Source organism: Salarias fasciatus, chromosome 4 (genome assembly GCF_902148845.1).
Source record: "Salarias fasciatus chromosome 4, fSalaFa1.1, whole genome shotgun sequence".
In the NCBI taxonomy this organism is placed as follows: Eukaryota; Metazoa; Chordata; class Actinopteri; order Blenniiformes; family Blenniidae; genus Salarias; species Salarias fasciatus.
Genome location: NC_043748.1, coordinates 11,589,096 through 11,732,334, shown reverse-complemented (window position 1 = coordinate 11,732,334; position 143,239 = coordinate 11,589,096). Strand labels below are relative to the sequence as shown.

Genomic DNA, 143,239 nt, shown 5'->3' with positions numbered 1-143,239 from the left:
GGGGCTAGACATGAATGGGAGTCAATGGAAGGTCCCCACAAGGATAGAAATACGAGACTGTGCGTGTGTGTGTGTGTGTGTGTGTGTGTGTGTGTGTGTGTGTGCATCCGCAAACACTCATTGCATTAAGTCTGGCACGTGTACCTTTGCAGCAACTCATTTTGTATTCCAGTAATCCGACAGTGTTTTACTCAACGTAGTTCTCTAGGCATTGCACAGTCAGCATCCATCCTAGCTAACTCTGGCCAGACCCCCTGCTTTTTTTTTTTCTCAGCACCCCCTGTTGAAAATAACTTCCCCCGTCTATGTCCGCTTCACTTGGAGGGGATTATACGAGTATATCGGATCTGATTTTACTAGGTAGTCTACGCCAATCGATAATCTGCACATGCCTCATATAAACCGCACCTGACAGTGGAGCAGATTGTACAGGCTGATTATTCGTTCCACTCATGCGTTTCCTTGTACGTAGTGACATAATGATGTGCGCATTGAACAGGAAGCAGAAAAGTTAAATACAAGCAGAAGAACTGGACAGTGGTTGAGAAAACTTTAATAAAAACCCTGAGAGAGCAAACAGTGTAGTGTTTTCCTGAGTGGCTCTGTCAGTTTGAGCCTGTGGAGCCACACTGACGCGAGGGTTGCCAAGATAAGTTGACTAGTCATGACGACGGCTATCAGAATCATTGTGACTAATTTGATCATCGGCATCTTCAGGGTTTTTTCAAGTTTTTTTTTTTTCTCTCAAAACTGCCGCCCCACCTTCCGCTGTCTTCTCTGCCTTTCTGACTGTGATGCACATGCGCAGTAGAGGGCTTGCTGGATCAGCTGTGACATCTCCAGGAAAGTTCTGTCCAGACAGCATCAGAACTTTCCTTCCATGGCAGCAGGACGGTGATGCACGAGCACCGAGAAGGAAGCATGTTGGTGACTGACTGAATTTCTCAAGATGTGGGATGGTTTCTCTTTGAGCTTACTGGCTAGTTAGATGCTAACATTAACGTCAAAAGTGAGCTTCTCATTTTCCATCCCTTTTTCTCCACAGCAGGAACATCTGCTCTCAAAAGACAGAAAGTCTTTCTCCAGAACACGTAGAAATTGTCATGATCTGTGTGCTGTTAGACCGAAAAAAAAAGCAACGAGAAAAGCCTACACCAGTATTTATTTTGGTTTTCCTGAGCCCACTGTCTTATTTTATTCAGCTGTTTGCACTGGGATACATTTGATTTCTTCGACGCCTGAGAAGAGTGAAATATTTTTTCAAGTGTTTTTGGATAGTTTGTCTTCTGGTAGATATTGTTCATCCCGGAAGAGAAAATAGCAACTGCATTTTGGTGCAATAAGCTGCAGGTTACTGATGATCTGATTAGTCAGCCAATGGCAAATAATTGGTGACGATTCGATTTTTTAAATAATCATTTGTGGCAGCCCCAAGTGGTGCTCTTTTTGGAAAAAAACCAACAAAATCAAGTTAAATTAATTTTTTTTCTAAAACACTCGAGCAATAATATAGCAATAACAACAAAATGTGACTCCACGAAGATCATCACCAGGAATGGTACCCAAACCGTTCCAATCATTAAATATGCACGACATTACGTATGCTACACCATGACCCAGGAAAGTTGTGGCTCTATGTGGTTCAACAGTTTCTTAAAGGGGCTGTATCATGCTTTTTTAGCTAGTCCAAACCCTAGAAATGGCATTAACATGGTAATAGTTTATTTTTGGCGCTAAGGAAAAGTCATTTTGTGTGAAATAAAAGATTTTCTGGGGCTAATTCTGAAACCCGGAAGAGAAAACGCTCTGTTTCACTGAACATCCTGCCTCTCCTCCCCCCGTGGACTTTGACTGACAGCGTACTTCAGCCAATCAGCGCTTCAAAACAAATATGCTGGCTGGCTTTAGCTCTTTAGCTTTAGCTTCTCTACACGCAACGACGCGCGAAAATGTCTTTTCCTGTGAGAAACTCACCAAGCGCAGACGCTTTAGACTCTTGCTCTTGCTTGACTGTTGCTTTTAGACGATGGTCAAAGTTTATCTCCGTAATCGGAGTCACAAAAAGCAGCATCGCTGATTGCCGAGGGCCTGCAGGAGGGGGGCTCAGGGGAGCCATCTTCACCGTGTGACGTCAACATGGGAAACAGAGCGCTTTCACGGGTGCGGGAGGTGCTGTCTCTCTGAGCAGCAGAAACACGAGGAAAGCTCAATCACACAGGTACGAAGGAAAAAAAACGCTTTGGGGGTGTTTTTGGTGAGTACATATAACAAGGTTAAAACATACAAAAAGTGAATTTTGCATGATACAACCCCTTTAAGGCTGAGCCACAGTGGCTTTGTCTTAGAATCTCGTAGTGAAAGCACAGATCGAATCAACTTCGATTTTAATTTCAGCCCCCTAAATTGCCAAGGTGATTCAGAGATCCCCTATGGACAAGCCTCCCAGAGAATCAGTGGTTGGTTTATGATCCTCACCAGCAGGGGGCTCACCAGCACCCTCCAGTCTCCACTCCATCCACTTACTGCAGTGTACTGACAACCAACTCTCTCACACCACCTCACGCAGGAAGACCAGCAGTGTCCATCAACCGCTTACCAAACAAACACTACATTTCCAGACACGATAAGACAGACAGATTGAATTGACAATAATTAACATTTCTGCATTACTGCAGCTTTCAAATTTCTTCCAAAAGGGAATATTAAAAAAATCATCAACAAAGTCAGCCATGTTCACTTAGGGTTGCCAACTCCCAGAGATTGAAATAAGGAACGCCTCTCGTGGGCAGCTGAAAAAAACAAGGTTTTTTGGGGGGTGAAAAACGCACATATAACAGCATTTTGCCACAGTTATACCTATTACAGACTACAAAAACACATTAGGCTACTGCATTACACCTACAGTAGCAAGACTGCAATAACTCATTGTTGAAATGATCGAGGAGATAATGGCTGGATTTAACATCATTTAATAACATCCAGAGCAGCCTGCAACATCATTACAAGACTCACACGTACTGGAGGGGAGGGGGCGAGCACCTTAGAGGAAGTACGGCAACAGATACAGACCATATGTTATAACAGCACATATATGATCATGTGAATGATCTACACTCATGATCAGCTTGATCTGTTTGTATTTGAGGCCTACAGTGAGACAGTTATCATTCAAGTATCATCATCATGATGGACAGCAGCTCTCAGCCACTGCACCGGACGGTAGAGCAGCTCAGCAGCTCCTTCAGAGGCGACTGAGACCCTCAGAGCAGGAAGGAGCTACCACAGGCCTCTCATCCCCACCGCTGTCAGGCTGTACAGTTCTACTGTGCAGAATATAACCTAATCCTGGACATTATAATATCCTGCAACCGCCCTTTCAGAAATTCAGCGACACTTTATCATCCATTCACTCTGCTAAAACATATTGTACGTATTATATCATATTGCATCATATATTGCATATTGTATTGTATATATTGTATATATATATATATATCCTGTTACATTTTTAAGATTCAGGTTGTACATACAGTTAAATCTTCATTGTCTTTAGCTTCTATTGTCCATCCTAGTATGATTTGCACTATAACTTGTTAATTATTGCACCGTGCATTACTTTTGCACCCCGCTGTGGGTTCTATGAGCCTATACACATGTAAATTTCTCCACTGTGAGATTAATAAAGTCTTCTATTCCTATTCTATTCTATATTTGTTGCTAAATGTGCAAAATAACAAACAGCTGCTGTCTCTTCTGGATTTTCACATGTTCTTCTTTTTATTTTCAACTAAAAAAGTGCAAAATCAAAACTGAAAAACCTTCTAAACAAAAAAACCAACAAGGTTCCGTTTCTAAACTGAAAACACTCCACAGTCTGCAGCAGCAGACACACATCAATGAACTAAAAATGATATATCCGATATGGAAACTTCACAAACTTACATGTCTCTGGAAGCCGTGCTGCGCGCTGCTGTAATAGGTGCGTTCACGATGGCAAAGCCAGAGGCAGACGGAGCTAGACGAAGTAGACGGCGCAGCCGTGGGGCGGAGTTATAAGTCTGCCTCCAAGTTGGACAACCCTATGTTCTCCCATGTTTGTGTTTCTCATGACTCCACTGTGGGGGGTGTTTACAGCCCCCCCCCCCCCCCCGCTGTCAGAGGGGTAACTTTTTTTTTCTTATTAAAAACAAAAGGATTCCTAATTTCTTTCGTGTGTCACATTGTGTTAATTCATATTCAGTTAACTGAAATCAAAAAAATAAAAAAAACAAAACAAAATAATTTTAAGTTACATGTGACGCGTGCGTGCTGCTGCAAGTGTGGACCCGGCGTCGGGGGGGGGGGGGGGAGACTGCCTCGCCCCCTCAGTCAAAATACAGTATTTCATTAAAAACATTAAGTTTTCAGTCTATTATGTCGTTAAAAAACAACAGCAAACTATGCTGGCTTGCTCAGATCAGTATGAAGTGTTGTGCTATTCAAAAGTCCAAAAAAGAGGAGAGTCCAGCTCTGCTAAAGGTGAGAGCTGCTTATTTTATCATTTGGGGTTTTTTTTTTGGTTTTTTTTTTTTTTTACTATTTGTGCTTTTTAGCAGTGTGGTTAATGATCATACGTTGTTGGACATGGTAGAACAGCGCCGCTGATCTGTGGATTCCGTTTTTGTGCTGCTGCGTTACTTTCTGTATCAAACAGAGAGGTGGGCCAGGTAGCCGCGGTAAGTTGCTCTCCAGCAGCTCACGCGGCTACCTCTGTGACCGATCTCGTTTGGGTCTCGCGAGTTTTCGATGCCCTACGTAGGTCCTACGTGTCAGTGACGCCGGGCCACATCTGGGCAGGGCGGCTCAAAAGTCTCAAAAGTCTGCCTCTGGCTTTCTCATGTCGAACGCACCTAGTGTTTTGATTTCCTTCTTCCCATGCGCTCTGTGACGAGACTGACTACTGGCCAATGAACTGCTGTAGCCTACGAGGAACGGTCTTTTTTTGACCAATGAGATAAGAGTGATTCTGTGTTGTCGAGCCATCTCTGTCAGCTCATTGGCCACAGAACGTCAGAGAGCCGATGAACAATTTACCGTAAGTTTTCAAAAAAAAGCGCAAGTTCCATTGCTCACGTTTTGACTCTCACAAAAATACGGAACAAAGTGCGTTCCTTTTCAGCTCAATACGGAACGCACACTTTTACGTCCAAATACGGAACGATTCCGTTTTTCAAGGAACGGTTGGCAACTCTATGTTCACTCCTAATTCATCACACACAAAAGAGACAAAATTCCAGCCAGGAAAAAAACCTCAACAACTGATGGAACACAAAGTAAAAAAAAAAAAAAAAAAACCGGATGACAGCCTAAATCATGTCACGCCCCAGCCTAGGAAAACTTGACATAACACGAAGTGCTGCCCTTCACAGGTCTCATGCAGCCACACGAAAGGTTTTCTGAGTTGATTGTACTTTTTACATGTAAAAGATAAAATGCAAAAATATCTAAAGAAGAAAGACAACAAACTACTTAAAAAAATGTGACAACACTTTTTTCTGCAACTCTTGATTTGTCATCGGTAAGAACTGCTCTAAATCATCCATTACAACTGGAATATCATTCACTTACCACTTGCAGGTTTTTAGATCCAAACAAGTTTCAGGTTAACACTCCAACACCTGATATAAAGCTATGAAAGAATCACATTCCCCTGATGAAACGAATGATCAAAATGAAGCTGACAAAAGTTGTAATGTTTTGCAAAGAAGCAGGAGGTCCAAATCAGTGGGGTAAAAAGTACTGCGAGTCCAATCATGAGAATCACATGATCAGACAGGTTTTTAGTAACATATAAACGAGAGCCTTTGGCCATGAAATTGGGAGGGGCTGATGGAACGGTTTTTATATGACAGACTGTGTTGTTTATTCATCATCAAGTAACGTCTGTGTCACCTGTTCATACCCGTTTGTCTGGAAATCTCCCCGAGACAATACCACTGCTCACAATTCAATCCTTTCCAAGCTACCAAGCAGAGAACCCCATTGGACCTCAGCAAAGCTATCAGGAGCAAAACAACCTAGACTGTCCAAGCTTGTTGAATGAGTGAAAATAGCTTTTTGAATAGCATTGTTTAAAGGAATACTTCACCCAAACAATGATTTGGCCTCATTTTCTACTCACCCTCATGCTGAGCAACACTCTGGAGCACTTTTTTGATGTCTCAAATGCAGCCGGAGATCCGCTGGGATTTTCGTTGTCAACAAACTTCCATATAATAGGGACCGATAGAGCCCGAAAGAAAAAGGTCCATAAAGTCCACAAAATGTGCCTATTTTCCTTCATACTGCTCGTCCGCTGTAATCCAAGTGTCCTGAGCGGGTAACGTCCATAATTAATTTGAAACGAGGTCATTTAGTACATTTTTAGAGCCTAAACAGTGCTCTCTTGTACAAACAGTGCTCTCTTGTACTTGCCCAGTACATATCAACGTGCGCTCCCTGCACTATGGAAGCCGCGGCAGACCAAGCCAGATGCTTGCGAGCTTTTAGCAGGACACCGAAGTCAAAGTTTTAAAACAGGTGGAGACGCTTACCTATATCTCTTATGGGTAGGGTTGCCACCATTAAAATGATGATTTTTACCAAAGGTTAACTATCTATTCCTAATGATACCAACCAAGCCATCCTCTGGTTGGTTCAAATCACTGGACTCATATATATCCAAATTTCTCTGGAAAAATAAACCATCCTGTATCAGTTTAAAGACTTTACAACAGACCAAAGACAGAGGTGGACTAGACTTGCCCAACTTTAATAATTACTTCCCAGCCAGCAAGCTGCAATATATCTCCAAATGGCTTAAACCTAATAATTTAGATGAGCCATGGCTGGGTGTAGAGCAAGCATTATGTGAGGATCTAGTCATCTCTGACCTGCCATTCATCAGTTCCACTATCAAATCCCATCGGTGTTTTAAAAGTATTAACATCAGTTCCTCTTTAATGGCTTGGTGGGACTTTCTAAAGCTAACCAAATCTTCTCTGATCCCATTCCCTTGTAAACTCACACCCACCTGGAACAACCCTGACATCCTGCAAAACAAAAAGATGATAAACTTCACTCAGTGGAGAAATAAAGGAATCAGCCAGCTTGAACATATCATTGAAAACGGCAACTTTCTATCATTCAATACTCTCACCTCACAATATGGAATCAGTAGCATAACCTTTTTAGAATATCATCAACTTAAATCTGTCATAGGTAAAAAATATACCTTCAACCAACTGCACTGACCTCCCAGGGTCGAAGAATTCTGAAACATTAGTTATCCAAAGTTGCTATCGAAGATATATAGAATATTATCAAAGGTAGAAGATAAAATCTTTCTTCCGACTTTAAAATGGGAAGCTGAATTATCCATTAATTTTGATCAAAATGCATGGTCATGGATATGTTTAAATACCTTTAAAATGACAAAGAACTCAAATATACAACTAATACAATTCAAAATTCTGCATAGAATTCATTATACAAGACAAAGGATGTTCAAGATGGGTCTGTCACAATCTGATATCTGCTCACATTGCAATGAGAACATGATTGACAGCTACCTCCACGCCTTGTGGTCCTGCACACCAGTGCAGAGGTTCTGGCTTCAGGTGTGTGAAGACCTGTCAACATGGTTCACATGCAATATTTTTGCAACTCCCACACTGTGCCTATTAGGTGATCTGGGTGAAACTAACATGTCAATAAATTCCGTTTATATGATTCTCACTATACTGTGCATCGCAAAGAAAACCATCCTTGTAAATTGGAAATCCAGAAATAATCTGAGTAATAGGCAGTTTAAGAATCTCTTATTAGATCACATTAGCTTGGAGACAATGTCTGTCTGTTCAGAGGACCATTCAGCTGAATCTGGTTCCCTCTGGTCCCCTGTGATCAGCTCCATCACTTAATGTAAGGGGAAGATGGGGACCTCGCCTCTTTGAGGGTCGGTTGTTGGTGGGGGGGGTGCTGATGGCTGCAGGTGGTTTGCCCTGTCTTGGGGTCGGGATCTGGGCTGTTTCGCTGGGGGGGGGCGTGTCTCTTCGTGGTTGGTTTGGATGGGGATGGGGGGGCCGCCGGTTGTTGGGGCTGCCTGGTGGCCGCGGGGGGGTGGCTCCGGGGGGCCTGGGTGGCTGGGTGCCACCCTGCCTGGGGGAGCCGGTCGGCTCGGGCGTGCTGGCGCCGGCCCGGGCCGGTGCACGCCCCGGTGTCTGGTTGCTGCCCCAGAATCCAGGGTATGGGGTGGGTTTGGGTGGGGGGGGTTGGCGGGACGGGGGTGGTGCTCCTGGCCTTGTCCTTCATCTGGGGCTCCTGGGTGACAGGGGTGCTGCGGCATCCCCGGACCTCTCTCTCCCCCCGCTCTCATGCACACACACGTAGGGCTTTGGGAGGCTTATCAAGTGGGTGTGGTGGAGGGGGCCATCTAAGTGGCCCCAATCACTGCACCCTTCGCTGGCTCGCCTCTCAGTCTTAATTGCACTTAGTCATCTAACACGATCAAATACATACAAACACACATGTTGGGGGGTCTTGGCGCGCCGTGTGGGGGTGGGGGTGTTCAGGTAGATGGGACTGCTCGTCTGGCCTCGCTCGCGGCATGGTGTGGTTACTGTCCCTCAATTTTCATCAATTTTAATCACAAACAACAACAAACATACATCAACACTCATAAGCGGGGGAGGAGAGGGCAATGGGGTCTTCTGTGTCCCCGTCTCCGGGTCCCCTCTGGTGGTGGGTCGGGTGGTGGGGGGTGGGGGCTGTTGTTTCCCCACAGGCCTGGGGTTTGGACTGGCTGCGGTTTGGGGGACTGCTGGCTGCGGTGGGTGCACGCCTGTCTGCGTCGGGGGATGGGGGGGGGGGGCAGAGGACCTGAACGTGGGTGCTCAATGTTCCCTAGCCTCCGGGGGTGTCTCCCACAGGACAAGACGGATGGATGACGCGGGAATGTGAGGGTGCTTGGACTAGGTTTGACTGGCTGTGTGCGTGTGTGCGTGCGTGTGTGCGTGCGGGTCAGAGTGTATGAGTGTGTCAGAATGTGAGTGTGTTAAGGTTGACTGGCTGCATGCGTGTGTGTCAGAGTGTGTGAATGTTGGGGGGACTGGGGGGAGGGATGGGAGGTGGGGGGTTTAGCTGGGTGGGGCCGGGGTGGGTGAGTTGGGGGCTGGGGGGTGGAAGGGGGTGGGCTTCGGGAGTGGGGGGGTGGGGCCGGGGAGGCGCCCTGGATCTCGGGGTACGTGACTGGGGTGCTGGGGGGGGGGGGGGGGTACTGGTCTGGGGTAGGGCTGTCACGATATCAAATTTTCTCTTCACGATTATCATGGGCAAAAAATGTCATGATAACAATATTATCACGATATCAGCAAAAATTTAACTAATAATGGTACAAACATTGTTCTAACAATTCACCAAGCAGGATTACCATTGCAACAACACATCATCAGTAGGGTAAAACTAACCTGTCTCACAACGGTCTAATCCCAGCTCACGTTCCCTATTAGTGGGTGAACAATCCAACGCTTGGTGAATTCTGAACAAACATTCATTTTATTTTTGTTTGTTTTCACTCTTTTCCCAGATGAATTACATTCAGAATACCTGTCAAATGAGGTGTTAAAACAATATGAGAACATTAACTGTACAACTGCACACAAAAAGTGTAGTTACACTCAATTAGACTACCGGTTATTAAAATCTGATGAACTGATTAACAGAGGATCCACAGGGTACAAAATCTGCTATAGCTACAAGATTAACAAAATCATTTGTAGATGGCAGGGACAAAGCATTTGTGTTTAACTGAAGAATGACAAGTGATATGTCTACTGAACAATCCCTGGGATATTTTTCTTTTTCTGTTTCCATTCTCTGCTTATGGCAGATTTTTATGAAGGAAAACAAGCATGTTCAGTTTATCAGGTTTCAAGCTGGAGCGAAACACTGTCTGAATGTTCCCGAAGAACTGAAAAGTCTTTCAGATGAAACACCCCTTTCGCAAATTATACTGTAGCTCGGCATTTCTTGCAAATTGGCGTGTAGTCAAACTTGTCTGCTTACACTTTTAGGAACCCAAAAAACTCCCACACCACCGACTTCACTTTTTTCGGGTTAGGATAGAGCAGGGGTGCTCAACCAGTCACCAGGTAGACCGTGAGGTGCAGGTAAAAAAAAGTTCTTGCTGTAAAAAAAGAAAGAAAGAAGAGAGCAATGTATATGCGCACGAGCGAGCCAGCGAGCGTGCGTGCGTGCGTGCGTGTGTGCACACACGCAGCGCTTCATGCATGAGAAACAGCGGTGCGGCTGCGGTGGTGGTGAATCCCCCCCCCACCCGCTGAACAGTGGACGACGAGGGAGGCACCACCGCCGGATCTCGGGTCCAAAAAGGTTGGACACCCCTGGGATAGAGTGTCTCGCTGTCGCTGGGAGCCATGCTAGCTAGGAGCCGTGCCGGCTCCTGCTGCTCCTGCTGTGTTTACATGGGAGGGGAGGGGGAGGGGTTGGGGTGCTGCACAGGGTGACCACCTCCAGAAAGACAAAAAGTGGGACACCTGGCATGTTTTGGAGGGACAAGGTGGGATGGACGCCACCATCTGTAAACCCTGACCGTACACTTCACAGTTTAGACCACAAGACCAGTAAAACAAAATATTTAATATGTAGCCTATATATTTTCAGGAAACAAATGGTCAAATAATCATGTTTTATTGTGTATGTTTCTAATGTTGCTAATATTTGTTGGCTGTTTTTCCTTCTGTGTTTCAGAAATGTGCCCTGAGCCTCTACACAGTGCTGCAAGAAGCTGACCTACTGAGAGAAAAGACACAGACTATTTCTTCTGCCTTGTACATTACAGTTAAACATGAGATTTTATGTTGATATGTTTTTTTCCCCCACTGGTATTTTATTTAAGCCAAGATTTTCACACAGTGTGCTAGTTGAATTCTGTCAGTATGGGCTATGTTGGAAGCACATATAGGCCTGAAGTAAAACACATTTGTTCCTTAATTCTGTGCACTGTAAAAAAAACCCAATTACTAAAACATTGACTCAATTAGAAGATTGCTAAGGCAAGTTGAAATAGACCATTGGCTCAAGAGCTGTTAATGGGAAAGCCAGTTAATAAATGTTTGTACAATTATTCATAAAAAATATTGAGTCAGGTGATAAATTGTTGATGGGTGAACGCAGGGCCGGCGCGGGCTTGTCAGGCACCCTGGGCAAACCTGACGCCCCGTGGTAGTGTAGAGGTGAGTCGTGCCGCGAGAGTTGTTGAGCGGGTGGGGGGGGGGGGGGGGGGGGGGGGTAGAAGGAGACCGCTGAGTACCGCCAAAAGTTGTTGAGCAGGGGGTGGGGCAGTCGGCAATATTTGTCGAGGGGCGCGAGCAAGCGAACCAAGCTGTGCGCTGCTCAAACAGCCGTCACAGCAGCGCAACTTGGGCAGTGCGCCTCACGGCCACATCAAGCGCCCCCGTATGGCTCGGCGCCCTGGGCAACTGCCCCGGATGCCCAGCCTAATCGCCGGCCCTGGGTGAACGCCCACAATGGCTGATATTGACTCAACTAACATACAGTAATTGAGTGAATGGATTGGACAAGTTGTGCATTTGTTGACTGAACAAATGTGGGTGGCGTCATTTACGGTAATGAACTTCGAGCAAAGGAAGTACGGCAAAGCCACAAAGTTTGTCGACACAGTCTCACGGAGGGACGAGGAGTGACAGGTAAGCAACACTGTGCGTTTGCTTCTTAAACATTGTCAATCTCTGAAACCAGCATAAAAAAAAAATTGTTTTTCTGTGGAATCTGTTCTTGAGGGACTGTAACATTTTTTGCTTGCTAGGTAGCCAGTTAGCTTGGGTAGCCGGGCAGGTAACTTACTTATTACCCCTCTAACTCGTAAGGTCAATGTTTAGCCAGCTAACAAGCTAACAGTGTTAGCCGTCTAACAGCGCCCGAGCCCCCACGAGCCGCACATCAGCTAAACCCGCGGGGCAGGGTTTAGCTGACGCTATAGCTCCGGTCCCACGAGCGGCACGTCCGCACGTTAGCCCGCTAGCTGACGCCTAGCTCCGGTCCCGCGAGTGGCACGTCAGCCCGTTAGCCCGCTAGCTGACGCTCGCCCCGGCATGGGCATAGCAGCGCCTCTGTGCGAGAGCTGTTAGCGGACGAACGCCGTCAGCTCATTGGTCAGCTCGCTCTAGCATAGATTTTATAATATGGTTTTGCCTGGTAAACAGCCTAGCAAGCTAACCATCAGTCAGAAAGCAAACGTCTCGGCGGGAAAGCTAGCTTTGAAGGCTTTAATAAAGCCAGCTTTTTTTAGCATTTGTATTTATACCAATACTTCCTCTGTAAGTAGCTGTAATCCTCTCATTCTCAAACCACTGGGTTCCCTTAACTCTGACAGAGTACAAATTGAACCAAATGGACCCCAGTCCCAATAAAGTTGTTTGACATTAGAGGTATAATGAGCGATGTTTTAGCCAATGAATGGCATGATGCGAGCGTCAACTATTGGTCCTCCGACATGTCAATCAGAAATGCTTGTGTCACGCCGTCAAGCGCGCGTTTTTCAAAAAGCGAGTAACAGACGTTTGGCTTTAACTTTTTCGAGAAAATCGTCCATTATACCTTTAAGGAAAACACTTTTTCCTTAACTTGTAAGGGTCATTTCACAGTCTCCTAAAGCAGTGGTTCCCAAACCTTTTTGCCTGTGACCCAAAGGGGAATTATGACATTTGCCAGGACCCAAACTAGTGAAAACAACAGATCTACAAGCCCACAACGCATCATGAAATAAATTGGCTGTGCCATTCTTTGGCTTCCATCTTAACTTTTTATTTTGGCATCTCTCTACTCAGGGCAGTTTCTTCTGCTTGACAGTTTCTTCTCATTGACTTGCACTACCCTGTAAATATCTGTTGCATATCTATGGTTATGTATCTTCTCCCTCAGATGAAAGGAGGTCGTTGCTGAAGATGTGCATGTCTCCACAATCAGCCAGAGATGGCCAGCCCTATTCTTGTTGGATCGGGTAAGTTTGTGTATGTTTTACTTTGTTCCTTCCTCAAAGTACACATAAAATGTCACACAACTGAGACAACCATATGCACTGGAGAGAGGTGGAACTAACTGTAGGTGGGAAGAGAAATAGGATGTAATGATTCTGTCTAGAGGAAGTTAGACTAATATTTCTAGAAACACAGAATAGACACAAAAACAACACCAGGGCCATGTTTCTTATGGTGGGGAATCCTGGTCCTGGAGGGCCGCAGACCTGCATGTTTTCCATGTCTCCCTGCTTCAACACAGCTGATTGCAACGAGGCTCGTTATCTGGCTTTCTGCTGGACTTGGCCATGAATCTTGATTCGATTCAGGTGTTTTGAAGCAGGGAGACATGGAAAACATGCAGGTCTGCGGCCCTCCAGGACCAGGATTCCCCACCTCTGGTCTACAGGTTGTACATTCACAAGTTGTCTCTTCATTATCTAATTGTTGTGCAGGTAGGTACATGCAGAATTCAAAAGAGTAACAGGAAAAGAATTGATGGAAACGTTCTTCCCCTCCTTGGACGAGCACACCAGAGCACATCGCACTGTAGCTCACCACCCCACTCAAGTGACACTAAGGAGTCTGTTGGAGTACCTAGACGAGCAGGTAAGATGGAAAATAATGGACAAATGTGTCTTCACCACTTAAACCCTACTGGGTGTCCGGAGTCCCTCACGATTAAAAATAGTGTTTTCTGTTATTGTGGGTAAAGCTTCTGCTGAGAATAGCTGATCGACAAGCTCACAATGTCATATTGTGAGCTTGTCAGTCTGCTATTTTCAGTAGAAGCTTTTTTCTGCTATTTTCAGTATACTGTACTTACAGTAGATGTATATATGCAGTTACAATGAATCAGGTTTTGGATTCTAGATGTGAAATGAGCTGCCTGCCCACTCCATTCCCACAATATGTCTGAAAGAGTCAACACTGTAAAAATTGTACAGTGACAGCATTACATTTTTGGTTTTTGTTTTAATTTAGAACTGTTTGCTTTGTTTTCATGTTTAAGCACTTTGAGTTTACACATCTTGTATGAAATATGCTATATAATGTACATGTATGAACAATATGCATGTGACTTGACTTGTCCTGTGTATCCAGACCACAGAGATCATTAAACATTGGAGGGTGGTGGCTGTCAAAGGGCTGCAGTATTACCTGGAGGAGAAAACCGAGCTTTTCAAGACCTGCCAGGTAAATCAGCATTTCAAGGAGAACATCCATCTGTCCATCAATATCATTTGGATATTGTTTTTAATTTCCTTTTTATTAATGTGCTCCATCTATGGCCAGACAGTGTGTTCGAAGCCTCAAGCCTCATGCCAATGGATATCCTGGAGATTGTGGGGCCTCCAGGAGGCCCGGAAACTGCGCCATATACCTCCTTATAAGCCTTGAACCCCAGGCTTTCCTTTACACCTTATACTGTCAGCTATTGGTGTTGCACTGTTTTGCACTCTTTTCAAATGTTGTGTAATTGTTTGAATTTGAATTTAAATGTTTTGTTTTGTACATAGAAAAATAAAAATTTAAAGTAAATTTGTTTTTATTACTTTTTATTTAATTAGGCTATATTTTATGTTGAGTATATATCATAGTATATATCATTTAAATATTAATTCATGCAATCATTATTATGTTATTCACTCAATTATTACTCTATAGTTGTAATGACTAATAAGTCCTAGTTGAGTGAGCACATGATGTGGAATATGACATGGTGTCAACTGATTTGTTTCAATTGGCTCAATTAATAAGCCAACAGTCTTTCGTTCTGTCAACGATGATTAAGCAATTGGCTGAATTAATGGCCAACGAAGAGTTTTTCGTTCAGTCAATGTTTTTAAACAGTAATTGAGTCAACTCAAAACATTTCGTGAAACGCTTCACCCTATGAATAATCAATTCAACCATTTTTTTTTTTTAATACAGTGTGTAGTTTGTTGCTGTTGCCATAGAGTGCAAGCACACTGCTGAGGCTCCTGGGGAGTCTCAGCCATCTTCTGAGAAAAAGAGCAACTCGATCCGTAAAAAAAAAGAAAAACTCCACTAGTCTGTGGCGCAAATCAACTTCCTATTGGCTTCAAACACATCTGTAGAAACCACTCTAGCAACAAGGGAATCGTAGCGTGAATACAACGTTGTTCATCAAGCTGAAAGAACATTCACCAAAACGATTAAACTACAATTTGTGTACCTCAACTGAATGGAGAATGTGAATGAAATAAAGTGGCCATGTTTCGCTTGAAAAGTCCTCAAAACAAAGGTAAGTCTACAAACTATCTTGAAATACAGCATTTTCCACTGAAAATAGAAGAGATGTCCACCATGTTTTTCATCGGAGCAGGCAGAGAGAGATGGCAGTCATGTGATCTGAAGATAAGTCTGTAGAAAGGGATGATCAAACGTAGCAGTGTAACACACTCTTGGCGTTTTTCGTGACATGTCTACTCATTATGTGCTGTGGACCAACGTAGCTGTTACACAATTTGGCGTGAGACTGGGTTGGAATCTTTTACGTGATTCCCAAGAGTGACCTCGATGTTTTTCAGTGACTGTTCTTCAAGTCCTGCTGCTTCTTTTAAAGAACATTATTGGGATATTTTGTGACTTACCATGAAGACAGCGTCATGTTGAGGTTTATTAGTTTCCCTTTTTTGGTTTGTAAATACCATCTTTCTCAACAACACTACTGAGTGTTTGATAATTGTTGTTTGCCCGAGGACGAAAAGTAGAAGGATCTTACAGAAATGCATTCTCAAGACATCAAAATAATGGCATGGTTATGAATCAGATATGTACGAAAACAGACGTCAACTTAACAAGAATTTTGGAATTTTTCAAGCCCATTACTTTGACACACATCAAAGTCCTGGAAAACCTTCTCCATTGCAGTGTTGATCTCTGTGCTTTCACTGGTTATGGTTCCTTCAAACTCTCGACGCATTTTGGTTTAGTCCTCAGCCTGAAAATAAAAATGCACAACAACAACTACTCAATGTATTTACGCAAGTTTCTTAGTCTTTTTAAATTTGGGTTCATGACTCTTCAGTTCAAATACTATTAAGAAAGGAATCAGTGATCATTTTCAGTCATCTATCCAACACAATAAATCAAAGAAAAACAGACCTGCACAAGAGGCCCAATGCAAAAAAAAACAAAAAAAAAACCTTATTTTATAGAAAGGCAATGCACATATTAAAAACTAGACAAACGTGATTAAAACAACATGACGTGCTAAATATAATTGTGACGGCTCGCTGACCACCTGCGGGGTTCACTGCAAGGACTGAAGGCAGCCCATAGTAGTTTCAGGTCTTTATTGACCAAAAAAAAAAAAAAAATCCAGAAACAGAAAGCTCTGTCACCTGGGGAGCCTTTTCAGGCTTCCCCCCAGGTGACACCAAAAACCAAAAGCAACAGCTGGGGGCCATCTCACTGGTCCTGCATCTTTTCTGACGTGGGCCGTACGCTGCTCCACATCACTGCAGTAAATCACCTTAGACTCTCTTTGTGGGTCGCCCTGTCTCACTCTGGAGCGCTCTTTTCAGTCCTGGGAGAGGGAGGAGGGAGAGATGACTAACTACTCACACCTGAGAGCAATCATCCCCCCATACTCTCCTATCCCCAGCTTGCCTCTCTCCTTTGTCATGCATCCAAGCTTGGCCACGCCCCGCTACCACAATGACTAATTAATTGATCGCAATAGACTCTGTACACAATAGCCTGTATTGGCTGAGTGATATTGTGTTGGTTCGTTCCACTCAAGTGGATCTACGCGAACTCTTCTATATAAGATGTATCTATTGCTAATTAATACCCAAAAAAAAGTTCTACTCACGGTTTCCAGTCATTTTTTAATAATTAGCGTTTTTGTGTCGGTCTTTTTTTTTACTGTGGCGTAGTGATATTTACACGGGCGGACTAGGATTTGCAGTGCGTGCAGCGGTCGTTGGTGACGTGGACCGATAGACCTTTTTCACACTTCCTGGTTTTTTAGCCGGAAATACGCCATCCGTGGGTAACTTTGCTTCCGGTAGCCCTGCCACAAGCTAAAAACAAACAATGCTGTCGAGTACCTGGTTGCTTTTCTAATGGGCTGAAGCAGCCTTATCTTGATTTTTACTCGTTTCCAAAGAACGGAGAGGTCAGACAAAAGTGGATTCAGGCGATTAGGCAGGGAGGGGCCCAGATTTATTATTAACGAGGGGGGCAGCACGTCTGCAGCTGACATGTCACTCCGGCGGCTACGTCCAGGAGCTAAGTGTTAGCCGCCGTAAAACTGATGCTGTTCCAAGTCTCTTCAGCTGGAATGAGTTCACACCGCATCCTACCAGGAGTCCGTGTACGGCCGCTGCTCCACACGGCAGTCTGTGGAGCTGTCTGTCCAGGAACCGGAGAGCAAACAGAGAGAAACTGCAGCGATGGAGGCTAAATTGGACCATGACTCTGCGACCCGCCTCCTGCAGGTAAGAAACTCCATCTGTTGTAAACAACGGATTACATACACATTTTATTTTTCTTATGTAAGTGTGTGTGTGTCTGTCTGTCAACAGGGTCTATTATTTTAATAAATTGTATAAAGACCAGAATTAATCTTTCTTCTGAATCACCACAGGTGTTCTGGATGAGGTGGCAGATTACATCAGAGACCTGGAAGCCAAACTGCAGAGTGTTTCCCTGCCGTCTTCAGTCGAATTGATGTACAAATAAAGTTCGATTGATTTACATGTAACACATTCTTTTGTTACTGTTCCTTTGTGGGGAGAGGATTTGAATTTAGCCATGCAACCACATCTGAAAAAGTGAAATCACACACACTGCAACAAGCACAATTAATTCAACTGAGGCTTAAGATGTTTTATCAATAAGCATTCATTTGATTTAAACACATACACAGTACAATATAGGCCAAGGCTATATTCTGAACAATTTATTTAACGAATGAAATATCAAATGAGCTGTGTAATTAATCACCATGTGTGCATTTACAAGAATGTACAATGTTGGATCACTATGCAAAACTGTAAAATAATAACCAATGTGATAAAATATCAAAATAATCATGTTACAGCAGTGCAGCAAATATTTATAACAGACAACAGAAGTATAAGTTAGAGAGGGAATCCTGAGACCAAGGAAGAGGAAGAACTGGGAATTCAGGAGCCAAGTGGTGCTGGATAAGATCACTGGATGTTTCATGTGGACAAAGGTATGATATGGGGCATCCATGTGGGACAGGGCCATGGAACCTGCTCTATTTCAGACAAGCCATCCAACACAGGAGCAATGAGGGGCTGGGGTTGTTCCTCATGCAGCTTGGGTCCAGCCGCCATCAAGTCAGGGTCGGGAAATGGTCCTAAAAAAAGATACATAAAGCCTCTACTTATTTGTGCTTATATTTTGGGAAAATGTAGTTACAGTAGTTACATTTGGCCATCATTACACAAAGGCATTAGCATTTAGCTGTCACAAAAGTGAAATGTTGAATATTATTACCTGTATATGCCTGGTACAGTGTGGACTGACGACCACTCTCACCAGGGCCACAGTGTGGTTGAAAAACCCTCTTCCTGCTGCACACCTACAGGAAAACGCCATCAGACATCCACTGTCAACAGCAAGCGTCATCTGTACAAAAATGGATAAGAATGATGAACATGGCATCATGGAAATACGTCACTGTCAGTGGTAAGAGATGGTAACAGCTGATGGCAAGGGGACTCTGTAGTGCACCCACCACAACCCTTTTTTTCCCCCAAAATAACTGACTTTTACAATATATTTTTACACACACACAGACACGACTTTATTCAGTACAATAGAAATACACCACACAAAGCTGGTTTGGTTGAGTGGGGATGCACTCTTCTGGCCACAGATCTATTATAAAAGCAGATAACAGCAGTAGAGACTTATAACCTATGGAATGAATTGAAATAAAATGACAAAGAAAAAGAGCGGAGTCGAGGCTCCTGTATAAGATAAGGCTGGGACGGACAGCATGTCAGCAGAGAGCTGCAGCAGCAGCTGCAACGGCAGGAACTTCTGCTCTCTGTGGTCAAACCTCTAGTTTATGAGGCTCCTGGCTTTTCCTCTACGACTGGCAGCACCTTGCCCTCACTGTCACCTGGCTTTTTAATGCATTTGATACTATGATGATGATAAGACGCACAAAAACACGTTAGCTGAGAGCTAACGCTGTTAGCTGTTGGGCTAATCAATTATAGCATTCGTCTAATATCATATCTGAAAGACATTCACTGAAACAGCCAGAAAGAGAACAAACGGTTGTCGTCATGCTGCAAATGAAACTTAAATGTTCGGATACGGTTATCAGGATCTACACATGAAAAAGTATGCCTAAATACAGTTGCTAGGGTTCAGTAGCACTTAGGCTAACATGCTAACTCTCTACCTACCTTCGTGTTTTTCTATGAAGTTTTCGTGGAAAAACTTGTATCCTTTCTTCATCTTTGACTTTTTTGTCACCGATTTCTCTTCCACCATCCTTTCCACATCAGTGAAGGAAATGCTGGGGAAATGTTGGAGACAAGCACTAAAAACGCGACCCATCTCGGAGAAAATGAATGGACTTGGCGCTGGACCGGAAGAAAAGTCACCCACGGATTGCGTATTTCCGGTTTTTGTGAAAAAGGTCTATAGGAGCTGAGCTTGCAGTGGTTCTTGGTCACATGGACCAATAGGAGCCGAGTCCTGTTGCCATGGTTTCAGATCACAAACAACATGGCGTCGACTGTATCTATCACCGACAGATGACGAAAAGAAAAGAAAGACAAGGAAATCGCCTTCAAAAGTTACTTAAAAAGTATCGAAGTGATGCGATATGCATCTGGCATCTGTCCAGGGCGAAGACGAGCAGGACTTTACACGGACACGGCGGGAAACTTACAGAACCTGCGTTAGACAGTGGCTTTCTCTGCACGGTGCATCTTAGGACCTGATTGACGGATCAATCAGCCCCTCAATCAGCATCGCCGACAGAGGGACAGACTTTCACAAGCCCAGACATTGACTGCAGGTAAGCCACGCCACACGGGGGGGGGGGGCTTCTGGTCAGATCACAGACGTGAATTCTGGGCTGCAACTGTATTATTGTTGATGTATTGGTCATTGTTTAAGACAGATGCACAAATAGAGACCAAGTCTGAGGTCATTTGATGAAGTCAATTAACATTATTATATACGATTATTTTACATTGTGCAAAAACTTTAGTTTGAGACTTGATAAACATAGCCATTAAAGAACTGGGGGGGGGGTAGTTTGAGCAACAGGTCACTACTGCCAGCCCAGCCCAGATTAATGGCTGTGCAAGAGAGAGGTCTTTTGTGCTCATCATTGCAAAACAAACCTGTTGTCACTGTTATTTTATTGGATGATTGTGTAAATATGACATGGCTGTAACCGTTTACACATGGTTTGTGTGTGTGTGCGTGTGTGTTTGTTTTTTAGAACTGAAACACCCTTCACTGACAGCTACAATTTCTTCTGAGACTCTCATCCATCAAAAGCTTATAGTTGACCAGGAAGTGCTGCGAATGGACAAGATACGAACAACATCCATGGGCATAGTGAAGAATCAAGAGGGTCTTGATGCTTCATAATACAGGTAACTGAAATATCATGTCTCTCTCTCATGGTTCTTGTAAACAAAAAAAGTAAATACTACAAGATTAATTGTTATTGACTTATTCTCATAAAAAAGGATGTGCATGTACGCTTATGCATGTATGTGCTAAACACACATGCATACACACACACATACGAGTACTCATCTTTCCCCATATTGTTTGTGTTTCAGGCAGGATCTACTGAAGAGGCGGCTGACGCTGACTTCCCGCAGCTCACTTTCCACTGCCCTGCCATTTCACGACTGGATTTGTTGGACAGGTGGCATCCTATGACAGTTCCACGCTGGAATTCACTGAGATCCTGAGAGCGCCCCGTTCTTTCAGAAATTTTGCATGTCAAAAAGAAGAACACCTGACTGGGTCTACAAAGCTGGGTAGCAGTTTCAAACTTGACCAACCTACCTTTAACACGCTGAGCGTGCCTCCTGTACGGCCAGTCATCTGCCAAAAATGTAAATGATGCACGATACAAATCTTTTCTGTATGGCCTCACCAGCTTGCCAGAACTCTCCATTCCCCAATCTAGTGATGCCCTGTACCAGCACTGCAGGAGAGCAAACTACCAAGCAGTGATTATGAAACATTGTCTGACTAGTAGAATGTGAGGCAGTGGGTGGCACAGTGAGGATGGGAGTTGGCAGTGACATGGAGGACTACAAATCCTGCTCCTGACAGAGTTTTGCAGGTTCCACTGTAGTTGCAATACAACTAAATGTGAAACTGAAAGATGTTCTTGAATGTCTGCAAGACTGTCTTGTACAGATTTATGCCGGTGTCAAGCATATGAGAATGTTTCAGAAGAAACAGAGGACAGAGCTGTATGGGATGATGGCTTTGATGAAAATGATATTGTTGAGTGATATACGCACCATGTCACCATGTACAGTTTTTCTTTTTCTTTCTTTTTTTTTCTATATTTGTATGTGTATTAATCTATATTTTCATATTCAGAGACACTGTCGTACTTGAATAAATGTTTTATACCATGCTTGTGAATGATACTGACCTTTTGTGCATTTATTTTTTGTCCGATTCCATTTTTGCCATTATTCCGATTTAGGAGGGCGTGGTCGCAATTCGGTTGATTTTCAGCCATTTATGGCCATGGTGTGCATTTTTTCTTCTATATCTTTCATTACACAGTAGGTTGTGATATTCTTAATATATGACACATAATCTTTTAGCTAAATTTACCATATATTTCATTGCTGGGTGCAAATCACTTAAGTTGAAGCATTTCCTTAAAGAAATTAGCTACATTTCTCACTCTGAATTCACCTTTGTGTACACTAAGGCACCAATACTTGTTTCAAATGTTTGGTAGATGTGTTTATGACATTTGATAAAGATTTTATGTTGCCGGAAGTAACACAGTACTTAAAACAAGCAAAAACAGCAGCACCAGATTTTCGTTTTTTGGGTATTCTCATAAAGACATTCCTGGCTGGTGACAAAGTTTGAACAAATATTCTGAGTAGAACTTTTAACCCAGAGTCTAGAAGGGTATTGTCTTTGAAAAAATGCATTGAACGCGTAGATCCAGCGTAGTGGAGCGAAATTCACTTTCTAGGCACTTTTTCCATGGTCCCAAAACAGCCTAAATGAGCCAAATCATGAGGCCTGGAGGCCACCTAATGTCAGGAAATAGACACAGCACCAGGTTTAAAAGGTAAATAGTTTTCATGATAACTGACAAGGAAATAAAAATCTGGATTCACGTACTGTAATTTTATTTTCAGTGAAACAACATTGTCTCTGTCCGCACAATGAAAACAGTTCATAAAATAAACAAAAACTGCACTTATGCAAACTTAAAAGTGCTTGTGTCATGCCAAAACTTGATTTTTGCCAGAAAGTGATTTCCGGTCCGCGGAATCAGTTTTTGTCAAGCAAAATAAGCTGATTTTTTTTACTCATTTTTCAAGTGGTATAAAGTACTGGTTGTGTTCAAATGTTGTAAATCTGACTCTGCTGTGTTATATTAAATAATTTTGGGGCAAAATATCCCTCTGTATACAATACCAGAGGCATGAATTCGTTTTAGGCAAGCTAAATAAGCTGATTTTCACATAATGTCCCTTCACTCAATTTTCAAACAGTTCAAAGCACTGCTTGGGATCAAATCACTCTGTTGAGCGATCGAGTAATTTTGGTGTAGAAAAAAAAACCTAGAACAAGGCAGCTGGGCATACAGGAAGCTATCACATGCAAACACATATAAACATCGTTTGATGTTCATAAACAAACTTGTTTGAGCCGATGGAGACTGCTGCAGAGACACAGAAGCCGCGCTTCTCAGCCATCCGCGGACCGGCTCCGTTTCTTCTTCTATTATTTTCATTTTATTTTTTTCCTTTCCTCACTCATGGGGCGCAGCGGACTATTCAGCCAATCATTACTGTTGTTCTGAGGCAAGCTCACATTTAGAAAAGCAAGATTGGCTTGAAACTTGTCACATGGAAAGAGATGCCTTCAGGGTTCACAAAAAAATCCGACAAACAGCTGCGACAGGCTGATTACAACTAATTACAACCACACTTTCACGGAATGGTCAAATTATCGTATATTTGGCCTTTTTTGGGATTAGTGATCGTACATCGTACAGAGGGCAATATTATCGTACAAATACGATAATTATTGTACACCTGGCAACACTGAGGGACCGTCTGCTGTGTTCGGTCTTCTTCTTCTTTGCTGTTTTATGGCAGCTTGCATCCCCTGCGGTTGCACTACCGCCATCTGCTGATCGTTAGCTCCCTGAGGAATGTACTCAAATATCCTCCATCTCTTCCCCACTTCAATGCTGTGTTCGGGCTGATGAAAACAGTGCTCCCCCTAGTGGATAGTCCATGAATTGCAGCTAATTAAAAAAATTAAATCCATGTCTTTTATGCATTTTTTTTTTCACTTTAAAATTATCCTGCGGGCCTGATCAAACCTTGGGGGCCGGTTCCGGCCCGCGGGCCGTATGTTTGACACCCCTGCTTTAGCAGGTTGTCAGTTTCTCAAGGCTCTTCATTAGTTCTTAGTGTTTAGCTCTTAGGTGAAAACCCTTTTGAAGGAAAAACACAAAATACGCCCAGTTACTCCTAGGACTAGTATTTAAGTTTTTTACAAAGGTTACATCCAAAGTAATCTGACAGGTAACATTGATTTGGTCATAAAGCATCAATTACTTTTACCAAAGGTAGATTTTAAATATTGAACTTAAACTTCATCCACATTTAAAATTCTTTTTTAAACATAATGAACAACACAAACTTTTGACTTTCATTGAAAAAACATAAAACTTAAAGTTCTCATTTGAAGCTAGAATGTCCCAGGCGCTCCTGACCACAACAAACATTTCTCCTTTAAGCTAGCGGAGATTTCCATTCAACCGCTGTTCACTGCAGCGTTTACCAGCTGTCCATCCATGGTTGAAGAGTTCTTTTGCACAGGTCAATTCCAGAGAACAACACTCTCCTGTTTCATTCCCAGTTTGTGTGTGCTGTGCCCTGTTTTCGTGCAGGAAGGCTGCAACACAGGTCTCCTCCACACCCAGCTCGCCAGGGGCAACAACCAGGTGATTAGTTGCACCTGGTCTTTCTCCTCCTTGATGGAGGATGGGAGGCGGAGCCAGCTCACAGTCAGTTTTGACAGAACAGTCAAATTTTCATGACCATGCTGAAGTTGAATCATTCGACACTCTTCACATTCTGCATTTGGACTCAGTCATTATGTTGGCTTGTGGGCTGTTAGATTCATGACTGACGGTCGTCGATCTCTGGTGCCTTGGTTCGTAATTTGACACCTGGATCTTCAGCTTGTACGTCTCAGATTACTACCACTTATGTTCTCTAACAAGGACATAGGATGTTCTCTGCTATATCTCTTCTGTGCAGGTGTAGCAGCCGGTCGTCTGGAGTGTTGGTTTCAATTGAAGGATCGTTGTTGTAATCTTTGCATTCCAACAAGTCCTCCAACTCAAATGACCACACTGGTCGTTAATTCATGCCGCGAATTACAACCGTGGGGTACATCAGTTTGATTTTCAAAACAGAACAAAATCTTTGAAATAATTACTGAAACAGATCAGAAGCCACAATATGAACCACAAAAACAAACCAAAAAACAAAAATTTGTAGGATGGAGAAATTTCTGTATTGTAATTTACACAATGCTTCTCTAAAGTTAAATATACTCTTTATCTTCAGAGTTTCCACTCGGTTTATGGATGTGATCTGCAGTTTTTTCGTTCCTCCGTGTCTTCTGACAGCGTTCTCTTCAGAGCTACCGCTCCGCTGCGTCCTTAGTAACCAGTCGCGGTCGTTGAAGGACTCTGACCCCTGACCTGGAAGGAAGTTGATGTGTGTCACGGACTGCATTTTTTTTCCTTTAAGAACAGAGTTTTGCTCTTTAACTAATAATAATTGCCCACAAATAATTTTCTGTGCATTAAAAAACAACTTCATTTTTTTAATTTTCCACATACAATTTATTATTTGTTTTCAATTCCAAAGTATATTCATACTGCTGGAAGAATTTTATTCCTCTTGTGTTGTAAATCAATCAGTGAATTAATCAATCTATCTGTCTGTCTGCGTTATAGGCCTCCTTTGTTTTTAGCAGTCCCCCGATCCTGTGTTTAACAGTATACAGACCCCCTCAATACTCTAGTCTTTTTGTTTGTGAATTTTCAGAACTTTTAACAACAATTCATTCTAAATATAGTAGAATTTTAATAACTGGTGATTTTAACTTACACGTTGATGACAACTCGGACTCTATGTCCAGAGATTTCTTAAACCTTTTAAACTGTTTAGATTTTAAACAGCATGTCGCACAGCCAACTCACAACAGAGGACACACCCTGGACCTGGTTATAACCCACAGTCTGTCCATCAGTGTGTCCTCTGTTGTTGACCTGGCTGTGTCTGACCACTACTGTGTGTTTTTTAACATCACCAGTTTTAACCAGCAGGAAGCCCCGGTGAGAAGAGTGAGGAAACGCTACCTTACTTCTGAAGTGGCTGCAGATTTTATAGAGATTTTACAGAGCACTCCTGCAGTGATTTTACCTGCACCCTGTGATTTTATTGTTGACGATTTTAACAGTAAACTGAAGTCCAGCCTGGACTCAGTCGCTCCACTTTTAACTAAAACAATCAACGGCCACCCCAAACCTGCGTGGAGGAAAAATGATATAATCATCAAACTGAAAAGAAACTGCAGGAGTGCTGAAAGAAGGTGGAGGAAATCCAAGTTGACTGTACATCATCAGATTCTACGTCAACAACTCAAAATCTACAATAATGCAGTTAAACAGGCCCGAACTTCCCATTTCTCTAAACTTATTTCAGACAATAAAGACAACCCCCGGTTCCTCTTCTCCTTTTTTTTTTTTTTTTTTTGTTTTTTTTTGTTTTTTTTCAGTTCCTCTTCTCCACCTTCAACATTTTAACTGGCACTAGTTTTAACAAAGCTTTTAAGGAGCCAACAGACGATCTCTGTGAAGACTTTGCAGACCACTTCAGAACTAAAATCATGGACATCAGGTCCAGTCTTTTACCCCAACAGGTTTTATCAGCGAACACATCTGAACCGTTGTCCATGCCTGAGGAAACACTGGACAGTTTTGACCTGGTTGACGCGAGGACTCTTGGTCGAGTTTTCTCCCAAGTAAATTCAACAACCTGCCTTTTAGATCCCATCCCCACACCACTTTTTAAATCACTTTATGGATTCCTTGAGGAACAGATTTTAAACATTATGAATTGCTCTCTTCAGACGGGTGTCTTCCCCACTGCCTTTAAAATGGCGGTGGTGAAGCCCCTTCTGAAGAAGAGCAATTTAGACCCCGATGTTTTTAATAACTACAGACCAGTATCCAACTTACCGTTTTTAAGTAAAGTTTTAGAAAGACTGGTTTTAACCAAGTCAATGACTTTTTAATGATTAATAACATTTCAGAAAGACATCAGCCTGGTTTTAGAGTGAACCACAGTACCGAGACGGCCCTTTTAAAGATTTTAAATGATATCAGGTGGAATTTAGATAATAAAAAGCTCACAGTGTTGGTTCTACTGGACCTGAGTGCCGCCTTCGACACAGTAGACCACAACATTTTAATAAACAGATTGAGTCACCTGGTGGGCCTCTCTGGTACTGTTCTTAACTGGTTCAGTTCTTATCTCACAGATCGATGTTTTTATGTAAGTTTGGATACTTGTTCCTCAGGAACCCATGAAATTAGGTGTGGAGTTCCCCAAGGTTCAATTTTAGGTCCCATACTTTTTAATCTCTATATGCTTCCACTTGGGGACGTCATCAGGAGACACAGCATCAGTTTCCATAGCTACGCTGACGATACTCAGCTGTACATCGCCGTGTCTCCTGATGACTCAGGGCCAATAGAAACCCTTTTTAACTGTATTTCAGACATCAAGTCATGGATGGCAGTGAATTTCCTACAGCTCAACCAGGACAAGACTGAGGTTTTAGTTATCGGTCCTGAAGGTCAGAGAGAGAAGATTTTACCAAAATTACGGGATTTTAAACCAGCACAATCAGTTAAAAACCTGGGCGTGATTTTTGACTCTGAGCTAAATTTTATTCCACACATAAAAAACATAACTAAGATTGGATTTTATCATCTTAATTGCACTTAGTCATCTAACACGACCAAATACATACAAACACACACGTCGGGGGGTCGGCTCTTGTTTTCCCCGCGGGCCTGGGGTTTGGACCGGCTGTGGTTTAGGGGACTGCTGGCTCTGGGGGGTGCATACCCGGGGCTGGCGGTTGTGGGTGGCGGGGGGGCCTAGATGTGGGGTTCGGTGGTCCCTTGCCTTCCGGGGGGTCTCCCACAGGACATGACGGTTGGATGACATGGGAATGTGAGTGTGTTTAGGGTAGGGTTGACTCTGTGTGCGTGTGTGTGTGTGTCTGTGTGTGTTTGTGTTTGTGTTTGTGTTTGTGTTTGTGTTTGTGTTTGTTTGTGTGTGTGTGTGTGTGTGTGTGTGTGTGTGTGTGTGTACATGCTTGCTCGCGGGTGTGTGTGAGTGTGTCAGAATGTGAGTGTGTTTGGTTTAGGGATGAGTGTGTGTGTGTGTGTGTGTGTGTGTGTGTGTGTGTTTGTGTGTGTCAGTGTGACTGAGTGGGTGTGAGTGTTGGGTTGGGGCGGGTGAGGTGGGAGAGGACAGGGTGGCAGGGGTGGGTCGGGGGGTGGACGGGGGTGGGGGATGGGGGAGGTTGATGCCCTGGATCTCGGGGTGCATGGCCGGAGCGCTGGGGGGGGTGCTGGCCTGGGGTGGGTAGCTGCCCGTGTGGGCCGGTTCTCCCGGGTGGGTCATGGCCCTCCGCCTGTGTGGGGGGTTGGCTCTTGGGCTCTTGGGCTTTGGGCTCTCGGCTCTGCCCGCCCTGGGTGTCCGGCGCCCGGGGTGGACCGGCTCCTGCCGGTCGTGGCTCCGTGGGGCCCGGGCCCCGGGACTGCCAGGGTCCCCGGCCAGGGCTGTCCTCTGCCCCATTTCTGAACCGGAGCGGGGGCGTCTGCCTGGGGGAGCGGCTTGGATCCGGGCTCTATGATGACCGCCGGCTGTCTGGGCTCTGAGGGTCTCTCTGACCTGCTTCTGGCCTTCTCAGGGGTCAGAGGTCATATATGCATGATCACTATCACCATCACTATCACCATCGTATTTGCATGATCATGCTGATCTTTAATCACTCTTCACATACTCGATTGCCTTGTCTTCTTGTGGTGGTTAGACTAATGGTGATATGTAGTCGCCCTCTCTTGATGCACACCCCGAGTTTACTACTAGTTACTACTAGCTATATTAAAGAAGAAAAAAAAAAAAGGTTTGTGGCGTCCTTTTGTGTTGGTTGTCGGCTCTGTTTTGGTGTTGTCTAGATTGGGGTTTGGGATTGTTCTTGGTTGTGTGTGGTGCGTCGACAACACTGTTTTGCATTGTGAATTTGTACATAGGTTGTGCCCCAACACCCCCCCCCCCCCCGGTTCTCGGATGCCATCTTTAAATAAAGGCAGCAGCAGGAGGAGATTCAGTCTCGTCCTGCTGCTAACATTAAAATCTGTTTGGATAGTAAAAGGCTACAATCATACAATATTGCACGCCCCAGCTGCCGAACAGGACAAGGGAAAAAAAAAAAAGAAAAAAAAAAAGAAAAAGATCCCAGCCACCGCCCAAGAGCCAACCCCGCCCACTCAGGCAGACAGCCATGACCGTACTCAGGCGAACCAGCCTCCACCGGCAGCTACCCAGCCTGGGACAGCTCCCCGAAAGCTATGGTATCACAATCCCCTTTCCCCTCCCACCCTCCCTCCACCCTCCTCCCTCCCACCCCACATTAGGATAGAGTTGTTACACGTGCGCCCCTTGGCTGCACGTCTGTGTGCTCTCGCTCCTTCTCGGGACCTGGCCACAGGCACACCTGAGCTCCATGAAGGCAATACAGGTGTGACTGATCGAATAAGGACGGGTGAACACTGTGGCAGGAGACACACACCAGGCAGCAGCTGAAGCAGCAGCAACAGCTGGAAACCCGAGGGTGACAATCTGGCTCTACAAGCAGTAATGAAAACAATATCACTGTTAGTACTGAAAAATTAGTAAGAATCAGTCACTTCCTAATAAATAATGGTTTAGGGAAGATATTGGCCCCAGATATACATGTTTGAACAATGTTTGAATCATTGCAGTCTTTAAATTGCTTTTGTAGCCCTTCCAATCCTACTTTTTGAGAATGGGCCCTCGGTTTGTTTCTGTTATACTCTCATATATTGTGTGATATTTTGGATTAAATAGGTCACTAAAACACCTTTAACTGGGATATAAATCTATATATATATATACAAAAATGGGATCAAAACTGTTACTAAGATTAATGTAAACACCTGGATAAATGGCACTTTCTCTTTAAAACACAAGAGAAACTTTTATCAAAATAGCAAATTGTCACTTTAATAAAATAAAATAATTTTAAACAAAAACAGACTTTATTAAAACAGATAACACAGATCAGCACAGTGGTCAAGGCAAGCTTCCAACTTTGGCTTCTTGCAAAAGTCAAGACATATCTAAACAGGCCTGATCTAGAAAAAGCCACCCATGCTTTTATCTCATTGCACATGAATTATTGTAACTCCATGTATGTTGGCATGGGGCAAGATGTTTGAGGTTAAAGGCCCAATCCCAATTCTCTGCTTAATCCTCACTCCTCAACCTTGATCCTCAATCTCAAATTAAGTGCCTCCTAAAAACAAGTGTTAAGGAATGTAAAGTCACTTGGAAATGGACAACCCTTAAAGACAGTTACGTCCTTGGACCACAGGGGGCAGCACTGCTCAAGAGGGCAGGAGCATTGTTTGCTGCAGGAAAAAAGTTTGGCCAGGGGGGAGCGCGCAGGGGGGAGCAGTTTTTGGAAGAGCAGCAGTAATAATTTCGGTCAATGATCAATAACAACGCCCTTTATAACTGTAAGTAATGTGCCCTGTATTAGAAATGTTTAACATTTTGCATGTGTGACCTTGTTAATAAATGCATTCAAATGAATTTTCTTGATTTCTTTCGAATAGCCTTTGTAAATATTATCTGTGATAGAAACTTAATACACTTACTCCCAAAGCAATATACATTTTTTTATGAATAAAATAACAGCAAAACGAACTACCGTATTTTCCGGTCTACAAGCCGCTACTTTTTTCCCACGCTTTGAACCATGCGGCATATACAGAGATGCGGCTTTTCAGTTCATTTTTCTTCAGACCTCAGGGGGCGCTCTAGCAGGAAGTGCAAAAATGAGACAGGCAGCGGAAGTCAGGGCAAGTAAAAAAGCGCCAGTTTTTATTTTTAACACATGCTACCCAAGATACACAACAACAAAATCCGAAAATATATTTTACACCCTCATCGCTTCATCATGGAAGAAACACGAAGAAAGTCCTATGATGCAGCTTTTAAGTTGAAGGCCATCGATCTGGCTCTCCGTGAAGGAAACAGAGCGGCTGCACGTAAACTTGGCGTTAATGAATCTATGGTGAGACGCTGGAGGCGGCAGCGGGAAGAACTGATGCAATGCCGAAAGACAAGAAAGGCTTTCAGAGGACATAAAAGCAGGTGGCCGGAACTTGAAGATGTTCTTGAAGATTGGGTGAACACACAGAGAGCAGGCGGCCGAGGTGTATCCACTGTGCAGATCCGGCTTAAAGCTAAAACAATCGCCCGAGAAATGAATATTGAAGATTTCCAAGGTGGACCGTCGTGGTGTTTCAGATTTATGAAAAGAAAAAGCCTGTCCATCAGGACACGGACAACTCTCTGTCAGCAACTCCCTTCTGACTACGAGGAAATGATTGCAAACTTCCACAAATTCATTGAAACAAAGATCGCTGAGAACTCCATTGGACCAGACAACATCATAAATATGGATGAAGTACCTTTGACGTTTGACTTACCTCTCACCAGGACTGTTAACAAGTCAGGTGCATCATCTATTATGGTGAAAACAAGTGGACACGAGAGGACGCATTTCACATGTGTTCTGGGCTGCACCGCGTCCGGACAAAAGCTTCCACCAATGGTGATTTTTAAGCGAGTAACTATGCCAAAAGAAAAACTTCCAAAGGACATAGTTGTTAAAGTTAACAAAAAAGGGTGGATGTTGGAAAGCCTAATGAAGGAATGGTTAACAGAGTGCTACAGTAAGCGCCCCGGAGGATTTTTTCACCAGAAAAAAGCGCTGCTTGTTTTGGATAGTATGAGAGCGCATATCACAGATTCTGTGAAAGCAGCTATTAAGAAAACGAACTCTATTCCAGCTGTGATCCCTGGAGGTACTACAAAGCATCTGCAGCCACTGGACATCAGTGTGAATCGAGCCTTCAAAGCAGCTCTCCGGGGTGAATGGGAGGTTTGGATGACCAGCGGTGAGAAATCTTTCACAAAGACTGGCCGCATGCGAAGAGCATCTTTTTCTGACGTTTGTCAGTGGATCTTAAATGCATGGAGGAGTGTGAAAAAATCCACCATCATCAACGGATTCCGAAAGGCCGGACTGCTGCGTGAAGAGAGCAGCGCAGCTTCTGAGGCAACTTCTCCTCCAGATGAAAGTGACACGGAGAGCGACACTGACAGAGAGACTGGGGAGAACAGCACAACTTCAGAGGTCACTTTACCTCGAGATGAGAGTGACAGGAGCAACACCAATACAGATACTGAAAAGGTATGTGACGAAGATTATCTGAGGCTGTTCATTTCTGACACTGAAGAGGACGACTTCAGTGGCTTCAGTGCGCAGGAGGAAGATGAATAATAAGTGACTTGTGGTTTCAGTGCACGGGAGAATGGAGTGACTTTGCACAGTTGCGCTTGAAGTGCACAATAAGAAAAATTCACACTGGTTTGGTGTTTAGTGATTTCAGCATGCAGGAGGAAGAAAAATAAAGCAACTTTGTTTCAGTGCACGGAAGAATGGAGTGACTTTGCGCGGTTGCGCTTTAAGTGCACAAGAAGAAAAAGTGACACTCATTTCTTGTTCAGTGATTTCAGCATGCAGGAGGAAGAAAAATAAAGCAACTTTGTTTCAGTGCACAGGAGGAAAATGAACAAAATCAATTTCTTTTTTGTTTTGTTTGATCAGCACTTTTACTGCCATGTTATAGGCCCTTTTCAAAAACAATCAGTTCTGTTACTTTATGAATAAACTCTTATGGTGCAAAATCTCTCTGTATAAATATCTTATTTCTCAGCCTGTAATCCAGCGGCTTGTAGTCCAGTGCGGCATATTTGTGACAAAATACGTATTTTTTTTCAATTGTAGTGGGTGCGGCTTCTATTTAGGTGCGCTATATCGTCCGGAAAATACGGTATTTAACAAGCATTCTGGGTTATCCTTAACTCCAAGGTAGGTCTCTATTATTGCTGTAATAAGAGTGAAATAATAGCTGCTGTGTGACAGAGGCTCTCTCTGTGTTTGGATCCAATCCACATGGGCTGCCACAGTGTTATGAAATATTATTTAGTGTTAAAGCGATACTTCAACATTTTCTCTTCCGGGTTTCAGACTTAACCTCCGAAAATTCTTTAACACAAAATTACTATTACCACAAAATAAACTATTACCATGTTAATGCCAATAACAGGGTTTGAATGAGCTAAAAAAGCATGATACAGGTCCTTTAATATGTCATATTGAGGTTTATAATCTTACATCAGTTGATGGACAGTTTACACCGTCAGCAATATTAAAACAGCAAATTTGAAAAAAAAAAAGGAAAAAAATGCCAGTTCAAAAGTCATATTTGATTTCATAAATAAACAGTGGATTACTTCATATTTGATGCTCTTTGGAGAGGTCTGATTGTGTTTGCATACAAGGATAGAGTTAATCTCAACCTTAAAGGGGCACAGCGCAGTTTTAAATATTAAATGATCAATTATTCACACCCACACACATTTTCACCTTTGCCTGATGGGCAGCAAGAGCTATTTTTGCAAGATCGCAGTCGCTCCTATTTCCCTGTGCAGGGCACTGAAGGCACAGCAATATGAGTGACTCGGTCCGAATCGCTCTGAGCTTGACGTAATGCGCGCTCCCGCTGGCCTGGTAATCCTTAAGTTTCATTTTGTCCGCCATTACTCCGCCAGATGCTTAGCAGCAACAACTGAGCAGTACTGAGGATGGAGCTTCCAGACAGTAAGAAAACACTGGCTTCTAGCACTGCCACAGCTCCAGCACAGACCCCAGCACGCAAAAGAAACTTACATTTTACTCGAGCGCTGCTAAAAGAGCGAGGAAGGAGTTCCCCTCTTCTGTGCACGTACATGGGCACAAGCCACAGACACGAGCTTTTCACTAAGTTACGCCTAAGGCCTGCAGGGGTCGGTGTTTCGCATAAAACGAGCAAACTGCGCTGTGCTCCTTTAAAAGGAACCCCGACTATAATGATAAATTTGCTCTATGTGGTTCAGCTTGCTGTCAGTAACATATCTATGAATAATTTAAAAAAATATATATATTCAGTTAACTATATTTTAACAAAGTTTATTTCGCACGGAGGCCGCCATTGTTGTGCACGTTGCAAAGCATTCTGGGTAGTGACGTCACAAAGTTGTTTCACCTCTCAGCAGTGTTTTTAGGAGTGATCTGTTCACAGCTTTATAAGCATGAGTGTTCAACCCTTTCAATTCGAACCAACACGAAACCAAATACAGAGCGAGGAGGAAAATGAAAGTAACAGAGGAGATGACGATAAGAATGGTAGCTATCAAGAGGAAGAGAGAGTCGGCCACAGCCGCTGGTGCCTTTGTGGATGCTGCCTCTCAGTGGCGACCGAGAGAGAGCGTCTGCTGCAAAGAGCTCAATTTTCTGTCGCTGTTCATGGTACTTATTTACTTTATATCGTCACGATTAACATAATTAACACAAAAATGACAAACGGAGATGGTTGCTCTCTCTACTTTACCGAATGTGGCAGAATGAATGGGAGGGATAACCAAAATTCAACCAAATCAAAGACAACGCCACCTGGGGGCTTGCACCCCAGGATCTCAAATGCTAAACCAAATTAAACCAAAAAACAAGGGCCCGCAGGTTCAAAGGATTCACTGGGACGGGAGACGTGAGTTCAAATTAAAACAAACTTTATTAAATTCCTAATGTTAAAATCAACAGACTAACTCAAAATAAATGGGGTTTGAGGCCTGCCAAACAAAACCAAACTGGACAGGGCTGGGGCTTACCACGACAGCGGTAACAGAAAAGGGGGAGGATCCAAAAACACACAGCACCCGTGACACAGCAAACCAAAAAGTGAAAACGGAACCACCACCAGGGAACCGCTGCCGCTCTGGGACCCCCAGCACCTGTCAAAAGAAAAGAAAATCAACAATTAAACTCACAAAATGATGGCAGCCCTCATACCCTGAAAACAAAAACCCAATACCTAAATATTCAAACGAAAGAGGAACAAAGTAATTTATACAAAATGAACAAAACAAATCATTACAAAATAACAAGAACCAAAGGGATAGAACAGAAAACAATAAAGCAACGTAATCACTATTAAACGCAATCGAACAGAAGAAGGAAAAAAAAGAAGAAAATCAGAAGGAAAAGTGCGTCTGCATTTCTAAAAATGCCCGAGCACGGCGCAGGCTCAAGCTCCTAGGCTCGACGCAGGAGAGCCACACTTCTCAAGGAGCCTGGGTGGTCCATCAGGCCCCTAGGGCAGCAGGGTGTACTGAGGAGGCCGTGGTGCGACGAGCAGGTGTCAAGCACATCCAAAGAAGGAGAGCCAAAACAGCAGTAAAGCCCGGGGTCAACTGCAGCTGATGACTGCACCACTGTAAAACAAACCATGAAATCACACCAAAATAATGAAATTAATCTAAACAATAAATCACTGTTCCCTACTGAGGAGGGATTGGCACACCTGGCAGCATGAAGGAGAGCATACACAGCCCGATACAGCAGCGGCGGCGGCTGCAGGAAACACACCGCTCCCACACAGACTCCAGGGCAGTCCAGCTCCCAGTCAATTCACAGCTGTGAAACGCAGGGCTGGGGTAAATACACTGCTGAGGCTGCTAAGCGGACTAAAGAGAAACAGGACATGCGTACCTTTGTGGGAGGCCAAACACTATCCTGCACAGACACGCTGTCAGGACAGCAGCCACATGTCTGTCAGTCCCATGAAGGAGGAAGAGGAAGAGGAAGAGGAAGGGCGGAGCAGGGATATTTATAGACGCCCAGTAATTAGAAGCCACACTGCCTCAAGTGGAGGGGAGTGCAACTCCCCACCATGCCACACATAGATCTCCCCTGTATCACAGCGCATCCAAACTTTCAGGCTGTCTGCATAAACCCGGACGTCTTGTGGGCCCCGGCCAGCAGGGCCGGGGTGGGGCTGAAATTCAGCCCGGGAGCGTCGTGTGGAGACGCGTTTTATCTGAGGAGCGGGCGGGGGGGGGGGGGGGTAGGTGCGGTCATACTTCGGTTTGCGGAGCGGGAGCAAATATATAACATACCGGAGAGCGGCCACGCACACGGCCGGGAGAGCACACACAAATCTTCTGTTATCATTTAAAATCTGGCACGGCGGCCTAATAACAGACAGTGTTCTTACCATATTTAACAGTCCAAAACACTCCACATCACGGCCATGTCCGGATTCTCCTCCTCCTCCCTGTTTCAGCTGAGCGTCACTTGCTGGTGTTATTCGGACTCGTTTTGAGTCATCATCGCGTTCCCCTTCCTTCTTTTTAAAAAATGACAGTAAATTTAACTGTCTTTTAGACATGTTTGATTCGCCCTTTGCTTACTCTCTTCATGAATAATCTCAGATGCAACAACTTTCTGTCAGAGGCGGGTTTGATTCACTGCGTCAGCAGATCTGCGGCTCTTTTAAATGACTTATTTTTTTAACCTTTAATTGTATTAAACAATCTGAAATTAGTAACAGTTGTTCTGTGAATTAATGTTAGAATATTATTATTTTATGCAGTTAACGTGATTTCTGAGCACAGGTATGGGGAGCTGAACTCTCCCACAGGCATCTTCCCACTCTTTTCTTAATTTTCTCTCCTTAGGAAAGCTGTGGATGCTCACCACACTTCTTTTAATTCCCTTGTTTTCAAAATTACATCCAAAAGTGACGCAATGTGGCATTTTGTTCAGTTGTAGCTGACGAGAGAAGTACTTTGTGAGTAATTTGTGGCTTTGCTTGGTGAACAGACAACTACCTGACGTCATCACTCCCAGAATGCATTACGCGGCCAAAACATGGCCGCCACCATGTAAGCAATAATCCTATAAACGAGTGGCATTTTATAACTTATGCATTATGTTTATACTTTTCTAACAGCGTATTTTAAGTGTAGACATCAGCGACAACATTTGTAGAGCTAATAGACATTTTAATCGGGGTTCGCTTTAAGGCCCGTCCATGCTTCACATGTCCGCGTGAGTGCGCGTTGCGCGTTGGTCCGCGTGACGTAAAAATCGTCATGAATTCCTGTCCGCTAGGGTCCGCGCGGACCGGTCCGCGGGCGTCCGCGCAGCAGCCAGAGAGAGCAACAAACCCCCTTGACAGAGATTTACTCCGCCCCCCTCAGGATTTGTAAAGGGGCGGGCTCAGCGGTTTGGAAGGGGGAGGAGGGAGAGGGGAGGAGGGAGAGGGGAGGGGGGGAGGGGGGCTGAGTTGTTGTGACAGCGCACACTGGCAGACATGATTGACGTATCCGTTTTTTTTTTTAAATGGAAAGTGACAGCGACCGCAGTGCTAATGCTAGCAACAGCTCGTTCGAGGTGGAGGACTTTTCTCCTCCACCTTCCCCTGATGCAGGGGATAACTTGGCAGCGCAGGGCCCAGAGCCGTATCAGTTTAAGCCCATGGCTCAAGCACTGACCGAAGCCGGTGCTACTGCAGCCGAGGCGGACGACGCTCTGCAGGGCCGAATGGGGGCAGTGTCTGAGTGGTAAATTAGCATCATCGCTAATACGCTATGTAGATTACTGTACAAACTACCAAACACTTTGAGAAGAGGTGCATGTGTCTAGAGACAACATAGTGTAGTGTGGTGTTTTCTGAATGGAGAGATTTTTTCATTGGAACTCGCAGGTGTGCCTGTGGACATTGCAGCTCACTGTCCCCAGCTGAAAACATCTGCTGCAGGGAGACCCCAAAGGTACAAAATGAAATAATATAACCCAACTGTTATTTATAATGTTTTAATGAACATACAAATACATTACTATCACAAACAAAATAGATATTTGTGCCTTCATGACCTCAAATGTCCCTTGTAGGTTTGGCACAGATGTCAGCAAGTAGGGGTGACCACCTGCATCACCCAGCACCCCGGGTTTGAGCCAGTCTCCCTCAACCCCTATGTTCTCCAGGCTGCCTATGCTTATGAAAGGCAGATTTTTGGAGAAACCCAGGAGACGATGGTCAACAGGTTAGGTCCAGAAAGAGAATCCATGAGTCCTTGTAGTTTGTATTGTCTTATTGACAACATTTCTTTCTGTATCAGTTCCTATAGGCACCTCGCCTATAGGAACTTCGTCAGGTGGTGCTGGGGCTACCTAGGGCAGCACATTAGGGTGGTCCTGCCATCCTGTGCTGTGACAGTTATTAGAGAACATTTCCCTGAAGATGGCCCATACACCGACTTTCTTCCTGCCCTGGACTTCTATGAATAATTAAAGATTTGTTGTTCATACTTTGCTGAAGTGTATTATTTACTTGAGAAATACTTTTTCCTTTTGCATCAGTGCATTTCATTGCAGTATGTACATTTTAATCATACATTTTGGATTTGAAGGAAAATTATTTTAACAATGATACAGTTGCATAACCGAAGTGACCAGTTTTATGACCAGACTTTGTTATGCCCTCATTTTTAAAAATTTTATTTTAGTAGTTCAGCTTTAGAATAGTTTTTGTCTTGGTTCAACCCAGTTGTAGTCTTGGTTTGGACTCCAAGCTTGTACCTGTCAATAAAAAAGTAATGTGAAATACCTTCACTTTCTATTATAAAGTAATACTTTGGTGCAAAAAACATAAAAGTACAATCAAAACACTGAAAGACTGAAAAAAAATAAGATCAACAGTTTATTGCATTTTTCTCAAAACGAGATAAAGACAGAAATTTAATTAAAAAACACTTAAAAAATATCAAAAACATTAATACCTCAGTAAGTAGACAATATGTTGTGAATAGATTGGTTTGGAGCATTCTTTTCATTTCTTCTCTAATTGTAGCAGTGAGTGAGGTAATTACATTCAAACGCAGTCTGAAAAGTGCAGAACAAACCATTTTAGACAGTGTAACAAAGAGTCACAAATAATGTGGACTGTTGTCTCTTGGCGTCTTCCATCCTCAGATCCTCCCTCAACTGCATGGGAAAAACTCTGGTAGAACCCGATGCAATATTGTTACTTTCAATAATCCTAACTCATGAAGGAGGGACCCATCTCCTGTAGGACGATTCAAGGGTGTGAAGTCTTTCCGCTGAAGTGCTCCCTCATACAAGTGCTTGATTGGACAATGGAAAATCCAAGTCAGTTTATTCAAAAGGCTTTCATGTCCTACAGCAAAATAGTTTGACAACGCAAGTCAGTCTTTATATTTGATAATCAAATGTGTTACCTTAAATTGTTGTTTACATAAATAGGCTTGATGCTGCTTACCCCATGGCTCACTTTATGGTCCAGCAGAGCTCTGGACAGTTGCTCCATCCAATTGTTTTTTCTTTTTCCACTCACTGGACCCTGCATGGACAAGAACAAATATTTTACTGCATAATGATGCTGAACTTATACAGTTCCTGTTTTTCTTTTTATAAAAAGAGTATTGTGGAGATCGGGCAAAAACATGCCAACACAGTTATACAGTTTACTGAGCACAGAGTGGTTCGGGCACAGGTACAAGGTCAGAGAAGTCCTGATAGGGAGAAGCATCCACCACCACACTCTCGAAAAGAAGAGCCATCAGCTTGTCGATGTAAACTGGAGAAAAACATAAAAACAAAACAAACAAAAAAAAAAACATCGGAGTCATCATAATCCTCACACACATTGCATTGATTGTTTTTTGTAAAAACCACATACCTGAGGTAGGGTTGGTCTTGAGAGCTCTGACAGTGTAGTCTCCATGTTTGTACTTCGGATATACAACTGCATATCTTTGCTCCCCGGTTGCTGTCGATGCATGTGACCGTGTAGCATTTTCATTATAATGCAGAGCAGCCACCTGCAGCCTAAAATATAAAAAAATAAAATGAATATGTCAAGATAATTTTAGAAACATTTACAAGAGGTTTAAGCAAAAATACCTGTTGGTCTTATTGAATTAAATACCTGGCCAACATGCCTTTGAATGAGTACACCACACTTTTGGGAGCAAATCGTAGGATGAGGCTGTGGAACGCTTCTATTTGTGAGGTGTGGTACTGTGGACTCATTTTTGACACATCCTTTAAAAAACGTGGAGCCAACAGAATGGCTGTGAGTTTTTCACATGCTGCTGTGCCTGCAGAAGACAAGATCATATCATTTTTGTTATCGTGACAAGCCTATGCAGAAATAGTTTAATACAAATACGTACTTGGTTTTAGCCATTGCCTTGCTTCTTCCCCAACCAAATGTCCGTGCAAACAATGGGGGAACAGGGCATTCTCGTGGCTGTGGACATTTTGAAGATGGTTGGCCACAGACGACCATTTGGCCACAGCTTCTTCCCCTGAGGAGGAGGTCGATGCTGACCAGTAGAGGTGGTTCACCACACTTTTCCTCCACAGCGTCACCTCCTGCGTCCCCCTTTTCTTCCCCAGCTCATCCATTTTTTTCCTGATTCCTTGGATATCACACCATAAAAAGCAGATGTCAATTATATATTATATATACAAGATTCAAAATAATGTATAAAATATATAAAATTACTCATAATTTACATACCCTTCCCCATGTGCCAGGGGTCAAAGTAGTGAGCTATGCCTGGTTTTTCCTCCCGTAAAAATTTCTGCACTCCTGAGTGTCGGTCAGTCACTACAGCTCTCACTTCAATACCCCTTTCTTCCAGCTTCTTCAGACTTAGGATAAAGCCTTCTTTTTCCATTCGGGAAGAGTTCCCTACTTCATTGCTCTGTCAAAAGAACAATAATAAATAATGTTTATCGAAATTGCCAACTTGTTAACACCCACTTCTTACTTCTTCAATTGAACACACTCTGTTGGATAGTGTTTTACCTGAACTAGCTGAATGTCAATCACTCTATTAGTCTGCAGATTCATCATAGTGTAGCTCCCGTATTTTGCAGAGTGTCCTATAATAATAAAAATTATATTTTAGTTTACGTTTCATGTGTCATAAGCTTTTAATTAAATATTTACCAGGTGAATCAGCCCACATGTCTCCACCCAGTGTCACCGCTCCACCCAGAACAGCCTCCATGATCAACAGCCACCGCCCTGGAGACTGTTCAAAACCATTAATTCTGTAATTAACCCTGTGTCTCTTGCTCTGAACGATGTTTCTGAACAAACCTGCAATGCTTTTAAGCAATATTTTTTGGACAAAGTTATGTCTATTAGGCAAGCGATTACACCTGTTCCTACAGCCTTCACATCCATTTCTGCTGCACAATGTGTGTTTGAGAGTTTTGACCCTGTTACTCTTGTGGACCTCAATATAGCTGTCCAGGGGTTGAAGTCTACAACCTGTGCACTAGACACTGTCCCTACTCGTATTATGAAGGAGGCCGTTGACATCTTAGGCCCATGCCTTGTTTCCTTCATAAACAGCTGTTTTAGTTTGGGCATTGTGCCAGCTGCTCTCAAGCACGCCATCTTAAAACCATTGCTTAAAAAACCCGGTCTGGATCCCTCCCTCTTATCTAACTTCCGTCCTATCTCTCACCTGCCTTTTTTGTCCAAACTGATGGAGAAGCTTGTTTTTTCGCAGCTTCTCTCTCACCTTAATTCTAATGGCATTGCGGACAAATTTCAATCAGGCTTCAGGTCGAGACATAGCACCGAGTCTGCGCTGTTGAGGGTCCATAATGATATATTGACAGCTCTAGACAACAGAAGTTCTGTTGTCTTGGTGTTATTAGATCTAACCGCTGCCTTTGATACCGTGGATCATTCCATCCTCATTTCCAGACTTCAACACACTGTAGGCCTGCAGGGTGCGGTTCTCAACTGGTTTTCCTCTTATCTCTCAAACAGATCTTTCACGGTACATATAAATGAGTTTGCATCTTCTGTTGCTCCTCTCTCGTCTGGAGTGCCTCAAGGCTCTATTCTTGGTCCCGTTCTGTTTTCATTATATATGCTACCGCTTGGTCGACTTATCTCCATTCACAACATCCAATTTCACTTTTATGCAGACGATCTCCAGATTTATCTTCCAGTTATCTATAATGATCGCTCTGCGTTAGATCCCCTCAATAACTGTCTCCACACCATTAAACATTGGTTGTCACATCAATGTGCTGGAAATGACGGCGGTGCAGCAGGTGCTGCTCCACTTCCAGGCCAGGCTGCAGGACAGAAGGTTTTTTGTTTTACAACCACCCTTTCAGCCCCAAAATTCGCTTTGGCGGTCCAGCTCACAGCCGAGCCGACAAATTGACCTTTGGCGGTAACCGCAGTTGGGACAGATCCATCCGTGCTTGACCCTCTCCTGGAGTCTCTTGTGTACACTTTCTCCTCTCCTGTTAGAGGCCTTACTGGTTTACAACCTACGCTTCAGACCCAGAGTTCACTTTGACAGCCCAGTCTCTCAGCTGAGTCAACAAATTAACCTCTCATAGGTTGGACCGGCCGTCCGTAAGGGACCCACTCCTGTTTTACATTCTCTCCCCTCTTGGAAGAATTTATTTATGGCAGAGATTACCCATTCAGCCCTAAGGTTAAATTACACCGAAACAACACGCTCACATCCAGAATAGTATAGAGCGCTATTTGCTTAGAACAACCTCGGCAACCATTTAGACATAAAAACTATGAGTAATTGTTACCTTGATTATTTCCAAATAAACATCACTTAACTGCAAAATTCTCTTTTAATACAGATCACTTGGAATTTAAACTACTTAAATTTCAGACTTATCTAAACTTTTCTTTAATTCAGTTGGGTAAATAATGTGTGTTAAACATAGCGTTTTGTATTTAATATTCAAACAAGCAAATTTACATGCATTTTACTCCATGTAAAATTTAGAACATTATCTAAAGTATTGATTTACAGTTGTTCCTGTCTAACAAACCCTTAGCGGTATCCGCATCTCCACACTGGCGCCTACTCCTGTCTTAGGAGAATTATCCTCAAGCGGCTCCCACTCTTATACTTATCCGACCCTTCTCTCGCCGCTGTGTCGCTTCCCCCTCAGAAGTTAAGACACATAGCAGGCTGAAGACAGTCCGCGCATGCAAGCGGCCCTTTTTACCCTTAGCAAGCAGACTCTTTCTGCACCATGGTTGTTACTCTTATGCAATTTGGTCGTTTTTTGCATTCTGACTCCGAACTCCCCCTCTGAATTTCTTTTAAATCAAATTTTCATTTTTATCTTTAAAAATCACTTTTTAACTTTAACTAGGTTCTTTTGGATTAATTTAATCCGGTTTTAGATTTCACCTGGGCAGAGACCAGACATAAGCACACAAAAAATTTAGAAGCAGAATAAATTAATCTGCTTACCTCCAATTGTTGTGGCCACAGTGTGCTGAGCCGGTCCTCCTCCACAGATAAAAATCAATCTCCGGTTACTCCTCCTGGCTGGCTCGCCAATAATATGTTGTGGAATTTTATTTAAAAAAGTATCCTAGGCCAGTCACGGTGCAAAAAACCCCACAAACATATATTCCAGAAAAAACATAAAATCCTCAATTATATCCACTCCTGGTTCTTGAAGTCTTCCATCGTAGTTCTCCTCAGAAAAATCAGGCAGAGTCAGAGTCAGAATGCAAAAGGAGGACTTTATTCCCAAAAAAACCTCCTGGCAGCCAGGTTGACCAAAAGAACTGACGCCCCGATCGCTCTCCGCTCCATCTATTTATACTATTTCTTGGGAGTTCGTCAACTCTCCATGGACTCTTCGTCAAGACACAATTGTTCCCCCCTCCCTACAAAGGTCATGGTCCGTGACCCCTTGGGAGGCCCTCTCAGCCTCCATCAAGTCTCCATCAAGTCTCCATCAAGTCTTCCCAAATGCCAGGTGTTGTGCAACAAATCATAGTGTCACATTTCTTGTCCAATGATCCTCATTTACACCAGAGGGAGACAGAGAGACAATTGACCTAAAGGGCTCTAATTTGACGGCGCAACTTGGCGATGATCAGCGGCGGAGACAGCGCATTCCTATTTTCGACAGGCGCAGAAGAGGGTGTCTGGCAGGTCCGCTGCACTTGCACCGAGATGGGCGTGGCGGCGCACCAGGGGGAGGGGTCGACAGAATCAGCTGGGCGCAGTGATAGTTTCGTGCAGAAGGTGTGAGCAGGCTGGGGAGCGGAGGATCTAATGACACTGACAGCTTGTCAGTGTCATGAAAGATACACACAATCACTCATGAACCACATAATTGTTTTTATTATCTTCTTTAGCACTAGAACATCCAAGACAATCTGACAGACCATTTGGGTTTTTAGAATTCAAATAAATCTGTTAAAAATAATTCCCCTGTCCTCTAATTCTTTGACTTTTCCTAAATATGTGTCTTGTATGTTTTTCTGAAGCAAATAAGGTCCTAACAATAACACAGATAATATTACAAAGCATTTATACCTCCAAAGGCCAACAGTGGTCTGTGAGACTTATTATTTATTTATTTATTTATTATTATTATTATTATTATTATTATTATTATTATTATTAGACTGATTAAAAAGATGCACTTCACGGGGCTTTTTTTTCTTCTGTGATTGATTTGTTTTGGTTCATGCGCGCATCTGAACAGGGGGCTAGCTCTGACAGCAGACAATCAGACAGATGACCAAAAATATCAAGCAAATCCCAAAAGAAAGATAGTAAAAACAGGCATAAATAAGAGATATAAGGTGGAAGAAGCTTTAGCAATGATACAGGAGGTCAGTGAGGGGGAATCGGATGGCGGAGACGTGTCGGACATCAGCGATCTTGACTGGAGTGAAGAGGAGGAATGTTCTGAATCAGAGTCAGAACAGTCGCGGGACAAACAGCGAAACAAATATAATGCTGCTGCCCCAAAAATACCCGACCGACCTCCAGCTGCTGTACAGTCCAGCGTAGAACCTGCATTGGCGCATGAAGCGCTCACGCGTCACCTCCAGGTAGAGAATTACTGTAGGCTGCTGTCAGTTTACAACTAAATAATAATAACATAAAATGGTGTAAAATTATTATTATTATTATTATTATTTAAACTAATGTAATAAATCTGAGCACAACAGTGAACACGGTATTGACAGCAGGGGCACTGCAGCGTCTCCAGATGTGCCAGTTACAGATTCAGGTAAAATATTATATCCTCCATTAAAGTACAGCAAACCATGTATTTTTCGTTTCCAAAAATTAATTTTAGAACGAACATATTTTCTGAATAAATACCTTTGTCCTGTTGAGCCTGCAGTCCCAGAATAAAATGAGCAGGGTGAGGACGGGTCGGTGTGGGAAGGTGTCCGTCCTGGTGCGCAACCGGGGAGACTTATTTTACTAATTTTAATATGTTCTTGATTATTATTGACAGTTAATAATACAACTATTTTGTGTGTGTTGGCGTGTGTGTGCGTGTGTATCAGGGAAACGAGTGCGCGGAGTGTGAGTGAGAGGTACACTGCGCAAATGCGCACTGTAAAAAGTTCAATACATTTTAAAACCTGATTTTAGGCATTAATAAAGCAGATATGAGGCAGACGTTTTGCTGATCCACTTGATTTAATATTTTGTTTCTTTACCTTAATTTCTAATGCATTAGATTACAGAAAAGCAACCTGTTGGTGTGCTCCTGCGCAAAAACACTGCATATGACAGCCTGGCTGACCATAGCGGCCTTTGGAGGGGGGTAAGAATGCTGGCAACACGTGAAGCAGAGCGGAGGACGGAGCAGATAGCAGATGTCGCCACCATTCTCTCATAAATGATTATCCTTCGTCTGGGATGGCCGGAATGCCATGTGTGTGATAGGAATTACAGGGAATCATTTCAGAGGACATCGATCTGATGACAACTGAACCAGCAGTCCTAAGTAGGCTCACCCAGCTCCGCTGTGCAGCTGCGCTGAGTGATTGGCACCTGTAATTCTTTGTGCTTTCCCAAATGTATCTTTAAGAGTTATGATGCACACAAATAAAAACAGATTTTCCCATTCCCTACAAAGTCTGTATGTAGCCGCTAAATGCAGGGTGTCTGCATTTTTATTTCATTTGTCTGGCTCCCCAAGCTCTACAAGAGATTATTTATTTCAAAATGCAGTCATATACATTGTTGCTTCACTATGGTTTAGTATTGAGGCCAGGAAATAAAATGTATTTCATCATGTTAATGTAGCAGTGTCCTTCTTTGAAAAAAAGGAGAGGTGTTCATTTGATTGGTCAAATTGCGCTCAGCTGGGTTAAACCCACTTTCTCTCCTCTCTCTTGCGCCACCTGCGCCGGTGGGCGGGATGGAGGCGTGACTGCGCCTGGTTCACGAAATTAGGACAATTTTCTGGACACGCCCCGTTGACTTTATCCGCCGACGGCGCACTTTGCGCTCCGCTGACAGCGGGCGGATTCGGCGCAGTCTGCGAAGTTAGAGCCCAAAGTCTTAACTTTAAAAAAACAAACTGTCCAGCTGCCAAGAGGCTGCCGTAAAAATGAAACATGGCAGGCTGGCGAACAGAAAAAGGATACATGTCTTTTCTACGCCTGTGTCTACTGGCATACTATAACTAACAGAGACATGCATTACATGAACAATAGTAAATAACATAATATAATAAGCATGATGTAAAGAATATTATAAAATTATTCTACACTGGGCATACTATTCTTAATTTTAAAGAAACTTTAAGTTGTGTGTTCTTGTACCTTTTCAGTTTCATGTCCGTCATGAGACAGGTTAGTTTTACCCTACTGATGATGTGTTGTTGCAATAGTAATCCTTCTTCCCTCCTGCTTGGTAGAAAAATTGCTTTGTGCGTGTGTTTTTTTAAATAAAACAACAACAAAAGAATCTGGTTTTCTTTCAGTGTTTCTGAAAAAACATGACTGACAAAACGGTGGTTGAAAAAAGCATTCTACCCCCCTTCATCGACCTGCCCTCATCTGACGAACCATTAACGACCCAACCGTAAGTGTGTGTGTGTGTGTGTGTGTGTTCTGATCTGAGGAAGTCATTTGACAGTCTGGCATCCTGTCTCGGTGAAGAAAATCAGAGAGACGCGTATTTTGTGTCTGATTTAAGGAAGTTGAAGGAACTTGGATGCTGACGATGATTCTCTCGAGGTGAGAAGCACATCAGGCCTGTAGAGACGTTCGGTCTGGCTGTGAGTGTTTGAAGCTCGCTACAGGTGCTGATTCTGGAAGTGAGTACAAATACGGCCTTACAGCCTCACCATGCAGAGGTGCTAAAGCCATTTGTTTGCGTCAATTGACGCTTTTGTGGTTTTCCACAGAGTTTTTTCCCAATGTGTATTTTGTATGGTCAGGTCAATCAGAGAAGTTGACAAACGGATGAAAGAAATAAGTTAGATTAGATTCCCTCGTTCCGTGTCTTCTCACAGAATGTTCTTTAAAGCATCTGAGTATCGACCCGTTTTGCTGTTTTTTGGGGCCAGTTGTATTCCGGGGCATTCTTGCAGGCCTGTACTACAACCATTTCCTGCTCCTTAGTGAAGCAATCTTTATTCTTACGATGGAGTCAGTAACCCCCCTGTGCAAATAGATCATGCTGAAAAACTACTCTGGAATTCCTGTTCTCAAATGAGTGGACTTTATGGTGAATGATACATGACAAAGTTATGGAAAAGCTTCTTACTTTAGCAGATGTGATAACACGGGTACTTCACTGTAAGAAACGGACTGATGAACAGGTGTCTGAATATGCAGAAAGATTTCTTAAATGTTGGAAAGAAATGGTAAAATTAAAAGTGTTGCATAAAGCTGAACCCTTCTTTGTGTCAATGATCGTTAATGGACTGGGAACACAGGATGCTGATACTCTAAAAAATTAGCAGCCCCAGACGTGTTTTCATTGAGTCCTGTGGAATTACGAAAAAGGACTAGAGGATTAGATGCAACTGGTTTGTTTGCAAATCAAAAAAAAAAAAAAAAGCTAAGATTCATGCTGTACAATACACAACTCTGGGAGAGTATAGACCGTTTGTATCAACACAACCAGGCTTCAGAGGATGAGGACGAGACAGGATGAGACCAAATCAACGACGATTTAGGGGCCAACGTTATTATAATAATACTAATGATCAAACACTGGCAAGGGTGAAGAAACCTCAATGATGCATGCCATTATCAGAGACTGTGAGCAAAGGAAAAGAAATAAAGAGATGAAGCTAAAGTAGCTAGACCCACCGGAGTGCCACAAGTGTTGAATCAAGGCCAAAACTCAACAAGTACCAAAGACAAACATTACACCAGAACAGAGAGCAGTTTCATTTCTGTGGAGAAAAACTTCTACACAATGAAGAGGCCGACAGAATTGGGACGCTGACGGTGATCAAATAATAATAATAATGATGGTTATTCAGGCACAAGTTTCAGATACACCGGTAGAAAATACCAAAGATTAATTTGTTTTTATTAATTTGTTTAAACATTAAAGGGAAACCAAAAAAGTTTCTCGGAAATGTAGGTGCATTTCTCTCTTGTATTCATCAACAGGAGATATACTGTCCATTAAGTAATGACACTGTTCAAACTGTCAGCATTTCTGGTGTCCCACAAAGAGAACCGCTGTCAAAACTGTTACCGGTCGAGATAGATGGCTGGAAATTTCAACATGTGTTTGTGATTTAGAAATGTTTTCATTATTAGGAAAAAGATATGCTATCAAAATTAAGATTATATAGCATTTGTGCTCCAGAGTGAGTAACAGTAAAACATCCCAAACATACATCAGACGGTAGGACAATATTTCACTGTTTGGCAGAAAGCAGCCTCTGTTTTGCTAAATGTTGATGTGGTGACTTGACTGTTCACAATAGAGGGAATCAGAACATTAGCATTCTGTCAAGCAGACCAGTAGATAAACCATTCTCGGACAGAGTAGCAAGTCCACAAATATTGTTTGTCTCTCTCCAGAGGGACTGATGTTATTATTAAAAGATGTGCACGGAGACATTGAACCATTCATCGGTGCAGTTACAAATGATCACTGGGACAGCGACTAAAAATGCTTGACATTTGTTACCAGTTTCTTCATAGATAACCAGAGGATGAAAGAGAGGAGAGGAGGAAAGGTGAGCCCGTCTTCCTATCGCAAAGGTCTGCCTGAAATTGTTTGAGAGGTCTTGTAACAAAAACTCTGTTCCTTGGAAAATGTACCCCAGCCGGTTTATGCAGAGTATAGGTGTCTTGAGATGATAAAAATCTTTCACATCTTCCACGCTGACTTTCTTCATGGCGGCACGCTTTTCTGCCATCTTTGAGTACAATATAAATTCACCCCCCTCTATCCGTCTGTCTGGCTCCTACTCATCTCCTCAACACCTAACCCATCGTAAAAACTTCAAAGTGCAGTTACAAGTGATCACTGGGACAGTACGGGGAATAAAATGCTTGACATTTGTTACCAGTTTCTTCATAGACAACTAGATGATGAAGATAGCAACTAAAATGTTATTGTTTGGTCGTATGATGAGGACACTTTGCATTTTTGTTCATTAAAATCCTGCAAAATACAATGAAAGCAGAAGTTCAGTTGGATGTGTTGTTACAACCTCCGTCAGTTTGAGCGTCTGCTCCATCTAAATTGTGGACACAGCACGCAAATCATGTAGGACTGCTGGATATGGAACCTTATCAAGCAACAATTAACTATGCGGAATATCCTGTTTGTTAAAACAGTATCCCTGATCAAATGGAAAAAGAAATGGGGTCAGACCAGTGGTTCAAACACTGCTGAAACGAGGAGTCATTGTGTGTCTCCAAACAACACCCCAATAAAAATCCCATTCAGTAAAACACAAAAACAGTGGCTCAGTAATTCAGAGATGGTTCAGTTTTAAAGTATCGGACGAGCAACAGAGTCACATTATATGTAGGGAGTGCTATAAACAAGATACAGGCAAGAGTTGACGCACAACAAATCTTTTTCACCACCTAAAACAGTGGAGCAAACTGCAGTACGGAGTGATTACTGTCTGTCAGAGTAGAAAAAGAGTGAGAAAATGTATATTGAGTTGAAATTCTGTTTCTTGTGCAGCTGGTTGAGACTGTTCAGAAAAGAAATTGCAACAGGAAAAGGTATGTAAAACTGATGATTGTATATGTTTCTTAATCTAAGCACTTTATTTTGTTCTTTCTTTGTTCTGATATAAATGCTGCTCTTACAAGGGGTTATCATATTTTGTTCTTTTGTAATGTTTCTGTGGATTTGTTAGAAAGGGGAAGAAAATCTGTAATCGCAAATCATGTAAAACAGTGGCGCAAACTGCAGCACAGAGTGTGTAAAGCTGTGCGCATTACTGTCTGTCAGAGTAGAAAAAGAGTGAGAAAATGTAAATTGAGCTGATATTCTGTTTTCTTGTGCAGCTGGTTGAGACTGATCAGAAAAGAAATTGCTACAGGAAAAGCTAACGTAAAGCTGATGTTTATATTTGTTTCTTAAACTAAGCACTTTCTTTGTTCTTTCTTTGTTCTGATATAAATGCTGCCCTTACATGGGCTTGTCATATTTTATTCTTTGGTAATGTTTCTGTGGATTTGTTAGAAAGGAGAAGAAAATCTGTATTTGCAAATCATGTAGGATTGCTGGCTGTGGAACCTTATCAAGCAACAATTAACTATGCGAAATATCCTGTTTGTGTTAAACAGTATCTCTTATCAAAGGAAAAAGAAATGGGGATCAGGCCAGTGGTTTAAACAATGCTGAAACGAGGAGTGTCATGTCTGTCTCCAAACACCACACCAATAAACCCCATTTTTGAAACCAGGAACAAAGAAGTACAGATTTGCACCGGACCCGAGGAAAAATAAACAAATGTCAGCGTCATTCCTTTAACTGCGGTTGTACCAGATGTTAATGCTATCTTAGTATCAATACCAGCCAGAGCGAAAGGGTACACAGTTGTGTATTTGTATTCTGCTGTACACAGGAATACATAGGATTTGTTTAGTTTCACCTTCTGTGACCAACAATATCGCTTTACAAGATTAACGTTGTTTGTTTTTTTCAGACAGTCCAACCGTCTACGCTGCAGCTGTGAGACAGCAGCTTTCAAAGCTGACATTACCTGCTGACTCGGTTTTGTTTGGCGTACATCGACAACATCATCATTATTGTCTCTTATACAGAAAATTGAATTTGAGTTTGTGAAAATTATCAACCAGTTATTCTGTTTTTTATTCAAGCGCGTGTCTACGCTTCCTGATTAAGTTTGTGTGGCTTTATTTTGAATATTTAGAATGAGACTCTGTCTTTGAATGATTTTACTATTCATTTATACCTTTTCTTGTATTTTATACACTTTTTTAAAAACCTTCCTTCCTTTTGAGTTGTATTTTCAGATCTATATATTAGAACTTGGGTGGATGTGAAGGTTTTACAGTGATCACGTTAACTGGGAAATATCAGAGAATATCAGAGAAGGCCCCTCGCAACTTGGATATTCTGACAACATCGCCCACCTCAAATCCTACCTTTACTTTTTGTTTTCTCTTGTCTCGTGGTGTAGGCGTACCGTACAAATTGTGAAACACTTGAAGGCCCTTACTCACATCAACCGGGCGCATTTTTATACTACTGTGGTGAGTGTTATTATAGCTTTTTACTAAGTCTGGTAGGACCTCCACGTACCGACGCGTGTTCTTAGCAGCGAAATTCTAGTCTTTAACGTTCGGTTAAATCTTTCAACCACGCAGGCTTTTAGATCACTGGCTGTGGCATCATGTATGATGTTGTGTTTCCTCATCAGAATCTTGAAACTTTTATTGAAAAATTCTCTTCCTGCATCAGTCTGTAGTTTTTCAGGCGTCTTGCTCTCGCGAAAGACGGATTCAAAGGCAGACACCACCTCAGCCGCAGTCTTCTTTCTCAAAGCTCGCACGTACGCTAATTTCGAAAACACATCGATGACCGTGAGTAAATAACTATACCCATCATTTTCATCCGCTAATGCGCGCATATCGCAAAGGTCTGCCTGAAATTGTTTGAGAGGTCTTGTAACAAAAACTCTGTTCCTTGGAAAATGTACCCTAGCCGGTTTATGCAGAGTATAGGTGTCTTGAGATGATAAAAAGTCTTTCACATCTTCCACCCTAACTTTCTTTCCCGTCTCATCTTGAACCGCTTTATGAAGCCGCTCTACCCCACCGAAACTACCAGGATGACTCGGCTTGTAATATAACCTCTTCATGACACGCTTCTCCGCCATCTCTAAGTACAATATAAATTCACCCCCCCTCTAACCGTCTGTCTGGCTCCTACTCATCCCTTCAGATGTGTCAACACCTAACCCGTCGTAAAAACTTCAAAAGACCTCAGACGGAAGGAAGTGGGGGGGGGGGGGACAAATGTGCAGTGGACATACGCTGGACAAATGGTGGACATATGGCGAGGGGAGGGGTTTATTAGGGGGCCATAAATCTTTCGGCTTGACATATAATATCCTATCTGTCTCTCTGGTGTGGATCGAAGTTCTGGGTGAGACAGGCTTTGAGGTGCTGGAGAACAAGCCTTTCAAAGCACTTCATCACCATGGACGTCAGTGCCACTGGTCTGTAGTCATTCAAGTCTCTGATGGCGGTGGTCTTGGGCACTGGGATGATGGTAGCTGCCTTTATACAGGGTGGTACTTCAGCCAGTGACAGGAATGAGTTGAAAATCCCCGTCAGAACTCCTGCTAGCTGGTCTGCGCAGGCACGAAGCATAGTTCCAAGAATGCCGTCCGGTCCAGCAGCTTTCCTTGGATTTACTGCCTTCAGTGCACGCCTCACCTGATGTACCTGGAGAGTGAGAGGCTGGGGGCTGGCGGGTCGACGAGGCACCAACAGAGTGGCTGATCTTGATGACTTGAAGCGAGTGAAGAAGCTGTTAAGTTCATCCGCTAGCGAGGCCCTTGTGTTGGCTGCAGCTTGTGGCCTGCTTTCGTATTTCATCAGCTGCTGGATCCCTTGCCACATCGTGGAGCATTGTTCTCAAGGTGGGATTCCAAGTATATTCATGGACTTGTACACCACAGAATCATGTAAATAGACACAACTTTCAAACTTTTTAACTTTACAACAACATGAATTTATTCACTTTTACTGAACATTTTACTATTTAACTATTACCATTACTATTTAACCTTTTTTTTTAACAGTTTCTTTAAATGCACACCACTTAAACTTAGTATAATTATGTAATGGAGCCAGTCAAATAATAAAAAACAATCTTTCACCAACAGAATTGAGTCGTGCTGCCCATACAAAGAAATATAAATATATCTTTTAACTGTATCTGCGTGCCACACCGCCATCTTGGCCACTTCCGACTGCCATGTGCTCCCAAAAACACAAAATTAAGAGCTCTAATGATCATTCGAGTCAATTGCATCTCGCCAAACTCAAACTCAAAACATTTGTGAGTCTCCTGAACACTTTCATTTGTTTTTGAGTATGTTTCATACCTAGAGTTGCCAACCGTTCCTTGAAAAACGGAATCGTTCCATATTTGGATGTAAAAGTGTGCGTTCCGTATTGAGCTGAAAAGGAACGCACTTTGTTCCGTATTTTTGTGAGAGTCAAAACGTGAGAAATGGAACTTGCGCTTTTTTTTGAAAACTTACGGTAATTTGTTCACCGACTCTCTGACGTTCTGTGACCAATGAGCTGACAGAGATGGCTCGACAACGCAGAATCACTCTTATCTCATTGGTCAAAAAAAGACCGTTCCTCGTGGGCTACGGCAGCTCATTGGCCAATAGTCAGTTTGGTCACAGAGCGCATGGGAGGAAGGAAATCAAAACATTAAGGCAGCGCAGCATGGCTTCCAGAGACATGTAAGTTTGTGCCGTTTCCATATCGGATGTATCATGTTTAGTTCATTGATGTGTGTCTGCTGCTGCAGACTGTGGAGTGTTTTCAGTTTAGAAACGGAACCTTGTTGTTTTTTTGTTCAGAAGTTTTTTCAGTTTTGATTTTGCACTTTTTTAGTTGAAAATAAAAAAAAGAACATGTTAAAATCCAGAAGAGACAGCAGCTGTTTGATGTTATTTTGCACATTTAACAATAAAAATAGAATAGAATAGAATAGAAGAGAATAGAATAGAATAGAAGACTTTATCAATCTCACAGTGGAGAAATTTGCAGGTGTATCGGCTCATAGAACTCACAGCAGGATGCAAAAGTAATGAATGGTGCAATAATTAACAAATGATAGTGCAAATCATACTAGGATTGATAATAGAAGCAAAAGACAATAAAGATTTAACTGTATGTACAACCTGAATCTTAAAAATATAACAGGATATATATATTATATACAATATATACAATACAATATGCAATATACGATGCAGTATATAACTATACAGTATGATATATAATATGTACAATATGTTTTAGCGGAGTGAATGGATACAGCAGAGTGAATGGATGATAAAGTGTCGCTGAATTTCTTTAGGGGGGGTGCAGAATATTATAATGTCCAGGATTATTGCACATATTCTACACAGTAGAATTGTACAGTCTGACAGCGGTGGGGATGAGAGACCTGTGGTAGCTCCTTCCTGCTCTGAGGGTCTCAGTCTCCTCTGAAGGAGCTGCTGAGCTCCTCTACCGTCCGGTGCAGTGGCTGAGAGCTGCTGTCCATGATGGATGATACTTGAATGATAACTGTCTCACTGTAGGCCTCAAATACAAACTGATCAAGCTGATCATGAGTTATTGTAATCTTGCTACTGTAGGTGTAATGCAGTAGCCTAATGTGTTTTTATAGTCTGTAATAGGTATAACTGTGGCAAAATGCTGTTATATATGTGTTTTTCACCCCCCAAAAACCCAGTTTTTTTCAGCTGCCCGCGAGAGGCGTTCCTTATTTCAATCTCTGGGAGTTGGCAACCCTATTCATACCTGAAACGACGACACGGGAGCCGTGGCTTCTCCTTCGCTGGATCATGCAGTGATCCGCAGGTGACAGATACCACAGACTAACAGTGCCTCCTACTGGCTGGAAGGCTGCAATTACATGTCCATTTCATAAATCATGTCTTTTAAATGTCTTTTTACAAAATACTACAAACACATCAAAGGGCAAAACTCAAATAAACACAAAAATACATTTACACAAGTGGGCACACACTGGTGGGCATCACACAACACACTTCTCAATGGGATCCCGAGCAATAGCCTTCAAAAGCTCCAGTACATTCAAAACAGTGCTGGGATTCTGACGACAGTGCAAAAGCATGACTACTGTGCCTTCTGCACAGCCGCCCCTCACATCTGGACTAGAGATGCGCGGATGGCTCATTTTTCCATCCGCAACCGCTTCTTAAAATCTCCATCCGCCCGCTATCCGCCCGCACGAAAGATTTTTTATCAATTTTCAAAACCGAACCCGCCATACGCAGAATAGCGTTTTGTTGCTTTTTTTATTTGAGTGCTTCAACCGCAACCCACCCGAATGTCATTAAAAACTTAATTTTTCGACACGTCATCCGCCCGATCCGCGGTTATCCGCGGGCTCCGCGGGTGCAACCGCAATCCGCGCATCTCTAATCTGGACCTCCCTCACTGACCACCTAAGAGCTCTACAGACAGTTCAGGCTTTTAAAAAAGATGTTTAGACCTCTCTTCTTTAGCAAAGCTTCTTATTAAACGCCCTTGAAAGTCTAATGTACGGTACTTGTTGTGGGGGAATTTTGTTGTTGTTGTTGTTGGTGGTGGTGGTCGGGGTGTTGTTTTTATCCCCTCCTCACCTTTTAAATTGTACTTTGAGATTTTACGTGAATGGAAAATGCTTTACAAATAAAATATAGTTTTGTTATTACAAAGGACAAAACAACAATCAAACATTACTTAATAGAAATCAATCTTCACTAAAAGCCAAGAACAAGTTTAAACGTTATAAAACTTTGGTAAAACTTTTGGTCTAAATAATAAAGATGTAGACATTCTTTCTGTGCAGCGCAGTTATCATGAAACCAGTGCCTGTCTTTCTCCCAGTTAGTTCTAAACACCAAAAAGCGGGTTGACTGCTGCTGCAGGCTCCAGCTGTAATATGCTGGCTGAACAGTAGATGGCAGCAGTGACGCTCAGAGGCCTTTGTTTCTGTGTCTCTGCCTGGAATCCAGAAGAGGAAGGAGGAGAAAGAAGCGAAGGGAAGAGGTGTGTTTTCAAAAAGAAGGGTGTGTTGTGTCAGTGCTGGATAAGTATGTGTGGCAACAACACGATACAGTTTCAAATGCTACGTGCTGAAGTTTGCTGAGGACCTCAAGGATCTCTTCACTCAGGACTCCTTTGCTCAGGAAGGGATTCACAAAGGTGAGATTAAAGAGTTCAGCAGTTCAGCTGTGAGCTCTCAGTTTGTCATTTGTTTAAGTCACTGAAACTGTGTCTGGTTTTTGTATTTTTAAAACAGAAGCTGTTGGAGTAACTTTAGAGAGTGTTTGTACTGAGACTTCACCGGTCTTGTTGACTTTGGGTCAGGGGTCAGGGCTGACCCTTGCTGTGATTTCTCCATCTGTCCAGTTGTGTGAAAAGATGCAGAGCAGCAGCAGAGTCCAGCAGCTGTACGGGAGATGGACGGCCCTGCTGAATCGCCTCCAGGAGGATCCCAAAGTAACCCCGAACCTCACCTCTACACCGGTGTGGAGCATCTCTTCACTTCTTCCTCCTCCTCATCCTCACTGTGTCCTTCTCCCGTCTCCAGGTGGCTCAGGTGATGAATTCCAGAATCGGGCAGTACCTCAGCAGCCACCCCTTCGTGGCTCTCTCAGTGATGCTCTTCAGCGCCATGGCTGCTCTGCCTTTTGGACTCTTCCTCAGTTTTGCACTTGTGACTCTCATCATGGCAGCTGTAGGCTTCGTCTTCTTTGAGGGTTGGTCCATCACAGTGAAATCCACAAGACTTTTCTTCTAGCCTTTTTTGCTGTGACTAACGTTTTTCTTGTGTGTGTTTGTGTGTCTTTCAGCGTTCTTGTTGTTTGTCGGCGGGGTGACCCTGCTGTGTGTGCTGTCCGGCATCGGCGTCTTCTCCGTCGTGGTTGCAGTCTTCATTAATGTAGTCTACACCACCAGCTCCAGCCTCCTGAGCTGCTATAACACAAGGCAGGCCGAGGTAAAGGCTGTTACGGACACATGTGGTCTGGAGAGGTTTTCCTCACAAATATTTCCAATAACTTTCCCATTTTAACAGGACATTAACTTTTTGTAATATAAGACAAGAAATGTTCTCGTCACACCACCTGCAGCCTTTATATTTTAGCTTGTATACACATCAGGAGCAAAATATGCACAAATGAGTAACAGATCATGTACAGTATGTTACAAGACCAGGCTTATGATTCATGTCTTTAAAAAGATAGCATGATCATTTAATTTATCATCAGTGAAATTAGACTATTCAGAAACACACACAGGTGATCTAAAAAAAATAAAACATTGAAAAAGTCACTTTGTCAGTTTTTTTATAAATCAATAACATCAATTAAATGTTTTCATTGTGACATATGGCATACAGGTGAAATTACAGAAAAAATGAGATCTTTTTAAATATTCTAACATTTAAAAAGACGTATTTTGTGATTTTCTATGTCAGCTTGCATGAAGTGTTTGAAATAATTCCATCAATGTGCAATAAGTCTAAAACTGTTTGACTTTAGATGCATCTGTCTTGTGTTTTATATGACAAGAACGTTGACATAAATATTTGTTAATCATGTTTTTCCTCTTCCAGAGAAGTCAAAGCGAGGAGAAGGACGGCGGCGATGACACGTCAGCAGAAACACAGTAGTTCTCTTCTCTCGACATGCGACACTCTGAATGCTAAAATCTGGAATCTGGTGTTTAAATTAATTTTGGAAGCACACTGGTGGTTACTGTTACATCCGGAGTTTTATCTTGTCGTCTCCATGTAGTTTGTAGTCTGAAAGAACTCATCTTTCATCTGCTTCATGAGCTGATTTTAGTCTAATTTGCACACAGAAAAAATGTCAGAATTAACAAAGCTTGAAATGGAAACCCTCAGCGCCTTTAAATGGTGCTTCAGTACGAAAATGCCTTTACGTGTTACATTTGTTTGCAGCTATTTATTTTATTGAGCTCTTTACACAGTTGTTGTGCGCCGTTTATATTTGCTGTTGCAAAGAGCGCAGTCTTGTTCATGCGTGTATAAAACATAAAGCTCTGAATAAACGCTTATCAGAACGAAAACCTTGTTTCTGCTCTCATTTCCAAAGACTGACGAGAACTTTCCCGGTGGTTAATAGTGCCCAAATTGCTCTTCTGGTAATCTGGTATCTAGTTTGAATGAATGTGGAAATTAAATGTAACGTGATCAAGAGGTCGACTGATCAAAGATTTGGACTTGGACGGTATTGTTACTTATTGTTTCAGTTTTATTGGTTTGTTATTCATTGTCACATATGCTGAGTTGCTCACTTTCTTACTTGAGCACAAGTTCAGAAACAGGCGTTACCGGGTTTTGGGGACGGGGGGCTTCACCCCCAGGAGATGTTCAGGATATGAGCAAATGTAGCACAAACCTCCACAAACTGCAAAGAAAGATCAATAAATGATTCATTATCATTTTAATTTGTTTTTTTCTTAAAACAGTACAACAACAAATACAGGCTTGGACGCTAACAGTATGTTTAACAGCATCAGACCTTAAACTTGGGTCCATGGACCCCAAGGAGTCCACCAGCCAGAGCTTAGGGGCACACCTCTTTTTTTTTTTTTTTTTTTTTTTTTTTTTTAATAAATTAATTATTGTTACATGTCACATAAATATGTGATCATTACTCACATCGCACATAACTTGATGCTGGTATGAAGCTACAGAACTATGAACTTTATTAACAGGTGCTGCACAGAACATGTCACTGCTCACTCTACCTGGTTAACGCCTTTGCTTCCTGTAACTCCAGGACCCCAATAGAACATGTGAGCTGACCTCTGACCTGCCTGACTAGAATATAACATCTACATTAAAACACTGGTCATGTTCTGAAAGCTGTAAATTCTGAATGCACTGAAGTGAAAATGTAGCTTCAACACAACTTCACAATCATCTTGACATTACTCAAATTTAATTTAGTTAAGTTCATTTCTACACCACAGAAAATATGATTTCTGATCATATTTTACTGAATAACGAACGGTTATATGATTATTCATTTAAACTCATAATGTGGCCACTTTATATTGAATATGTAGCCTTTATTATGGGGCTTCAGACCCCCTGAAATAGGCCTAAAGAGGCCACTGTTCTGAATTATGCTTAAATACAAAAGTATAAATTAACTTTCTTTATATATATATATATATATATATATATATATATATATATATATATATATATATACTCTTTGGTGTGTCACACATACTAATTTGTATCTAAATTTCTATATACACACGCATGTTCTCAGCATCAGTGCAACTTACTGTAAAACTTTATTCCTCACCATGAATACAACTTAACCATTATGAAGACATGATATAGATTATGATTAAATTTGGAGTCTGAATAGTTTTTGAATCAGAAACTTAAATGTCCTGAAAAGAAATAAAAAAAAAAAAAAAATTGGATTGAATTTTGCATGAAGCGTGATTTTTTTTAATCATATCTTGAAAATACAGAGTCTTGATGTAACTTAAACAGTCACAAGTATTTATGCTTTGATTCTCTTATTGTAACCAAATCACTACCTGTACGAAATAAAATTTTACTAAGAAGTGAAAACTTAATTTTTCTTTAAATGTGAGTAAAGCAAACAAAAACAAACGCAGTGCTCAAGTGAAGTACCTGACATGGACATTTACACTTAATCTGACCCCCAGCTGCAAACTGAAAGCACTGTATCCATTTCTCTGAGATGCAGTGTTAGGAAATACCACTGAATGAATCATCTGACACCTTTTCAATGAAAGAAAAACAAAGAATATCTGATGTGGAGGGAAATAGCTTCTTTTTGTTTGTCTTTTTGTTTCCCTTTGAAGGTGATGTAATTATTCATAAATGGACAATTTTGATAATGAAACCACAACACTTCAGAGCAATTCTCATAAAATTTTTAATGGAGGTGATATCATGCAAAAAAAAAGGACTGAAAGAGACATAAACAAAATTGAAATAATTTTTAGGAATGACTTTTGGAGAAGCTGACAGGAGGCTTTTAAAAGTAATTTTTAAAAAAAAACCACACCCAGCGAACTCACTCCTGCTCCATTATCGGGCGACGCAACATCAAACGTGGTCATCTGCTCACACTGCAACATGCCAGGTTCGAACCTCCAGCCCGATCCGTCCAGCACGTCCTCATCCCGGCGACAAATGTCTTTATTCACCCGTTCAGTATTGCTTCGTCCACATTTCGACGAGTTCGGCCTCGATTCATCGCCACACCGGAGTTTATTACACGGGATGCAAAAAAATCTGGGAATAAGTTTGTGCTCTGTCTCCATCCAAAGAGTAATGCAGCATCGTTTTAAGACTGGAAATGTATATTAAAGCTGTGGAACAACTGGTGGATTTTCTCTATATGGTGAGCAAAAAAACAAACAAAAAAACAAAAAAACAAAACAGTAAACATCCTAATTTGAATTCCAAATCAGAAAATACTCAGACCTATGGCATTAAGATTGCTGGCATTTAAAGTCGATTATTACACTGGTTAAACCTTTAACCTAAACTCAACCTATAAATCTCTTCTTCTTAGAAAAAGTCCGGATTTTGTGACTAAACTGTTAAAATGCTGAGCAATATTTGTACAAAACGATGGGCATGCCTGCCGTGAAACCCTTTACGTTGGCCACTTTCAATGATTATCAGAAAGGGTACACGTGTTACAGTGTGTGCGTACAGTTACCACATCAAAACAAACCGCTAACGTAAAAAACACTGTGAGAAACTGGACATAATCTTCATCAGGCACTCCGATACATTTCTCCGTTTGTTTGTTTTTCCACTCCATCAGACTGTACATCTTGTGCATTTCATTACCGAGTCGAACAAGGTACATGTCAAGACCCCATTTGGGACAGTATAAAACAAAACAAAAAAAAAAAAAAAAAGGAAATTAAAAAGAAGAAGCGTATACACCTTGCATGTAGAAAAAAAAAAGAAGCCTTTTCTCCTATTTGAACAGCAATGAAAAGAAGCTTAAGGCAAGACGCTGAACACAGAAATCCAATGGTTGATCTGGGAAGATCTCTGCTCAGCTCTGGTGTCTGTTGGCATTTACCAGTTCCATCAGTAATCATCAAGAAGACTAGTGTTTTTTTTTCCCCCGCTGATAGTTGGCTCTCTGTCTCAGGCGTCCTTTTTGCTATAGGTCATGAGATTCCACGGCGTCATCTCCACACCCCCTGAGTCTGCTGGGAGTCGTCCTCTCCTCCGACGGGCTCTCTACGCTGGCAGGCTCAGCTTCTTGCCTTTCAACACTGTGGGGGCGGCGGAAGAGGTTCAGACAGTCATCAGGTGCAAATCCGGCTCATGACTCTATGCTTCACTTCAACTGTTAAACACTGAGCGAGTCCGGCAACGATCAAAAGTTACTCTTCTGTTTATAAGTAACATGATAACGTTTGTCAAAAGGAGATACAAGACTGAGAGCCCTTGTTCTTTTAAACCAGGGGTGGGGAACCCTGGTCCTGGAGGGCCGCAAACCTGCATGTTTTCCATGTCTCCCTGCTTCAACACAGCTGATTGCAATGAGGCTCGTTATCTGGCTTTCTGCTGGACTTGGCCATGAATCTTGATTCGATTCAGGTGTGTTGAAGCAGGGAGACATGGAAAGCATGCAGGTTTGCGGCCCTCCAGGACCAGGGTTCCCCACCCCTGTTTTAAACGGTCCCGTTTTAACAGATACTAACGACATGTTTCTCACGTCCACTCCCTTTTCACTCTCGCTCTCTCTCACGCTAATTATGTCCATTTTCAATTCATTTGACATGCCTTTTCTGAATTCAGAAATGGAACAAAGTGTCTAATCTTTCCAAAATCCTGAAGAGCAGCGCTGCAGTTTGCTACCGTGGAAGATAAACGGAACTGGAAAAAATAATTCAAAAGGAAACTAAATCTCATGAGCAAAAGAAACCACACTAAACTTAAACTGTTGCGTTCAAAAAAAAAAAAAAAAAAAAGACAACACTGTAGGTACCTGTAAATTGAGGCAGATGCAATTAATTCTCTTAACAAATGCAGCACTGATATGAACTGCCGCCGTTTTGGAATCACTGTAATCGATTAAGGAGTGTGTCACTAGTGAAGACAAATGCCCTCAGGGAGCCTGTTTCAAATGTGACTGGATTTAGTTTTACACAGGCCGAAGGTTCAGCTGATCTGAACGTCACTGAAACGAACTGCTCTCCATCTTCAAGGTTACAAGAATTCTTTTATGCTTTTCCTGGGATTGTGCATCGACATATTTTCAGGGAAAAAACAATAAATTAATGAGGGATTTTTTTTCCGCCAAGCGCAACTTTGTAATAACCCACTTCATTCAGAAAATTTGTAATGCTGAAACCTCACATTAGCCGAGGCTGAACTTTAAAGAGTCGTTTTTGGGGAGAGACGCCAAATAAAGCGGTTCGCGGCTGCCCTATCCCTCCCATCTAAATTCAATTAGGAGGAGATGGCTGCAGGGCCGGTGTGGTATGAATGAAAGATTACATCAACCGTTGGCTTGCTGATGTGTTGACGTCACACGGACATGTGAGTGCGGAAAAAAGAGGCACCTCAAAAAATTCTGATTCAACGCTTTCCCGATGCTAAAAAGCCAAAATTCACAGCTGAATGAGCGTCAAGCATGGTTAAATCTGAAATGTGTCCAAAGCACATTTCAAGTTTACATAAAGAACATCAAGTCTCGACTATTTTTGGTTTTATCTAATTTGGTGCAAACAGGATCATTTGACAACTATTTCTTTCCGTAATGAATGAAAACCCACCTTTGGTGACATAAAGGTAGAAGAAGTCACAGTAGAGGACAGTCTGAACCACGCCGGCCACGATGGCGATCATGTCGAAGAAGCCCTCGAAGTAGAAGCGCCAGATCCAGTTGAAGAGATACAGGGCCCGGTACAGGCCCAAGCAGAACAGGTAGTGGGTCGTGATGGTCTCGGCCTCGCCCGTCTTGCTGATCATGAAGAGCTGTGGGAGGATGGCCACCGACTCCAGGTAGATGGAGAACGTCCAGAGGATCTGCGGACAGTGAAACGCATGTTTACGTTCACAAAGAGATCCTGTAGAGTCAAAGTCTCGCATTTGATCGCAACGCAGCGGGCTGAACTCACCTCTAAGACGGAGAAGTCATGGTTGATGAGGACAGAAAGCCCTCCAACAGGAACAACCAGGAACTCCACCCTGAAGCTGTCGTGGTTTCCGTCGTAGGTGGCCCTGAACTTCACGTAGATCAGGTAGACGGTGGCGTACGCACAGCCAATGTAGATCACCTGGCGGATGACACAGGGAGGCTCGTCAGCGGAGGGGAGTCGAGTATGATGGGCCGTTAGTGAGGGCTGAGGGGTGATAGGCGTCTTACCTTCATGCATGTGTTATACAGGGAGATGAAGGAGGTGAGCAGGTCCAGGTAGCGTGTGGTGAAGACGAGAGCAAATAGAATTTGGCTCTTTCCAGAGATACCTTTTAGAGAAAAAAAATAAAAGATGTACAGCTTAGAAATAATTCCATCAAGGTCTGAGGAGTCTGGTTTAAAATAGAAAGCCTGGTTCTTTCTCAAATAAACAGTGACATCTACTGGAAATGAGGTGACTGCAACAGTTTCTGCTCCTCAGAAGCATTTTATTTCTGTAAATATTGAAGATGCATACACAGTGTTCAACTTAAAACATGTTTAGATTTGTTTTTAGGGTTTCTTGTCTATTTATGTTCAACATTTTTGGAGCAATGGTGGTTTTTTTAAAGTGCTTTATCAATAAAAATTTAGCTGAGTAGATAAGTTGTATTTCAAACATCATCCACAGGATTCGTGTGCATGCACACTTTGACCAGACCACATTGTTTTCACTCCTGGAACAGTCACAAACAAAATAATTAGAGAAAATGAGAAACTATTTTTGTGGTTTTGACGTAAATAAATCTGAAAGTTGTGTGCGGTGGGCAGCTCAGAGGCCTCACAGCACCAAAATCTCTCCAACACCAAACTCATGCAGAGCATGTTGAACAAAGATTTCAAGACACATTTATTGTCATATGCATATATAAACACAAACTGACTAAAAGAAGTATTGAATTATTTGAAATAACTTATTAGTAAAGTGTATTTGCACCCTAGAAACTCCACCCACCGCTCAGCCCCAGAGAGGGGCCAGGGTGGAGCTGTGGAGGATAAAAACAGCAAGCATGTGACAGACAAGAGGAATGAAGTGTGCTGACAGGATCTTCTAATCGGGGGTCCTTTGACCCTCCAGCCTCTCTTCCAGAGGATATTATTGTGGAGGAGGCATTAGATCTGTTTCAGCTGGAGTACGGTCAGCTCTGACAGAGAAACTGTCACGCAAGATCAAAAAGAAGAGGGCAGTTCGTGAGTGATAATGCAACGTCTGAGTGAGTATGAAGGATTCGTCATATTTAAGATGGATGTGGCAATGTCTGCAGCAGCACATCAAGTTTTACAAACCCAAATTGAGGGTTGGTCCTGATGAAGGTGCCAATTAATGCTGCTGTGCTGACTTATCCCAGTGAGGGCTGATGTGTCTTCTTGGATCCATTAAGGACAGTTATTTTGGACAGACATGAGCATGAACAATAATATAAAAACTAATGTTTATCACTAGGAAACAACCAGGGTTTTCAGGAAACTGATCTATGAAGCAGTTTCGTCCAAAAAATGAACACAACCATTCAACTTTGACCTCACACGCAACACTACAGCTGTAAACCCAGCTGCCACACTTTATAACCTGAAGTTGTGGAGACCGCAGTGATCTACTGTCTCCACAGCTGATGTAGTTTGTTTACTACAAGCGGGTCTGATTGTGAAATCACAGAAAACAACCTATTATTAGCATGTTAGCTACTTCCGTAGCGCCCTCTAGAACGCCACGTCAGAAGACAGACCACACAAATCGAACCCGAAAAACTCAAACCAGCAGAGAGTCCAAGACGAGCCAACGTGGCAAAAGATAAAAAATACACATAGTTATAAGACTGGAAATGTTTCCCTATGTATCTTACTCTTCCTCTTCGCGGTACCGACCCACACACGTTAAAGCCACAGCTAACGGGGACCTGACATGAACAACCCGCAAACACAACCAAAGCTAGGCTACTCATGAACGGCGTCCCCTCTAAAATCTGCACTTAACAACAAATATCCAGTAATAAAGGTCAATATGTTGCGGTTTTAAACGACTGATGTGCAGATAGCAGTTTGCGGTTGCTATCCGCCGCTAGCTCGTCGCTTTAGCCTAAATGAATGAGTGTTAGCATGTGTTGCTGGGTAGCCTGTGGTTTACTGAAAACTGACGCAAACATTCAAAACGAAACGCAAAGGTTGAAAGTGAAACGAATAATTCGCAACTCAGAGCAGTATTTACCTGCACACGACCTGCTTTTCCATATTTTGAGCAGCAGGATGATGATAGCAGCAAGATGGGAGAGATCTCCTGACAGTCTGAAGATGTTCATCGTCGCGGGATGAGACGAGACGCACGGATGAGAAGCTGATGCAGGTCTCCCTCTTCACTGCTGAACTGCCTGCACGCACTTTATTCGGTCCCGACTGAAGGTTTCTCCTGCGAAAGTTTAGTTTGGGCACCGGGCTGCGAGATCCACAGGGTTGAAAATATGGCGAGAGTGCAGGTCGACGTGGAAGGGGGCGGGAGAAAGCCCAGGCACGAGCTCTGATTGGACTACAGCTGTGACTGACAGCACGTGATGTCCCGCCCACAGCGGGAGCGGAGAGGGAGGGAAAGGAGAGCAGAACCACCAGAGTCCAGAGGACAGAGCAGGACAGAAGATGGATGGAATGATGAGAAAATGAAAATACAAAAGACCAAGTACAAATGAAATGACTATTTAAAGAAACTAATGAATCACTGATTAAAAGATGAGACGAAAATAATATTTTATGGGTTCTTTTAAAAGCGAGAAGGGGTTGAAACAAGGGGCCACATACAGCACAGTTTCATCTTGGAACAGGCTGAGAAGTCAATAATGTATAAACAATAATCAAAATGTTTCTTTTATCCATTACATTATGAAAATATTCACGTTCTATATTTTCCCCAAACCTGAGCAAATGAAATATTTGAAAAAGAATAAGTAAAATGTTATAATTCTCAGGTTGTAACTCATTGTCAGAACAGACAAATATATATATATATATATATATATATATATATATATATATATATATATATATATATATATATATGTTTTTTTTTCTTTTAAAGTCTGAACATACTAAAAACTGTTGCTTGTAAAACTGCAGTCTCCACAGCTCTCAACATTTCTTTGGCATTGATGCTAAAGTTGACCCAAGCGAATAAATTAGAAACTCCTGTTCATTGCAGTAATTTGCTTTTTTTTTTTAAATCACATTTGCTTTTTAATTTTCAGACTTTTCAAAGTCATCAAGGTCTCCTATACTCCTGGCTGCCTTCACACTCAGGCAGTCTGTTCCTGCAGGGAGGCTGAAGGACCCCCCTCCAAAAGGTTTGTTTTACATTTTGTGAGGAGGAAGAGAGTCATACTTGCAGAGTCTGAAACAGAAATGCAAAACTACTAAAATGAGACATAAAATGATGAAAATGTGAAACAAATGATCTCTAACTGATATTTGTGCTTCACACATAAAGGTACCAAAGCAAGGCACAAAAAGGGACGACAAAACTGCAGCAGCATCAAACAGATGAGAAATGGCCAAAATGCGACCAACCCTGAATGACCCCTGAGTATGCTAAAGGCCCATAAGTGCTACAAGCAGCTACAAGCAGATGCTGCAAAATCACTATAATGCCTCAATAAGAGCCACAATGACATGCAAACTTAGCACAATGGGAAAAGTCAGAGAAAAGAAGTGAAATAAAAAGACACAAGCCGAGCAACCCAACATTAGGAGCAGGTCAACACTTTGAAAAATAGATGTAAAACAATCGAAAGATTAAACAAGACTAAAACAAACTTGTGAAATGGAAAAAAGGATGCCAACAAAGATGCAAAGAAGTAATAAACAACAAATGACACAGTAAAAAAAAAAACCCAGTGTGTCTGAACTGCCTCACGATGACACAGTATGTCAAGTAAATGCTGCAATAACATTAAAATGCAAATCAGAATTACCATCATGAGACAGAAAACTACTCCTTTAGTTCTGCAAATAGATGAAGAGACAAACCATTTACAATAAATGCAGAACATTTGCATGTTAAGAAATGAGTGAGACTCGGTAAACCAGAAACCACAACAGGTTCAGGTGATCGTTACAAATGTACATGTATCAGTTATGCATTTTGTTTTCAAACCCAACCAGAAAACTCACCTAATTTTCTCTTTTCCTGTGATCCTGTTCATCCCGTTGAGTTTTCCCTGCACCCGTTTGAAAGCCTGTAGTCATCACGCCATCATCTTTCTTGCATTGCCTCATTGCAAAAGTGTCTTTACACTTATATAACATCTTCAGACCTCAGACATATTGAACACACTGGACAGAAATGCGTCAACAGCAGTGACAAGAAATCATTACTTCATCTGCTTGAGTCTAATCCTTAAAAACAAGTCACATGTTCCACTGTTTGATCATGCGTTATTCCTGGAAACACTTCAATATCTCCAGTTTACATAAATGCCCCCACTCAGCAGCTCAATACAGGAAAACACGTCGGAACAAAGTGTTGAGGAAGTTGTGTGAGTCCACTTCCCATGTTGTCAGATCACATCATACAGTCATTAGATCATTCTCAAACATTCAGGCCGGCTGTAGACATGGGGCGCCTGCTTTGGCTTTCTCTCCTGCTCACCCACCTGCGTGTAACAGGTAAGACGCTTTTCACGCTCTTTCTGATGTTTTCTGAAGGAAAAGTTGTTTACTCAACAAAAAAATATCTGGCAAAATGTTTAAACTGCTGAACCTTTTCTGTTCAGATTGCGCGAGTAAAAAAGGTGAATGCATACACCAGCCAAACCGGGAGATCTGGAAGAAAATAGGAGCGAGTGTTGACCTCCAGTGCACGGTACACTGTCGAGCCCAAAAAACGCAATACGAGTGGTTCGTTTTCAAGGAAAACACACACCTCCGTCTCAGCCTCCCGAATGACAAGTACAGCCTGAAAGGAGCTGCTCTACACATAAAGTCACTTCATGGCAACGACAGCGGGATCTACCACTGTGCAGCGTTTTCAAGCGGAGGACCAGGATGCTGTGAACACCATGTTGGACCTGGGGAAACGCTGATAGTGAGCGGTAAGGATGAACAGAGGGAGGGAAGATTCTCCGAAAACAAATACAGATGTTTGAGATGAATCAGGCCAACTCTTCTTTTGTTTTCAGATAAATCTGCAACAATGGTGAGATACATTCTTCTGTTGCTACTATTTGCCCTCTTGGCACTCTACAGCTTGGCAGTACTGACACTTATTATAAAGAAGGTAATTCACACAAACACACCGAGCGTATTTTATTTAAAAGTTATGTTTTGGTGCGATTGATTTCTAATTTATTCTCTGTCATTTCTAGTATGGCTGCGGCACAAAAGAATGCAGAAAGACAGAAAAATCCCAGAAGGTTGGAGAAACACGTCTCGTCTTTTCTATTTTAATTTCTGCTTGATGAGTTCACTGTTCTCTAAAAGGGGAATAGCCCAGATTCAAAAAGGGGAAGTGAAACTATGTCTTCTATAGATTAGCAGCCAGGAAACTGTTGAAACGCCACAACTGACTGAAGCAATCGGACCTCTTAACTTTTCTTGAGAGTAACAAAGCCTCACCTTACAACACTGACTTCCCCCAAACAGAAAAAATCCAGCAAAAAGACACAGTTCCGTGATGTGCTGCAAGAAATGTACAGAAGAGGGAACCTGCAGAAAACCAAAGCAGCGGCGAGTGGGGACGAATTTCAAGCTGAGGTAAATGTTGCAACATGTTAGAGGTTTAATTTTGACAACGCATGCTTGTGAAATGCTCACTACCTGTCTGAAAGTATTCAAATTCACCCTTTTTTCACATTTTAATGTCATTACAGGCAGCACCCAACGAGCTGGACGGCTCCGGGGAGGAAATATATCAAAATATCTGAGAGTCATCGAAGGATATTGAGCGTCAGATTCAGGCTGCTGTCGTCCTGACGGAGGGGAAATTTCCACGCCGTGAAACATCCCACTGCGGACGTTGTGATGCGTCTGTGGAGACGAGCTGGACTAGAAAGAAGGCGAGCCAGTCGAGTGTTTGCTCACCTTCTTTCATCAAACAAGACATTTACTGCTAGAATCGCAGAGCTGAGTCACGTCCCTCCATGTTCCAGATCGTCAGTGGACCCATGAGGAGGAGATCCTGGAGACATTTGTACTTTGATATGTTGTCTTGATCACAGCTCCTGTAATTTTCTTTTTCTTAAGCCTGAAAATTCCTGATGTTTCATGTCAGGATTTCTTAGGACTTCTTCCGACAGAGTATGGATTACAAGCTGTGCGATGAAAGGATATGCGAATTTCATAAAGCAGAAAGCAGAATTTTCCTTTTTTCCTCTGTTCTTAGCTTTTCTCATAGAACAACTGTGCATAAACCTGTTTAGAAACGACCTCCTGACCTGCTGGGCTGATGATATCTGAGCATTTATACTTGTCACTTTGATATTTCCAACTTGTGTGGTTACCAACCAGGGATGTGTAGACAGAAAACTGTGATAAAATAGTTTAAATAACAGAAGAAAAAAAATTGCATGACGTAAACACACTTTTAATCAGAAATGTTCAAAAATTTACAGTAAAAACTTTCACAGTATACCAAACACTGCAGAAAGAGCTTATTTATTAAAAACAGCTTGTAATAAAAAGTAGTTTTTGTGCTTCCATGAAGCATCAAAAATGAAGGCAGAAATCAACAGTTTCATATTCTGGCACACAGAAACAACCCATTAAATCATTAGTCTGAACCCTTTGTGAATGTGTCCATTTCATTCTGCCTCAGTCATTACTCTCACCTCTGTAAACCCCAAAAATCAAGACTGTGTTTGAGTAGAAGCATTTCACACTTCAGGTTTTTAATTTACAAATCGTACAGCACCGTGCACGTCCCAGATGATTATCTTCAGGTTTTTCTTCTGCTTCTTTAGAAACACAGCAGAGAGCCTGTGATTTGCTTGATAAATAAGAAAGCTGAATCATCTATGCGTGAGGCTTTTTAGAAAACCTAAGGCATGTTTTAATTTCCTCTTTTTTACACTTTAAAACATTTAAACATTCAAATCTGTCTTGAAGGCAGAGTGAGGGTATAAAGTGAGGAGAGATGATATCAGTTCATGGTATGAATTGAAGCATTATTACTTCATTCATCAGTTTCAGAATTCTAATTTCTAAATAGATTTCTTCCAATTCTGAAGCAACTCTCCAGTTTATAACATGAAGTAAACATATTGTTACTGCCTTTCAAGAGCAGAGAATACTCCCAGTAATGACTTTCATTAGCAGGAGTGATGCTGAGACAGACATCAAGTATCTTTGATCCAGATATGTTTGGTCCATTAATGCATTAACTGTCAGAGGAGAATCACAGTATGGGTGCAGGATAAGGAGTGTTCTCTGCAGATATGGAGCTTGAAATCTACTGAGCTGTCGATCAAAGGAATGGTGATGAAATATGTAAATCTCTTTTTCAAGAAGAAAGAAAATTGCACTTAGTCACTCAACTGTCACAGAGGCAGTGAAGCCGTTTCCTCTCACTCTCACTTCTACCCGCTTAATCCAAGAAGTCATCCATCACATCAGGATGATTTACTGCGATCAACTTTCAGTGCATTCATAAAAATGCACACTACACTCCCAGCGTGGCTCTCAAATCATTTCACAAAATTCTACCTGGAGACATCCAACGCAGCGTCCGCTGAAAGGATGTTACCCGTCGATGTATTTTGTTTCCACTGTGTGGCTGTCGCGGATGGAAAAAGGCCTCCAAGCCAGGGCCTGCAATGCAGCGACGCACATCGGCACCAGACACACCAGGTAGAACATGACGCTGTGGAGGCTCTCCAAGGCTCTACAAACAAGAACAGACAGAGAACACGGGTAGTTTTCCCTTTGTCGCGATTCATTTATAACAGTATAATCCTCTGATTAGTCAGTCTGTCTTCAGACACAGTTCTCAACTTTAAGTGATGATTGGGACACTGGAAACGGCAGGTACCTTGGATCTGAATCTCTGGCAGCATCCTTCAGCTGCTCATATCCAAACTGGTTGAGGATGGTGAGCACGATCATGGGCGCCAGAGACTGAGCTGGCTTGGTAAACAGAGCATTGGTTCCAAACACCATGGAGGACAGAGGGGAGCTGTGTTGGAGGGAAATAAAGAAGGGAATAAGCTATTAGGACCAGATATCAATGCATTTAACAGATTCAGAAACAATAAAGTTTGCATGACAAATATTCTTATAGGTGTTTTTATACATTAGACAAAGAGACCAGAATTGTGATCTTTAACTGTTATCCTTTAGCAAAAGTTTGAACATAATCATGTGAACCCGGCAGTCTATCAAATCTGAATGACAACCTCATTTGTGAATATTTGTGTATATGAACTGTCTGATTATCAACATGTAAATACCTGAACTATTATCATGAAGGTTTTTTTTTTCATTGAGGTCTAATCACTTTAGTGACTACAACCCTTCCCATTAGCCTCATCTTCACTTTGTTACATTCAAATAAGCAAACAATCATACCTGGATTTGACGGTATACACAACAAACCTGCCTAACAAGAAAAAGTTACCTTTGATACTCTGTGCATGATGCTGAATACAAAGGTGTAATAATTCAACCCCGCTGCGCCGCGAGCTACACTCTTGTTCTCATTTACCTCCGTTTGTATTTTTGTAGGTCTGTGTCTATGATGTCAGCCAAAGGCAAGCCAAAAAGACTGAAGGCAGCTTGGATTACAATCCTGGGGAAAGAGATGAGACAAAGTTTAGGAGCAATGTAATAGGTGTAATAAGCCATGAAATCAAACATTTGGATGAAAAACATCTTACATTGTCACGGTGAGGAAAAAAGCCAGAACATAGTGGTACTGAGGACCAAGAGCGAGCATGACAGTTGCCATTCCTGCCTCTATGTAGAAGGTGTAGAGGATGATCTTGTAGTAGCCAACACTGTGCAGCAGCCTCTGACCGCTCAATACTAACAGCTAAGGAGGAAGAAAACACACTGGTGAGCGACAGATAATACATGTGGGTCAAATCCTTTTGGGAGCTTTGACATTTGATGGAATCAGTGTGTTTTACAAAAACCGAAACCTTGAGGATACAAAATAGCCAAACAATGGTGTGGTGTAAAAAGAGCTTGTAGTGGTGTTGCAGCCCCAATGCAAGAAATTCTGAACAATAGACTAGAGGTTTGGGTTTCAGCTTTCCAAACTAAAATAAAAACTATCTCTTATATGTACTGTATTTCAAGTCAGCCTTCACCTGCGATACATATCAAGTGTGAGCATCCATCACCTGCGGACAGAGGAATCCAGCTCCGTACATGATGCTCTTGGCCAGAGATGGAAGTACGTCCGGTGGAATCAGGTGTTCAGCAAATATCATGGTAAAATTATTTAAGAAAGCCAACATGAAAACTTGGAAGAAGTTCATGATAACAAACAACTGAAAGTCCCTGTTGGTCAAGATCTGCCATGTTAGCGTCCTTAACAAGGAGAAGGAAGTCACTGACTGATGGGTCTGGCAAACGGACCCTGGAATATCTGGGTCAGACCCTTTGTTATCAAAGCGGCTCTCACTGTGGATTCCTGTGTAGAGCATGCAGCCACAGCTGAGAACGGCAATCAACACGGTGAAAGCCTGAAAAGCTACAAAGTCCTCCATGTTTTTAGAAAGCACACCACAGAAGAGGACACTGGAGGAGCCGACCAGAGACGCCACCTAGGAAATGTAAAATTAAGTAAATATGAGTTGGAAGGCTTGACTTTTGAGTGCAGGGTCGATAAAGACAGAGACTGTACCTGACTGTATTTCACAAGCCTTAGCCTGCTGTGATGGTGGCTGGAAATCTCTGCAAACAACGCGCACTGTGCCAGCAGCACAAAAGTCAGCAAGCCATCAAAAGCGCACAGCGCTACGGTCAGGTGTAAGCCACTCAACCAGTCACCGGGTGCATAGGCCCGCCACGGGAACCAGGCCAGGAGGAACGCCAGCGAGTAGAGAGGAGCGCCGTAGAGGATGGAGAGGCGTCGCTGGGAGCAGCAGGGCACCCTGGAGTTATCTTGCAGATAGCCAAAGAGAGGATCGTTGATTGCATTCCACACCATGTACACCACCTGTGGAGACCACATTTATAATAATGAGTAGCTGATGAAGAGTTATTCTGAAGACAGGTTATTCTTTAAAATCACATCATAGAAATAACTTGTCTGCAGCAATGAAGCAACATTTTGAAGACACTAAATGGAATCACAGTCAGCAGGCTTTCTCAAACAGATCATTAAAAATCTCACCTGTGACTGGTGGAATGCTCCCTCGGATATTTTGTACTTGTTCAGGAACAGCTTGACATAGTAGAAGTTGAAAACATTGTTGATCATGGCAGAGCCCAGGGTAGTCATGGCATAAGCCAGCGCCGCGGGGTTGACCCCAAAGTTCACCAGGTATCTGAGCAGCTTCATACTTGAGACTGAGACAGGCTTCTCCTCCACGGTCATGTCAGCTCCAACCTGCATGGACTGCTTCTTCTCACACCGCGCTGTTGTTTCACATGACCCGCGTTTACAGCTGGGGTCAGACTTCGTGAAGCGAGTTCAGGAAATGCGCGTTCACGGCTGCATGGACAGCCTCCTTCTGAAAACTCAACTCATTTGAAGGCGTTACTTCCCGACCTAACGACATGAAGTCTTCAATGGACATCAAGATCCTGTTTGACTCGACTCCCGTGCCAACAGCGCGGGGCGGGGCTTCTGGGTGGCAAACAAAGAATTTGATTGGCTGGGAAAGTTCTTTCAGTTCAATCTCTGCTTTGTGATTCGCCAATATAAATGCCAATCAACTGTAGCAGGAAGTTACGACAACAAATGCTGTTTTTAGAGAAATGTTCCAGATCCATTTTATTTTTATTTTTGAATTCCAGGCAATGAATTGATGAAAAAATGCTTTCGAGATGTTTGGGTATTTTTAAAAAAATACCAGTGAAAGTTTTGCAGTTGTATTTGAAGTTGTATTTACGCCCCCTGCTGGTGGTCGGGGTGTACTGACGATCTGCCACGTTGCTGTAGGCAACAGATTTGAAGCCCGTGCGGCAGCAGGAGGATGTAGTTCACTTCCCTCTGCCGCTGGGCCAACAACACACTGCTCTGAGTCAGGTTTCTACCGGGTGGAGGATTTCTTTACAACTCCAAAATGTTGGCCGACATGATTCTGGAGGAAGAGTTCGAGAAGAACGGAGAGCCGTGGTACGACCCGCAGGAGCTTCAACACGGTAGGAGCCGCTCAGCTGAGCCGCCTGGTCGCACCCTGAAGTCTGTCAGTGTGGACATGTTTCAGGATATATGAACACAAAATCACTCCTCACAGCAGTCAAAACACTGTCTTTTAAATATGTATTTAAGTTGTCTTGATTTTTCTTCTATTAACTAGACTCACCCTTTTAAAGGGACCAACTGAAGTGTAAAGTTTGTGCTTGTGACAGACTGACTGGTCATGAGGTAAACACTCAAACATCCTGAGAAGAGAAGCCTCTGTGGGCAGGATTTCCTCAGGCTGTCACCGGTCCACTGTTTATTGTTTACACACTGACCCTGCCAGAAACAAAGAAAACAACTAGAAATTGACAAATGCTTTCTAAGAAATGTCCTATTTGTTTGAGCATAAATATTTCTGAGTTGAACCCCTCTGGCCAATAGAATAAATAAACCAGACAAATCAGCAGGTTATCCATACTGCTGGCTTTAAAAAGGAAATCATTTTCACTGTTGCCTGAGCTTCCCTCACAGCTTCCCTTTCTGTTTTACTATTTTTATTGCAAACATCCATTGTTTGAATTTACTAAACGTGAAGATTTAATTTTTCTCTAAATTTGTTTTATTCGTTCCAGCACAATACACCTCTAAAATGAATATTTCTTGTCCTGTGAAGCTGGGATGCAAAAACATGCTGCTGATTGTTATTAAAAACATGAGGATCCAATGTAATCACCTCCATGAAGGAGACCATTTTAATCCTCACGAGCAGAGATGGTCGGATAAACATAGTGATGGCAGCAGGCAGGAAGGACTTCCTGTGACATTCCTCAGTGGAGCGAGGTAAACCTTCATATCCACTGTTCAGTTTAGTCTTCAGTATTCGCTGCATTTCACAGTTCAGTCCAGCATCACTTTCAGAAATTGGGTCAGTGCTGCTACTGGACAAGATCCACAGCTTAACAGAATTTTAGGGGGAAAGGGGCCATAAGGAATGCCTCAGATTCCTCTGTCGTTCCCCTGTGCCAAATTCTAGTACTGTGACACAATGATGTGTGTGTTAGTGTGAGCTACACTGGTGCAAAGCTGTGTTTACATACTTTACACATATCTTGTTCTGTGGATAGCCTCTGTTTGGGCAAAGCCACTTCGCTTGATCTTGCTTTGACGTGTTTTAATTTGTCCGGTTCAGACCTCCATTTGGCAGCGGAGCTGGGGAAAACCCTCCTCTCCAGGAACCACGACCTGGAGCAGGCCCTGCAGCAGATGTACTCCACCAACCAGGAGCAGCTACAGGAAATAGAGGTGACACCATTGTCAGAGTTTTGCGCCCTCCCTGTTAAATGTACTTCCTCTGCTGTCTACGCTTGGATTTTAAGAGAGCGAGCCTATGATTAGGGGCAAGTCATTGAGGGAAAAAAAAAACCCCATGCTGAGCAATCCGCCAAGCTCTTCCACTGGAAAGGAAGTGAGTGGGAATTTTTCTCAGCCGTAAATAGGATGGAGTAAAAGATAATCCTTACCATGGCTGGCTTTAAAAGCTTTTGGCGTGGAGTTCTCACGGCGTTTGCCAGCCTCATTATGAGAAAACTTTCGCCAACTAATTGACACCTTTTTTTCTTGGACATGGTTCAATTTGCTTCTTTTTTTTTTTTTTTTTTTTTTTTTTTGCCTAATGGTATTGTTAGTCCCCAAAGACAAGTTATATTGCATTCTATATGTTCCGAAAACATAAAACCAAAGTTTTAATTGAAACTACTGAAATACAGCAGCACTTGAACTTCTGCTTTTTTTTTAATTCATTTTCAATTGAAACAGTTTTAATAAATGTTATTGGGCCACCTTTTATCTCAATGCCAAGACACCGCTGACCTATTTGAGCCGGAGTACGCTGCCTTCAGCAGGTCAATACAGATAAGAGCCTTAATTTGCTTAGAGCAGTGGCTTTAGCTTTCATTGAGGTTCGTATGGAAATCTGCCACCGCACACAGCGGCATGTGCGCCCGAGTGTGCAGTAGTGGTGAAATAATGAAGTGGTGAATCATGGTAGATGAGCTCAATGCTATAATTAACAACATCAAATACTGAAACAAATATTTAAAATACCGGGTTCTATGAAAGTGGGAACTTTTATATGTTTCACTTTATTTTGTGTGTGTGTATATATATTGTATGTAAAAACATTATCGTCCTTGTGTGTGTGTCAGTACCTGACCAAGCAGGTGGACCTGCTGCGCCAGATGAACGACCAGCACGCCAAAGTGTACGAGCAGCTGGACGTGGCTGCCAGGGACCTTGAGCAAGGCAACCAGAGGCTAGTGCAGGATAACCGTGTGGCCCAACAGAAAATCCACAGGTGAGTGCAGCGTCTGTGCATGAATTTACTCACAAACTGCATTCAATATTGAATATGGTGAAGTGTTGGGTTTTTGTTTTTTTTCACTCTTCTTTCCGTTTAGCCTGACCGAGATAATCGAAGGGCTTCAGACCTACATGGACGACCTGCAGACCCAAGTTGACGATCTCAAGACCGCGCAGGCAGAGCGAAACAAGAGAGAGCTGGCAGAGCGGCGCAACCTGGGAGCCCAGAGTGTGTCATGTCTCAAAGAGCTGTATGACTTACACCAGAGCAGGTAATGGGTTTCACTCTGCTATCAAGCAATTAAGTTGACCTTCAAACGTAATGAGTTGTGACAGTGCCTGCAGAAATTACAGTAATGGAGTGAAAAAACCTTTTAGCCAGATGGTTGCAGCAAGAATTATTTGTTTGTCTTCCTTTAATATGGCAGCAACAAAGAAGGTGGGTGGAAGTGCTCAGACGTCTCAGCTCCCATGTGCTGACTGGACAGTGGCAGGTCACCCAGGTCCAGACTAGACTGGAGTGCTTACCTGAGACATAATCCGGAGGATATGGAAGTTAATCCTCAATTATTGTCAGCAGGGTACGAACGCACTCGCTCAGCTGACGCTTCAGCTCTCAGTGTCGTGGTGCCGATTCGCTGGACCGTGAAGAGAGTTGTGACTGTGATATTTTACAACCTGCATCTCCTGTCCTACTTCCTGGAAGTTAAATGCAGGAGGAAAATACGTTGAATGGGTTTTCATGAAAGCATTTTGTTTTGTAGTTGTGATAGACTGTGTGCTCTGCCTTCCCCAACGTCAGCTGATGATAAATAGAAGCGAATTATTCTAGTGTTTAATATTCTCCAGAATCTCATTCAGCATGAAAGTCAACTACGTTTAAGCTGTAAGTGAGCAGTAATCATTAAAAAAAGACACTTTTAAACTCATGTGTTGAACTGTTTCTCAGTCCTGTTTTGCAAATTAATCTCAGTGCCATAGATTTATCTGCTTGATGTTGACATACCACACCTCTTCCCTCCTCAGGTATCCAGCCCACGACAGTCACCTCGTGGACGGACTCTGGCTGCCTCAGGACTCTCTCTGTGACCGAAACGGACACCAAGACCCAGAGGAGGAGAATGAGTCCCTCCAGCGCTCCATCCAGACCCTTCAGAGCCAGATATCCACGGAGCGGAGTCGCAGGGAGGCCGCCGAGCGCGAGATCGAGCTGACCCTGAGTGAGAACAGAAGCCTGGAGCAGCGGCTGGCCCTGCTGACGGGCTGCCGGGCCAGGCAGACGGAGCTGGAGGCTGAAGTAGAGCAGCTCCAAGTTCTGTGGCGAGCCGACTGCGCCAAAGGGTGTGTTGCCGCTTATAAAAGGATTCAGCCCAGCAGCAAGCACTGACATGTAACCTGAAATATGTCTCTATTCCTTCCTTCCTACCCCCAGTTTTAGAAGACCTGAGCAGCTGCTGCTGCCTGACACGGTGTTCTTTGGCTCAGAAGAGCAGCCCGGCTCAGAGCAGGCTGACACGGAGGAGGAGGTAGAAACAAATGTGGAACAGAAGGCACACGGCCGGCAGAGGTGCAACAGCGACAGCGTCGTGAGAGCGACAAACTCTGACGAAATCCGCCGCCGTCACGAGCAGCTGTGCGTCAGGCGAGCGGAGGCTGTGAAGCAGCGAGGCATCTCCCTGCTCAACGAGGTGGACGCACAGTACAGCGCACTGCAGGTGGTGTATCCGCTGTCACTGCACGACTCGAACAACGCACTGCAGATACTTTGAATATTTTGGAATTGTTTGGATTCGTAAGTATTCATCAGATGTTTCTACTTATTCTCCAGGTGAAATATGACGAGTTGCTGCAGCGATGCCAGCAGGCATCAGACGGTCTGAGCCACAAAGCCGTCCAAACGTCCAGCGCCACTTCCGCGGGCACAAAGACCCGCCGCGGCCGGTCCAGCATGGCGTCTCTGTCCGACCCGGCGACGCTGCCGGAGGACGGCCAGCAGCCGGAGTACAAGGCTCTGTTCAGGGAGATCTTCACCTGCATCCAGAAGACCAAAGAGGACATCAGCGAGAGCAGACGTCCGGACGCGGCCGGCGGTTCTCAGGGCTCTGCTGAATGACTCGTCCTCCGTTGTCCTTGGTACTCGCACTCATCTGTAGCTGTGAAGAGTTTCGACAAAGGAGCGGCTGTGTAAAAGAGTGCGGTCCGATCCTGCCATAGCTTTTGTTAATCTGCACTGTTCCTTAAATTCCATCCCCTTAAAAAAAAAAAAAGAAAACAAAGTTAGAAAACTACATATGTAAAGCAGCTATATGATATTCAATAAGAATGTATTCCAAAAAAAAGCTAAATGATTAAAAGATATTTCTACCTTGGTTTTTAAATGCTATCAGCTCCTCAGTATATAGAAAAGCACATTTGTATTTGTTTCTTGTCCTCAAAACCACAAGTATTAAGTCGTCCAACAGAACTCAGTGTTTATATCGTGGTAAACCTGTGACCTCTTGATCTTTTGGTGTATTTTGAAGATGAAGCAATATGGAGCAGAGTTCTGTGCAGATCGTGCTGGACGGTTCTGCTCTCATCCACAACCTGTGTGAACGGATTTGTTGGAATGTTGTAATAAGATGGAAAACTGAAATGATGTTAAAAAAAGAAGAGACTTTATGATTAGTAGCATGATGGTGAGCGTGAGCTGGGTTCTGTAAGTTTGTAACAGGTGGCTTATGAATTGATGGTCATTTATCTGTCAACATAAAAATCTAAGTGGACGTCAGAAAGCTTAATTTCAAGAGCTATCTGTTTTTAAGTCCTTAACTCATGTCTGCACAAAAGGACACAAAAAGTCTGCACTTTTATGACTCATATGATTCATAATGACTTGGCATTTTTTTAATTTATTAACGGGGCTTTAGAGATAATTAAATGCTTATTTATTGTCTTTTTTGGCTAAATGTTCTAAGATTGGTCAGTTGACTGGAATAAATATTAAATGTACACTGGGCTGCTTTTTGTATGCTGTGATTAAGTTTTTGCACAGGTGAAAAATTCTCCTTAAAGTAAATGCAAAGCACAAAAGAAATGTTTTCTAGGTTGTTGATTACTGTTGTGATATTTCCTCCAAATTTGCCACATCTTGTTGAATCAAAGAAAACTTGGATCACAAATGGTGTTCATTTGGATTTGGCGTCAGGATATCTCAAGTTCGTCCAAAGTTTTGTTCTTTGCACGGATGTTCGTGGACTGCTGTTTGACAAACAAGACAATCCTCATCAAGCTTTAACATGTTGGTCTGGTAAATAACTAATAAAATTTATGATTCATAAACATTTTTTCTGTCTTTTTTTCAGTCATCAATGCAAGAGTGAATATATACGAGCAGTTCAGTTCCCTATACTTCCTATAGAACACAAGCATGTCCTGGTTTCTCAAGACCCCCACCACCACCCCTCGATTTATCCTGGCTCAGCAAACAATCAACAAGCCTTTGTCTCTTTTCATAATTAGGATTTATGTAACTGAGATTTCTCCATCCAGCAAATCCATTTAACTTCCATACAAGGGGATTGCATGCCACGGTCGGCCGGAGGGACAGGTCGTTACAGGATTGTAAGCCAGCACTCACAATTATGCAAAGGCAGCAGATCAGCGCTCGCTGAAGCTCCGTGTCAAGAGTTAGATCAATGATAAACCAGTTAAACTGTACAGATCCAAAGACCCCAGGGGTGATGGATAACTTGATTAGGAATATTCTACCAATAAAATTTCAGTGCATCACGTGGCGATTCTGTTTAGTACCGTAGTTTTCATTGTTTGTTGCCACTGTTACCTCACTGAACTTAAAGCGCTTTAAAATGCACAGAAAACCTCTTGTGCCGTTGCATAACAGAAGCTTGACTACATGACTGAATATTTGATGATCATCATTTGGAAATGTCATTCGAGAGACACAAACCAGCTCAATGTCGGCACTAATTCACAAGTCATTCAAGTGAGTGGCAAAGCAGTAAAAGCAGACTTTCAAGCATCTTTGGCATCAGTAAACATTTTTGTGAGAATTAATGGCCGCCAGCCCACAAACTCGGCGCGTCCAGCTCGCTGCAGCCCCGGCCAATCCTCCACACATTCCTCGCTCTGTGACAGCTCCTGGAGCTCTGCCAGTTCAAAGCAACAGTGAGCGTCTGTACACATTCGGGTCAGACTGAGAGGGACGTGACTTGCACAGTTCAGACAGCTCAAGAAACATGAATTGGTTACAGTGAGAACACATAACAGGCTTTACACGGGCTGCTTTAAGGTTTTTATAATTTGAGGTGCACTTTGGAATGAATGGCAGCAGGAACTACACAAGCAACCTGCAGTAAAATAGACCTGCACCACCAGTGACATTCTACCTTTGAATGAATCAGTGATCAACATCAATAGGCCATAAAGATTTACTTTTTTATGTGTACTACCATGCCAGTAATGTCACTAAAACAAGGTTTTTTTCAACTGATGTTTGTATTTTCATAATGTTGTCCACAAAGGCATGGTTAGATTTAATTATGAGCAGTGGGTCAGATGGTTGGAGTAACTTTGCTTTAAATGCTCATAAAAAACTAAGACAACAGAAAAGTTAATTTTTTGTTCTCAGCTACATCACACATAAATCACATATTTCATTTGAATTAAATTTAAACCGTATTTTTTTTACGGATTTTTTTTTTGTATTTATTTAGGCGGTGGGCCTTATTCTTAGCATAATTTAGAAAACATGAAACTTCTGATTGACAGGTGATTAAGTGGGTCATAATCGAAACTGTCCAATCAGGAACGGGTAAACTCGGTGTGCGCATGCGCAGTACAATCATTCTTCTCCGTGTGGAGAGGGCGCGCTCGTTTGCCAAGAAAAAAGTAACCGAATTGCTTGGTAAGAAAGGTTCTCTTGCTGATTTATATGCCTGATATTGTGCATCGAGTATTTATTAAGACCATTATTGGTACGTTTGTTTCAGGAGAGACACGAAGTGACCCATGTGCTCCACGGGGTGAAGTCGGCTAATTACCTGTTAATTACGCCGAAGTAGGTAGAGCACGAGGTTAGATATCACAGCATGTAAAATAAAAATGTTTTCAGAATATTATTTCATGCCGCACAGGGTAGTTACAATGTAAACAGTTGCATTGCTCACTACATCCGGTTGTAGTGAAAGTCGGACAAATGTGTGTAGCTACATTAAGATATTGTAGTTTTGCTTTGATAAATGTTAAATTTTGCCCCTTTTCACCGCTTTCACACACACACACACACACACACACACACACACACACACACACGCTGCACTTGCAACACAGCTTGGAGTCTCAGAGAGGTTTAAAGAAAGCAACATAGTTTAAATCAAGAAAATAAGGTCAGCCTCACTGTAAGCTACCAAACGATTGATTACTTAATCAGTCAAGTTTTTTTCATTTTCATGTAATATTGATCAATGTAAACTTGTGACCCCAGAGGAGCCTGATTTACACATGTTTATTTAAAATGTTTATTTAAAGAAAACAGTCAATGTTTTATCATCATGTACCTTTTCTAAATACCATGCAACATTTTAGGGTACTGTTGGCAACAACACATACGAATATTTATTGCTTAGAAGAATTTTAATAGGGAAAACTTGTTTTTGTGCCTTTTCCATGTTTTTATTGCGTATGCATGCAGGACCTCCACCGTCCAGCAGAGGGTGCTGCAGCCCAGGGCGTCGCTGCTTCCCAGCTCAGTCTACGGTCAACATGGTGACTCTTCCTCATATCTTCTACTGCATTTATCTCATTGTTATGTAAATAAGCCATAAATGGAACGTGTCACAAGGTTCATCAAAGCTAAAAGCCTCTGCTCCCTGCCTTGCCCGTCCTCACACAGTGGATACTGAAGAGATCCACACACGGCAGCATTGGCACAGTGTGGTAGCGTGGCCGAGTGGTCTAAGGCGCTGGATTTAGGCTCCAGTCATTTCGATGGCGTGGGTTCGAATCCCACCGCTGCCAGAATTTGCTTTTCGAACTTGATCTCCACACAGTCAAACGCCGAATCACTGATTAACAAAGACACCCAGGGCGTGTCTTCTCAGTCTGTTGAGGCTTTTGTTGGAAAGGGATTAGTTTCTAGGGAATTTCTCATGCGGCCTCTTCATGCACAAAGTTTTTTGGACCGTTTGTGAGATAAACAAGTTGGAGTGTATATAAATGGCCACTGCATACATTGCAATTGCTTTTATTTCTTGTACAAAAAGTACTATTCCAATAGTCATTTAATTCTCAATATGTGCAAATCACAACAGTTTCATCATACAACTGGAAGCATGCTGTAAATACAACACAAGAATCTGAATATTCTGTAATACAAAGTGAGACATTTCTTTTCATAAAATCAACCATAGATTGATACGATGGAAATACACATTCATTGATTCAATTGAGACATTCACATTATTTGCCTTTAATACTTTTTAGCCATTTGGTAATTCCAGCATATTGAAATCAGACACACTCTCATAACATAAAGGTGAAAGAGGAACGGTACATACAGTCAATACACACATAACCTGACATTCTTGAGGTTTATTTTATCTCCTACTTCATTGCATAAGTTAAATGAGATTTAAAATGGACATCTGCTGTGACAGTGCTGTCACATTAGAAAAGCAACTTAACCTGTCCGATTGAAAAAGATCTGAGTTTGGTCTGAAATGTCCAGGACAGCTTATTGTGCTGGTGTACGTCTTACTGCACTTAAAAATTCACTACGCAGGATATGGTGAGCAGCATCAGGCTGAGGCCCAGCAGCAGCAGCAGGACGCGGTGGCGGAGCAGCTGGGAGGTCCATGAGACGTCCAGAAGAGAAGACCTGGAGCGGGGCTCCCGGGACTTCAGGTACAGCTCCACGGAGTCCGCCAGGCTGTAGGTGTTGGGATTGTAACCCAGCTCTCGACGGGCCTTGTCGATTTTGAAGGTGTGGGTCACAGCGATGTTCTTGACCTGGAAGTAGAATATTTGTGAATTCCTCCATTCTAGAGAGGAAGGCTGGTGGAGCAGGCTAAAGGCCGGCGGGGTTCACGGTTCAGATGAGCCTCAGTTCATCAAACTCTGTGTTACACTGTGATAACCTGATGGGTGTTTCCAGTTACTGCATCTTCTTACTGTTGGTGGATTAGGTGTCCACATGCGAAATGCTCACACTGATGGATAAGGTCAGATGGCCGTGACACAAAAGGAGTCCATCCTCCCACATAAATGTTTCCCCAGATACAATTTGATGAGAAAATTGCATCAGTCGGCTTAAATCCCTCCACTTCAGACATTCACAGCTGTACGACAAGCTGTCCTTCACTCATGAACAGTTTCCTAGAAATTCTCCAGCAAAAGCTAAATCGCGACAGTTATCCTGAATGAATATCTTTCAGCTGTGAAAACTTTTGTTTTCCTCCACATGAGATAAATCGACCGCTGCTCCCAGACACTAAGGTCAAGTGTGAGTCACAGAAAACACATCGATTGAACAATCTAATGTGAGAAAATCAGTGTAGCTGGCATCAGTTCTGTCGTCACTTCAGGGATGGAAATTACAGTAAGAAAATCATCTCTACTTTGATTTCACTCTGCAGATTGTAAACGGTTGTTGATCTGGTGGTGAAAATGTTCGCTGTTCACAGTCAGATCCACATGCATGAGGGATCTCCTCTCTGCGAGACATGTGACATCTTAACCTGAGAGCCCAGGCGGGAAGGTGACCGGCTTCGCTCGCCATGGCAACAGCCGAGGCACTGAGGTCACTTCCTGTAAACTTTATCTTGAACTTCCAGGGCTGACCCCGCAGCGGTTTATGTTTTATTCACAGGACAATCATCGATCCCCCGGCCTGCAGCTGCCTGACAGAATGAGCTCCAGGCGAAGGCCCACAATGCTCAGCTTTGGTTTCTGCCTCATCACACTTTCATGAGGACCCTAGAGTCCACGACGGACGCCCCTCAAGACGCGTCAAAAAGATCTGACCAGGATCCCGACTGTAGGAGCGACCTCATTCTGATATTCTCTATTTTTCAAAGAATTGTTTTTGCCACTAACTTGTCATTTCTTATTCTAGCTGCCAACAGTTTGAATTGCTTGAAATGGCTGCTTGAGTTTTCCATAATTGATGCACATGAGATGGCGTCAGAAAGGGGCGGAGGGAGGGAGGGGGGGGGGGGGGGAGTGATAGGAAAATACCCACCTTAACCTTAATGAAGTCTGTCTTCACTGTTGCGGGAGAGACTTAAACAAGATTCTACTCATGAGTGAGGAGGTAACCTGATCCTCAAGACACGTACTTTCAGTTGGGCAGGTACACGTGTACGCACAAGCTCCGCAGCGCTGCGAGCTTCACCGGGACGGAGTCCCCCTCTTCATGACCGATAACGCCTTTCACCTGGTATTCCTGCAGGTTACACTGCCAAGAGGCTGACTGACAAAATAATTTCAATTATATTTTAGTTTCCCATCAAAACAAGCATTGTGCTGCCTTCCTTGGCCTCGTTCGTTTCATGTTGCCCCCTGCTTTGTGTTCTTGAGTAACACAGTTTGCAAAGGAAAAATTAACCAAAGCACTCTCTTTAGCGCCATTATGGTCTAATTTTGACTCTTATGTGTTCATGGCATGCACAGAGCACTGCTTGTTCTGACCTTCTCCCGGGCCGTGCTCCTTGGACTAGATGTGCTCTTGTCAATCTTTAATTAAGCTTGCTGGTCCAAAAACCTGTCAGTGGATGAAAGATGTTCCTTCTTTTTTTTGGGTCCTGACTGATTTTCAGAAGTTTTCAGTTGGTCGATCTCAGTCATCACGAGTTAATTGTTATCTTGTTTTGTCAAGATGGCTCATTTATTAAGTTGTTTGTGTACCTCTATGTGTTTAAAGAGCTGTGTAAGTGAACCTCTGTCAAGCGTGTGCTATTTGTTAGATATGGAAGAAAGAACCCATGAGTGTTAATACTTAATGGTCTGTGATATACTTAAACTTTGTCCCTTTGATCTCTTTTGACGATGCTCACCTCGCTTCTTGTCAAAAGCAGAGGCACTTTTATCACGGGTCTCAGGATAACGTGCAGGTATTCCACCAGGATGGCTTGAAACGGGACAAACAGTGAGATGTCAGGCACTGAAACGGCGAGCCAAAGAGAAGGAGAGAAGTGAGTTACCTGCAGAGTAGACGAGTGACACTGGCAGACCCAGCAGCGGCCTCTTGAAGCCCAGTTGTTCAAACTAGAAAAATTAGACACAGAAAACAAAACTGAGTTCATTCGGTAAATGCTTTCATGCTTTATCGTTTGAGTACTTTGTCTCTGACGTGTTTTCAACACATTTGGATGGACTTTTTTTTTTTTTTAGCTATTCTTACAATATAAAAGCAGATTCTGGTAGCTTTTCTTGTTCACTAATAAAAAACAGATAAAACAGAAGCTGTCTTTGTCACTGACTCACCAAAGGTGTCAGCCACTCGAACAAATTGACTGAAATGCCGTCATTAATGAAATAGGCCTGTCCGCTCTGCAGGAGAAAATACATTAACAAGGTAACACGTGGTTTCATTATGAAATACAGGGGCGATGAAGCAGCCAATCCCTTTAACGTAAGGCTCCTCAGTTCAGAGACTATCCAGGACTGGATTTTTCTGGTCATGGGTGATATGAAGTGGACTCACAGCGACGCAGCTCTTCTTGGGCGTCAGGGCTTCGGCTGCCAGCGTGTGGGCCAGCACCAGGTTATTCACATGTACCCAGTTCATCCTGGCCTGAGGGTCACCGAACCTGAAGCTGAAGAGTCGACGCTCCACGTTCATCTGGGCCAAGAGATGACAAGAAGCCGCGCGGTGGTTTTGTGTTGTGGCGTTCTTAGAAAACATTTTCCTTGTGAAACATGATTATACATTAAGTACTGAGTATATTTTACTTTTTAAAATATGAGTCATGCACACCTTGACTTCATCCAGATGGGTTAAGGTTAAAAGCAGGAGATTAAAAGTCATCTTTCTCAGCCGTCCACACCAACAGTTAACCTGGCGAGCAGCCCTTCAGCCGGCGGCGCTGAATACTGCCCCGTAGTGAAAAGACTGCAGTAACTAGACACCAGTGGAGCGCCATCAATAATGTAAAGAGTTCAGACAGGAATACTTTCTGCTAGTGAGGCTGTGGGCACTACGGCGTTGTGCTTTTTCCCCACTGCCAGTGTACAAGAAATTAATGACTATGTGAAGACAATGGATACGCAGCCTTCAGTCCCTCACCATCACTCTGTGCATGTGTCTCCTCTCCTCCGGGCCGTAGATTCCACACGGCCGCAGGACGCAGGTCCGCAGGAGACCCCCGTCTGTTAAAGACAAGACGAATTCATCACTTAAGAGTTAAACTTTTTATTTCTTCTTCTGTTGGAGGCAAAAACACAGCGCCAGACTCTAAGTTCTGCATGAATGTTTTAAATTGTGTTTGTCAATCAAGTGATAATTTTCCTTGACAGGACTCTGGCTGTGTCCCAGTCTAACCCTCTATGTGTCAAAGTGTCCTCAGGCAAGTCACCGAAAGCAAAATTGCTCCAAATGGTGTACAATCACCTTGTACAGCAGCTGTCCTTGGAGTGATGGGTAAATGTGAGTAACGGTGCAAAGTGCTTTTGGGCTGCTGAAGCAATAAAAATGTGATTTGTAAGTGCAAACTGTTTCCAATTCAGAAGAAAGAGATGAGCTTCTGCATTTACCGTCTTGGTGAATGAAACCTTTTCATTCCTGCTGTGGCAGGTCGACATATTTAAAGGTATTCCGATGTTCCATAAATCAAATAAATATTGGATTACTTGAGAAAACAATGCCCAGATTATAAATAATGGAAATATTCAACTTCTATTCTTCTGTGTTGTCCACACATTAACAGTGGAGAGCTGTCCCAGGTATTAAAAGAGATGGATTTATTTTATAATCCAGATTTAATTTAAAAGAATCCATGTGTTAATCCAGTCTGTGGTTATACCATAAAGTTCAGCTGTTGTGGGAAGAACATATCTGAATGTTGACTTGCTGTATGTATGGAGACGTGGCCCTCCTCTGAGCTTAATTAAACGTGTGATGGTCACTGACAGGGTCTAGCATTACATCCAGAGAGAACCACGGGGTTCACGCCTGCGTACATAAAGCTCACCTACTGTATCAGATGATGAGCAAAATGTGCCTGTATGTGTCTGTGGCCATGCAGGCTCTAAATTTAAACCGCCGTCGCTGTAGTGTACTGAATTGCACATGGAGTCCCCATGGCAACCACCACTACGGCCCTCTCCTGGTCTGTCGCTCAGCTGGAAACAGGTTTTTACATAGAAGCGGGTGGCAGCCTGCTCTGAAATGACTGTTTCCATGTAATTCTGTGACTCTTAAACACGTTTCACACCTTTCAGGGAGCATCCGTTCGCGGCGAGCACCATCTGCTCTGCGACGGCTTTGGTTCTGGAGTAGTGGTCCGTGTGCTGGAAGACAGAGAGAGAATACAGCCGGGTTCTTTTGTTGTGGCAGTCATTTGAAACTTGGGAATCCGACTTGTGCTGCTCACCACATCGGGAGACACCAGCGGCACTGAAGCCTCGTCACCGTTCACTATGGGTCGGCCTGTGAACACCGCGTTGATGGTGCTGGTGTACACCAGCCGGGGAACGCTCCTCTCCTTACACACTGAAACACAGCAGGTCACACAGCACTGTGGTGGAATCAAAAATTTTAACAATCACTGTGAGGGTTCGATCCCTGTTGGACATTTTCTCACCATTTATGACGTTATTGGTCCCGCCAACGTTGATGGACTCCACCTGCTCTTTCCTCAACTGGAAGCCAGAGTGAAGAAGAAACATTCCATGCATCTTTCATGAGGCCATTGTGATGATAAACAAAGAAATCTTGTCAGCACTTTACACTGGTTTACCACCGTGAATACCACAGGTGGCTCTCTCTAATGAAGATACATGAAGGCGTATTAGCACATGATCAACTTTATTGGAATACTGAAGGAGTTGAAATGTTTTGTTTTAGTTGATGGGTCGGCCATTTCACTGCTTGATTGATCAGCCATGAAGGAGAACTGGATTCATTTTCAACATCACAGATGTTTGAAAAAGTTGCATCAAGCATTTAGTGGGTCGTAAATTTTAGGATTTGTTCAAACCTTCACATGTTTGGATGATGGTTCTGAATCGTGCTGAAGGCCTGGCTTTCTGTATTTTACAATGTAACCAAAAAGAACATAATCTTAGTTTAAAGAAAAGCTCTAAATTAAAACGTGACCAGGTGAGATCTCCCACAATGCACATGTATTCTGTTACCATTGAAATGCGGCAGATACTACGCTTAGATTGACCTTTCCATATCAGCTTTTAAATAAGTGTTTTATGGGTTGAAAAAGATGAATTAAACAAAATAAAACTGAATGTGCAAGAAGAGAAAAGTTGACGCGGAGGGAGGCCAGTTTAACATGAGAAAAGCTAATTCCTGTTTCACAGAAGTCAGGTCACTTGACATCTGTTATTTGATTAAAAACTGTGATCTTGATATAATAATGAAGATTTCTTACCTCCATATTGAAAAACTATACTTACATTTGTTTTTATGTAAATGTAAATGATCTGCTTGCCCTTTGATAAATATAATCATTGAGAGTAACTACAGAGACATTTCACTCATGAAACAGACATTAGACATCTTGATCACTCCATAAAGCTCACACAGCATCAACAGTTGTTTGCAGTAAAAAGTAAAATCATGTCTTTGCAATATCCACAGCCACACCTGTCCATGAGACTGTCACAAAAGGGTGGCGACCACCAGCAGTCGATCCGGACGTGACCAGGATTGTTAATAAAGTGATTGAGGAGTGGAGTGACGATAAGTCACCTGTTCTGGTCCGGTCATGCCGTACGACGCCGTGTGGAATATACAGTCGGCACCCTCACAGACTTTGTAGAGGGAGGAATAATCCCGGATGTCACCCTGGAAGAAAGATGGAAGAAGAGCTTTTGATGAATGGCAGTGAACTTTCTATATGTCCAACCATCCGTCTGCCTTCTGGATTCAACTGGAGCTGTTTAAGTCGCCCAGTTAAAACTTTTGTTTACTGGTATAATCCATACTTAAACATATTCCACATGTTTCCTTCTGGCTGTCTTTATCACACAGAATGGCTTCTCAAGAAAGCACTTTAGTGGTTTCACAGGTAGCGTGTGCATGTGTGAGTCTCTCAGGAGCCCTGAAAAGGCTCCAATGATTAAGGTAAGTGTGCCAAAGGGCCTGCAAGTGAAACCTGAATCATGCCTCCACCCTCTGTGACCCAGTCGGCAGCTGCTGCTCTGAGACGGATCACTCACCTGTGTCTGTTTCCAACCACGAACACACAGACGGGCTGACGCGAGAGTCTGCACAGAGCGAACCTCTTATGGAGGAAGCATCAACCGCCGACTTTATGCAAGGATTAGAACCAGTGCTGCACGTATATTTGACAAAAACTATCGGTATTTTTTTCATGTTTCATCAATATGCATTCTGTTTGATCACAACACCCCTGTGAGATTATTTCCTTTCAAAACAAAAGCATAAGTAACTTTTTTAAGTAGTAATAACAAGAGAATTCAGTCCCTCACCTGACAGAAGATTGCTCCGTCAGGAATTTCACAGGGAGGTTTGTTCATGTCCAGAAGAACCACCAGCAGCCCCTCGCTGGCCAGCTGTCTGACCAGCCTGAAGCCGAAGTATCCTCCGCCTCCGGTCACCACCACCTTCCCCCCGGACGCCCCCTGACCCACGGCCGCCTCCTCCGCCAGCCTGGAGGCCGCACACCCGGCGCTGCTGTGGCTCGCCGCCGTGGCTCCGCTGCCCCTGTGCCGCACGGCCGCGACCGGGCCGGACGCCACGGCCGGGGCCGGATGGTTGACCCACGGCTGGTGGGGGAGGTGGGGGAGGTTGTGGACGTGGCGTCCGCCGGCTTGAAGGCGGCAGAGCGGGACGCTGTGGCAGGGAAGAGGGCCTCCGGTCTCACTCACGTTGGGGCCACACAGCTCCATCAATGCCCTGACTGGGTCAAATCAGATAAACAGTCATTGATTTCCTCTTGGTTCACTTCCTAAGATAATTCAATCACAGCAACATTTTAGAATTATAGCTTAAACATCTTTGCACACTTTGAAATTCTCACACAAATAAATACAAAGAATAGGCAAATAACTAAAATCAATGCAGTGGCTTTTGAAATCCAAATGAGGACTATATCTGTTATAGATTTTACCATTCTTGTTTCATTTCAACTTTTGAATTAGGTTAATATTATAAAGGACTCCATAAAGTTGTAATATAGTTACTGTGTGTCAGTGTGCAGATTGAAAAAAAAAGGCAAGATTTTTTTCAATCAATCGATTAAATATTGAATATTTGCTTTGCTTTAACTGTGATTCTTTCTCCACCCTGCATTGTGTATCATCTCAAGTTACAGTTGTTTTGTATCTACAGATTGAATTTTGACACATTTCTGTGATATTGCAGATGCAGTAGACGGCGTTAGCGCCGCCCTGCTGATCATAGTAAGTAGCATACTTGTACATTTCCATCACATGACACAATGATCAGTTACTTTTTCAGACATCAAACACTGAAATAAGCAACTATAGCAGGTGAACTGGCAAAATGAGCTGTTTTTCCTTGTTTTGTTTTGGGGTTTTTTTTGCTTCACAGTTTTACAACTTTATTGAAATAAAGTCATCCAGGAATTCTGCAGGACTAAACCGAACAACGCAGGAGTCAAAGAGGATCTGGGTGAGGATGTCATATTGTGTGTTATCCTGCTTCTGATGGCTCACTTTGAGGTTTTTCCACAACAACTGACAGTGAGAAGACAGTTACCTTATCTGAACCTCCTCATCTAATATATCTTGAAGTGTTTATATATATTAATGAATATGATATCAAAGCGACAAAAGAATTCTACTAAAGCATAAGGTAATATCCTTGTAAAAATAAGTCTGATCTCCATTGTTAAGAGAATGCAATCCTGTTGTCAAACTTTTTCCAATGTGTGGTTGAAGTAATGGTCAGTACATAAACTATTTATTTTCTAAAGAGTGAGGAAAACCATTTTTGAATGAAACAACAAACAGTTGTATTCTTCACTTTATGAATCCAAAATCCAAAATGATTAAAAAAACAATGTCGCTTAGTGTTTTCAAGTGATCACTAAAAAAAACAGTGATGCGTGGTTTAGAGGAAAAAGCACAACAGAAGATATGTGTGGAGTCTTGTTCAGCCCATTAATGTTTCTATGATCAAAGCAGAATCATCAAGTCATCAAAAACACCTCTAACTGTACAGATCCAACAAGATGAACAAGACAAATTCTGAACATCTCTCCATAATGTGCAGGGCTTAGGCCTTTTTTTCCCACGTTTGACCCCTTTAACCTTCAGGGCCTAGAAGAGGCAGCATGCACCCTGGACTTCATCCACAGGTCAGATACTTCAAGCAGAACATGAATTTGTGAAACGAAGACTGTCTATAAAAACAACTTCAAATGTAACCAGTGCGCCATATCATCCTCTTTCTCCAGCTCTGAATGGATTTACTGGGGCGGGGGTCGCTCCGAATTTCTGCTCTGCGCTGTCATCTACTGACGCCATGGTGAAGACACAGATTTTATGAATTAATTCTCTGGCTTTGTGACTGAAATGCCCTGTTAAAAACTGCGCTCCTGGACTCAGTGGCTCCATTGAGAACACCAAGCAAACATTACCGAGGCATTACGACATGGCCCACATGTGCCTTTTAAAACCACTGACTGTTCTTAATGCCTCACTACCTGTTTTAGAATCATCCCCTGAATTATGTGATAGCTTCCTTCACTCTTTTATTGATAAGCTTTCTACCACAAGGTCTCTGAGTTCAGCTCCTGCCTCTGACCCCTCTGGCTCCGGTTCCTGTTTTTGATCCCTTGGAGCCTCTAACTTTATCATTTTTAGAAGATGTGGTTGCACACATTAGATTACTCAATCCTATTCATATATTTGTCAAAACAGCAGTTTGTCTCTATCTTGTAATTCTCTCTCCCTCTTCCTCTCAGTGCTATCAATCTTGTATTCATTCTATTGTGTTCACTGTTACTGTATACTTTCTGAAACTACACAGAATCTGTCTGAATGTTTCTGGTTGGAATGTTATGGTTGGCCAAGGTGTTATAAATAGGGGGACTGATAAGAAAGAATGAAGGCAACAATTTAGCATTTTTGTGATTTTGTGTGTGATAAGAAGTAGCATAATTCATTTTGGTTCCAATTTCTTCTTCTGAGACTGAGAAACCCGGTGTCTTTGAGTGAGCCTTAACCGTCCTACCAATGTTCAATATTTGGATTTCCACTCATAATAACTGATGTTTAACATGTATTGTGTAGTGAGGACTTAATACATTTGAAATCTCTGTTAATACTCTACAAGGCAAGAAACAATTTACTTCCCGGTAACATAAATCGTCTGTTTGCTAATAGAGAGGGCAATTATTCTTCCAGGCAAATGCTTAATTTAAAAGTTCAACGTGTTCGTACGACCCTCAAAAGCCAATGTATTGCCCGGAGAGGCGTAAATCTATGGAACAGCTTAGATGGGAACCTAAAAAGTGCCATAACTATACATCAATTCAAAAAACTGTATATGCGCCGTATTTTTGATAACTATGCCAAACAAACATAACACACACTGTGTGGCATGCCAGGACATGAATCTTGTACCACATAACACACACACATTCATAGGCAGGCACATGCACATGCTACTGTGTAATGGCCTGGGTATGGATGATAAAATTATGTACAAATACAACAACATTGCCATGTGACCCTCAGTGATATAATTACCAGATATGGGAAGGGGTAGGCACTGATAAGCTTCTGCTTCAGCCTACTCCTTTTGGGCTTCATTGAATGGTTTTGTATATTTTGTTGACATGTTTATGTTATGTGATATGCCCAAATAAACGAAACGAAATAGTGATGCTCATTATACTGTTATTGCACTATGCACTTCATTTATTTATTTTTTTGACTTTTTTTTACCACTGATCAACAGGGTATATTCAGATGAAATACTACAAGTCATAGTTCACTAAAATGTATAAATAATACAAATAATCAAATCAAATCATTTAATTGTAAAATACAGTAATGCCAACCCTGCAGTCAGTTGTTTATTTTCTTTTTACAGGAATATTTCTAACAGAGTAGTAACAAACTCGCCCTTTTTTATGGACAGAACCTTTGTCAGCGTGTATATTAGGAACTCAAACAGCTATAAAGTGATGTTTGTCCCGCTCAGCCATTCGCTAATAACAGGAAATGAATGGACTTACCTGTATTACCGCTGTGCTTGGCTCACATTCACACCTGCGCCTTGCTCGGCAAATGAGCAGCAGCGGCCGCGCGCCTGTCTGTTTTGAGGCGCCGCCGCCTCACCTGTCAATCAGGCGCGCGCACCTGAGCGGCTCTACCGTAACGTCTGGAGGAGGCGCGCGGATTGTTTTTTTATATATATATATATATTAACCTTTATTGGCACACGGAGTGCTATGTAATTAAATTTTTCAAATTTCAAGTTCAGCAAATTAGTTAATGAAAAATAACCTTTAAAAAAAGTCTCATTCCACTGTGAAACACCAACAAAATGGTATAAAGTTACAGACACAACTAATAATGTAATAATGGCCAATAACGTGAAAGATTTGATCATTTTTGTGGTAATAAGCACTCAAGCAGATGTAACAGGAGATATATGATGCTCAGGTCTGTCCTAAACTCATGCTTCCCCAAGGACAAAGTTTCAGATTAAAAAATAATTAAACAGAGCATCTTCCCACTCTCAGCATGCAGTCTGGGATTACCTGAAGGACATGCTGAGACTGAAGTATTCAGGGATCTGCAAGAAGCAAAGGTTAAGGACAATGTGTGTGTGTGGGGTTTCTCCCTATTTGTTTGAATGATCAGCAGGTACACTGCCTTCAAAGCACAAGCATGATGAAATGTGGATTTTTTTTTTCAAAGGTTCATCATTGCTCCTCGGTCCCATGAATTTATTTTGCACTATACAGACTCAAGACAAAAGAAAGAATAACATTTGTCTCTGTGTAAATCACAAGCAAAACAAACACAACTCTTTACAATTCCAGTATTATCTATAAAGGGGGAAAGGGATGAGGTTTTCTTTGAGGTGATCCTATAAAAGACACGCAGAAACCCAAAATCCACGTGTCCTCTGTTCTAACTTGTTAACGTGATCTTGTGTCTCAATGACAAACAAAGTGTGTCTTCACTTTTATCTGTTGGACACAGAGGAACGACCTGAGGCGTCTGACCTCGTCTGACCGGGTATAATGATTACTGCTCGATTAATATTCCATCAGAAAAAGATTCCCTGTCAGTCAGCTTTGACCTCCAGTGAAGTTCAGCCTTTCTGAGATGAACTCAGCTTTTGCTTCATTCATCATTCTTACAAATCCTGTGAAAAACCATTCATAAATGTACAGTGTATTAATCTTTGTTTTAAACTTGTAGTGACGGGGTATTTTAGGGGAACTGGGTTAAGTTAATATTAACGTGGAAAGGCCAACAATAAAGAGTGATCTGCAGGAGGTTATCAAACCAAGATGTGTCTTTGAGATGAAACCGGTCCAGGTGAGCAGCAGCAGCAGCAGCAGCGACTTCCTGAGCAGGGCGTTTGAGGAGGGGACAGAAATAGAGGCTTCATGTTTTATTTAGCAGACAGCAGACAGATTGCCAAACCCGAGCTGACAGCCGAATGCACTGAACATAATTAAAGAGGGGAGAAAAAGTCTTAAGCAGCCGCCAAATGACTGGAGCTCCCTGGTATAGAGGCAGTTTGGAAATAAACTGCGATATTGGAGGGGAAAGGGTCGAATTATGGAGCACTTATAGATGCACTCTCCTTTTTTTAAAAAATGAAAAACGTGTTGATTTAAGTCATTCGTCAGGCTGCGTTTACTCTCATTATGTGAAACAGCAGCTCTGGAAGTGCTGCAGGAACACAGATCACTTCTTAAAATGAAGCTTTGGTCCATTTACTTAATTTATTTTATTTTAAATGACACTTTTGTGGAAAGACATCCTTGTTTAGTTAAAAATTAGCATACATTAAAGGCAATCCATTCGCTGAGGACACACAGTTACGCCAGCTTGGCAGGTTCTCAGCAAACTTCCAGACACTGTGGTCCAATAGAGACTCCAGCTGGCAGCGACTCAAGTGTGTCACCAGTGAGTATTATCCGTTTAAATGGTTCCTTTCAAATGATTTACACAGTTACATAACAGAGAAACACGCTGAAGATGTGAAGGGAGAAGACTTTAAAGTGTGAAACATAAAAGTGTGACCTCAGGACAACTGTACATTTTTCAGGAGAAACAATTTTACAATTAGAAAACAATTGCTATATGAGTCCACTCTTTAACACTCTCAGAGTTCATTCATCAAGCTTTCTTTAATCGCCATTGCTAGCTGTCTGGACAGCACAGAGGATGGATGTAGCAGGAACTAAGAATCTAAAAAAAAAAAAACCCATCAACTTCCCACCTCATCAATCCCTGAGTCCACGTGAACGGTGCTGATTCGAGCAGCAGGGGGCGCCAGACAACCGCATTTAGGCACATTGTGACCACCCAAACACTGCGGATCAAAGGTCAAAGATGCTTTAGTGCACACCCAGCTGGACTGCAGGTCTGATGAGAGAGCTGTGGTGAAGACTCACCGGCTGCTGGACTGCAGACATCCACACACACGATCCACTGCCGCAACATCTCGCACAGCTAAGGCCTCAACAGAGAAAACACAGACATTAAACTTGATCCTTGTTAAGACTGAAATTTAGTGCACAAGCACAGGTTCTTTCTTATTTCCACTGAAATGAGTATTTGAAGCGGATTAGTCGTTTCATTTCATGCCGATTTGAGGGAGCAGGGCTGAGAGGTCACGCTCAGGAGCGAAAGCAGCCTGCGCACCGGCGGGATTTTAACTTAAATCAATTAATTTGACTTTATGCAGAACATCCCCGAATCACTCGGGTGATAAACTGGGGCGCTGGGAGGCCAGAAAGTGAAAAACCAGAGAAGCAGCAGATTTAGTTCATTTATGGATGAATTTAAAACGCTTATTCAACACTAACTGTTCGAGCTGTTCGTCTCTGGCAGCAGAGCGTCTTTCTATTGAAACTGCGTTTAGGTGCGGACACTGAGAATCCACACTGTGCAGCTGTGAGTCAGATGTTTGCACTTTGAGCTGAACGGTAATGTTGAAACGCTCTCAGTGGCTTAAAGTAATCCGCACCATTTTTACCGCCTCGCTTGACAGCTGCATCATGCTAACTTTTTGCAAACCAGAGGAATATGGCCTCTTTGCTGTGTGCATTTCAATGTTTTCCATTTAGAGTCATACGAATTTCCTCCATCCGCTTCACACATTGTTTATTTGGATCCTTTGGGAGAAAATGATTTGCCTATCGCTGCTTCAGAGGTCCTGCAGCTCGCTGTTAATTTACCAAAAGAAGTCGGCGTTGTTACTGTGTTACAATTATCATTCCAGCAGCAGAAGCTAATGTGGTGGAAAACTGTGGGAGTTCACATTTTACTCTGCTCATTAACTGTCTAAAGCTCTCTCTCTCTCTCTCACACACACACACACACACACACACCTTGACCAGGCGCGTTACATCTCACACCACACTCAGCTCGCACAAAAAGTTCAATCACCGTACAGCTAATTACACCACAATGTAAAAATAAAGTCCATTACATTTTTTTTTCCCCCCTCTGTCAAAGATGATGGAAACGTCAGAAATAATGACGGTATAATTATATGGCTGATGGATTTGGGAGGCTATTGGCTGATGAGGGCTGTCAGTGAAGCGAGCTTCCTGGCTTTCACAGAGAGATAAAAGAGAAAGAAATTGAGTAAGTGACAGACAAGCACATAATTCCTTGGAGGATGAAACTGGAGGCTTGAGACAAAGATGACGACAGTGCTGCTGCTTCAAGGACAGATAAAATAGGATGGGAGGAGGGAACTTTAGTCAACTTGTTTTAGGAGAAGCTTCAGTCTGCAGGAGGAGAACAAAACTTCTTGTTCTGATGGAACAGAACGTTAAGGACATTTGTGGGGAAGATTAGAACATTTATTCGGTTAACCAGGATCATTTATTCCCCCAAACGTCAGCCTGGACAGTTTTCGGTTTATTGGCTGAGCATCTCGCTGTTATTCAGAGGTAATACGGCAGAAGGCAGAACAGCAGCTCTCTCGATACATCATAGCAGAGTTTGGCAAACAGGTTTTACTCCCAGCCTTTTCCTGTTCAGGTCAGAAGCTTTGCAGGGAATCAATAACTGGCAAGTTACCTCTCAATCCACTGCACCAGAGCCCAGTCGGCCGAGCCGCTGTCAAGAAGGCCGAGGGAGGGGACGGTGGGTGGGGGGCAGCTTCATATATAAACTCTGCATTTATCAGCTGCTGTCAAACAAGCTGTGAAAGTAAACAAGGAATGACAAAATGCACAGACAGAGGCTTTGTAGCAGCATGAAAGACAAGGAGAGGACAAACAGGATTACGGTGCTATCTCAGCCACGGCGGCGTCCTCCAGCCGTCCCTGACAGAGACCATCAGGCCCGCCCGGCTCCGATCTGCCTCCGTTACACACTCGGCCCATTCCTTCCACACATCTCGGCCACGTTTTGAGTTCCACTCAAACCAGACCTGTATTAATCATTCATATCCACTGGTGGAACGAAACAATATCTTCTTTGTGTACTCAGCGCTCACTGTTTGTGACACAGATGTCTTTTCATGATGACTAGCTGCAGCAATCCCAGCATGCACCGGCCCACAGGCAGCCAGGCAGGGTGCGGCGCTGCTGCCGACATTTCTTGAAGATTTCATTCAATCCTCACTTTTTTTTTTTTTTCTAATGATGCCATCACCAAGTCTAAACTACGCTGTATAAACTAAGGTTAATTTAAACTAAATCCTGACTCCTGACGTCCAGACGCAGGACTGAAAGACTGAATATTTCTCACCTTTTAAAAAGCTGAACAGTCATTTTAGTCATTTGCTGACTCATTCTGTGTTTCGTTGGTTTTTTTTTTTTTTTTGCTTTTCAATCTCACCGGCTGCAGAACTAATTGGCCTCCTGAGAGGTAATAAAAATTCTTGAACTTGAACTTTTCAGTTGAACAAAACATCTCTTTCCCACTTAAAGTGCTGCGGAAGTGACCATCGAAACCCCCGAATGGAATTCAGTTAGAATTTTAAACAAAACACACACAGATGAATGAGTCGGTTTGTATGTAGTGTCACAATGGTTAACATGAGCTCAATAGATTATTTATGGTATGAAGTGAAATTCACAGATTTCATTAAAAAAAAAAAAAAAAATCAAAAGTATTCATAAAGATACTAATAAATAAGATAAGAGGAATAAATACGTTACCAAGAATCCTGTTTTATTACAGGTTTTCTCGTTCACATCTGCTGACAGAGATTTATCATTTTTTTTAACGGTTTCTTTCTACAAATCTCTGAACAAACTAAGCTGATTTTCATAAGCAGTTGGAAAGAAAGAGACACTGATGCACAGGAGTAAGTGGTCAAACCAGACGAGGGAGAGGGCGTTCTCTGAATGGGCACCATTAAAAAAACCCAGGACTTCGTGTTTATTTCAAATCAGCAACAGAAAGACTCATTATGTAACGTTCACAAAGCCCACATTTCTGGATCCCGGTGTGCGACGGGAGGCTTTCCTTCAGACTCAGAGCCGTCTATTCTCATCTCTTGGTAGCTTTTGTTGACTTCAAATGAAGGAACAAGCTTCTCTTCCACGCAGCAGGATTCCAAAACCTACACTGTCAAATGAGTGTGAGGTTTGTGGAGCGAACAAATGTGCGCACACACACACACACACACACACACACACAAACAATCTTCCCGGCGCATGTGTACATCTCTCCGTCCTTGTGCAGGCACAGACTGTTCTCACATGTGCCCACACATTCCCCAATGACTCATCTAAAATAACACGAGAAGCATATCAAAATAGACATTAATACCCTCGCGAAAATAAACGGAGGGGCCCAACAGAAACAAACAGTGGTCAGCAGCGAGCCGCGGGGCCGCGGGGCCGGCAGGGTCTCGCCCGGCTCCCGCTTCTGCAACAACATGCCAGACACACCGGGGAGAAACCTCCGCCGGAGTCACGGAGGACGTCCTCGGGGTACCTAACACTCGCATCGATGTGTGTCGGGGACCACTGACGGATCTGAAGATTGAACTCATCATCAGCTAGAAATAGATGGTTGATTTCCCCACGTGTTCAGTCTACATACAGAAAATTTACAGTACACACAGTGATTGAGGCTTTCAGAAAACTGTGGTCTCATTAACCGCTGTGTCTTTTAGTTGATGAGTCAGCATCCTTGCGAGGGCATTAAACCATCAACCAGATGGATGGAAGGATAGATGGATATATAGATACAAGAGAAAGCATTGTTCTTTACACAGAAGATTAATACTATGAATACAAAACAAGAGGATTATAGAGATTGTAAAGGTGAAGCCTCGCGTTGTTGTTGGCAGGAGAGACTTACTGTAAGAGCAAAGCCGCAGCAGTCTGTTTGCTAAAGGGCCGGCTGTCCGGCCAGTGTGCGATGGAGAGGATGATCAGGATTATCCATGACTGCCGGCAGTTCGTTCAGCATCCTTCCTCCCGTCTTCAGACGCTCCAGGTTTTCCGTCAGTGTCAGAGGCGGAAAAACAACCTCTATGATCCTGTTACAGCCCGAATAGACAGGACGCCCGAGTGTCAGGATCAGTGTAGGATAGTTTAATCTGGTTCAGAGGACACACACTGAGTGACGTCTGTGTCTATTCTTATACATCACACAACAACGTTCATTTGATTGTACAAGAGGAATACTCAGCAAATTAATTGCTGTCGTAATGACATTATTATCAATCATTGCTGAACTCTGCCCTCTGTGTGACAGACGTCTCGCTCTCGCTCGTATCACCATCCCTGCTCCTCATGAAGCAACGGTGGAAATACAACGTGCCGGAGCGTCACGGGCTTCATTTTGCTGTTTTCCTGAGAGTGTTTTTCTGGCACGGACACAAACTGTGAAAACCACATAGCAGCTTGGCAAAGTCAGTATGCTGATGAAGCGGAGGAGGGGCCGGGAGGATCCGCAGCTTCTTCTCTTCCCCTTTTTAACTATTCATTATGCTTAGAAAGCATATTGATCCCCCAGTAATACACACTGTAGCACTGATGCATTGAATCGGTAGGTGCCGATCGCTCAGTCATGACTTTCTTAGCGTGTCAGGACTGTGTATAGAGTAACACACATAGTAAACACTCGTCGTCTGGCTCGGCAGGTTCTGTCCTGTTACAGTGGAGCTGTAAGCCGTCAGGAAACAGCAGGAGCCTGCAGCGCCAGCATCAGTCGCAGCAACAACAGCAACATCAGATGTGTGTGTGTGTATGGGGGATTGTATGCAGTTTGTTCACCTTACACCAACATAAGACAATGCATCCTTTTAATGCTGTTTACACCCATTTCTAGTGATGATGCTTCAAGGTTTGATCGGTTACTCTTACACTGGGTTCATCAGGAGTTATGTGCTGCTTTTAAGTTATTTCAAACTAGTCTGGCCATTTTCCTCTGACCTCTGGCACCAAAAAGTAACGCCTGGTTGAGGATGGTTACTGGACATTTTCTATTTTCTCTTTTTCAATACATTTTCCGTGAACCTCAGAGACGGTTGTGGTCAGACTAACAGCAGCGACTCACCAATGCTCACCTTGACCATGTCTCATCAGATAACTGCGTTAATGAGCAGCTAGAAACTGCTTCGAAGGGTCAAAGCAGACACTGACCAACAACACATTTACATTTTTGTCCTGCTTGGTTTGATCACCAGGATCTTGTTTCTGATTTGCTCACCTCAGCAGCGCCTGCTTCAGGATGGATGCTGACCAGCAGACGGGCAGTCATCCGTCTGGAAGGAAGCGTCACTCCATCCTCCGTCGCCCACCTAAAGATCGATTCCCCCCCCCCGAAGGCGGCTAAAGTTAGCTCCGGCTGGAGCGCCTCTGAGGCCCGATGAGCTCGTGTGAAGCTGCACTTCGCCAGCTGTGCAGCGCTTTCTCACATCTGCTCACATCTCAAGGTGTCAGTTTAGGAAATACAGAGATGCTACTATTAATAATACAAAATATTAAACGTGTTATGGGAAAATGTGCAGATTATTAATTCGAGTGGAGGACTGTAACGTGCACCATGCAAACTTGTGTCGAATCCACAAAGCTGGAAAATCACATCACTTTTCAAAACAGGTACGTCGAGAGATGACTTGATCGTCTTCGTCATGGTCTTCACAGCCGCCCCAGAAAGCTGGAGCGGACTCACATGAACAGATGGCAGCCATATTTCCAGGGGAGGGTGCCTGGCAGATTGCTGACACTATAATTTATCCTGGAGGGTAAAAACACAGAAACCAGAGATAACATCACGAACACGTCGAATGAGGAGCGTGGTCACAGCTTTACTTTTTTGATGTTGTTATTGTTGTTATTGCTTTGGGGTGGCGGTGTTGGCAATGGCCCTTTAATTCACCACATCAGTTTGTTAAAATGGCGAATATCTTGACGTTACCGCTCACCTGAAGTAAAGTAGCCTAAATGCTTGATGGTATAAAAGCCTATGTTAAGAATATCACTTTTATTTAGCCAAAATCAAAAGACAAGGTTATTTTAGACAAACAGTCTTTATCCGTTGTCGTTTTCTTTATCTTTTGCTATGAGCTTCAGAGGGTGACAACATTTCACTGCAGGTGAAACATGTAGCTGTTTGCAGTGCAGAAAACAAATAATTGTATCCTAATTCTGAATAGTCTGTTCATCTGTTTAGACTTTTTTCCATCTTTGTATCTGAGAAACGAGGAGCTCAGTCCAGTAAAGTTGGTAGAAAATTGGCAGATTTACACTTCCTGGATCAATAGCTCACTTAATGTGAGGGCAAGAAATCACAAAATGCAGATTTCACTGGTGAAACCACAAGCTTTTTTGAAATAATAACCTTGAATAAACGGTTACTGGTGGGCTCTTTGAGCGACAGTTTTCATAGGAATGAATGGAAATGAACGATCTTGAACATGAGAGACATTAAAGATTCTAAATTAAAAAGAAATCACAGCTTGATGATGCCCTATCAATCATACTGAGCTTCTAGAAGTTTATTTTCAGTGTCAGGGATTGTTCATGTCTCATAGCGCCAAAAGCTGTAATCTACTGAAGCTGCTAACCGGTGGTCTTCTGCAAATGTGACAGAATTGTGATTGATTGGTGGACTAAAGGTGGTTAAAGCATTCACAGATATTGATATATAGATTCATGGTCTTAACAGGAGTTGTTGGGATTGGTTTTCATGACTCTTGAGTGAAATGATATGATACAGATGTGGGATGTCTAGAATTTCATATTTGAACGTCGGGAAGTTAATATGTTTATTGTTTTAGTGAAAGCAGCAAACTGGCTGGACAGGTGTAGCAAAAAGGCCCTGAAGTGTCTCACCTGAGTCCGGATCGGAGAAAGGCATTCTGGGAAGTGTCGGTGCTGATCTGCCCTCCAATATCTCACTATTAAGTATCTGCTGCCGATCAGGAGGGAACCACTAAATCAAGCCAAGCAGCTTCGTCTGTGACTCCTCTTGGCTCGCTCTCTGGTCTCACCCGCTCAGTTTGACTCCGTGTGCATTCCCATCCACACACACACACACACACACACACATAAACACACAGCGAGAGCAGGGAAAACAACAAAAGAATGCACAAAGTTTCCATGAAAACAAAGGAAAACACTGAAGAAGATTTAACCTGCTTTTCTCATGTGTATGATGCATAATTCAGGAGCTAAATGCTGCAACTGTGTAAGAATAACAACACAAGTCGAGCCGTAAAGATGCTCACACACTCTTCACGCCAGAGCTGGGATTCAGTATTCATCAGCGCATTTATTTCTTTTCCCTCGTCCCACAGCCGTCTTCGGACTGAATTACCGCGACCTTGTGAAATCCTAAATGGAAACACCGCTCCGGCTCATCTGGGCGCCGCAGGTCAGCGCCGGGCTAATGGAGGAGCGGCCCTCGGGGGGGAACGGTGCCGTCTGCACACCGACGGCAAGAAAATGACAAATAAACCGAGGAGACGCGTTCAACTGAGCAGCCACAAACACGGGTGAAATGAACGTGGGCGAGAGGATGGCGCTGGACTCAGGCCAGAGTCCCAGCATTAGTCTTGGGTTGGAATGTTTAGTTTTTATTTATTCTTGAATGGATCAAGACAATCGGCGAAGTTGGAGAAAAATCAATGTGAACAAATCTATAAAAAAGGCTGCGAAAGGTGATGATTTCTAACAAGAAGTTATCTGGGCCTTATCTCAATGTTCCTTCTTATCTTTGCTAGTTGTTTAATTTTTTTATTTAATTTTCTATTTTAGCCATTTTAGCTGATTTAACAGTTTTCTTTAACACTTGATTCACCCTCGAAGCCATACCATCTTCATGAAATGGTGATTTACAGAAGGAAAAGGTGCTTTCTTTTCTATCAAGGTCATTCTTCTTTCTTATAAACGACAAAGGACTTGATTAGTCATGAATGTGAGGCCTTGAGAAATTAATAACTGCTGTATTCTGTTGGTCATCCACTCCCCATATTACAGCCTCTCATTATTCCCCTTTAAAATAAGCAGCGTCAGTCACACACACATCCATTTTTTTCCTCTTTTATTCAGTGATAAATAATTTCCTATGATCATAGGCTTTATGTGTAGACATCCGATCAAGGCAAGAGACAAATTAGAGGGCACACACGTTGCCACCATTAGAAAATAATAGCAGAAAAACAAAAAAAAAAAAACAAAACAATGAGGTAAGAAGTTCTCTTTTTTTTTTTTATACATTTGTGGTGCTTCTATGTCTGTTACCTATACCGTTGAATGCACAGTGCTTCCTAACACAGAAAATCCTGCCTTTTGTGTGTCTGTACATTATTAAACAAAAAAACAGGTCATGGCACAATACTGAACCAACCGGGGGGCGGGGGGGGGGGGGGGGGGGGGGGGGGGGGGGCTGCAGCAAGACACGTCACCGGGCCGAGAACGAGAAGAGCCGAGCAGAAAACAGAAGTACGAAACGCTGAGACACGGCGGCCGTGAGCCCCACACACACACACACACACACACACACACAACTTCATAGATGAGTGTGCAAAACGAGGAGCACATAATCCAGAATGGTGTGTTCAGGTCAGGTCGGATGTAGAGGTGTGAGTCAGGCAGAGCCGAACACACACACACAGACATAATAAACAACGCCCCCCCATCATGTTAATGACTGTAAAGGTCCACAGGCGATAAAAACTATCTGGCTCCTCACTAACTAGTTTAGAGGCTTCCAATTGGAAATCTCGGAGGTCCAGAAATGCAGCCAGCAGCTGCTGTTATAGCTTAGCTCTAAATCTAACTGCATCACGTCTCCGCTGAACTGAAAATTGTTTCAACGCTGCAATCAATTGATGACGGTTTTACCGCACACCTATTTCTTGAAAAGGTGAAAAAAAAAATCCCGATGGGAAAGGGCGTCCGCTCGGCCGCCTCGCTTCTCCCGCACGATTCGCCCCGGCGAATCTCTGCAAACCTTGAAAGGCTCATTATGCAGAGATCAGGGCTCGCAGGGCGCCGCTGCACCGCCTCCAGGAACGCTTGTTCTTCACACTGGAGTCAACACTGGATGCATTCAGGGCTGTTTTTGTATTTTTTGCTGCATAACAAATTCTGGAGCTCTTCACGCTGTCGTTACACGACGGATCAGTAGAATCACATCACAACAGTCTGATTCTTTCGCTCAGACGTCTACAATTATCCTGCCTTTTGACCTCTGTTTTTATCGATATCTTAAATGTAAAAACCATGACAGAGTTGGTTGATCCTTAAGATAAATACCTTCATTGGCCTTTCTGCAGAGGGGAGAGTTAAGAAAAATGTACTTAAAACAGAAAACTTGATGCTTGACCAAGAGGTAAAAGTCAAAATGAGGTGTGTGAATATTTTAAAGCCCTGTATTTAATGTCCGAACAAAGCTATTGAGCCATGATCACTAAGAATGTCTGTAATACTGTTGAGCCTCGGCTTTTTAGCTCTGTAAAAATATTTAAATAGGCATCGGAAACTGGAAGCTCCAAAAGAAAATCCAACACTGTGCATCACTAATAAATATGTAACTTTACTCAAAACTTTCAAAACCTCAGGAATTCTGGTAAAAGAGCAGAAGACAGATTCATGTTGATGTGTTGAAATAGTACAGATTAATATAATCATTTGTTGCAGCAGATGTATGTACACTTCAGTGTGTGTGTGTGTGTGTGTGTGTGTGTGTTTGTGTGTGTTACATTCACAGCCCTTGCGAGCAGCACACAGAGGCACAGCCACATATTCATGGACCTGACCTGCAGTCCCAGTGCCTTCAAATCAAGATCAAAAGAAAAGGAAGAAGAAGAAGAAGAAATAAAAACACTCCTGGCTCGTTTAATTCCTGTGTAGCATTAAAGGAGAATACCACCATTTTTCAGCTTGTTTGTTTTTTTTACACTGTGAAATGTAAAACTGTTAATGTAAAACATATGTGACCACCTTAACCTGCTGAAAGTGATTTACGTCCTTGAAATGACTTCGAACTGGTTCCTCTGTGTGTGGCTGTGCTAAATGGATGTTGGGGTTTTACTACAAACGCAGGAAGTGTGCGCAAGTCCAGGTGGCTATTCTCTAACGTCACTAACGTCACAGTCTGTTAGTTAATGGTAAAGGATGTGAAACACCTGCTGTCCACACGCACGACTGTTCCTCTGCTGTGTGTGTGAATAATGTAACGCAAAGGGTTTGAACTGAGTGGCATTCTCCTTTATGGTGCGTGACGTCCTGCTCCGCTGCTGGGGGTGGTCTGACAGCCCCACCCTGACCCCCACCCCCCTGCAGCTACCTGCTCCGGAGCCGGTCGAAGACGAAGAGGAAGAGGAAGCACACCTGTATCCTTCTCCGATCCACAGCATCCCCATGTGTGGGCCCAGACAGCTGCCATCACAGCTGCTCTCTCTCACACACACACACACACACACACACACACACACACACACACACACACACACACACACACACACACACACACACACAGACACAGACACACACACACACCTGGGGCCGTGTGACGTGACTGGCGGGAATCAATCCTGCTCTAAAGCCAAGCTGGCAAAAAAACAAAAAAAACAAACAAAAAAGAAGCACAAATCCCCCAAATTTCCCTTTAAGGGTAACAACACTCAAACTACTTCATTGGGAAGTTGATGGAGAAAAGAACACAAACCGCACAACAGAAAGGCTGGAACTGAAAATAGCCCAGAGAAGCCAAAAATAGCGACAGGAGCGGCGGTGACGAAGCAGATGTGTGCCGAGCGCGGCGCGGTGTGGCGCGGCGGGGCGGACGGCTGGGAATCGAGTCGAGGGGCGGCTGCAGTGGTCCTCCAGAAATGCGCGCCGGCGCTGCGGCCGCGGTTGCCATGACAGCGGCACACTGAGCACCCTTTCCAACGGAACAACAACAGAGAGAGACGGCCATGTTTTAAATGAACAGTGGCAGGGCACCGCGGCGGCCCGGGCCGCCCTCCGTCACACTCCTCCTCCCCTCTGCGCCCACGCTGCCCCTCAAAGTGTTTTGCTCGTTTGTTCTTTTCGTCTTTTAGTAGTTTTAGGTACTCCGCGCTGCTGCTGCTGCTGCTGCTGCTGCTGCTGCTGCTGCTGCTGCGGTCCTTTGACGCAGAAGCAGAGGCTTCCCCGTTTCGGGCTCCGGGCCAGAGTTTGTCGTTTTCCATTTTCAGTCATTGTGTGTTCTTTTTGTTTGTTCTTTTGTAAAATCCCACAAGACTCTCAGAGCCTCCCGAGTCGGTCCGGAGGCGAGCGCCGCGGAGCCCTCAGCCCGGGAGGCAGACCTTCCCTGCGAACAGCAGTCCCACTATGGTGAAGAAGATGGAGAGGACGAAGAGCACGTATGAGGAGCCCACCACCGTGTTGTTGGGCAGTTTGTACGGCTGGCCCCCCACCTCGTTGATATAGAAGCCTATTGGGAAGATGAGCGCCGCCATGCAGAACAGGATCACTGAGGGGGGAGAAACAAGGAAATGTTAGTTTACCCCACGGTTCCCGACACACCTCCATCACACGTGTAAAAAAAAAAAAAAAAAAAGGTGGAGTTATGAAAAACAGAAGAAAGAGTCAGAAGTCTTTGTTCAGATTCAGAAAATTAAACACAACGGCGTCAGTTTGAGCAGGAGGTCCAGATAGAGCTCGGGTTCATTAGCGAGATACAATGGTGTCTTTGAAACGGCTCTGAAGGAACAATTGCGGCAAACAGACGGCTGGTGTTCGACGCCACGCCGCCAGATGAAATGTGGAGGCAATAAATGGCATTTATGTAACTTCCCCCATTTCAATATTTGTCAGAGATTACGTATTCTTTCAGAAAATTAGCAGCTAAGTAGAAGGTCTGACTGTCTCTGTCGAATCGAAATCCAAACGTGCACATTCTGTTCAAATAACAATGAATTCCTCACTTTTTCTTTGTTTTTTTTGATAGTCAAGTCAAATCCTGAAGCATATTTTCATTAGTCAGTCTATTTTTTTTTTTCTTATTTTACAGTCATTGCACATTCTGAAATAATGATGGACGCCTTTGGAAAGTTGCTAAGTTTCTGGGTGACTGACACTCCCTGCTGCTGCTGCTGCTGCTGATAAATGAGCAGCTCGTAGCAAATGACGCTAAAACGTGCGCCGGGCCCCCGGCAGAGGATCTGGGTTTGTCATTCAGCACCAGGAAGCGCGCGCAATTAGTCGGCGAAACAATTAAGCACCCGCCCCTTCGCTAGTCGGCAACATAAATATTCATCTGTTAAACCATTTAGTTATTTAATTCCAGAATAAAGCGGCTTAGCCGTCAGGCGGCAGCCAGCCACTAATATGGGCTCCGGGAGACACTGAGCTGCCGAGCTGAAAAGGAGGATCGGCGGCGTCTTCATCACGGAAATGGAAACGGGGGGAAGATTTCAGCTGTGTGGTGGGGGGAAAACACTGGCATCCACAACCACGTTCAACTCAAGCACTGACCTAAACTAACCAGTCGACAAAGGTTAGCAACACGGTTGCGACTGGCTCACGATGCTCTCTTAACGAGGCGTCTGCAGCTTCAGGTTTGATCCTGTAATACATCAAACTGAACGACTGAAACTCTATAGTGTGCTATTTCTGGCGCGATCAGACCGTTTCCAGCACAGCGCCCTGGTGAATTACATCTTCATCACACAAATTTAAAGCACAGCTGGATAAAAATAAGGGCGAGTAAACCATAAATGTGATACACACACACACATACACACTCTCTCCCCCTCTGTAGATGTTTGTTGACCGTAAGTGTGCACCTCAGCAGCTAAAACCTTATAAAATATTGACTGACGTTTCCCCTGCACGCTGTGGCAGATTCAGTCCTGGTTATTAGGAATGTGCTACAACACCTGCATTTATAATTAATTAGTTTGATGTTCTCACTGAAATCCGCAGCTACGCTCGCCACGCAGCTACTTCTGTATTTACAGATTTAAAAGGCAATATTTCAAACGTGCACTACAAGGAAGCGTTCTGCCACAGGTTTGTTTGCTTTCCGTTTTCCCACATATTGCCTGCAGACTTCATCTCAGCTTTGAAGTCAATGTAAAGTTTGTGTGAATTATTTGTGGGCGAAATTTAATCACCATTATAGGTTCTATCCTTGAGCTTAAAATTAATTTAATGCATTTCTCACCTTAAAAAAACAACAACAAAAAAAAAAATTGCAGCATAACGTTGGGGGCGCTCTCCTCCTCACATCCCTAACGAGCTCTTGGAGCCACCTCGGGCTGATTAACGCACGACGTTTCTCTCAAAGGTTAAGAGAGCAAATCAGCCGTCACATTTCAGGCTTTGTAAACAGGCACAGCGCCGTTTCGAGGAAAAACCGTTTCAGACGCGAAAAGGAAAAAGGAAGCCGTGGATGACGATGCCACCAGCACGCAGGTGTTGTTGTGGTGTATAGAAAGCTGTCACTCGAGGTTACATGAGAGGCACGACTCAACCGTTATGTCACCACACACACACACATATAATGTCTCACTCACACATTCGGTCTGCCGTGTCCAAGAGAAACAGGATTTTTTTGGTGACTGAAACTGAATCTGGACCAACAACAGGAATCAGCCACAAATCAAGCATTTAAAAAAAAACCCCACTAAACCACTGAGGTGCAGAAATCTACATTTGAAGCTCGCTGGTGACTGAACTGTCAGTGGGTGTGAATGGGTTAGTGATCGTTTGTCTCTCCGCAGGGTGCATCCTGCCTTCGATTGGATTCAGTCCTGCTCGACCACATGTTCAATTAAGTGATAAAGGAAACAGACCAATGCTACAAAACACGTTTCAGTGACTCTTCGGAAGCTGGAAGCCGCAGATGACCGTCTTATTGTCTTCTGAAGTGACCAGAATGTGACGGTCAGTACTCAGTAATTAAAAGAGGTCCTTCTTGAAGCTCCGGCACGATGAAAAAAAGTAAAATAAAAAAAACTCCCGTAGAGCCAGATGTGATTGCGTTTTCATTCCACACATTCTTTCTTGTTAAACCTCCCACCTAAATCCCCCACAATGCAATTTGGCCGTCAAAGGTTCAGGTCAAGATTCATATGTGCTTTTCCACCAGCACCTACTGCGCTAATTGTTTCAGCATTTTTCAAATGTCAGACGTATTCACACAAAACCCACTTATTACTGTGGCGTCTTTCAGATCGCTGCTCGACACACTGCTGCTGTTTGAGCCATCTCCTGTGATCTGACACTGGCTCCGCGAGGCTCTCATGGATTTCACGTAATGTGTTCGCTCTCTGTGTAGTTCCTGCTGACTTCATGCGTGAAGCCGGCGGATCGGCGGGTTCTTAAATCGGCAACAGGCCCAGCGGGATCAATTAGCTGGACGTGTCAGCCGCATGCTGGGAGTCGCTCCATACGTAACGTCCCCCCTCCACAGCGGAGCGTGAGCCGCGATGATCCGGCGTGTTAGCGGACCGCAGCACAGGTCTGTGATGAAGTCGTCATCTGTCCGGTCAGGAGGCGGCGGCTGCGGCTGCGATTGAACAATAAGAGCTGGTGGATGACGTTAATTTCTTCTGTTTTCCTTTGAAGACGCGCTAAGTGCAGCTCGAGGTCCAGCAGGGTCCATTTATGTAACACGCAGTGACTTCAGAATAAAAATGCGTAAATTAAAAAAAAGCAGCTGATGTATTAAAAGAAAGTGTCATCAGTGGCTTTTGGGAGCAAGATTTTTTTTACACTTACAGTCTTGTACAAACTTATCTTGTATTTTTGTTATTTGAAAGAAAACATTTGTCCATAAGAACCTTCAAAACGTGGCGTGCAGTCGAGAGCCAAAGGCTTTTACGCTAATCTGGCCTTCAATGTATGAGTGCTGCAGCACTTAAAGACAACAGCGGCGTTTGTCCTTGACATACGGAAGCTTCTCATGGTTCTTTGTCAATTTCATTATCAGAGACATACCACAGAGCCTCATCTAAAACCAGACACACTGGCAGCATTAGAGTGTTTGTCATTGGGAGCATCATGGAGTCTGCAGTAATCCCTTTTCTAAATTCGTACTTGAAGCCCTATTTTAGCCAGTCTCATCACGTCTCATGTACAATCATGATGGCTAAAAAGATGCACATCAGATGCAAAAAAAAAAAAAAAAAAAAAAAGATCTTTTTTTTCCATGGGCAATGCTGCACGTGCAATAGAAAAGCACTTCCTTCCTCGAGACATAAACTTGCTAAATAATTGACTTGTTAAGCATAATTCACGGCGTGCATGCATAATTAGGAAATAGCTAGGTTGGCCTATATTATGCATGTTGTGATCCACATTTTGTTCCAAACCCTCAGATACGACAGTATTTTCACAGCCGAAAGCGCGTTTCTTTGAGGCTGTCCGTATTACAGCATAAAATCTATTCAATTAGCTGTGTGAACACAACAGTGTTTGCAGAGTTTCACCTGTCGGACAGTAAGCAAAGGCCCACAAATCCTCCTGATCTTGCTGTGTCATGCTCGTCTCTAATCCCACCTCCTTTATTTGATGCTGTTGGACTTTTTAAAAAAACGTGTTCATCTGCTGCGCTGCCTGTCTTCACACTGAAAAGGCAAAACCTGTGTGGATTATTTCCTTACGTCCTCAGTCTATGTGTGACATCAGGATTTAAATATCATTAGAATTCAGCGCCTCATTCATTACATGACACACACCACATCATAATTAAGCACATGTCATCTAAAAATCATTACTGCCTTGCTCATCTGTCTGCAGTATTACCCACAGTATCTAAAAAAAAAACACACACACAGAATAGCTGAGATCAGTGGTGCAGCTGCTTGATTTACTTCAAACCAGGGGTATCGTTGCACCGGTTGTTCCTGTCAGGTTGCTCAGAAAGAGCTGTATAGAAGGAGACACGCAGCACGTTGAGAAAGCCTCCCTGAACGAGCGCCGCGCTGACTCGCCTCCAGTCTGTCAGCCAGCACAAATGAGCGCTGTGCGCTCAGCCCGCATCCCAGGGCAGACACAAGTTAATATTTATGTCTGTCATCTTGGCTGCTCATTACTCTGGCCATGTGTTCGTCCTGGAGTACGGCGGCGGCGACGACTGTAAAAAAAAAAAAAAAAAAAAAAAGATGTGGTGAAAGGTAAGCTAAAAGGCAGCCAGAAGTACAAGGCTCAGCATTACACCTGTGAGCTTCGCCGCCGACTTAATTGAAGTGCACTTCACAGTCCAGCGGTTCCTTTAAGTGCCTAAACTGATGACATACGGAGCTTCGCTCACCTGCTGCGGCTGAAACCGCTGCTGAAGCTGCAGCCACTCAGACTGATCAGAAAATGGTGACTGCCACGGGGATCTGCAGTTACCTTTATACTTATATGACAGAATCGAAACATGCAAGTCGAGTTGACAGAGAGTCACTGCAGCAAACAGTGCCGAGACGGTTTAACAAGGCAGCCGGAGGAAGATGGATCTTTTTTATAATGCTGTATTGAAACCAGCCAATTCAACCTGCCCCATTCCCAACAAGACCGTCTAATAAAGCTGTTTAATCCGTAGCGGAACTGATAACAAGAACCGAGGAAGAAATGCAATCCTCTGTAACATGGGGTCGATAAAACTGACAAAATTATGAGGCTCTTCCACCAGAAAGCAGAATATTTCAGTGTGCCAGTCGCCACATTTTAAGACTTTGTTAGAAAAAAAACAAACAGATCGGAGACAAAAACCAACACCTGTCAACAAGTCAAAATTTTCAAGAAAAAAATTCTGATTTTTTTTTCTTGAAAATTTTGACTTGTTGGCAGGTGTTGGCTTTTCTTGGAGGAGTGTGATGTGAACAGTTAGCACATTTATTTGTTTTGGGGGATTTATTAAGCCAAAAGAAAACTGCCTTCTTCAAATTTCCAGACATCGTCAAGGTCAATAAAGCCGTTCTGTGAAACGGCATGGTGATGATGAAATGAGAATTAGCAGCTACACCCGCCTCTGCAGTGATCTCTTTACACAAAATACCTTGTAGATTCTTCTGAAAACTACTTTACAAAAAGGTATGATGTTGTGTTTTTTATACTAATGATAAATAATAATTTGAATAGTCAATACGAAGAAAATTTGATTACTGTTATAAATTATTTCATTATAAATCAGATATTCAGTCCTCTGAGTGGGTGTCTCCCCCTGCAGTGACTCCAGTGGCCACCAGGGGGCCTGAAAACCAAATCATGAGGTCCCTGGGTTTTTTTGTTAATCATTTAAGAGCTAATCCTACATCAAACAATACATTTGATAAGATAAATTTCAGAAGAAGGAACTGCCACATTCTGTCATTCCTTCCTAGTTTTTTTGGTTATTTTAAACATGACTGACTCTGGACAAACAGCAACCAAGAATTCAACTAATCAGTCATCCAGAACACGTCAGCTGTACCAGTAACTCCCACAAAATACAAGGAGATGATGGATTGAACAGAAATATGTAAATATTCAGATGTGTCTGCAAATCAAGCTCATTTTAGCATTAAAATTATGCTTTAATCGTCTAAAAAAACAATGCACAGGATGTTGTGTTTCCTTGCATACCTGAGAGAATATGACAACGTTTTTAAAGGATTTTAATAGCAGAATCAATAGTCCTTTACTTTGTGATGGGAAAAAAGGCTTTCTGTTCAGAAGGGTTGTTTTAAAATATAACGTACTACGCAGCTGCTCAAGCTGAACTTAATACTCAAGAAAGGAAAGGGCATTTGGGTAAATTATATTAAAATCACCATTTTGTAATTTCATTACTTACCACAGCGTGTATCAGTACAGTTCATGCGTTGTTGCTTGTATTTATGATGACTCCACCCCTGCAGATGACCTGCTGGTGTGTGGGTGTACACAGACACACAGAGGCCAGCCTATGCCGGCCATACAAAGCTGTCCATTCAAGCACTTGAAGGCCTGCAGCCAGTTACACTACAGACGGCCCACCTCACCTGTTCACCCCGAGTGAACCCCCACCCAAACCCCCGTCTCCTTTCTGAACTGCGCTGTGTTCCCTCCCTCCTCTTTCCATCTGAGTCTTTATGTTGGCACGTGTCTCTCACTTTCTGACGGCACCAGCTGTTGACCTCTGCAAACGCAATTATTCACTCAGTTCACCTTATTTACTCCCGTCTGGTCTCACACAAACACACACCACTGATTGGTGGAAAGGTGATGGCCTTTCATATCTAACATTCAGCAACATAAAACTTTCCTTTTGGGAACCATTTCCTGACTTGGGCCAGGCCTGGGAAATTTCTTCCTGCAGGGCGACATGAACAACTAGAACTGCTGTGGAGGGAAGATCCATCAGCTGATCTCAATTCTGCTGATATTATCATATCTCTTTACAAAAAGAGCGGTATGGTGGTAAGTCCTTATGTCTATTGAGGAAGGGAGAACTCTTCTTTGAAAATGTAAAACATTTTTGTGCTCTAAAAGCAAAGGGTTGGTAGCAAATGGATTTATTTGTTATTTTTTGCTGGCCAGAGACATCCAGACCCTGTGTTATCCATGACTCTTCTGGAGCAGCTGTTCATAAACCTTTTTCTCCTGAAGTCCCTGCATTTTGATTGTAAGTAAAACTACGAACCTCCCTTTTGACCTCTGATTTCCAAAAATATAACAGAGAGCCCTGGTGCAGGCACAAACAACCACCGTCACAACATACAAAGGAAGTAGCTTTCAAAATAAACAGCGTCCCGGGTCTGCTCTCGATTCTAGGAAATGTCTCATGACAGTTTTCAATCAGAAATCTAATTCTACCTTTAGAGTTAGATGAGGATCGGCCTGTGACGTCTACGAATGGGGATACTAAATTAAAAAAACGTTCCTCTCTTTGACAACACAACATATTTCAGCCAAAATAAAGTCCTGAAATACATCAGATCTTTTCACCCCTCAAAGCCTGATTTTCTCATTTATTTCCTCGGCGATAATCATCAGCCTCCGAGCATTCAATGTAGTAAAAGAGAGAATTAATAATATACCTTTTGTCTAATATGACCGGCAGAAGCTTAACAACGGGACAGGGGTGACAACTGCTCACAGTTGCCATGGGAACCCGCTTTCTTTCTTTCCAGTGTGATCGTTAACCACCGACTCCACTGGGTTCAATTTAGCTTGTGACACAAATTGGCGCTGGCCGGACAGGCCGTTTGTGGTGGGTGTGCGGCTCTCTGAAAAGCGGTGATTCATCAAGTATTTGCAAGTGATTAGTATTGCTAAAAAAAAAAAAAAAAACTGCAAACGCTTCATTCAGCAAGGCGGGCAAAATTAGAAAGAGCCCAGGTAATTTGCGCACATCCACAGGTTAGTTGTTGTCATTTAAAAAAAAAAAAATAGATGTGGCTTTTCACGTAATAAAACATCACCTGGACAAGTGTGCGTGGGGCCGTCTCTTGCCTCCAACAACTGACCAATCAAGCGCCACCCTCCCACGCAGCCTTACGAAACCAGTCCAGTCACAGAGCACGAGATGGACGCCGAGTTATCATCGAGTGTTGGAAATGCATCTATACAGAAATCCTATCTGAGAGGGAGAGGAAAAAAAAAAAAAAAAAGAGCTGCGGTGTTCAAGGCAAACGGGGAGATAAAGCACTAGAGAAACGCTGTGGCACATAAGCCACCCACTCGGGGAGCAGACAAGCTGCATTACTCAATAAATCAGCTTAAGGGAGCGAGAGGAGTTGTCAAGTATGAACAAAAAAAAAAAAAAAAAAAAAAAGAAGAAGAATGTGCGAACACAACCAAAACACACACAAAGGAACTGGCGTCTTTCTCAGAAACAAACACACTGATGTCCCGCAGCTGCTTCTGATGTTCCACAAGACGGCTACAAATGCAAATGAGGCGAGGAGCAGGGCTGGACTGAAAGCGTCACCTCTTTTCATATTAAAGCTTCCTTCCTGTCACAGACGAGGCATAAATATATGATGTGGCAAAGGTGATTTTCAAGAGGTTACACCGCGACAGATGCAAGGAGACAAGACAAGACTGAGAGAAACCTCGGAGGGAATATGCACCGACAGAAAGTGTAGTGAGCTAAGCGGTTTCATTCAGCGCGGGAGTTGTTGTCGTGTTCGCTTACTGCCGGTGAAGGCGATCCAGCGGGCGTATTTGGTGGCTTCCCGGCGCCAGTGCGAGGCCACCAGCAGTCCGCAGGTGACTGTGAGGGAGATGATGCCCATGATGATGAAGAAGAGCGTTGTGACCCACTCCGGCGGCAGCCGCGGCGGGATGCAGGTCCGGTCCCGCCCGTGGATGGTCTGACACTGTCGGACCAGACCGACCGTAAGGGCACCTGCACACACACAAGAAACGCTGATTACTTATTTGAGAAGTGCTGAAATGCACTAAATACAGGTATTGCCAGGGTTTCTATGACCTGAGCATATTCAAAGCACATTTTTATAACAGTTATTTCACAGCAGCCTAAGAGATTGTGGGATGATGCTACAAAATTAGGCTTTAGATCCAAATGGAATCTAATGACTCCTCTTGAATCTCTAAGATAAACTCTGAATGTTTTCTGTGCGGAAAACTCGCGTGAAAAAAATGGATTATGCAGATATTGAAGTACCACTGAAAATGCTTCTCATTTTGGGTAATTACGAGACATGACACAGTTTCTGTCTGAATCACCTGCTCAGCGACGGAGTGCCTGCTCTGGGGCAATAATAACAAGCCACTGCACAAAGCTCCAAAACCAGTGATTGAGACTCTTTAAAGGCAGCACATCGAAAACACCTGACACACGGCTACTCAGTGAAATTCATTCTAAATTGGAGTAAAACTGAAGAAAATAAAGATTATTAGGTTAAATACAATGTCACAAGTTACACTGAGGGTATTTAAACAGGGATATTTCACTGGGTGCTGCTTTTTGGACTCAAAGGATGGAAAACAAATCAGACATCACCTCACCTTAAACCAAAACACAGGTAAACCATGTCTTACTTCATCTGCTCCTAAAAATTGCATATCTAGTGATCGTGTTTGAACATTTGTTAATATCATCATGCAGGATTACAAAAGGCCGAGACTTGAAAATGTTTTAGTTAGTTAGACACTCTAGAGTTGGTTTTTATGTGCAGCAATGCTCATCTTCACATTCTCTAGGATATCTGGTAATTTCTTGAGATAAAACTGTGTTGGACTCTTGACCTGGCCGCCATATTCATGAGCACGAACCCCGTCGAGCATCTGTGGAATGCTTGATTGTCAATAAATTCACCAGCTGTGAGCAATTTACCTGGAGGAGCAGGACATTTCTCAGAAATAAACAATTCTGTCACACCCATGGAGTAATGTATTTCCAGAAGTGAACAATGAACCTGTGAGGCAGCGATGTGTGCTGAGGGATCAGCTACTGTATCCGAATGACACTAATGTCATCATTATCTAAGCAAAACAATAGAAATGCATTATATAACATCGTTTTATATATACAAAAAATAAGTCCTTGAGTATAGATGTTCCTCTAAAATGCTGTGGCTATTTTGGCTATCTACTCCACAATGCATTTCTGCAGCAGAGAGGAAACACTTTCATGTGAGGCAGCAACAAAAATCCACCTACATGTGTTCTCAACACAGAGGCCAGTGACTGAGTGCCAGATCTGAAACCCAGAATTCACAGACTCAGCATCGCTGACAGTGATGCCTGAACAGGAACACAGTGAGAAACCAGAAGTGAGACCCAGAAAGACAGAGTTCGGGCCTCTTCTCAAAAGTAAGCAGCGAAGTGGGGACAAACTAGTTTCAGTAACAACGGCTGGGTCTGCAGAGGGAAGCAGTGAGTGAAGCAATAGTGGGAGGAAAGATAAAGAAGATAACCTGCTTTAAAATGTCACCGCTTGAGTGATGGCAGTGAGCTGAAGGTTTACTGTTTCTTGCTGGTGGGCCAAATTATGCCAATAGCTATTTGTTTTTTGTGCTTCCACCCTCAGAAGAGGCTGAAGACGAAATCAATCTTGCCAATTACTGAATGTATCCCACGCAGGTGTGACACATACCAGAGACGAGCAGTTTGTAGGAAGCCGCCGAGGCGCTGGACAAATCTGCAGCTGCTTCGTCTCTGAGTATAATGTACATCCCAGTCTTCCACGCTCAGCTAAACCCACCACATCTAATAAACTGCCCTCTCCGTCTTCTGAGTGATGTGTCTGAGATCCTGGAGAGAGCGAGAGCACATCTGCTATTGAAAACATGACGGGCCTTAATGTTCCACTGTGCCCATTCATCTTTGATCAGACAGGGAGACAAATGGATTCGGGAGTGAATCTCTAGCAGAGTGTGAAGGCCGGTACTCAGAGCGGGAGCGTGCTCCAGTGGCACAGCCGCTACGGGGACGAGCCATTCAATTAGAGCACTTCCTCAAGGGGACTTTCTACCTGAGTAAGCAGAACAGCGTCACATTCCTCTGGCAGTGAAAGGGAGGCAATCAGTGAGAGGCTGCGAGGGGTAGGAAGCGCCTGTTTGAAGATCAAGAGGAGGAGGAGGGAGTTCACCGGTACGTGTGCATGATGTGAAGTGACTTTTAAGAAGACAGAGAAGCTGTCAAAACTCAGGCATTGATACATTCACTGAGAAAACTACAATAACCATGGGTTTCCACCGGTTTCCTCCTTATACTCATCGTAGCAAACCCTCGGCCCGAGTGCCGCGCTGTGTGGCTGCCGAGCGATGGATCAAATCGGGAAAGGAATTTCCTCAATGCTGTATGACTAAAAAAATAAAAACTTTCACATCTCAGCCAACTCTGGTAGAGGTGATCTCAGATCTGAGCACAAACAGGACAGGAGGGTAAATTTCACACTAGAATATCTGTTATATCTTAAAATCTTTTTTTTTCCCCAGAGCGCTGTGCAGTGTCTGAGCTCTTTTCCTCATGTCACCATGACGCGTGAAGCCGAAACATCACTCAAACCAGAGAACAGCTTAAATTGTTTGACACAACGATTTCGTCGAATGATGTTGGATCACTATTACCAGTTGACTGAAGTAGAAAACTATCAAGTCCCAGAAGATATGGACTGAGACTCATGACACTCAGGAGGCTGCCATTGTTGTTATTGTCCCTCTGCTTGCTCATACGTAGAAGAACTATTTACTCCAGCTGTGGTTCGCATCCGCAGTAGCAGAGTTACAAAAAAAAAAAAACCTGTTTTCTCTTGAGTGTGTTTCCCAAAAGTTGTGTTTTCAGTTATTCCAAGCACTGCTGTCACATAAATGACACATCCAAACAACGCAAGTTTTCTGTTTTCACTTGAAAACTTTGTTTTAACGGGATCGAAATAGAAGTGTGGTCAACCCCTTGTGAACAGACTTGGAAGTCATTGTAAAGAATTTGTCTTGTGAACTATAAACACTAACAAGTAAGTCGTGGTTTGCATGCAGAATGAGCAATTCAAGAATAAATCCTGTTGGGAAAAGGCATCCCCCAGACCTGTTTTTTTGTTTTTAGCCTCCTTGGGAGGCCAGCCAAACACCATCAAACCCACTGCTGAAGTATCCGACGACAATGTGAATCAAACACAAATGTCTCCTAGAGAAGTGGCAAGCAGAGAACCAAGCAAGTCTGTGTTGGCGACACGATAAAAGTTCAACAGTGGCTCGGCAGGTGGGCAGACAAAAACATGAGGCAAGTACGTCAGCCTGATTTTCAAAAGGTCAAGTGTTTCTTGGGCCGTCTGGCACCCAGTTCTAACAACATGCCTGTTATCGCCTTTTGTGTGCAATGAATATTTGAGGCTGAAGGCTTGAATCCAAACAGAGCAGAAGCCCCCGTTAGAGAGCAGCCTTCCTGTTGGTCCTGCGGGTGTGGTGGGTTTGTGCAGGCTGTCCAGAGGAAATCCTGTCCCCTTTATAACACCCAAAGAAAGCACTGCTTTTACAGTAACAGCCAAACACACACTCAGCCCTTCTGAGCCCACAAACAATACTGGTAGCTGAAAAGAAATGCCTTGGGGAGTCTGCACGGGGAGTCTGTGCATGTTGTTATATATGGAAACGTTGAACTCAGGGTTTCATGCTTTGGCTGTTACGTGCATGAAAAGCTACCATTTGAGATCATCTATTGAAAAGAAAAAAATACAGTAAGTGCAGCATAAATGCCATGAAGCACATGGGAAAAACAACCAGGATGTTGTTACCTTATCGTTCCCCTTATTGCTATGGCAATCTGGTTCTCACTGAGCAGAACACTTATGCAATAGCAGTGAAAAGAGAAAAAAATCTGGAGGTCATGGCTCGTGACAAAACTGGCTCTTTCAACAGCCTGCTTCAAAATTGAGCCTAATATCACCGTGCAACTCCGAGCAAATTACAGAATACAGAAAGAATGAGGTGGAGAAATCCAAGCTGGTGCTGAGAACACGAGAACATTAGACAAAAGTTTGAGAGCTGCAGTTACACCGGTTTACGACCACTTCCCCTGGATCCTCTGGTCTCCTGCTGTTTCACAAGCTCTCGGTGGAATTCCTGTGTTACAGCAGGCAGGCACGCTAGGCTACAGGGACACAGGTAAACAACACATTGTGGAGGCTCGCTCATGATGGAGGTAAATTTTATTCTGGTCTTATTCTGGTATTGTGTTGATTGTACAGTTTTACTAAGCAGAAATAGAAAGAGTATGACGAGACACCGAACTGCAGCAGCTTTTCATCTCTCAGATTTCATTTAGGTGTGTCTCGAATCCGTCAAAAACACATCATAAAGGGGGGGCTGCAGTGTCTCCACTCTCCACAAAGGAAAACTGCACAGCCACATTGACGCAAATGTCCTAGCGGAGGTCACAGTGACTTCGGCTGCCACACTGCACAGGTCCAAAGATCTGAGCTTCCCCTGTGTGCACAGTCGGGGTGAGGAAGTACCACACTGTGTGTGAAAAGTGAATGGAGAAGTGGCGAGCACAGCGGCGGCCGTACTAAAAGCACAAAGCCGGTTCTCAATAACTTTTGTGTCACTGGGGACTATGGAGGACTGCTAGGTGTGTCACACAGGACTCTACAGAAGCCTTTTTTCCCTGCAGGACGCCAATAACCAACCGGAGGGAAAGGCAAACTGTGAATGCACCACATACAGTATCCATTTTTGTTGGCTTTGTGGAGGCGTGTGCTGGAGGGAGTGCTTTCCTGTTGGCTGCATTAAATGTTTTGTTGCACCCTGCTTGTTTTCAATTTTATTCGAGACTGAATTTGATAGTTGCTATTTGAACGTGTTCCTACTTTCTTTCTATAAACTGCTGACTTGAGGTCAATATGGTTTTTGTTTCAGTAGAAACTAAGGTGCACTATGAAAGCAACAAAAGGATTAAACTAATTCTGTTGATCATTTATTACTGACTAAAAACGCTTACATAGTTTTCAGAACAATCAATATTATAGATGCAATAACAAAATGTCAAAAACATGGGAGTGGATTACTAGCTGTTGAGTAAAGCTAAAAGACTCAGAAAGCTACAAATCAGTTGGTGCTAATAAAAAGGAGAGATGCTGAAAACAAAAGACTTTGTCTGCTGGTTCAAATCACAGAACATTTCTGCTGGCTGATCACATCTGTGGGGTCGGTAAAACAGGCGAACTGAAAGCTACGCAAAACCAAACCAACCCAACCTGCATCCAAACAGAGAACAATGTTTTTTTGTTGTGTGTGTGTGTGTGTGTCTATGTGTGCATAACCATTGCCTTTGGCAAACTAGAAACAAGAACAATTATAACAATATAGTTAGTTTGCAGAAAATCGCCCACATGGGTCCCCCTGTCTTCCATTTATGAAAAATAATGGGGCGAATCTCCATTTGGAGTCCGCGCTCACTTTAACGCCTGCTACGCCCCGTTACCCAGCAGTCAGCCCTGCACTCCCGATGATCAGAAATACTCCTCTCACCATGTCTCGGTCCAAATGAGAGGAAATGAGCGCCGTGTCTGCACATCCTCGGCGTGATGATGGCGTCATTAGTGGAGCACAGGGGGTGCTGATGTTTGTAAGCTCTGAAGGGATGAGTCAAACAGGCCTCTGAGCTGTGGTGGGCGGCAAGTAGGCAAAGCTAAGGCAGCCAACAGCTGCTTCTGCTGCTGGAGGCTTTTACAGTGCTCACTTACTTTGCTGGGGCACCGGAGCGCAGCTGTCTAGAGCCTAAACTCGCATACAGAACGGGAAGGATGGGATCCAAACACCAACATCTGAAAACAAGCCTTACCCACCTGTGAGCCAAAGCAGTGCCCTGATCTAAAATAAAACCAAGCTGCACACATATCTGCAGTTAAAATTCACCTGTGAATTCTTGCAGGATGGACAATGAAACCCAGACCAATTCTAGAGAAAATCAAAACGTAGCAAACGCTGCTGTTGAGAAATAGAACAACAGCTTGACTTCACATGTGTCAGATATTGCTTGCATGAGCATCTCTTCAAATGTCAGAGTACAATTGGCTGCAGTTACATTGACCCCGAGTGATCCCATTAAATGCATCATGTAAACACTTCAGTCTCACCAGATCGGCTTGAACTGATTGAAATTATGATCAGATTGGAGAAAGTGGTCCGTTTGTGATCCGATCGGAGTGTAAACAACACATTAGGCTGCTTTCCCCTGTGGAGGCTTTGTGCACGTATCTGTTACATAACATCACCAAGCGAAGCTTCACACAGTGTTGAAGGAAAAAAGAAGGTGGCAAAGCAGAGCTGATCGGGATAGGATTGACAGGATTAATTGACGGTTTCACCATTTCAGCAGAAATCCATGAAAAAAACAGAAATTAAACTGTTTTAGTTAAAAAAGTTAATTTTCAATACTAGTGAGAACAATGTGATTAAGCACATCAATCACATCATATTCTTGGCGCACATACACCTGCACAGTGATCTGGTCATTTTATCCTGTTTACATGGACACTGAATAATCTTAAAGACACAATCCAGGAGGATAAGACACAAAACGCTGCTGCAGACACTGGGTATCACAGTGTTTTCTTCTATCAACATTTATAAGCCAAAAAATTTTTCTTCCTAAAGCTGTTGAACATTGTCATGCCTCTTACTTCTGTGCCTGTGATTTCTGTCCTTGCCCATCAGAGCCACAGTTCTGGCTCAAACCTGCTGGCTGTGCAGCCTTGGGTGATAATGTCCGGGCCCAGTCTCAGTCACTCTGTATCAGTGTCACTGTGTGCCCTTGTGCTTTGAAAAGGGATAGCTAAAATAAGAGAATCTAATAGTCTTCCATCCCATCTATTTTAGGTCATGTCAGATTCAGACTATGACTAGAGTAACACTTCCTGAGCACCGCTCATTATGCTCTGCCATTTCAACAAAGCCTTTTCAGGAGTTATGCAGTTGTTTGCGATTGTGTGTGCGTGCTGAAATACAAGCGTTAAAGAGCCAGATTTACTTGCAGAGTGCACTGAAACCAAGCATTCTGAAGCTTTTCTGCTGAGGTTTTAGAGCATTATCAAAACTCTCAGCAGCATATTGGAGCTCATGAGGACCAAGTGGAAAATAAATTTGTCTTGTTTATTATTACACAAGTGATACTGAATAGCAGTCACTTTGGGGCAATAAACATCTTCCGCTCTAAGAAAGAGCGTCTGTAGCAGAGAGATTATTTACAATCACTGACGGTAAGATGATACAATCAAGAAGATGAAAATGCTAAATGCATTTTGTCAGGTCTTTAGAAGCTGCTTACTTGTAAAGAGGCTCGACTATCATCTGCAGTCTTTTATTTCACTTCCATTCAGCAGCTCACAGAGTGCGATAAAACACTCTCAAAGTAATCAAAGGATAGTGCTGTGTTAGAAAGGGAAGTGTCGGCACGCTCCAATGACAAGAGCACTTGTCCCAAATAGAGTTTGTGAAATAGCTACCTTTACATTTTGATAGCTGAATTATCAAGGGAAAAAAAAAAATCTCCACCAGTTTTTGAAACAGCAGCTTATAAAAGCCCGTCTGAATCTGGAGATGATTTAGTGTGTAAACAAAACATTTCAAAGGTTATTGAGGCTGGAGAGAAAGACATCCACTGTGGTGACGGCCGATCGCTGGCAGAGCAGCTGAGAGTCACAGCTTCTGTCTGACGCCGCTACAGCAATGGCTCTGACTTCAAGCTCAGCACGGGAAATCGGTTTCATCTCTTATTCCTCGAGCATTTCACACCGGAGAGACGGCAGTGTGACTGAATCACAATGTGTGGCGTGGGGCATCAGTGGTGCCAGTTCTCCTACCTGCCGTCATTATGTGTTTGAAATCTAGCTACAATCGGCGACATTTTCAAGACATCGCTTGGTTTTAGAAGCTAACGGTTGATTGTTTTTTTCCCCTTCCTTTCTTTCTTTTCTTACCAAGTGACAAATAAACAGGCATCAAAATAAAAGATGGCAAACTAAAAAGGTAAAAGTCCCAAATGCCTTCAGCAAAACTTGGCTTTTTTGCCTATGCAAAGCCAATATCTAAATGCTCGCAGTACAAAAGTGTCCTGCTGAGGTTCAACAACAGCACAGAGGCCTTGGATGAAATAACAACAAAATCGGGGGTGAAAGGTCGAGTGATTACAAATACTTATTGTGGACAGTGATCAGGGGAGTTAATTTCATAGCAAGTCTGCAGAAACTGACGGACATTATTACAGAACAAACAATAACAGAAAGTGTGGCTTGAATGACGTTTAGCTGAATGTTTTAAGTTGTTAATAGGGATGTCCCAATCAAGTTTTTTTGCCCCCGAGTCATTTCATTTTGAACCAATACCGAATCCCAATCCGATCAGACATGCTCGTGCTACTAGCTTCACACTGCTTCCATGTTGACTGCCGCTGTAACCAATAGCGTCACAGTAAGGAAGTGATGTCATGACGCATGTATTTCCCCTTCTCTGTGGAGGAGAGAGGACCCGCTCTGAGCCACCGCGGAACTCCAGATCTGATTAAAAAAGTAATGAAAATAACTCTCCATATATCCAAGTCCGGATCGGGAGGTAACGTCCGATTACGATTGAGTCCGCAAACACGAGATCGAGCCAGATTTCCTATCACATGATCGGATCGGGACATCCCTAGTTAATATTTAAATCAGCAATGTGACACGCAAGTATTGAAATGATCAGAAGACAGAGCGATGAAGCTCCCACAAGGAAGAGGGAAACTACTGAATAAACACCCTAATATAGATCATTAGGAGGCATGATTTAACACTACAGCGTCAACGACGAGACAAGGTCAGCAGCTGATACTGAAAACAGTCAACTTTAAACCCATGTAAGTGGCACTGCTTACTTCAGGGAAATCAGCATGTCTGTTTTTTTGAAATTTTAGAAGACATGCTTTAGTAACTCTTCGAAAGACTTTCAAAACGCACTCAGAATAATACAATCAAAGGTCACAACACAGACGAAAGTTACCCCTTACTCAGCATTTGTGAAGAACTGCATAAACAGACAGGCCTACTTGGAGTAAACAGATATAACCCCACCGATTAGAAGAAAGAGTAAACACTGTTACAGCAGTGCTTCATTTACATTGTAAACAACAAGCACAACTTGACTGCATGGTTTACACGTACAACTAGTGGAACCAGCATTACGCCACATTTCAAGCACTTGAAATTGAAAGTGCACATCATGTTGACTTTCTAGTTTCTTTACAGCATCAAAGGGACAACACCGAGAATTGGTTTGAAAATATAGAAGTATCTGTGAATGTTTTACACTGACCGTGTTCATTCATTTATCTGCAAGTCAAAATTTGCAGGAGACCAAACTGTCCCTCCTGACCAAAGACAGCCTGTATTTTAAACTGACATCAGCTTCCTACCTATTCCAAAAATGCACAGTTCTAAAAAGAAATGCTGGAGAAAGAGGGTGGAAAGGAAGTCACATGTCCCTGGACAATCACCTACCCACACGTCAAACCATCAAACACACAGATGGCAATCATCAAAGCGAAAAGGTCAAACCTGGATTGGAAAGCGAGAAGAGTGACAGTGAGGTAGAAGACTGTCACTGCACAGCATCCGCTTTAATAACGACACACACATACATCAGAACGCTGCAGTCTAAATATAGCAAAGGTTAAACTCTCAGTACACGCAGGTACAGGAGCGAGGATCTCGCCGCGGTTGTCTCATAACTGCTCTGCAGTGTTCTAAGTTTAGATGAGCCTAACTGGAGATGAGACCCATGGAGCAACGTGAACAAATGGAAAGCATTGTTGACAATGTCCTCATTTCATCTGCATCCTCTTATTACTTTTTGTTCAGATGATTTCCCCCCCTCCTCATTGAGCTAACACGGTCTGGATGTGTCCTGGTGGATGATGAACCCTCCCTGACCCACTTACTAAGCTGTCATTCCTGCAGAGGGAACAAAGACTAGCAGCTGTCTGTCAACAGCCTGACGCAAATAAAACAGAGGATCCCAGAGCACATGCTACTGTGGAGTGACACCAGGGAGGTCTTAAATAAACACCTGCTTTGATTTGTTTTGGGCTTGCTGATTAGCCTGATCACACTGAGGTGACTTCAAATGTCAAGTTGCCCTTACTAGACGATGCTGCAACAGAAGCCCTCATCAATTTGACTTCAGGAGAAAAAAACATTGCAATTAAGGACAGTTTTCACTAACAGCCATCAACAGATTTCTATTAAGTCATTATTTACTAATCTAAGAACTGCCAAAAAAACAAATCTGATTTTCTCACATTGCATTGTTTTGTATAATCAATGACATTTTTTTAAAGGGAAACTACTGAAAACTCTCACATATATGTGTTTGTTGATAGACAAATCCTATGGAAATCCCAGGAAATATAACAGACTGTGTCCCTTTTCCTAATGATTAGGAAGTTTTAATGGAAAGACTGAAAATTACTGAAAACATACACACTTACAAACCCTTTCAAGTTGATGAATAGAGCTTAAAATTGTTTGACAGTTTTTTGTTTTGCTTTTTTTACCAGCGGTGCAATTAGCATAATCAACATAATAACACACAAACAACACTGCAGTGGAAGACAAAAGATGCTGCTGCAGATGAAAGCCTGCACTCAGAGGGCATTTCTTTGTTGAGAAAATTATCTGATGGGAAGTGGAGAGAGAAAGAGAAGAAGAAGAAGAAGAAAAGACAGCCATGAAGCACAGAAGACTTCTGTTCGGTTTACCTGCTGATTCACCAGTGTTGATCCAGTCTGGGTTGGCGATGCTGGCTATTGCAAAGATATCTGCTGCCAGAAACAGGCACCCTGAAATGATCGTCAGTTTATCCATATCGCCAGCCGATGAAGCGCTGAATGATGTGGGAGGAGGGAGGGAGGGAGGGAGGATGGATGGATGGATGGGTGGAGGAGAACGAGGAGGAGGAGGGGGGAAGAAGCGGCGGTCGCAGTCCAAATGTGACCCCGGGCTGGGAGAGACTCTGGGTGGGCTGTTATCAGTCTAACCTCGCCCCCTTCAGCAGCAGCAGCCCGCCGCTGTGGTTCTGCTGGGCATTCTGCAGCAACGTTAGCTCCTTCGCGTCGAGCCTCCAAGCTACAAAGGGCTCAAGTACGGCGCACAAAAGCATCACATCTCAAACGCCCGCTGTGAGTCCAGTCACATCAAACAAAAGCCGAGTCGGCGCGGAGGCCCCCGGGCGGCGTGTGTTGTCTTTCCGATCGGTTGAACGGCGGCAGCGGCAGCAGCGGCAGCCGCCGCAGCAGCATCGGGTACAGCTGCGGCTAGCAGACGGCTAGCTTAGCTACTTCCCAGATTCGGGCTCGGTGCGCCGAGCTGCGGCCCAGAGGCTGCTCGACGGCCGACACCGCGACTGCGCTACCATGGTACACCACACACCGGGGCTGGAAGGCGGGTCCCGCTCGCTTCGTGATGTCCCGCGTTCGACAGAGGCGTTTACCCGTCGGGAAAACGAGAAGCCATCACCCTCTGCCGCTGCTGCGAACCCGTTCTCCGTCTCCGCTGGAATAATAGCATCTGGTACTTCCAGTCCGTTAGCCAGCCAGCCTCCTCTCCTCCGGCTCCCGGACCCCGGACCCGGACCCCGGTGGGACTGTGGCGCGGCTGGAAGCGCGGCTCACTGCAGCCTCGACGGCGGCGTGCTGGGTCCCGGTGCGGACGGTAAAAACGGTCACGGTATTGTTATGCTTTCCACCCGTATGCCCACCGCTAGCTCTGCCTCCCCTCCTGCCAAATGACATCAGGCGGACCGGACACCCCCACGCAGCGTCACACACACACAAACACACACACGCACACACACACGGCTCTGTCTTCACGGACAGGAGGGGAGACTTTCGCTCTCTTCTCGCGATACTCTGGAAATCGGGGGTCCTGTTGTCCTGAGTCGAACTGGGGGTCCCTGATGGGAGCCACGGACCAGGACCAGGACCGGGCCCCGGAGAGCCGGGGGCCTCTGCGGTTATCTCAGCAGATACAGAAAAAAAAAATAGAAAGAAAAATATTCAAATGTGCAGAACAGCCGTGAAAAGACGAAAAACAACAGTGAGACACAAAAGAGGCTGAAAAATAATTCATCTAGAAACAATTACAATGAATTCAGACGTTAAAACGGGGACATACAAAAGCTTTAATGCCATTTAAAGCTTTAATGTCGTATTTAAATTAAAAAAAGAGGAAGAAAATGGAATGGAAATGTCCATAGAATATAAAAAAAATATATTAAAATTACAAAATCACATGTGACATGGAGTGGCCAAAGCTATATGCTAACTTTAAGAAAAAGATGCCAAAGGTATCAATATGATGTATATGAATGGGCAACTGACATACAAAACTGGATAGATGAGACCAAAAGCATGTGAAATTAATAAACACATGGCAAATTTAAAAGCACTCACCACAAAACCAATTAAAATAAGTGTACCTAAAATACCCTGAAATTGAAGCAAAAATGCATAGAATATTTAAAAAAAAAAAAAAGAACTGCGTGACAACACAAAACAACAGAGGTGTAAAACAAACAAAAAAGACAATGTTAAAAAACAAACAAACAAAAAAAAAAAAAACGAAAGAGGACCGCCTGGGTCTTGAGGGCCTCTCTGGCCTGATTCTGGTCTTCTCAGAGGTCATATTTGCATGATCAGGCGGATCTTTAACCACTCTGCACTCTTCATATTCTGCATGTGGACTCAGTCACTGTGTTGTCTTGTGGGTTATTAGACGAATGGCTGACTGTATTAGGTCTCTCCTGCTGCTCTGGTTTCTAATTTGATATTTGTATCCTCAGGTTGCATGTCTCAGATAATTACCAGCTATGTTTCATTAAAAAAAATCTACAGGATGTTCTCTGTTGTATCTTTTTACAGGTGTAGTAACCGGTTGACTGGTGTGTTGGTTCCGACTGAAGGATCGTTGCTGTATCTTTTCACATTCTTTCTTCTCTCCACTCTGTTTTTTCTCTCTTCCTGTCCTCTTGTCAGGTCCAGCAATATCATGTACCAGTCTTCAAACTAAATAAGATAAAGTAAAAAAAAAAAAAAAAAAAATCATATTATCAAGAGAAGCCTTACACATATAAGCTCCTCTTGGAAGAACAAATCTGTTTGGCACATTACAGCAGCCAGAACACTTCATTCTGCTTGTACTGGCCCACAAAAAGAATAAGAAAAAAAGAGGAGCTAAATGAAGCTTTTCCATTTTACTCCCTCAATCCTTCGAGCCACATTTGGTAAATTGAGCATTTATTTCTTCAAAACAGGTAATTAATGGTAAATTGAAGGAAATATTAGAATATGAGAAAGAAATGGCTGTGCCAATAGTTGAGATGAGTATCTTTTTGTATTTCTTATGTTTGACTCCTTTACTTCATTAAATGATCTCTATTATGCACCAGGTTGCCCCCATCGTACAATGAAAACTGTGAAAACTGTACTTTAACATCAGCAATGTATGATAAAACTGCCAGTATATTTAAAAAGTCATATTTTGTGTACATTTCATGTGACAAATTGTAGTGTAGCACTGAATATTGTTCATGAAATTACTGAGGGGCACTAAACCCCATTCTAAGATTTTTTGGGGTCATTTTTACACCGCTATGTATGAGACAATGTGATAGTGAAATACATTTAAGTGACATCTAAGTATTAATCTACACATTGCAATGATTGCTCTGCAAAGTGTTAATATTCACTGAAATCCCCCTGAATGTTGACATAAAAACATGAGAATCACACCAAGGTCGCCTACAGATAGCTACAGGAATGCGTGTGGGAATAATCTTCTACTATTGCATCAAGGACAACATGGACAAGCACATACGGGGTATTTTTTATTTGATTCTTTATGTACATGTTGCTGGTTTTCAGTAAATCATCAACAACTGTTCAGTGTACTGGCAGCACAAATATGATATAATCAGGATGGAGAGCAGTTTTCTGTCTCATCGAGTTGATTCTTGTGGTTTTGGGTCCCCCCACTGGCTGAAGGACGATACAATACTTGTTGGCGTTAAAAACACACCGGCTGAAATAAACCAACAATGTTGGTATGGACTTCATTTCTTCAAAAACCACTTCTATGTGCATTTAACCATCACGACACACTTCACACTGAGGTCTTTGTGAAATGCAAAACTCAAGCGACAACAAGCTGTTTTACTCTTATTTTAATTTACATAGATATACAATACAGTGGAGCTGTCAAAAACCGAACAAGACTGGCTGCACTGTGTTGTTTCCACAAACTGCAGGACAGATTACAGATGATTGGTGACTTGTGATGAGAAGCTGCAGGAGGCCGTGGCTCTGAGGTCCGCTTTTCTTCTTCCTCCTGTTTAAAACTGCCAGGCGCCGCACGGGAGAGGTAAAATAGCTGTTCTTAAACGTGTTCATACTTCGTCCACAAACGGCGTATTGGTGAGATGTCCGGTCGATGCCATGGTCTTCTTGCCAGCCACAAACTTTTTCGCAGCCTGTAAAGAGAAGCCGGAGAAACTCGATGACTCACTACCTGCTTTTTTTTCCAGTTTATTTCGCTTAAATCAATTCTTACTGAATCACAGTTCAAAATCAAATCACACATTAGAGAACAAAAATTTTTCAGCATTTTCAAATCTCAGATCCACAACAGCTCCTTCTTACTATAAATCACAGTTAACGTTAATTCCTTGTTCAAATAACATGAGAGAGAAACAAAATGATCTGTCATAATCTGACTCAGATGTGAATAAATGACTATATCAAGCCAACATTTTAAAACCATCATGATAAGATGAAAACAGGAAGAGAAATGCTCAAAAAGGATCCGGTAGAAGTGGCCCGCCCCTTATTCACTTTTCCTCTAATAACTTATTTGCACAAATGTCTACAACAGATGCATTAAGTCAACATATACAGTGGGGCAAAAAAGTATTTAGTCAGCCACCAATTGTGCAAGTTCTCTCACTTAAAAAGATGAGAGGCCTGTCATTGTCATCATAGGTTTACCTCAACTATGAGACACAGAACGAGAAAAAAAAAATCCAGAAAATCACACTGTCTGATTTTTAAATAATTTATTTGCAAATTATGGTGGAAAATAAGTATTTGGTCACCTACAAACAAGCAAGATTTCTGGCTCTGACAGAGCTGTAACTACTTCTTTAAGAGGCTCCTCTGTCCTCCACTCGTTACCTGTGTTAATGGCTTCTGTTTGAACTGGAGAGGACTGGGAGAATGTCATCTGATCAGATGAAACCAAACTAGAACCTCTTGGTAGAAACACAACTTCTCGTGGAGAAAGAATGCTGAATTGCATCCAAAGAACACCAGAACTACTGTGAAGCACGGGGGTGGAAACACCGCCCGGGCAACAAAGGAGTGGCTTCGTAAGAAGCATTTCAAGGTCCTGGAGTGGCCTAGCCAGTCTCCAGATCTCAACCCCATTGAAAATCTTTGGCGGGAGTTGAAATGGTAAATGGTAAATGGTAAATGGTCTACACTTATATAGCGCTTTTACACTGCATTGACAGAGCCCAAAGCGCTTTACACTGCATTAACACATTCACCCATTCACACACCAGTGGAGGCGGCTGCCATGCAAGGCGCTCAGTCCATCCACTGGGGGCAGTTCGGGGTTCAGTGTCTTGCCCAAGGACAGTTCGACATGCAGACAGGGGGAGACAGGAATCGAACTAACAACCTCCCGATTGCAAGACGACTGCTCTCCCCACTGAACCACAGCCGCCCCAGTTGAAAGTCCGTGCTGCCCAACGACAGTCCCAAAACACTGCTCTAGAGGAGAACTGCATGGAGGAACGGGCCAAAATAGCAGCAACAGTGTGTGAAAACCTTGTGAGGACTTACAGAAAACGTTTGACCTCTGTCACTGCCAACAAAGGGTATATAAGAAAATATTGAGATGAACTTTTGTTGTTGACCAAATACTTTTTTTCCACCATAATTTGCAAATAAATTCTTTAAAAATGAGACTGTGATTTTCTGGATTTTTCTTTCTCTGATAGTTGAGGTATACCTGTGATGACAATTACAGGTCTCTCTCATCTTTTTAAGGGGGAGAAATTGCACAATTGGTCACTGACTAAATACTTTTTTGCTCCACTGTAACATGTTTAATTAAAAAAATCCTAAATTATTCTCAATAACAATATTCAACTGGTGACACAAATAATACACAGATGGTCTTTAAGCTCATCTTCTGCTCTCCTCCTTAGGTTGACCACATTGAAATACACTTTCTTTACTTGTATACAGTGAAAATAAGGACTGTAGCAGCAGGTTTTCACCACAGAAAAAAAGACAAACGAGCTTTGACTGAATGTAACTGCATAGGATGAAGTGGAAGACGGTGGTAACGGCTGTTTATAGCTTTTTTTCACAGCTCCATTATAGTATAGTTGCCATGACAACAGGCGTGAAGTCAAAAGAGGTAACAGGCATCGCAAATAAACAGAATAACATCGGTTCTGCGACGTTGGATGGTGTGAGGTAATTCAAACAAATTGAAATCAGATTGAACTATATGACCCGTGACTGTACTCACATTGACCACGTCGCCCTGGGTGACGGCGTCTATGGCCTGGAGGACGGTTTCGGGGGCCTGGTACGCTGCAGTGGCCAGAGCCTGACTGCCCAGCTCCTCCAGCAGGCCTTCAGACGTCTCCAAAGACATCAGGTACTCCGCCTTCACTTGGTTCCTACAGACACAGCGGACACAGCCCAGAGTCAACCACGGCTCATCTGTCAGTCAAACTCGCAGGTTGGCGATCGACTCACTTTGCGTTGAGGACGTCAGCCTCTGAGAGCCCGCCCTCTGCCACACCTCTCACCTGAGCAACGGCGGCGTTGATCACCTGCACGGGACAAGGCAACACGGATGTGTTGTGGAGACTCTGGTATTTCTGCACAGTCAAACGCCGGGACTCACCTCTCCTGCAGAGTCGGCTTGTGCGATGGTATAGACGCCGAACAGGCCGGAGTCAGAGTACGAGGCATTGAAGGCAGTGGCCTGAAAGAGAAGCGACGGAAACAGCAGGGATGTGAACAAACTCCAGGTTAAACTGGGTAAAGTTGACTCTAAAGGCCAATTACTAAAAATGGACTCCGAAGCATCCAGACAGATCCAGACAATGTGTAACACAACACTCTGTACAGGACGACACGACGAGGCGCTGGAGCCACCTTGTTCCTCTGTAACTTACATCAAACGGCTTCGCAGTAGCTTTGGCGATACCCTGGTTGAGTTTGCTGGAGAGGCCGGAGCCTCTCTTCACATGAGGGCCTGCTCCCAGAATCCTTTGCAGCACCGTGAAGGCATTCGCCTCGGCGGTGCCCATCACGCCGCCCTCGCTGGCGATCAGGGCGTGCACCAGGTCGTCGTTGTTGTGCAGCCGCAGCTCGCCTTCGCACAGAATAGCATCATGAGCAAAGAGCGGTGTTTAGAGAGAGCGGTGCTGCTTTGATGAAGTCAAACGTTTACCTCCCCGGTACAGGGACTGAGCCACGGGCGCTCCGGACCCGCTGCGAGCGCTCAGGAGCCCCTCGCCCACTTGCCTCAGGACGGAGTGTTTTACACCTGGAAAAGGACGGATCAATAGGATCGCTCAGGGTCTCTACGGGGCTTTATGATGATGAAACAGGCAGATTGTTTTAAAGCTTTTCCTCTTTCTGCTTGGTTTATTATTTTCCATCAACCAATGTTAAGAACTTCACACAACCCCACTTCACATAATCCAAGCTGAACTTGCCAGAACATGCAAGCACTGACTCACTACCGCTAAGTATTTGGCCAGAGGCCGAAATGCACTTGAAGCAAGTGAAAACTAATACATGAGCAAGCGCGCGCACACAGACACACATCAAGATGGCTGTGAAGCTTGAGTCTGACTTGGTGTCTATTAGGAAATAGGAGCCTCAATGCCCAAATAAAAAAAAAAGAGCAGCTGTAACGAAGGGATCCAGACTCACCGAGGCCGACGAGAGCCATTCTGCTGCTGGTGAAAGTGTCCTCAACAAATGAATGCAGCTGCAGGACGAGGAGGAGGAGGAGGAGGAGGAGGAGAGTGAGAGCCACACAGGCACAAACAAACCAACAAACCATGCTGCTGAAAGTTCACTTTCTGAGGGTTACCACATGATACCTGCAGCCCAGAGTCTGCTTGGATCACCGCAATAATAATTCATAAATTAAACAACACCAGCACAGCCGTACCTGCTCAGAGGAAACGCGGCCAACCATGTAGTCAGGGCAGTATAGAGAGTTGGACAGGCCGCTTTTGTATGCTGCTGCATGCAATGTCTCGACAACAGCTGCAAAGACACACAAAATTAAGTCAAAATTAGCATGTCTTAATGTGAAACAAGCTGTTTATAATCCTGATACTCAGACGGTTTTAAGTATTATAGGACCTTATTAAGAAGATACAGATCAGGTGGATTATGTAGTCTATAATCAATAATTCATTTGTGTATTTATTAAAATTGAGAAGATGAATATCTTTCATTGCATTCCACAGCAATGCTTTTAAGCTGTTCTGGTTCTCGAGATCTTAAAATCTGCTTTTCCCAATAAGAAGCGTGTGGCGTCATCTCTCAGTTACTCACATATCTGCGGACACTGCTCAGCCAGGGCCTTGTCGATCTTCACTCTGGTCGTCAGCTCGTGTACCTCCCACGGCCGGAACTCCTGAGTTGTGGTCACACTGACCAGAAACTCCAGTAATGAATCTCTGAATGCAAACAGAATGGCCAGGAGTCAGTAAAGAATCAAAACAAACCACACAGCCTGAACTGCTCATAACTTACATGTCTTTCCTCAAGCAGTCTGCGCTGTAGACCATGGCCTCTCTTGATGAAGTCACACTGGATGAAAGACAAACAACAACACAGTTGATTTCTCCTGGTGAAACAGAATCTATTCATAATAAAAGCATCAGCTCTGAGTGTGCAGAAAGTACAGTCTCTGACCTCAGGCTGCCTCCGACTGCTTCCAGACTGCGACAGAGCTTGAAGGCAGATGCACCCTTTGTTGTCTATAAAGAAAAAAAAAAAACAGATTGTGTAAAAAAGCAGGCAGGCTGAGGGTGGAGGTGCTGCTTCAATGAAACCCGTAGTATCACTTCTTCTACACTGTCAGATGGCGTCCGTGTTCATGGTGACTGTATTGAATACGGCAGACAGAGTCCGCCGACCCCCTGAAGGCACCACGCGTCACAGCCTCGGTCACAAATTACCAGGTTTGCTGCCAGTCGCAACACATGGGTGACACCCTGGTTTTCCATCGTCTCATAGCGACTGCCGGCTTTCACGAACACGCCGACACTCGACAGCGGGAGTTGTTCTCCAGCGACGCGATACCAAACCGTTTGGGAGCTTGGACACCTGGAGCAACACAGAGAAATGTTTTTTGTAGGCTTGAAATTTTATTTTAAACAGTTAAATATGCATTCAAAATAACAAAACAGACTATTTCCCAAAATCTTACATACTATTTGTTAATTTCCGATCGCATAGTGGACTTACAATTTCTTTAAAGCTGTTAAAATAAAGCCTACCTGAACATTTTGGGGGGTTAGAGGTGCAGCTGTGGCAGGTTTAAGGCCACCGAGGGGCTCAGTCAGCGCGTCGATCCTTCTGGCAGCGGCATAGCAGCGTTTCTGTGAGACAAAACATGAAATACAAAAATCATCAGAAGCTGTCACTAACATGCATTTGATCTCGGAAATGACTACAAGGTGCCCTTTCCGTAGTCTTCGACTGAACAACAGAAGATGTCCAAGTGAAAGTGCATCACGTTTATGTTGTATAAACATTAATTCAGGTAAATGTTAAACAGGGTACAGAGACACTCATAAAACACAAGCTGGCATCAGAGAAAAATATGATGAACATACCTTCTGTTAAAAACAGCCCTTTAGTTTAATGTATGTATGTAGCACCACTATTTGTAATTCCCAGAGCCAAAAGAAAGCACTGATAATGAGCACATACGATACAAAAACAAAAGTGTCCATTTACTTTACAGTCTTTCATCAATCCAAATTTTCAGCATACATTACTACTCTTCTTTTAATCCAACTATCAACTCACAAATCACAGAATGCTTAAACCTCTTCTGACATCTGAAAGTTGAAAGATCACGTCTTTTTTCCTAATTAATTCATTCATTAAACACATTTACTAAATAAAGAATAAAACCATATTTCTAAACTCAAATACATCCATAGCCAATCTGTAAGTAATCCATGCATACGCTGATACTAACCCTCTCACACACACATATCTAATAGAACATGTATGAAAAGAAGTAGGACTCTGATTGATCTGAGACGACGTGACACCAAAACTTGGCATTTCTTTGGCAATTTTTGATTAAAATTGTTATTTGATCACCCACGATTAATATACTGAATAATACATTTATTGATCCAAATGTTGAAGTGTTGTATCACGGTAGTAGAATTCTACCGTCTCCTTCATAGAGTAAAACTGCTTTAATTGAGTTTAAATATTAAATAATACAATGTAAATAAATGCAAACTGAACCTGGGTCAGAAATCTGTTCAGTTACTGTGTTAGGATGTATTAATAAAATGTTTCCAATATAAATAAGATTTCCTAAATCCACAGTAAAAACACAAGAAAAAGCTTGTTGTACATAATGTGCACAGCAAAAATATTAAATTGAATTTAATACACAGGCAATAATCTGATGCAGAATGACTGCATTCCGTGCTGTGTGAACTGGATGATAGCGACAATGTTTCTGCAGGCAGAGAGAGCAGCTGACAGTTGGATCATGACCTGAAATGACCTGGACACATTTAGTCCAGGGAGGCCACGACCTGCATATGTCCTGTCAACAAAGCCTGAGGTTACTGGGACTGCGTATATACACTATTACATGCTTTCCACTATAGTGAGACCATATGAGGGGAGTTAAGGGTTTATTCACAGTTCGATCAACATAATTGAAAGGTTCAGAGATGACCTTCAGGTCGCTTCCAAAGGAGCGACAAGAAACACATACTAACAATCCGGGTAAGCAAACTGTTTTACTGCATACGCAAACTGGATATTATTGGTTTTGGTAGGAGACAATGACCGGACCATACCAGGACGTGAAACAGTAAACCAGCCGCACGTTCAGAGATCTGTATTAGCCACACACCGAGCGAGCTAACTAGCCAGTAGGCTAACGGCGAACCGCGGGGCTACTTTTTGAGCCCGTCTGACGTCAGAACAAGCAGAGGTCGTGCCAGGCACGTTACAGCGGTCACATAAGTCCGAAAAAGTCGGAAACTCACGGAGATATTGTTCAGAGGCCGGATTCCTCTCATGATTCCTGACTCTCTCCTTCAGCCGGCACCGAAAGACAGCTATGGCGGCTGGATGACGTCTTACCCAGCATGCAATGCGGCGCGCAACTGAGTCTGACCAAAGATCACACGGGAGCAAGATGAGCAAGATAAACCCGTCCTTCACAAAAAACATCGTTCATGATAGAAAAAAAAAACCCGGATTTATTAAGTTTAAGCGTCTGTATTCTTGAACGCAGATTTTTCATGATTGGTTGTACCGTGCTGATGTTTCTTAGCGTGTGTTGAGAAATCCCGGAAGTATTCAATAACGCATGGAACGTCTTTGGGCCGAGTGACGATAATCATTCAGGAAGTGGCGCTGTGTATGAACGTAGAAGATTTGTGTTGGCTATTTGTTAGTTTGTGAGTGAATTACAGGTGCACCAAAAGAACTCCATGACACACTGTAATTACTTTGCATGGTCTTTATTCAAGCATTTCATATAATAAAAAACTAAAATTCACATAACCATTAATTAAAAAAAAAAAAACACTTGCACACATGTTTGTGAGAGTACAGCAAACAAGAACAGTTTTGTCCAGGAATGTGACGCCCTCTTCTTCACAGGACAAAACAACTTCAATTTTGAGGAATGTATTTTGTATTTGCTCTTGACAGCACCACTGGCCCTTTCCAAATGGATTCTCACGCTTGCAAGGGAGCTCGTCTCTTCTACGTCAGTTGCATACAGCTGTTGCTGACCATTTGTACACGCCAGCACCTTCAATTCTGCCCACATCACAGTAACACTTTCTCCAATGTCAAAACCTCGAGCTAATAGGACTAAGTCACCTGGCAGAAGCTGATTCAGAAAGCTACTGTTCTGTTATTTTCTTGTTACTGGTGCATCCACCCCATCCCTTTGAAGCAAATGAAATTTGTTACCAATCAGGTATTCAAGTATGTGACTGTGATTGTAGTGTGCTTGCAGGTCGGATGGCCTTTTAATAGAAACCTCAAAACAGTGAGTTATAGATGCAAAACATTTCCCAAATGCCTCAACTAAAGGAAGTGGCATAAGAAATCATAAACTGGCTGTTTGGCCAAAACACCAAGGGAGGCAGGTGTGCATTGCAGAACATTGATGGTCTCCTGAACTACAGCACTCACTGGTCCTCGATGCACACCAAATAAATCAGCAATGTGTTGCAATGGAAGAACCAACATCGCAGTAATCAGTATCTGAAATGGGGAGAGCTTTCCCTCTCCCTGTGACAGAAAAGGCACTCCATGGCACAACGTATTGAACGTGTCATAATTCTCAAGTCCAGTGTAATATTTACTCGATTGTCTTCACACTTCAGAAACTTTTCTGTCAGTTTCCCTTTTGGCTAGTTTATGCTTCAAAATCCAATTTCCTCGGGGAGACTGTTGATTTCACCACTCGTGCTCTGGCACACTTCACAGCCATCAGCAGGATGGAGCCTCATAAACCAGCCCCGCCCACTCCTCATCCACATTTGGATTTGGAATCTGACCGTGTCATGTGTCTTCTGATGTCAATAGCGTGGGACTTATGTTTATTGCTTTGCTTTTTTTATACACATCATTTCAAATACCATGCTTTATTTTGAAGGCTCTAGGCTTCCTTTTACAATTTTCATTGTGCAATATACACTTACACAAACTTTTAAATTTTTTTTCTAAACGGCTATATACTATATGCAAAGTTTTGACTGTCTTTTCTTTAAATCCAAGATGAAGTCTTTGTTGTGTGCAAAACAAATGGGTACAACAGCAACGCCTCCGTGCTGAGGCATGTAAACACACAAGGGGAATGTGGATGGACCCAGTTCAAGTGAATAATTCTCTGTAGGAACAAACTTTTAACTCTGGACGTATTTCCAATTAACTGTAACAATGAAATGACTAAATTAAAACTGTAATAAACATTTGGTATTTTATTCTACCACAGGGGAGGAGCTGGATGAGACTTAGTAGTTACTGGATGTAACTCCAGTTCTACGAGTAAGTGCGTGCCCGCCTACGGGCTTCGCTAGTGGCACACCTCCAATCTCTGTCCAATCCACTGAGACTATACAAAGCTCGACGCACCAATCCCCAGCACGCGATGGCGCAGCGCCACGCCCCACAACCGAGGGTACATAACCTCGTATGGCGCTAAGCAAACCTTCTTCTGACGTAGCAAAAACAAGGGAAGCAGACAGCTGGGCCAGCAGGTAGGCGGGCACGCACTTACTCGTAGAACTGGAGTTACATCCAGTAACTACTAATTCTACTTCGTAAGTGCTTAGCCCGCTACGGGCTTCGCTAGTGGTACTCACCAAGGCGAAGGCCGTAGGTCGATGAATGTACTCCCAGCTGGCCTGCTGACGGGATTGGTGCATAAGACGGAAGTAACAAACCGTACGTCCAGAACGGCCGTAGAACTCCCGAAGGACGAGGCGGGCACCTAGCGATGTAGCGCGGCCCACGACGTACAAAGCATCGCCACAGCGACACACACACACACGCCGGCCGGGAAACCACAGCGGCAGGGCGGTGAAGGGGGGGACCCCTGGCCCGCGTCCCACGCACGGGGAGCGGCAGCGAACCCAAAAACAGCAAGCGGCAGAACTCCTGCCCCTGCAACACCGTAAACAACATCAGCAGAGCCGAGCGGCAGGTGGGGAACCCCTGGTCCGCGAGCCCACCCGGGAGCGGCAGCCAGGCCAGAAGGACCGAAACGGTTTAGACGACCTGAACTCCTGTTCTCGCCGGAAAACCGACATGGCCACAGAGTCAGTGCACATATCCAACAGATACGAACGCACGAAGGTGGACGCAGAGGCCCAGGAGGCAGCCTGGCAGATGTCACTCACCGTGACCCCTCTGCACAGGGCCGCAGAGGCAGCACACGTCGTGTGGAATGAGCACGAATCACTGCTGGTGGCGAGAGATCTGTGCCTCGTAGGCAGCTGCAATAGCGCCCCCCACCCAGTGGGCGAGACGCTGAGAGGTCAGCGGGGAACCACGCCCCCGGGCTCCAAACCTCACAAACAGCTGGTCCGTGGTGCGAAAGCCAGCTGTGCGCTGGACATAAAGACGCAGAGCCCTGACCGGGCACAGTGACCCGCAGGCGTGGGTCGTCCCCAGACGAACCAGGCATGGAGTTCAAACGTCCTGACCCGGATCACTCGCGAACGGAAGTCCGAAGTGATCACCTTGGGATGAAAGGCCGGGTTAGGCCAGAGGTGCACGAGTCCACCCATCCTGGCTGAACACCATGCAGGATGGGTGGACTGACAATGCGCAGAGATCCCCAACTCTCTTGGCGGATGCTAGCGCAACAAGATGGCGGCCTTAAAGGAGAGGGGAAAGCGGTCCTCCGCCTGCTCCAAAGGCTCGAAAGGAGGTCCCTTAAGGCCCTCCAACACCACATGGAGGTCCATGGAGAGACCACATGCCTGGGGACGGTCGCAACCGACACGCCCGCGCAGAAACGCTTCACAAGCGGGTGGCTGCGTGCAGAAAAGCGGCCGAAACCGCCGTGGCCGCTGTGATGGCCGATGCAAACACCACCAGGGTGGATGCAGCGCGGACCCGCTGTCCAGCAGGGCCTGGAGGAACTCCAAAACTCCACCAACGGTGCAGGAGACCGGGTCCAAGCCCCTCTCCGAGCACAATGATGTGAAGAGCTTCCACCGAGACCTGTAGGCCTTGACAGTAGAGGGGGCCCTGGCACTCTGGATGGTGGACACCACCGATGCTGGGGGAGGTCTAGTTCCACCAGCCTCACCCGCTCAGCCTCCAAGCCAGGAGCCTCCCGCCCAGGAAGGGGCGGGACCGAAGGGCGCCTCCTGCCTGCTGCAGTGCGTCGGGCCCGTCGGGAATCGGCCACGGGTCCCCGACTGCCAACTGAACCAGGTCCGGGAACCACCGCGCACTCGGGGTGCCGGAGCCACCACGATCACGTGAAGATTGTGCAACCTCACCTGCGCAGCAGCGGGGTCAAGAGGTGGACTGGAGGGAACGCGTACAGGATGCCCGACGGCCAGCTCCTGTGTGCGAAGGCATCTACCCCTAGAGGGGGGCGTCTGACAACCTGAGCGAGAACCAGAGTGGGCACTGTGCGTTCTCTGCACTGGCGAAAAGGTCTGCCACTGGGCATCCGAACCTGCGCCAGAGTCGGGCTGCGACCCACGGGGACAGGCCCCACTCGTCGTGGAGTGGGCCTCCCGGGACATTCTGTCTGCACCGACGTTGAGGACTCCGGGCACGTGACGCGCCCTGAGAGACGCGAGGTTGCCGGTCCGCCCACCGGAGGATCTCCGCCGCTATGCGATGAGAGGGGGAGACCGGGTCCCCCCCTGCCTGTTCAGGTACGCGACCACGTAGTGTTGTCCGTCCTGATGAGCACATGGCTGTCCTTCAGCCTGGCTTGGAAATGGAGCAGGACCCTCTGCACCGCCGTCATTTTCCAGCACATGATGTGAGTGGGAGTCAAATCCCAAGCACCGCCCACCACGTGGTGGTCTAGGGTGCCTCCCCATCCCGCGAGAGACGCATCGGTGAACACTTCGACGTGCTGCGACACGCAGCCCAGGGGAACTCCTTGCATTAGGAGAGCAGGATCCATCCAATAAAGGAGATCCTGGCGTGCTTGGGGCGGGATCGGGAACCGTTTGCATCCGTCCCACTTTCCACGCAGCGGAGGCGTGCAAACCACCGTTGCAGCCTGCGCATGTGTAGAAGGCCCAGCCGGACCACTGGGTGGGCCGCGGCCATTAAACCCAGGACGGTCCTGATCAAACGAACCCCGACCAGGGGTGTGGTCACTGCAGACCTCAGGGTCGAGAGAAGGGAGGTCCGTCTCTCCTCGGAGAGGCGGGCAGTCATAGAGAGCGAGTCCAGCTCCAACCCAGATAAGCCATGCTCTGAGCTGGGGTGAGTGCGCTCTTGTGTCGGTTCACCGTGAACCCCAGGAGCTCGATGTGGTGCAGGACCTGGGTCGTGTGCAGCACAGCCTCCTGATGAGAGGACGCCAGTATGAGCCAGTCGTCGAGTAAGTGAGGATCCTCAGACCGTGCCGACGG

General features: G+C 43.5%; 8 protein-coding genes and 1 non-coding gene across 9 annotated transcripts; 4 read left to right on the top strand and 5 right to left on the bottom strand.

Annotated features, from left to right (window-relative positions):
• The first annotated feature begins 55,572 nt into the window (after positions 1-55,572).
• On the top strand, positions 55,573-57,759 carry LOC115386735 (promethin-like). Its single transcript, XM_030089171.1, has 5 exons — positions 55,573-55,899; positions 56,107-56,196; positions 56,288-56,456; positions 56,550-56,695; positions 57,314-57,759. The coding sequence occupies exons 2-5, from the start codon at positions 56,119-56,121 to the stop codon at positions 57,368-57,370; spliced, it is 450 nt and encodes a 149-aa protein (XP_029945031.1). The 5' UTR covers positions 55,573-55,899; positions 56,107-56,118; the 3' UTR covers positions 57,371-57,759.
• Positions 57,760-59,637: 1,878 nt separating this feature from the next.
• Positions 59,638-65,405, bottom strand: LOC115386730 (ER lumen protein-retaining receptor 2). The gene is made up of 5 exons (XM_030089166.1): positions 65,140-65,405; positions 63,123-63,223; positions 62,875-63,033; positions 62,530-62,782; positions 59,638-61,020 (listed from the first exon to the last, which is right to left on the bottom strand). The coding sequence occupies exons 1-5, from the start codon at positions 65,228-65,230 to the stop codon at positions 60,986-60,988; spliced, it is 639 nt and encodes a 212-aa protein (XP_029945026.1). The 5' UTR covers positions 65,231-65,405; the 3' UTR covers positions 59,638-60,985.
• On the top strand, positions 64,015-69,688 carry LOC115386727 (immunoglobulin superfamily member 6-like). Its single transcript, XM_030089162.1, has 8 exons — positions 64,015-64,147; positions 66,164-66,259; positions 66,403-67,580; positions 67,688-68,005; positions 68,093-68,190; positions 68,279-68,326; positions 68,556-68,666; positions 68,783-69,688. The coding sequence occupies exons 3-8, from the start codon at positions 67,466-67,468 to the stop codon at positions 68,834-68,836; spliced, it is 744 nt and encodes a 247-aa protein (XP_029945022.1). The 5' UTR covers positions 64,015-64,147; positions 66,164-66,259; positions 66,403-67,465; the 3' UTR covers positions 68,837-69,688.
• On the bottom strand, positions 69,482-73,634 carry LOC115386698 (transmembrane protein 180-like). Its single transcript, XM_030089126.1, has 7 exons — positions 73,249-73,634; positions 72,757-73,071; positions 72,251-72,676; positions 71,783-71,937; positions 71,611-71,694; positions 70,939-71,082; positions 69,482-70,791 (listed from the first exon to the last, which is right to left on the bottom strand). The coding sequence occupies exons 1-7, from the start codon at positions 73,468-73,470 to the stop codon at positions 70,650-70,652; spliced, it is 1,488 nt and encodes a 495-aa protein (XP_029944986.1). The 5' UTR covers positions 73,471-73,634; the 3' UTR covers positions 69,482-70,649.
• Positions 73,635-74,041: 407 nt separating this feature from the next.
• LOC115386708 (cerebellar degeneration-related protein 2-like) lies at positions 74,042-79,848 on the top strand. Its single transcript, XM_030089137.1, has 7 exons — positions 74,042-74,222; positions 75,395-75,507; positions 76,410-76,558; positions 76,662-76,835; positions 77,590-77,904; positions 77,996-78,278; positions 78,392-79,848. The coding sequence occupies exons 1-7, from the start codon at positions 74,144-74,146 to the stop codon at positions 78,674-78,676; spliced, it is 1,398 nt and encodes a 465-aa protein (XP_029944997.1). The 5' UTR covers positions 74,042-74,143; the 3' UTR covers positions 78,677-79,848.
• Positions 79,849-82,499: 2,651 nt separating this feature from the next.
• trnal-uag (transfer RNA leucine (anticodon UAG)) lies at positions 82,500-82,581 on the top strand. Its single transcript has one exon. It is a non-coding gene; the product is annotated as a tRNA-Leu (tRNA).
• Positions 82,582-83,325: 744 nt separating this feature from the next.
• LOC115386788 (putative short-chain dehydrogenase/reductase family 42E member 2) lies at positions 83,326-90,648 on the bottom strand. Its single transcript, XM_030089252.1, has 11 exons — positions 90,229-90,648; positions 89,486-89,581; positions 88,365-88,422; positions 88,155-88,273; positions 87,996-88,071; positions 86,849-86,931; positions 86,267-86,404; positions 86,047-86,112; positions 85,764-85,827; positions 85,617-85,690; positions 83,326-83,571 (listed from the first exon to the last, which is right to left on the bottom strand). Exons 1-11 carry the CDS (start codon positions 90,646-90,648, stop codon positions 83,326-83,328), a joined length of 1,440 nt encoding a protein of 479 aa, XP_029945112.1.
• Positions 90,649-104,431: 13,783 nt separating this feature from the next.
• LOC115386733 (uncharacterized protein C16orf52 homolog B) lies at positions 104,432-128,624 on the bottom strand. The gene is made up of 3 exons (XM_030089170.1): positions 127,551-128,624; positions 116,491-116,703; positions 104,432-107,868 (listed from the first exon to the last, which is right to left on the bottom strand). The coding sequence occupies exons 1-3, from the start codon at positions 127,654-127,656 to the stop codon at positions 107,684-107,686; spliced, it is 504 nt and encodes a 167-aa protein (XP_029945030.1). The 5' UTR covers positions 127,657-128,624; the 3' UTR covers positions 104,432-107,683.
• A 2,034-nt stretch (positions 128,625-130,658) lies between these two features.
• Positions 130,659-138,257, bottom strand: LOC115386710 (cytochrome b-c1 complex subunit 2, mitochondrial-like). The gene is given in 16 exon segments (XM_030089139.1): positions 130,659-131,317; positions 133,387-133,540; positions 133,620-133,696; positions 133,771-133,851; positions 134,045-134,244; positions 134,323-134,418; positions 134,811-134,868; positions 135,055-135,152; positions 135,447-135,571; positions 135,648-135,704; positions 135,810-135,874; positions 136,076-136,179; positions 136,182-136,199; positions 136,202-136,223; positions 136,397-136,498; positions 138,149-138,257. Coding segments are annotated over 16 exon segments (1,374 nt in total). The 5' UTR covers positions 138,182-138,257; the 3' UTR covers positions 130,659-131,233.
• Between the last annotated feature and the right edge of the window lie 4,982 nt (positions 138,258-143,239).

Bases quoted from the DNA above. Each gene is read 5' to 3' on its own strand.
- LOC115386735 (XM_030089171.1), top strand. From the start codon at position 56,119: ATGCAGAGCAGCAGCAGAGTCCAGCAGCTGTACGGGAGATGGACGGCC. The intron at 56,197-56,287 runs GTAACCCCGAAC...TCCCGTCTCCAG, and splicing joins GCCTCCAGGAGGATCCCAAA to GTGGCTCAGGTGATGAATTC. The intron at 56,457-56,549 runs GTTGGTCCATCA...TGTGTCTTTCAG, and splicing joins AGGCTTCGTCTTCTTTGAGG to CGTTCTTGTTGTTTGTCGGC.
- LOC115386730 (XM_030089166.1), bottom strand. From the start codon at position 65,230: ATGAACATCTTCAGACTGTCAGGAGATCTCTCCCATCTTGCTGCTATC. The intron at 63,224-65,139 runs GTAAATACTGCT...TTTCTCTAAAAG, and splicing joins GAAAAGCAGGTCGTGTGCAG to GTATCTCTGGAAAGAGCCAA. The intron at 63,034-63,122 runs GTAAGACGCCTA...GTCATCCGCCAG, and splicing joins TGTATAACACATGCATGAAG to GTGATCTACATTGGCTGTGC.
- LOC115386727 (XM_030089162.1), top strand. From the start codon at position 67,466: ATGTTGTCAGATCACATCATACAGTCATTAGATCATTCTCAAACATTC. The intron at 67,581-67,687 runs GTAAGACGCTTT...TTTTCTGTTCAG, and splicing joins CACCCACCTGCGTGTAACAG to ATTGCGCGAGTAAAAAAGGT. The intron at 68,327-68,555 runs GTTGGAGAAACA...TCCCCCAAACAG, and splicing joins AGACAGAAAAATCCCAGAAG to AAAAAATCCAGCAAAAAGAC.
- LOC115386698 (XM_030089126.1), bottom strand. From the start codon at position 73,470: ATGCAGGTTGGAGCTGACATGACCGTGGAGGAGAAGCCTGTCTCAGTC. The intron at 73,072-73,248 runs GTGAGATTTTTA...TGGTCTCCACAG, and splicing joins GAGCATTCCACCAGTCACAG to GTGGTGTACATGGTGTGGAA. The intron at 70,792-70,938 runs GTACCTGCCGTT...TCTTGTTTGTAG, and splicing joins GCCAGAGATTCAGATCCAAG to AGCCTTGGAGAGCCTCCACA.
- LOC115386708 (XM_030089137.1), top strand. From the start codon at position 74,144: ATGTTGGCCGACATGATTCTGGAGGAAGAGTTCGAGAAGAACGGAGAG. The intron at 76,559-76,661 runs GTGAGTGCAGCG...CTTTCCGTTTAG, and splicing joins GCCCAACAGAAAATCCACAG to CCTGACCGAGATAATCGAAG. The intron at 77,905-77,995 runs GTGTGTTGCCGC...TCCTACCCCCAG, and splicing joins CGAGCCGACTGCGCCAAAGG to TTTTAGAAGACCTGAGCAGC.
- LOC115386788 (XM_030089252.1), bottom strand. From the start codon at position 90,648: ATGGAGCTGTGTGGCCCCAACGTGAGTGAGACCGGAGGCCCTCTTCCC. The intron at 88,274-88,364 runs GTGAGAAAATGT...GCTGTGTTTCAG, and splicing joins GACCAATAACGTCATAAATG to TGTGTAAGGAGAGGAGCGTT. The intron at 88,072-88,154 runs GTGAGCAGCACA...TCTGTCTTCCAG, and splicing joins CGCTGGTGTCTCCCGATGTG to CACACGGACCACTACTCCAG.
- LOC115386733 (XM_030089170.1), bottom strand. From the start codon at position 127,656: ATGGATAAACTGACGATCATTTCAGGGTGCCTGTTTCTGGCAGCAGAT. The intron at 116,704-127,550 runs GTAAACCGAACA...GTGTGTGTGCAG, and splicing joins CAACACTGGTGAATCAGCAG to GTGCCCTTACGGTCGGTCTG. The intron at 107,869-116,490 runs GTAAGCGAACAC...CTCCCCCCTCAG, and splicing joins CTGGATCGCCTTCACCGGCA to TGATCCTGTTCTGCATGGCG.